At 39.9% G+C, this 112,338-nt stretch overlaps 1 protein-coding gene across 2 annotated transcripts; it reads left to right on the top strand.

The window, feature by feature from the left end:
- Positions 1–12,095: 12,095 nt before the first annotated feature.
- Positions 12,096–78,122, top strand: LOC122725970 (calcium-binding mitochondrial carrier protein SCaMC-1-like). Of its 2 annotated transcripts, XM_043963364.1 has the most exons (12): positions 12,096–12,197; positions 30,670–30,800; positions 31,419–31,625; positions 53,696–53,822; positions 55,977–56,064; positions 59,596–59,704; positions 63,817–63,975; positions 64,710–64,862; positions 71,165–71,272; positions 73,154–73,321; positions 74,897–75,047; positions 75,430–78,122. In XM_043963364.1, exons 3-12 carry the CDS (start codon positions 31,443–31,445, stop codon positions 75,612–75,614), a joined length of 1,431 nt encoding a protein of 476 aa, XP_043819299.1. In that variant the 5' UTR covers positions 12,096–12,197; positions 30,670–30,800; positions 31,419–31,442; the 3' UTR covers positions 75,615–78,122. The 2 variants fall into 2 exon arrangements, with proteins under 2 accessions (XP_043819299.1, XP_043819298.1); XM_043963363.1 differs by lacking the exons at positions 12,096–12,197; positions 30,670–30,800 and having other exon boundaries at positions 30,808–31,625.
- Positions 78,123–112,338: the final 34,216 nt, after the last annotated feature.

Raw genomic sequence — 112,338 nt, 5'->3', positions numbered from 1 at the left:
GAACTGGAACTCCATAGATAGAGCAAAGGGGGCAATCTCTACCCATCAGGCCTTTTCAAAAGAGAAAATATTTGTAAAGCACATAGCACCCAGTGCCTGGTACATAGTAGGCACTTAATAAATGCTTGTTTCTTTCCCTTCTTCTGTTTCCTTCCTTCCGGAAAGCCACTTGGGACTACTCTTGGAAATCTTACATTTCTGAACCTCAAATTTGTAAGAAGTGAGTGCTGTCTTCATTCTTTCTGCCGATTGGCGTTTTTGTTGTGTCTGGTGTCTATCGCTGGACATCCCAGTTCAGGAGATGGGAGAGAGAGGGAACTGAGCTCAGCAGGCAAAGGTCAGATTCACAGATCTCTGGCTAAATCTGTGGCATGTCATCATTGCTTAGATTACCCTTTTTGAAAATTAAATGTTATTGATATCCTTTATTTAAACATCACCTAGATTTCCTACATTTCTCTTCTTCCTAATTCTTCCCAGAGAGCCAACTCTTATATCAAAGAATAAGAAAGGGGGAAAAAGAGTTCAGTAAAACTAATGAACATATTCAAAGAAAATTGTGGCATGAAGGTCAGTGTTCCACTCCTATTGTTCCCCATCTGTACCAAGAATCTGTGGGAGGTGTCTTCTCATATCTCTTCTTTGGAGCCATGCTTGGTCATAAATTTTTTAAAAATCAGTTTCAATTCTTTTCTTCCTATTCTTTCCATTTATATTTCTGCCATCATTGTATGATGACATTACTTCTCTTGCATCAATTCACATGAGCCTTTCCAGGCTTCTCTGTATTTCACAATTTCTTACAGCACAATAATATTCCATTACATCCGTATATCATGATTTGTTTGACCATTCCGCCATTGATGGGCATCTACTTTGTTTCCAGTTCCATACCACTACCAAAAGCTCAGCTGGTTGGGGGCGGCTAGGTGGCAGAGTGGATAAAGCACCAGCCTTGGATTCAGGAGGACCTGAGTTCAAATCCGGCCTCAGACCCTTGACACTTACTAGCTGTGTGACCCTGGGCAAGTCACTTAACCCTCATTGTCCGGCAAGAAATAAAAAACAAAAATTAAAATTTAAAAAACAGTATGCAAAAGCACACCTGGTGCTGTCCTTGATTACTATGCACTTCTCTCACATGGTTGTGAAATAAAGGATTTGAACTCTTCTTGAGTACAAGAGAATATGTTTATTCTTCTACTGGTTAGCCCTCTAACTACTTATGACCTCATACCTTCTAAGAAAGAAGGAAGACCCAACCCATGAATTTAAAGAATAACACACTTCTTTAATCTGATTTTTCTTATTTGCGACAGGCTTTCTTTTCTTTTCTTTTTTTTTTTTTTTGGGTGAGGCAGTTGGGGTTAAGTGACTTGCCCAGGGTCACACAGCTAGTAAGTGTTAAGTGTCTGAGGCTGAATTTGAACTCAGATCCTCATGAATCCAGGGCTGGTGTTCTATCTGCTGTGCCACCTAGCTGCCCCGAGGTTTTCTTATTTGCCACAGATTTTGACTTTCTAGGTCAAAGTTAGGGTTAGGGTGACCTGTGTGCTTCCCCTACAATACTGTTCTTTTTTTCCCCCATTTTCCCAATAGCCCTGTTGACTGATCAAAAAGTGGATGTTAGATCATTTTAATTGTTCTTCAGTTTATTTCTATGATGTCCTCAACCATATCATTCAAATTAAGTACATGCACAACACAGAAGTCTAAAAGTATTCCAGATTTAAACACAAATGATTGACTTTTTACTCCTTGGAAGCTTTTACCTTCAAAGCTTTCTCTCACTTCAAAATAAAGATGGCATACGTACAGATCCTAACAGCCCTGTTGGGAATAGCATATAGTGTTTTCTCTTGTTGAATCACATAAATTATCTTAGTTGAAATTAGAAGGGGTTTAATTTTTCTAGTGAGAGGATAAGCTAACTGATGATTAGTGTTGGAATTAATGGAGAAGGTGAATTAGGAGAGAAGCACTGGAGGGCAGGAATTACATGCATGTGTGTGGCAGGGTGTAGAATAAGTTTGGGGGTTGAAGGAAAATAGGGTGAGTAAATCCTAAACTGAGGATAGGAGTGAATGTATAAAATATTGGGTGTTTGTGTGAGAGGCATATATGTGTATATGTAAGTCTATGTTTGAAAGGGGCTTCTGAATAGGGAAAGAAATGGGGAGAGGGCAAGATCCTATCCCTTTCTTCCCTTAGGTATATTGAAAATGTGTCTGTCCTGTGCCCTGTGTATTCCTGAAGCTGGAAATAGATGAAGAGAGTACCATGTTCATATGGTCCCAGGGAAGTGAGTAGGTCCTCTGTGAACAGGTAAGGGTCCAATGAATGGGCTGGCATGATGAGGGGGTAACAACTTTTCCCCTTATGATTTCTTCAATACCCATCCACCATGGAGGAGGGAGGAAGAAAGAGGAGGAGGGGCTCCATCTTGGTGTTAGATTCAGATTTATTTTAGGAATCCCAAATCAGATTCCTAAAATTAGTAGAATGTAAACTCTCCGAGGGCAGGAATTATTTGGATTTTTAAAAAAATCTACAATGTCTAGCATGGTGCCTGGAACATAGTAGCTGCTTAATAAATGCTTGTGTATTATTAACTGGTATTCAAAGCTATTTATAACCTGACCCCAATTTATCTTTCCAGCCTGATTATATATTATTCTCCTTCATGCACACTACAATCCAGCCCAAACTGGTTTTCTTGCTGTTATATAGTGGTTCTGCTGTTTGAGGACATGGCTGATGGGGGTGGTGGGGTGGTGGGGAGAGAAGGAGAAAGAGAAATTCCCTCCACAGTAATTGTTGTTGTTATTCATCCTTCATTTTCTTTTTTTAAAAAATTAAATAAAATTAATTTTTTTTTTGGCGGGGCAATGAGGGTTAAGTGACTTGTCCAGGGTCACACAGCTAGTAAGTGTCAAGTGTCTGAGGTCAGATTTGAACTTAGGTCCTCCTGACTCCAGGGCCGGTGCTCTATCCACTGCGCCCCCTAGCTGCCCCACATCCTTCATTTTCAAAGAGGACCAATGACATAAAGGGGGAATGGTTTGACCTGTGCATGAATTGGATTTAAGTGAGGCAGAGTTGCATTGATCTATTCGGAGTTCGCCTGCCCATCCTGCACTTACCCAAACAACCCCAGGCTACACTTAAAGTCCTCTGAGGCTTAGGTCATTTTCACTCAGTCAATCTAATTCATCCCTAGAGAAAGGTTCACCTAGTCAGCATAGTAATACTACATTGTCCCGCTGTTATCTATGCTATGAATTGGGGACGCATACAGCAGTTGAGAACCAAATCCTCCATCCCTTACAGAAGGACTTTATCCCTATTAAATTTGATCTTATCAGATTTTGTACTTTGTCCTAGATTATCAATATCTTTTGGATCCTAACTGTCTCTCTGAACTTTGTCATCTGCAAGTCTGACACACATGCCATCTTATGTCTTTCTCTTCATTACTGATAAGAATATCAACTAGGACAGGTCCAAGGGCAGATCCTCAGTGCCCACTACTAAAGATCTCCTTTTCCAGTTAAAAGCTACACTGATTATTAGTGATTAGTTTCAGTTTTAAATCTCAGAGCCCTTATAAATATATTCCAAATATACATATGGGGAGGTGACTATTTTGGCATGCTCCACCGCCCCCCCCCTCATTCCCACGGTGTTTGGGGACAAAGAGAGCTTCATTTTTTTTTTTTGTTTTTTTTTTTTGGTGAGGCAATTGGGGTTAAGTGACTTGCCCAGGGTCACACAGCTAGTAAGTGTCAAGTGTCTGAGGTCAGATTTGAACTCAGGTCCTCCTGAATCCAGGGCCGGTGCTCTATCTACTGCGCCACCTAGCTACCCCAGAGAGCTTCATTTGTAGGAGGACTATGATTCCCAGAGGCCTTAGAGTAGCTTCTGGAGTAAGGCAACACCACCCAGCCCATTCTCTAATTGCACACCCAAGCTTCCATTTTCAAGGATTGTAGAAGTTTTGTGAAGCAGCCTGGCAAAGAGGAACAAGGGAGAAGCGTGAAAATGGCTGCCAAGTCTAGGCTAGGTGGTGCAGTGGATAGAGCACTGGACTGGGAAACAGGAAGATTCATCTTCCTGAGTTCAAATCCAGCCTCATACACTAACTAGCTGTGCTTTTAACCCTGTTTGTCTCAGTAAAATGTAAAATCTACAAAATGAGTCGGAGAAGGAAATGGCAAGCCACTCCAGTATCTTTGCCAAGAAAACCCCAGGTGGGGTCACAAAGTATTAGACAGGATGGAAACAACTGAACAACTGCAAACACTATGCCAAGAGGAGTCATGGAGCCTTAAATTGGCAGTAAACTCTTTAGGTTTCATGCCAAGAAACCAGTGCTCCCAAGGCTATTTTTTCCATGAGTTTCTCAATAGGCAGGTGGGTCCACTTAAGACCAGACCCAACATATGACTGCAACCTTTTAGACAGATAGATAGATACCCTTTGCTTTAGTTTTTAAGCAGCCTTCCTGATAGGGATATATTGTTTATCAGTGTAGACTGTTTCCTAGGAAGGTAAGGTGCTGGTGATTGAGGCAAAGGGCTGAGCCCATTCCTCTGTGTAGTACTCACAGTTTTATTTTATTTTATTTTGGTGAGGCAATTGGGGTTAAGTGACTTGCCCAGGGTCACACAGCTACTAAGTGTCAAGTGTCTGAGGTCAGATTTGAACTCAGGTCCTCCTGAATGCAGGGCTGATGCTCTATCCACTGCGCCACCTAGTTGTCCCATTTTAAATTTTATTTTACTTTTTGTAAATAGTATTTTATTTTTTCCAATTACATGTAAAATAGTTTTAAATATTCATTTTGTATATGATTTTGAGTTCCAAATTTTTCTCTCTTCCTTCCTTGCCCCTTCCCCAAGATAGCAAGCAATCTGATATGTGCAATCTTGTTAAACATTTCCACATTATTCATGCTGTGAAGGAAGAAACAGAATGAAAGGGAAAAATCCAGAAAAAAATCCCAAAACAAAATAAAATGAAACTAGTATGCTTCAATCTGCATTCAGACTCCATAGTTCTTTCTCTGCATGTGGAGAGCATTTTCCATCATGAGTCTTTTGGAATTGTCCTGGATCATTGTATTGCTGGTACTCACAATTTTAAAAGCTACTCTGTTCCCTATAATGCATATCTCTCCTAGTCTTGATCCAGACCCCTGATAAGATTGATCCAATATGTTTTAGTGTATATAAGCCTCCTACAAATTTACAGTTAATTCCTACAGTTGTTCAGAACAGTTTCCTTAGCATCATGTTCTCAAAGTATCCATCAGCTGCTCTAACTATTCTGGGAAACTTAATGCCAAGATTAGTAAAAGTTCTGTCAAAGGCTTGTTAATGGTATATCTGGAGTGGGAAGACTGTTTCCCCAAAGATTCCTCTGTTGAGAAAATTGCTTTGTCTAAAGAGGAAAACACTTGGTTAAATTAATTAATTTTATAATATTCAATAGCAGCTCATAGAATTTTGTAGAGCAAGTGTATATATATGTATATATATGTGTGTATATATATACATATCCATCCATCCATCCATCTATATCTATATCTATATCTATATATCTATATTTTTAACCAACGAACTAGCACCGCTGAATATTTTAAAATCAGCCCTTTGTTAGCAATATTTACCCTAGCAATGGATGTCCCAGACTTGGTTGAAAGTGTTTTCTTTGCCGCCCCCTTCCTTCTACCTCTATCAGCTTAGTCTGACCCTCAGTATCACTGTGTCATACTACACATAATAGTAAGAATAGAATTATGAAGATGAGGCAGTTAAGGTGGAATTGGAGATCTTTCCACTTCCTTTAAGTAAATTTTGTTACAGGACCCTAAATTCTGGTTTTATACAGATCAATTTCAATCTGAGGGACTTCTCACAGCATCTCATTTCCTTGCAGAGTTTTCCCTGGCAATCGCATAATTTTTCTCATTTTTTCTGTGACTCAGGGTCTCCTCTTGGTATATCAGAATATAGATATGTCTAGGTCTTTACAAGGGGCAGCGAGATGACACAGTAGATAGAGTATTGGGTCTTGAGTCAGGAAGACTTAGATACTTACTAGCTATGTGACTGTGGGCAGGTAATTTGATCTTTTTTGCCTCAGTTTCTTCATCTGTAAAATGAACTAGAGAAGGAAATCACAAACCATTCTAGTATCTTTGCCAAGAAAACCCTAAATGGGGTCATTAAGAGTCAAACACAACTGAAACAAATGAACAACAAATAGTTCTCTACAAATTTGGGTTAAAAAGTACTTCCAGTTACCATTCAAGCACTGAAGTTAGCTACATATATTAGATATAGGACAGCTTTTATTTTACCCCACAGAAAGATTTTTTTAAAAGGCCTCACGTGTTCTATAAATAATCAAGCACAACCTTCTTGTCCTCTCTCAAAGGCCCCATTTTGGACTTCATTTCCTACATTCAGACACATGGTGTCATTCCCCAAAAGGAAATGCATTTGAGGCCAATGGAGATTACCTCTTATTCTTTTGTGAGCACCTCTCTCCACTAGGGATCCACACAGTTTTCCAGTCTTAGAGAGTTATTCCACATTTTAGGGATCTCTTGAAAGGAATTCTTCAAAATGTTAATCCCACCGACCTGTATAGTCCATATTATTTATGGCAGTAGTGGAGGTGGAGGTTTAAATTCATTGGACCCCTTGATGCTTGCTTCATCCCACAGGGAACTGAACACCTCCTGCCTTCATGAGATCCACCCAGTTGGGTTCTTGTTTATAAAATTCCAAGGATTATCTCCAGCTGTCCCCAACACCATTTGGGGTTTTCTTGGCAAAAACATTTGAGTGGTTTGCCACTTCCTTTTCTAGCACATTTTACAGGTGAGGAAACTGTGGCAAACAGGGTTAAGTGACTTGCCCAGGGTCACATAGCTGGTATCTGAGGCCAGATTTGAACTCAGGAAGATGAATCTTCCTGTCTCCAGACCCAGTACTCTATCCACTGTGCTACATAGTTGCAATGAGGTTGGATTGTCATTACCAAGCTACGGACCTTAATTAAGAAAGTGGAATGTATCCTCCCCCCCTCCAAAAAAAAAGAAGGTGGAATATATCTAAATAATATCTAAATATCTGGAATATTCAACATAAATATTTGTATATATATAATAAAAATACAGACTGACAATGCCTAATGAAGAATGACTGCATGAAGCTTTTCAAGTAGTATGTAACAAACCTGAATAAGTTTGCTTATTATGACAAGTAATGAGTGTTTCTTACTGGTAAATTTTCCATAAATTAAGGGTTTTGTTTGTTTGTTTGTTTTTTACTGAGAGCCTATAAAGAGGCATAGAGTAGAGATGATTGACCTTGGAATTAGGAACATCTGGATTCAAGTACTGCCTCAGAAACATACCTACATAAAACCTCTCAATTCACCAAACAACTCTCCAAACACGTTGAAGCAAAGTTGCTAATTTGCATTGTTAGGGAGGATTTCCATTTCCTTCTCTCTGCCAAGGAGTTCTCTACTGAAGTAAAATCCCATCCAGACCAAAACCAGACTTTAGGCTCATTATAAATGGCATACAGGTATAGATTGGGGACTCCAAGTTCACAGAATCTAGCGTGAGATAAAGAAATGAAATACTTGGCAAACAACAAAAAAAATCAAGCCTAAAGATCACACCACTCACTACAATTAAAAGTAGCCACTGCAGGTATCTAAGGGAAATATTTGCTATAAATACAGTGAGCCATTGAGATGGAAGGCAGCCACTGTGGAGAGTATTTTGGGACATTCTTTTTGAGTGTGAGGTGAATATTTTTTTATTTAATTTTAGAAATGTATTCAGGATGAACATCTGAGAGTATAAGAACAGGAAGAAAAACTAAAGTAAATAAAAGTTGGGGTTTTTTTCTTTCTTTTTGAGTTTGCATCAAGTAACTATCTCTTCATTCAGAAATTTTTGCAGAGTGACTTTAATTGTTTTGCAGGGAGTTCCTAGGAAAAGTGATTGAGAGGCAGTGGTGGTGCTGGTGGTGTGTGGGCACTAGGTGGTTCAGTGGATAGAGTGCCAGCTCTGGATTCAGGAGGACCTGAGTTCAAATCTGGATTCAGACAATTGACACTTACTAGCTGTGTGACTGGGAAAGTCACCTAATCCCAATTGCCTCACCAAAACAAAACCAAAAAAACCAGGCTTGTTTAGGGAGATCCTTACAATAGCTATAGTGAAAAAGGATAAAATTCTTTACCAGGGCAATCAATCAACTAATCCTTTACTAAACTGAGACACCCTCTTTATTGGTTTGAGGGAGAATAGATGTGGTTTTGGTTTAAATTAAATTTAAATCAGAGAACTCTACTCTGAAATTCTGGAAGATCCCTTCATCCCTGTGGCCCCTTTCTCCATCTGGTGAGTTTGTCCTGGAACTTCTTTTTGAGGAAGGTCCCAGGCCAGCCACACTCATCCCTTCACTCCCCTTCCAAGGTGCCTTCTCACCTTGGAAGATCCCTTAGTTTCTATGGCCCAAAACTCTAATTGGTGAGTACTGCTACAACCTTCATTTTGAGGACGTGTGCAGGGGAGTGATGCTTAGTGTTTGCCTCCTCCCTCAACCCCATCCATACTCTTTGGATGTCACTATGACCCTATGTGGATACCTTCAGCCTCCCCCCTTTTCAATTCCTTTTATATAGTATTGTCTCCCCCATCCCCATTGGAATATAAACTCCTCAGGGGACAGCTAGGTGACACAGGATTCAGGAGGACCTGAGTTCAAATCCAGCCTCAGACACTTGACACTTACTAGCTGTGTGACCCTGGGCAAGTCACTTAACCCCAATTGCCTCACTAAAAAAAAAAAAAAAGAATCTCTAGGGGCAGCTAGGTGGTATAGTGGATAAAGGACCAGCCCTGGATTCAAGAGGACCTGAGTTCAAATTTGGCCTCAGACACTTAAAACTTACTAGCTGTGTGACCCTGGGCAAGTCACTCATTAACCCTCATTGCCCCACAAAAAAAAAGAAAAAAAGAAAGAGATTCAGGGATTGTCTTTCTCTTTGCTTGAATCTTTATTCCCGGGGTTTAGCATACTACCTGGCACATAGTAAGCCCTTATTGTTGGCTTGACTTGAATTCAGAAACTGGTAGAGATGGGGATTAGACAGAACATTTTGAATGTCCACAAGAACCATCCAAACCTAAACTTGTCTCCTTGCAACTTCCATAGTTATTTCCAGTTTGGCCCAGAAAGCTGAGCTTGAAGCAGTGGATAGAAGGTGAAAAGAACCAGATTTAGGTGTGATGTCAAGAAAAGTTGTCTCATGTTAGAGCTGCCCCAAAGTGTAATGGCTGCTTCAGGAGGTAGTGGGGTTCCCCTTCCTTGGAGATCTTTAAGCAAAAGTTGAATGGCATTGGATATGTTGTGGTGAGTTTTTTTTTTTTTGAAGGGGTGGAGGGAGGAGAAGGTTAATAAGGGTTAGACTAGATGGGCCCCAACTCTGAGATTCGGTGATTCAGAGTCGCCAGTTGTGAGACAACTTCATTCCAATGGCAAAAACTTGGGTTTTTGGGGGAATTGGATTCTTGTCCCCCTGACTCTTATTTTCCCTGATTCTTGTATCTTTTTGTTCTTCTGTTGTTTCTTAGTTGCCTCCTTTTATTCCCCCTTTCTTCTTTGTTTTTGTTGATCAGTTCATGGTTCAAGAAGTAATGAACAATTCTTGTAGGCAAGGTAGACCTCAGAAGAAAGACAGATAAAGTACAAACCAACTAATACCACAAACCTCAACCAAGGTCATTTCTACGTTCTGGGCCACAGCTTCATTGTCTGCAAAATGGAGAAGCTGGGGGCAGCTAGGTGGCGCTGTGGATAGAGCACTGGCCCTGGATTCAGGAGTATCTGAGTTCAAATCCGGCCTCAGACACTTGACACTTACTAGCTGTGTAACCCTGGGCAAGTCACTTAACCCTCATTGCCTCACTAAAAAAAGAGAGAGAGAGAGAGAGAGAGAGAGAGAGAGAGAGAGAGAGAGAGAGAGAGAGAGAGAGAGAGAGAGAGAGAGAGAGAGAATGGAGAGGCTGGATTGTTTGATGATACAGGTCTGTTTGGCTCTAACAGTCTATATGACTCTATGAAATCTGGCTTTGGCAATTTTAGTACTTGCTTACCCAAACTTCCCAAATGACTACTGAGTGCTGGGTTCCTCCCCTTTCCCCCTCCAACTTAAAAAAAAAAAAAGCCAACTTACTGGGTCCAAAGGAAATAAAAAAGATTTTGTGGAAAGGAACTAGGGCTGAGATTCAGTGAGATTTTAACCAATTTTGGCCAGAGGCATAATTTTATTCTCTAAATGTTCAATATTTAGCACTGCATTTTTATAAAGAAAACAATTTGTTTGTTCAGAATTGATTAAATACCTATGACATTCCAGGTACCCCAATAGGCACTGGGGATACAAAGACAAGAATGAAACAGAAATGTTTCCTTTGCAAATTTTATTAGAATATTAGAGACCAGTTGTTTCAGAATGAGAGAATGAAATAACAAGGTCTAGACAGTGTCATAATTATGGATTAACTTTCCCTCCCCAGCACACAACACTATTTTTAACCATTTCAGCTTTATTTATTCATCTATTTATTCATTCATTCATTCATTATCAGGTATGGCCTTTGCATCAAATATTTGACAAATAGTCAAAGGATATTTGGAATGAAGGAAAGAGTTAATTACAATTGTAGATAATGTCCATTCATGTATGAACAAAAATGGAGGTTCCATTCAATAATAATCAATGCCTTTTTTCCTTCCTGGCAAACAAAGCACTGCTGTGATATACCAGCATTTATTTTATTTTATTTTATTTTATTTTTTGCAGGGCAACGGGGGTTAAGTGACTTGCCCAGGGTCACACAGCTAGTAAGTGTCAAGTGTCTGAGGTCAGATTTGAACTCAGGTCCTCCTGAATCCAGGGCAGGTGCTTTAAACACTGTGCCATCTAGCTGCCCCTAGCATTCATTTTAGCAAGTTGTAATTGTTTTTGCAAACAATTTCTTCTTTCACAACATGACTAATATGGAAATAAATTTTACAAGATGGTGAATATTTTGTTTTGTTTTGTTTTTTGGTGAGGCAATTGGGGTTAAGTGACTTGCCCAGGGTCACACAGCCAGTAAGAGTTAAGTGTCTGAGGTCGGATTTGAACTCAGGTTCTTCTGACTCCAGGGCCGGTGCTCTATCCACTGCGCCACCTAGCTGCCCCGATGGTGAATATTTAACATATATCAAATTGCTTATCATTTTATGGAGGAAGGGAGGGAGGGAGAAAATTTTGACTCAATTTTATTTTAAAATTTATTTTAAAATTGTTTACTCGTAATTTTATTAAAATGACTTTAAAAATTGTCTTTACTTGTAACTGGAAACAATAAAATACTATCTAAAAATAAAAATGTTTAGCCAAATTATTTTCCTCAACTATTGTTACAGATGTTTGGCTTTGGCTACACTCTCCCATAGTGTATATTTCCTTCTTCTCGATAAAGTTGGAGTTGACAGGTCAATGTCTTTTTAGGTAGCACCTTTGTCTCCCTTGGTACTAGTATTATGAGGATGAAGAGTTTTTAAGTAGACAGTTATCACTAGCTACACTTTCCAAAGGGAAGAACTGAGGCACAATATTTAGTAAAGGAAATTCTTCTAGCAACATCCAGTTTATGGTTTAGCAGAGGTGATAATGAAACTCCATATTCTACTCATGAGACTGCCGGATCACAGATTTAGAGTTGAAGGGGTCTTTAGAAATCATCTAGTTTTACATGTAACTAACGGGTGGTATTTCTCTGATGTGGAGACACTGCATTCTGGGAGTTAAAGTTCTATAAGCCAAATGGAACTACTGGGCTTGCTATTTGGAGAAAATATATACCAGGATACCTGAGTGGGTCAGCAAATATCTTTAAAAAAATAATTGCAATCAGCTTAGGTCTAACCATTTCTCATAGATGGACTTCATTTATCAATAGTCTGTAATTAGGACTCCTCTATTATGTCACAGAAAACTCTTCATCCCAGAAGATCATTTCAGCCTTGGAATTAACACCTCAGAAGTACCTTAGGTCCGTCCCTATGGCCACTCTCTCATTTGGATGGCTCTTCCCAGAACATCCATTTAAGGTAGGTGACCAGGCCAATCATCTCTTAGTTTATCACCAGGCTGCAAACTGTATTCCATCATATCCATGAGAAATGCATGAGTGTTCAGCAATGTACATGTGTTCAGCAATAGAGCTAAGTTATTGCACTATTGCCTTTATTGCTAAGATATAGTTGTATTCTAAGATCAATGAGGTGGATCAATGCTATTTGTAATCTCAATAGGAACCCCTTGGCTAACAGAGTGTCAGAGACATAGATTTTTTTAGTGTATTCAGGATATTTAATTGAGAGCAAAACTCTTAAAATAACATGGGGGATCTTTATCTTCCCTGAAGGAAAAATACTCAAGGCTTAGCATCATCAGTTTTAAGGTTTCAGTTCATTCCCTTTGAAGATCTAAATTTAGATGCCTTCTATTATGTTAAAATTGAATGTGGGGGGCAGCTAGGTGGCGCAGTGGATAGAGTACCAGCCCTGGAGTCAGGAGTACCTGAGTTCAAATCCGGCCTCAGACACTTAACACACACTTACTAGCTGTGCGACCCTGGGCAAGTCACTTAACCCCAATTGCCTCACTAAAAAATTTAAAAAAAATTGAATGTGATTTATAAAATGAAAGATATGTATCAATACATATATGTGTTTACATACACACATGTGTGTGTACGTATACATGGATACCAGAGGGCGGTATGGGAATTCCCACAGAAAATGCAATATTGTTTAACTCCCCAAGTTTCTGGGTATCTCTAATTTATAAAATAATTTAAAAAATATTTAGTTTATAGTGGAACCCGTCAGAATGAAGAACATTCATTAACTTAACACTTCAAATACAGGTGGAAGGAGCAGTTCTCTTAGTAGGAAGTAATAGAGTGTTGGACTCAAAGTCCAACTTAAGTTCGAATCCTACTGCTAACACAGTAGTTGTGTGACTATGGTCAAGTCATGTAGGCTCTCTGAGTCTCGCTTTCCTAATCTGTAAAAAGAGATGAATAATTTCAAGACTCAGTTACATTAATGGCACTCTACTCATGTGCTACATATACATACACATACACACACATACCCTGGGACTCACCTTCCCAGCTCAGATTGTCACTGACCGATTTGGTCCCTATCAGGAGATGGTTACTAATCCTATAGTTCTAGGCATATAAATGTGGGCGGCTATCCACATAAATGCTGGCTCATGAGCCCCCAAGCAGTTTGTTTCGCTTTAGCATTTAGTTTTTTAGTAAAGGCATTTATTTACATTCAGTTTTTTGGTAAAGGCATTTATTTAATTGGCATAGCAAGGACAGTAGTTACAAAATATTTTCATGAAATGTCAGGTGTGCACCCATCCCACAAACCCACCTGAGTCCAGAAGGCTGCAAAAGTGGGCACGAACCTAAAGTGCCACGGTTATGAAGCACACATGTAGGGAGTGCGCATTACCAACTCACTTCTAGAACTACAGGTTCTCAATGCCCTTTTTGGGGGGGGTGTTGGGCAATAAGGGTTAAGTGACTTGCCCAAGGTCACACAGCTAGTAAGTATCAAGTGTCTGAGGTCACATTTGAATTCAGGTCCTCCTGACTCCAGGGCTGGTGCTTTATCTATCCACTGTGCCATCTAGCTGCCTCCCTCTCAATGCCCTTTCTTGAGAAAGTTGCCATGAAATTCACTATGAGTTGTTCCATTGTTTGGGGGGCTGGCTCTTTGCCTGGTACATTGCTCAGATTAACTACATTGTAGAGCAGAGCTTCTTTAACTTTTTCCACTCATGACCCTTTTTCACCCTTTTTACTCAACCCCGAATACATAGGTATATAACAAAGCTTCTTAACCTTTTTCTGTTGTGAAATTTTTCATGACTCCCACTTTCAGTTACTCGACCCCACATAGGGTGGCAACCTATAGTTAAGAAGCTTTGTTGGGGCAGCTAGGTGGCGCAGTGGATAAAGCACCAGTCCTGGATTCAGGAGGACCTGAGTTCAAGTCTGACCTCAGACACTTGAAACTAACTAGCTTAGTGACCTTGGGCAAGTCACTTAACACTCATTGTCCCACAAAAACAAAAAACCAAAACCAAAAAGTTATAACAGGATCACTCCCAGGTCTTTTCTAATTGGACTCCTTCCATGGATCCTGATGATGATGAGTATCAGAGGGGACACATGTATCATCTCCCCCATATTTGAATGTAAGAAGTTTATCCTTGTTTAGTCCTTTATCAGTGTTTATTCATGTTTACCTTATTATGTTTTTCTTTACTCCTGTGTTTGAACTTTGGAGTTTCTGCACAGTTTCTCTGGTCTTTTCTTAGAGAAGGCTTGAAAGCCCACTATTTCATTACAGTTCCATTCCTTTTTCTTCACCCCCTGCCCCTATAGCATTATATTCAGTTTTGTTGGGCAAGTTATTTTTGGCTTTAACTCCATATCTTTTGCCTTCAATAATATCTTATCCAAAGTTCTATATTCCTTTACAATGCTGGCAGTTAAAGTGTGTACTCTGGTGTTTTGGTACTTGAGTTTCTTTTGTTTCTGGCTGCTTGCAGACCTGGAAACTAGATTTTGGCTATGACGTTCCTAGGAGTTTTCATTTTGGTGTTTCTTTCAGGAGGTAACTGGTGGATTCTTTCTATTTCTACTTTGCCCTTTGGTCCTAAGAGTTCTGGGAAGTTTTCTTTTAAGATTTCTTGAAATATGATCTCTGTGCTGTTTTTTTGGTGATGGAGTCGTCAGTCCAGTGATTCTTGTATTTTTTCTTCTCAATCTGTTTTCCAGGTCAGTTGTTTTTGCTTTCATCCATCTCATATATTTTCCATTTTCCCCTCAAGCACCCTCATTCTACTTGTAAAATTATTTTAAACTTTTAAGAAAACCTCTTGTTTCATCTTTTCAAAGAATTCTAGTTGTTGGTGCCCTACCTGTGTTTGCCTCTGAGGTATTGCTTATAGATGTTTTGGAGTCATTCTCTTCTTTTATATTTGTGTCTTGAACATCTTTGCCACCATAATAGCTTGTGATTGTGGGGTTCTTTTTATTTGCCCATTCTTTCAGCCTACTTCCTGACTTCAGATGTGATGTTAAGGCTGAGCTCTGCACTACTTTTTGAGAGAAAATTTGAGCTGGTCCTGTTGCTGCTTTTTTTGAGTATTAAGTATTCCAGGAACTGAGGGAATACTGGGGTCCTGCAAGCTTTCAGTGTTCCTAAAGTACTCTGATCTTGGGCTGAACTAAGTTCCTGACCTGGGGTTGGATCTGTGCAAGAGTAGACTTCAGCTGGACTCCACCTCTATCAGCCAATTAGAAAGCTCTGTTGGTTCAAAGCAGCAAAATTGTAGGCTTTCCTTTGGTCTAGAATTTCCACATTGGTTATTCCTCGACAGGTGGGGCTAGATTTTGAAAGTAAGACCCAACTTTCTGCCTAAGGTCTGAACAAACCAGGGCTGCTACTGCTGCCTTTGGCTTCCTTCTTTTTCCATACACCACCCAGGCACTCCCTATTGGAATGCCACTGCCCAGTGTAGGTCCTCTTCCCTACCTGGATCTACAATCTGGGACTGGGTAGTGGGTAATAAAGTTGCCACCCCACTTTAGTGTCCTGGTGTGGGTCTGGGGGTACCTCTATATTGGACTGAGGTTTCCTCTTGCCCTAGTACATCACCTCTCCCTGGGTACTACAGTGCTCCACTGGAAGTGTACTACTAGTCTGACCCCACCTCCAGCATCTGCAAACCTTTCTATGCAGAGGTGGGTTGAACCAAGGACTCACTGAAAACTTTTCTGGATTTCCCCATCAGAATTTGGTCTGGTGCATTTTCTAGAAATTTACGGAGAAGAGCTCACTGCATTGCTTCCTATCACTTTGCCATTGTGGCTTTGCCTCCTCTCAGTAATCTTTGAAAAAATCAGGGAGACTGGGAGAGGTGCCACAGGACTGGAGGTAGACAGGTACTGTCCTGATTTTCAAAAAAGGGAAGTGTAGTCTTAAAAGCATAGTCTGGGGAATTTAATTAACTCCATTTCCTGGAAAATCTAGAACATATATAACTAAAGGTATGGTCTGCAAACCTTTGGAAAAGGAAGCAGTGATTACTGAGTCAGTCTGAGTTCATCAATAACAGGTCATGCTGGATTAATTTAATTTCCATTCTTGATCGGGTTGTTATACTGATAGAATAGGGAAAATGGCACATACATAGTATAGGTAGATTTCAACAAAGCATTTGAATATGTATCACATGTCATCTTTGTGCACATGATAGGAAGAATTGAGTTACATGATACTAGTAATGCAGATTCAGAATTGATTAGTAATTATTCATGGATCCATTGGTCAACCTGGAAGGAGGTTTCTAATAGAGTACCCAGTAGATCTTTTCTTACCCTTATTCTGTTTAAAGACTTTTTAAAAACTAAAGTCTTGGTTGAAGGTATAGACTGCATGCTCATAATATTTTTAGATGACATGAATCTGGGAGGGTTACCTAATTTGCTGGATCATAGATTCAGTATTTTTAAAAATCCCTCAGCTGTGGGGCAGCTAGGTGGTGCAGTGGATAAAGCACCGGCTCTGGATTCAGGAGGATCTGAGTTCAAATGCGGCCTCAGACACTTGACACTTACTAGCTGTGTGACCCTGGGCAAGTCACTTAACCCCCATTGCCCCCCCCCAAAAAAAACAAAACCCTCAGCTGAATAGAACAATAGACCAAATCCAATAAGAGGGCATTTAATAGGGATACATACAAAGTCCTAAACTTGAATTTTAAAAAATCAACTATAGAAGCATAGGATGGTGAAGATATGGGTAGAATACAGTTGTTGTGGAAAATATTTGAGAGTTTTAGTAGTCCTCAAACTGAGTCAGTAGCAGAACATAGCATTCAAAAATGCCAGGCCAATCTTAGGTTGAATGAATACAGGAAGATGGTCCATAATGATGAGGATGTAGTTTTGTTGTGGAGTTCCTGTTCAGAGAATATTGATGTGTGTGTGGCCATTTTTAGATCTCTCACTATTTGATTAGTTATAATTTCTTGAACAAGAATAAGTTTAACTTTGCACAATCAAGTGGCAGAATCATAGAATCCTAGATTTAGAGTGAGGAGAGGCATCAAAGGTCCAGTCCAACGCCCTAATTTGACAGATGAAGAAACCAAGGTTCAGAGAGTTAAAGTGATTTACCCAAGGTCACACTATTATTGTTTCTTTGATGGTGGATACTTATGAAAGTGATAGAGAAAATGTTAATTCCGATTCAACTTAAAAATGGGTCAGCGGGGGCAGCTAGGTGGCGCAGTGGATAAAGCACTGGCCCTGGATTCAGGACTCCCTGAGTTCAAATCCGGCCTCAGACACTTGACACATGACTAGCTGTGTGACCCTGGGCAAGTCACTTGATCCTCATTGCCCTGCAAAAAAAAAAAAAATGGGTCAGCGGTACATTTTGGGGGAAAGCTTATTGATAAGCATTGATTGGCACACCCCTGCTCCAAAGCCATCTGCCAAGATCATGAAATGAGTGTGTGGCAGAGGCTTGACTTCTGACGCCCCAGGTATTCTTTCTGCTTTGTTTTAATTATGGAGGAAACATTTTTTCTACTTTGTTGTAAAATATAAGAGACAGACATCATTAGAATTCTCAAAATGTCCTAGAATCATGGACACACAAATACACGTGTGCATGTATGTTTTATAAGGTGTTGTATACACAATAGTGGCTGAATATTCATTAATTAGTAGATTATATCTTTCAAAGGGGGAGAATTTTAATTTAAACCATTAAACAACTCTTCTCTCTCCCAGCCTCCTATCAAACATTCACAACTTTTGAGGGTTAGTGTTGTCAATTACAAAGAAAATAACACATTTTGACAAAGGGAGATTTTCTTGGCATACGCTCACATGTACAATTCAGTTCTAAAGGAGATGAAAGAGTAAAAATTAGTGCAATCGATCAATAAACATTTGTCAATAAACCTACTTTGTGTTGGACATTGCACGATGAATAGGTTTCTATATTTTGAAAAGAAAGAAATTTATAAATGCTATTAGCATCCTTTGCAGCTTAGTTTACTGACACAACGAGTATGAATAAATTTCGTACTGCAGCAAGAAGTGACCCATAGGGATTAGAAAGGGCATTAACTCCTTTCTCATCAACAAGTAGGACTAGCTTAGTTCATCCCTTAGGTTTCATTAGATCAGCCCTGATGCAGGAAGGATGCTGATGAGACTGATCTAATGCATGCACTTGTTTCATACAAAAAACCGAACAGTTTTACAGTGACAAAATATATTGTGCTTCCTCGGTTAATTTATTTTAATTGTACTAAATATAGTTAGATGGTGTATAGTAAAAGAAAATGGGAGGGAATGGTTCAAATTAGCAGGAAGGAATAATAGTGTTACATCTGGGAAATTGAATTTTTTTCCATTATGTTTCTCACCCTTTGTAATTTAAATCACAAATATTTTTTTTTTTTTTGCTCAGAATTCCTCGGGCTACCTTAGGGATCCATAGCTAAATATGTTGATGAATCCATTGAAATAAAGATCCATTTAACTTCCAGATTTAAACAGAAAATAGTACCTCCATCAATCCCAAAGGCAGCCTTTACTCAGCATTCTGAAACTATGATACCGTCTGCTGAGCTGTTAGCCATATTAGATCATGGCCCCTGAAAATAGCTCTTTGTCAATTTACTGAGAATTTATATTCACATTTGTGTAACTCATTTTTTTAACCTTTTTTTTTTTTGGTATTAAACAAGTCATAGACACAACTAGGAATGTGGACATTGTTATGATGATGTAAAAAGAAAATTTAAGTGTAAGTAAAAACCCTTCCAGTTTTGGAGCCTTTATAATTTGGGATAGCAAAAAGGCATGGGAGGTAGAGGTAGTATAGGATACTGGAAAGCCAGGAGATTGGAAAGAATTGGGTTTGGATATTGGCTCTTCTTGTTTAGTTGTTTTTCAGTTGTGTCTGACTCCTTATGACCTACTTTGGGGCTTTCTTGGCAACAATACTGGAGTGGTTTGCCCTTTTCTTCTCTAGCTCATTTAACAGATGAGGAAACTGAGACAAACAGGGTTAAGTGACTTCTCAGAGTCACACAGCTAGTATGTGTCCGAGGAGGGATTTGAACTCAGGTCTTCCTGACTCCTGGGCTGGTGCTCTATTTATTGTACCACCTAGCTGCCCTGGAAGCTAGGTCTATCTTATTGTCTAACTCACTTACATCCCAAGATCACATTAGTTCTTTTCACTGCCACATGAAGCCACACACTGAGACTGAGATTTCAATCCACTAACCCCTCCCCCCCCCCATCTTGATTTTTTTGAGAATAACTGTTGTTTAGCCATACCTCCCTTACTTTGTGCTTTTTGTGTGGTTGATTTTTTAAAATACCCAAATAAGACTTTACATTTATTCCCACTGAGTTTTATTTTATAAGATTCAGTCTACTGCTCTAACCTTTTCAAGATTTTTTTGAATCTTGATTCTATTGTTCAGTGTGTTAATCATAAGCTAACTTTTTTATAGGGAAGAGAATAAGCATTTATTAGGTGCCAACTCTGTGCCAGACACTTTTCAGATATCCTCTTAATCCTTGAAACAACCCTGAGAGGTAGATGCCATTATTTTTAATAACATTTTAATTTATAGTTTTGAGTTCCAATTTTTTATTTTTTTCTATTTTTAAATAAAAGTATTTTATTATTTTGCCGTTACATGTAGAAATATTATATAAACAAATGTTGAAAACGATTTCCAATTTCTAATTTTTCTCCCTCCCTCCCCTACCTTCCCCCCTCCCCTAGATAGCAGGCAATCTGATATAGGTTATATATTATATTAATATATATATAATAACATTAAGCATATTTCTGCATTAGTCATGTTATATGAGAAGGATCAGAGCACAAAGGAAAAACCTAAAATCAGAAAACCAACAGCATCAAAAACAAAAGAAATAGTATGGTCCAATCAGCATCCATATTCCACAGTTCATTTTTTCCCCCTGGATTTGGAGAGCCTTTTCCATCATGAGTCCTTTGGAACTTTCTTGTTCCATTGGATTGGTAAGAAGAATCTAATCTATCACAGTTGATCAACACAATGTTGATGATACTGTGTATAATGTTCTTCTGGTTCTGCTCATCTCACTCATCATCAGTTCATGCAAGTCCTTCCAGGTTTCTCTGAACTCCACCTGCTCATCGTTTCTTACAGCACAATAGAATTCCATTACATTCATATACCACAACTTGTTCAGCCATTCCCCAATTGATGGATATCCCCTCAATTTCCAATTCCTTGCCACCACAAAAAGAGCAGCTATCAATATTTTTGTACATGTGGGTCCTTTTCCCTTTTGAGTTCCAATTTTTATCCCTCCTTCCTTCCCTCCCTCCCCCCTTCCTGAGGTGGTAAGCAATCAGATATGGGTTATACAAGTACAATTATGTAAAACAGGGCACATTAGTAATTTTGTGCAAAAAAAACTTGAATAAAAGAAAAAATGAAAGAAAATGAAAAATAGCATGTTTCAGTCGGTTTTCCATCAACATCAGTTCTTTCTTTGGAGGTGGACAGTATGTTTCATCATTAGTCCTTTGGGATTGTTGGATAACTATTGCTGAGAATAGTTAAGTCATTCACAGTTCTTCATCAAACAATATTGCTGTCTCTGTGCACAATGTTCTCCTGGTTCTGCTCGCTTCACTATACATCATTTCATATAAGTCTTTTCAGGCCTTTCTGAAATCATCCTGCTTGTCATTTCTTATAGCACAATAATATTCCATCACCATCATATACCACAGCTTGTTTAGCCATTGGCATTCCTTTGATTTCTGACAGCCCACTACTCTTTACATTATAGAGTACTACTATTCTCACCTACTAGTTTTATAATCCTGACAAAAACTGAAATGAAGTTAGCCTGGTGGCCTGGTCTGCTCTTGTGTGTGTGTGTGTGTGTGTGTGTCTTTTTTTTTTTTTTTGCAGGGAAATTCGGGTTAAGTGACTTGCCCAGGGTCACGCAGCTACTGTCAAGTGCCTGGCTCGATTTGAACTCAGGTCCTCCTGAATCCAAGGCCAGTGCTTTATACACTGCACAACCTAGGTGCCCCCTCGTCTGTTCTTTATGAAGGGATGCTGGCTCTTTGTAACCACTTTCTAGTTGTTTGAGAATTCTCTCTTCAATGACCTAGTCTAGAATTTTACCAGGAATTGAAGTCAAGCTCACTGGCCTATAGTTTTCAGCCTGTCCTCTTTTATTTTTGAATTGAGAATTTGGACATTTGCCCCTCTCCAGTCTTGTAGTATCTCTCTTGTTTTCCATGTTGATTCAAATATTGAATGAATTGAGAGTACCTTAGCAATCATACCTGCCAATTCTTTCAGGGCTTAAGGATACAAGTTATCTTGGCCAGGTGACTTGAATTCATTAAGGACTACTAGGCTCTCTATAATTAGTTTCTTATTTAACCTGAGTGTCAACTCCTTGTCATTTTAATGCCATTTTAAGTTCAAAGGTCATGAAAAAACAGAAGTAAAATAAAAATTCATCAGCTCCCTCTTCTCTCTGTTGTCCGTTAGCCATCCCAAACAAAAGGTCCTCTTCTCCTTTGATCCATTTTCTCCTCATAGGGTCAATTAAATCTCCAAATCTCTTTCTTTTGTCCTTGGCTTCCCTTGCCAGTCACAGTTCATTTAGACGTTTTAGCCTTCTTTATGATACTTTTATAGGAACATACTATAGTCACATTCATCTTCCTGGCTGCTTTCATGTTCTCTTCATTTCTTTCTCTGTTCATTTCTTTTAAAAATGTTTGGGGGGGGGCTGTTAGGTGGCGAAGTGGATAAAGCACTAGCCCTGGATTCAGGAGGACCTGAGTTCAAATGTGACCTCAGACACTTAACAGGTACTAGCTGTGTGACCCTGGGCAAGTCACTTAACCCTCATTGCTCCGCTCCCCCAAAAATTATTGGTTAGTGACTTCTGGTGTATCCAAATATTTTTCTTTAGATAATTGCCATTTTTCTTCCTCATTGAAAATTTTTTTCTTTATGTCTTTTAGAATTTCATTCTGGAAAGGAGCATCTCCCATCCCTCTTGGGTTGAATTCACCTGAAACATTTTAGTCCTTGGATTCTTACCTATTTTTCCTTTTAACCCTTTGAAAGATAGATGCTTTCCCAAAAATCTAGGGTACATGTCATAGTATGCCCAGATTTTCTCTCCTTTATAACAAATTCCAGGAGGACATGGTCAATTACCCTAGGCTTTCCATTATTTCCATTCCTACATCTTAAACTCAACACGTCCATAACTAAATTCATTCTCTTTGTCCCAAAAGCTCCCCCCTTCTTAACTTCCCTATTACTGTCAGGGTACCATTCTCCCATTCACTCAGGCTCAAAGCCTAGGTATTACCCTTGACTCCTCACTCATTCTCCAATCCCACATCTTCAATTTGTTGCCAAGTCTTGTTAATTCTTCTTTTTTTTAGCATCTCTCACATATGCCCTACTCTCAGTCTCTGATTCTGCTACTCTCCTGGTGCAGCCCCTTCTCTCATACTTGGATTATTGCAATAGAGAGACTGATTGAAGCTCAGAGAGGAATAAAGTGATTTATCATGGTCACTTCACTAGGAATTATAAGAAGCAAATTTCAGCCCAGGCCTCCCAAATCCAGGTCCATATTTCTTTCTCCTACACTATCCTGTCTAATTAATGTATTTTTAGTAGTTTTATCCTTTTGGATTTACTTTAATTCTTTCTGTAGAAAATAATTTGGTGAGAAATCACTTCAATTAATAAACATGGAGTCCAGAACTGTGTAAGAGCCAAAGTACTGGACATGGTATCAGGAAGACATGAGTTCAAATCCCACATCTGACACTCATCATTTCTTTGTGACTACAAGTAAATCACTTAATGTCTCAATCTCAGTTTCATCATCTGCAAAATGGAGACAATAGCGCTTACCTTTGAGGATTATTGGGTAAATCAAATGGGACAAAGCATGTATTATTGGAGATTATCCATTTATCTTGTATATATCAGGTTTGTACATAGTTGCTTGCATGTTGTCTTCCCCATTACACTGTAAGCTCCTTGAGAGCAAGGGGCCATTTTTTTGTATCCCCAGTGCTTAGCATAGGGTCTGACACATAGCAGGTGCTTATCAACAATGCTTGTTCACAATTTGACTTGATATTGCAGATATTAAATCCCCTAAGTAGATGCCAGCTGTTACTTGTGTTACTACTCTAAAATAAGGCTCCAATGTCTCCATGTAGCTTGGAGGTGACCATGGATTTTTTAAAATTCTACCAGTAGAGTGCAGATTACGTTAAGTCCTATCAAGCTGAAAAGGCTTTGAGTATGGCTGGAGTCATAGTTCCTATATGTCATCCTAGGAGCAGGCTAGCTAATGATACAGAAGATGATCATCTTCACCACTCAAGTTTATATAATGCTTTAAGATTTGCAAAATTCAATGCTCACAACAACCTTGTGGGGTGGGCATTTCAGGAACTATTATCCCCATTTCACATATGCAGAAACTGAGATCCAGAGTGGTCAGGTCACAGAACTAGTAGGAATCAGAGGCAAGGTTTGATTCCAGGTGCTCTGACTCCAGATCTCGAACTCTATTTCCTGTGCTTTAGTCTCCCCATTGATGGCCATTTTTTTTTTAATTTTTAATTTTATTTTTGGTGAGGCAATTGGGTTTAAGTGACTTGCCCAGGGTCACACAGCTAGTAAGTGTTAAGTGTCTGAGGCCGCATTTGAACTCAGGTCCTACTGAATCCAGGGCCGGTGCTCTATCCACTGTGCCACCTAGCTGCCCCTGTGGCCATTTTTTTTTAAACCAATGCAGTTCTGGATGAGTTTGCTAATATACAGGGGACATTGTGGGTTGAGACTTCTCTTGGTGGAGGGAATACTTGCATTGATGAAATCACAGTTTTCTTGGAGAAATTACTGTATTCTTACTTATTCAGTTATGTCCTGCTAGTCTAATGAATTCATGCATATTCCATAAATGTCTAGCAATGTATAGTGAAGTCTAGGAGGCTGTTCGGGCACTGGAAAATTGGACAGATCTTTGATCCTTCTTGCATCTGACGTTTTAAAATCTCTGCCCATAGAGGCTAGAACAGGGTGTCAGTCTTCCTGTACCTCTGACGTAGGCATGCCTAATGAGATTAGGGAGTGCTCAGAAGGTGCAGTCAGGGACATAACCGTCACACACCCTGTGACACAAGAGTTACTATTGCCTAAACCTTTAGTGTATTCGATGACTAGTAAAGCAAACATCTCTGCTCAGGCCAGTAAACAAGAGCTTCTCTCCCCATGGCAAGCACACCAAAATGGGGCAGACAGACATATAAGGAAGGCTGCCCAGAAAACTAGATTCCCTTGGGCTTCCCTGTTTAGTCAAGAAAAAAAATCCTTAAGTGGCTTTCTTCTTTCTAGTTCTATTTCCAAAAGCTGGGAGAGAAAACAAACTGCTAAATGTATGATGGATTAAGGATATCGAGTGATTGAAAGAGCAGCATGTTGGGACAAAACTAGTAAGACAGAATTTGCCAGATGGAAATGTAAAGTGTTCCTTGAATTAAAAAAAAGACATTCTCACATCAACATGGGGAAGGTGTAGGTATAGTTAGTAGTGCATGTGAAAAAAAAATCTGGGGATTTTAGTCTACTGCCAGTTTAATGAGTCAGTATGGCAGTTGAAAAGGTTAGAGTGTTATATTAAATTACTGAAGTGCCAGCCTATTTCTTCCTCCCTCCCTCCCTTCTTCCCTTCCTTATCTTCCTTCCCACACATATATAGGCATCGAGGTGGCTCAGTGGATAGAATGCAGGGCCTGGAGTGAGGAAAACATCTTCCTGAGCTAAAATATGGCCTCGGTCTTTTACTAGCTGTGTGACCTTGGGCAAGTCACTTAACCCTGTTTGTCTCAGTTTCCTCATCTGTAAAATAGGCTGGAGAAGGAAATAGCAAACTGCTCCAGTATCTTTGCCAAGAAAACTCCAAATGGAGTCACAAAGAGTCGGAGATGACTGAACAACAAGATTATTGAGAAGATGGAAAGTTTACAGAGGAGAGCAACAAATACTGCCATGGGAGGATTGTTATGTAGCATAGAGAGGAGAAGAAAGACTTAGGAGAGATAAGATTGCTGCCTTTAAGTATTTGAAGGGTTATCAATTGGAAGGTGAGAGTTAGACCCCAGAAAGCAGAACTGGAAGCACTGGGTAGAAATTCGAAAGAAGCAGATTTAGGCTTGATGTAAGGAAAAACTTCCTGATAAGAGCTTGCCAAATGTAATTGGCTTCCTCAGGAGGTAGGGAGTTTTCCCCATTTAGAAATCTACACAGAGATGCAGAGGTTGTGATCTAAGGATTTTATTTCTCATTATGCTTGGATGGTGACATCTTCAGCTTGACACTCTACAAGGCAGGAAGTTTCAAAAGGAGACGCCAGAGCTTCAAACAAAGGGCCGATCAAACAGATGGAAAAGCAAAGCAGGAGGCTGCAGTCAGAAAAGACAGAAGGGGTGTATAGCTTGGCATGGCCCTGACAGAAGGCATCCATCTGCACCCTCAAACCTTTGCCAAGGTGAGAGGCTTCAGCTGTTTTCCAGTCTTTTCCTGGGGTTGCAACAGTCCCCTGGCCTGCCATGAAAGGCTTTTGAACACAATCCCAAAGAAGAGACAAAATTGCATCTTAGCATTTACCACTGGGGTCATGAGTTATGAAATGATTGTGTCCCTCTCCTGCTACACTGAGGAGGCAACAAGGATTAGGATGGAATTAGATGATGATTGTTTAGAAGTGGAGGAAATTGTACCCATTTGTACAAGGTAAAGAAACACTTTTCCCATTCTATCAGCCATTTAAATGCTTATTAAGCATTTACATTAAGTGTTTCCTATGTGCCAAACCCTGTGCTAAGAATACAAATAAAAGTAATCCCTGCCCTGAAGGATCTTACTTTCTAATGGGGGGAAGACAACAGATAATACAGAGAAGGAAGCTGAGAAGCAGCAGTAAAATGATGTGTGCGGTTGGAGGAAGGACAAAGATGGTGGGTGGTAGATGGGAGGTTTTAGAGGAAGTCCACATTCCAGGCTGTAAAGGAAGGAAACGTGACTGGCCTGGGTGTGCCACATGATTCAGTTATAAATTCCATGAACAATCACACTATAATTAGTTTTTTAGCTTTAGATTTTAGCATAATTAATCGAGCAACCCATTCATTTACCTCAAAAACATCTATTGAAACCCTTCTATGCTCAAGACACCATGAAAGAATACAAAGAATTGAGGGGCAGCTAGGTGGCACAGTGGATTCAGGAGGACCTGAATTCAAATCCGGCCTCAGACATTTGACACTTACTAGCTGTGTGACCCTGGGCAAGTCACTTAACCCTCATTGCCCCACAAAAAGAATACAAAGTATTACAGGCAGTCTCTACTTTCGTATTTCAAACTTTCAAAGGTTCCTCACCTCTAAGAGCTTCTCTGAACAGTTCTCCCAGTCTCATGGCCAGGAGCTCTTCCCTCCTTGCTGCCATGGTTCCTCATTTCCTTTCCACCTTTTGTTTCTTCCCCACTAGCTAGCAGCTGCAAAGGATAATTCACTCAGCTCCTTCAGACTCTCACCTGCTCCCAGGGTCTATTTTTATTTGATTGGTGGCAGAGGTGTTAAATGAAGAAAGGAGATTAAAATCCCAGTTTGCTCCTCTCTTTCTATTTTCCAAGGCTAATCTCATTTTCCAGAAGTGCAGAGTTCCCATCTATCTCCCGACCCATCCTACACACCCTCTAAGCAGATTGTCATTCCTATTCTTTTTCTACCTTCCCCCCAGCTTCTGTGAATAAATGTCCAAGGGTGCAAAAGCCCAAGGGTGCTTTTTCTTTGAAGTGAAATGCATACAATCATGGACAATAGAGTCGGAAAGGTCTAAATACCCATTTCTTCATCTGTAAAACGAAGAAACTACATTAAATGATGTTTAAGGTTCTTTACAACTAGATAGCAAGCACCGGATTTGGAATCAGGAAGACTCCTCTTTATGAGTTGAAATTTGGCCTCAGACACTTACTAGCTACGTGGCCTTGGGCAAGTAACTTAACCCTGTTTGCCTCAATTTCTTGATCTGTCAAATGAGCTGAACAAGTATATGGCTAAACCGCTCCAATATCTTCGTCAAAAAAACCACACCAAAATGGGGTTATGGAGAGTTGGACACAACTGAACACCACCACCACCACACCTATAAAATTTTGATTTTTTGTTTTTGGTCAATCTAAAAGCATTCTGAAACTCCCTCTTCTATTTAAATACAATCTACGGAACAAATATAGAAATTCAGCACTGTCTTTGAGGGCTGCATGGATAAAATTATTAATTTGGATTCATTCATCTAGACGTCATAAAAGTGCAAATACATTGAGTGAAAGTAGTGGAGGAAGGGCATTCTCAACTGGGAAAGGATGGTCAGTGTTGATAGACCCTCAGCTCTCCTGGGCTGCTCTTGGTTGGTCACATGGCTAGTACTTAGCCAGACATTTCATCGGGGAGCTGGAGTCCCTCATGTCTTTCCTGTTCCTGTACAGAAATGACCAAAGAGCTTTATAAATGGCTGTAGCCTTAATCTATTGAACCGCTTAAAACCCTTAGACAATGTCAGGATCTTTTAAGAAAAGAAACTAGCCTAACATGCATGGGTGGGGCCTTAAGATATTGCTCTTACCACTGTGGGAGATTGAGTGACTGGTGGTTTATGGTTAAAAAGTGAAGGGTTGGGGGCAGCTAGGTGGCACAGTGGATAGAGCACTGGCCCTGGATTCAGGAGGACCTGAGTTCAAATCCGGACTCAGACACTTGACACTTACTAACTGTGTGATGCTGGGCAAATCACTTAACTCTCATTGCCCTGCCAAAAAAAAAAAAAAGTGAAGGGTTGCTATCAGAGATTTTATCTTCAAGAATTTTGTAGGAATTTGTACTGCTGTACCATGCCTTGAGGAGCAGCTAGATGTCCCAGTGGATAGAGTGCCAGGCCTGCAGTCAGGAAGACTCATCTTCCTGAGTTCAAATCTGACCTCAGACACTTACTAGCTGTGTGACCTTGGACAAGTCACTTAACACTGTTTGCCTCAGTTTTTTCATCTGTAAAATGAGCAGGAGAAGGAAATGGCAAAGCACTTCAGTATCTTTGCTAAGAGAGTCCCAAATGGGGTCATGAAGAGTCAGAGGTGATTGAAAACAACTGAACAATAAGCCATGCACATAAGCATATCAGGAATTCAATGTATGTTTTGAAGTGAATGAATCACTCACTTAATAATGCAAAAATCTTAACCTAGAAAATTAATTATATAATTATTATTTTACACATAAAGAAACAAACTTGTGGGGGTTAATCAAAATTTCCCAGAACAACCTCAGACACTTAACACTTACTAGTTGTGTGACCCTGCGCAAGTCACTTAACCCCAATTGCCTCACCAAAACCCCCCCAAAAAACAAAACCAAAAACCAAACAAAGTAATGGGGAAAATTTTAAAAGTGAGCAAATTCTTGGGGGCAGCTAGGTGGCATAGTGGATAAATCACCAGCCCTGGATTCAGGAGGACCTGAGTTCAAATCTGTCCTCAGACGCTTGACACTTACTAGCTGTGTGATCCTGGGCAAGTCACTTAACCCTCATTGCCCTGCAAAAAAATATTCCCAGAACATAGAGCTAGTAAACATCAGAGCTGGAACTGACTAGCTCTAATCAGAAGTCTAGTTTTGTTCCCACTAAATTATGTTTCTTTAATGCCATGACATTCCCTTTTGGTTTGAACATCATGGGAACCAAGGGCAATAATATCTGGAAGGATGAAAAGCATTCTCAGGTTTTGAGGTGCATCATGGGATGGTGAAAAGAGCGATAATACTTTGAAAAGATGGGTTAAAATCCCAGGTTTTTCGTACACTTCTGTCAGCCTCTGTTTCCTCATCAGTAAAACAGGGGCATTAGTCTGGATGACCTAAAAGGTCTTTTCCCAGCTCTAGACCTTTGACTATTGCATGTGGGAATAGGATGAATGGTAAAAAGGCTGGTGGGCGTTTTCCATTGTTCCTTGGTGAAAGGTTCAGTTTTTCCAAGGACAAAACGTTCATAGACTTTTAATAATAATTATTTACACATGCCCCCCCCCTTTATTTTTTGCAGGGGGCAATGAGAGTTAAGTGACTTGCCCAGGGTAATACAGCTAGTAAGTGTCAAGTGTCTGAGGACATATTTGGACTCAAGTCCTCCTGAATCCAGGGCCTATGCTTTATCCACTGCGCCACCTAGCTGCCCCAATAATTATTATTATAATGAAATATAGTGCTTTGGGGTTTGCAAAGTATTTAAAATATTATCTCATCTGGTCCTCACAACAGTCTTGTAAGGTAGATGTGCTTATTATTCCCATTTTACAGGTGTGGAACTTGAGGGAGATAAAGGTTTTGACTTTCCCAGGTTAAGTGTGTGTCTGAGTCAGAATTTGAACTCGTGCCTTTCTGACTCCAGGTCCAACACTATTTACTTCATTGCCTTGATGCCTAACCACTTCACTCTCCCACTGTGATTTTCTTTTTAGTCTACTTTCTTTCTTTCTTTTTTTAGCCTGCTTTTAAAAGTAAAATTCTCATCCTCACTGTTTGGATCAGATACAATTAAAAGTCCCAGAAGGCTCGGGTTTCCTATCAGAAGCATCGTCCTCCAACAAGGCTTCCCTGAGTCATAGCAGAAAGTGTTGTTTCCTTCCACAAATTCTCTAAGAGTAACTTGTAAAAATAAAATAAAATAAAATAGAAAAATAAGAGTAATTTGTCATATTTCTTCTACATTACCATTACATTCTTCCTTGTGTCATTCTTCCTTGTGGTACCTTTCTTACCTTCACTTTTTACTCCCTTAAGGGAAGAGATCATACTGTTTTTTGATCTTTAGCACAGTATTTATTGTTCAAAAGCCTCCCAGACTTAATTGTGAGGCTCAGCTTTACAAACCTTAAATTACCATTTTAAAAAATCAGTATTATAAAGTACAGTCTCTTGAGGCAAGTTGGAAAGAATACTGTCTCTCGACTCAGGGGACCTTGATCCAAACCGTGCCTCGGACCCTCACTCCCAGTTTCCTTTTCAGTAATATGGGGGATTTGGATTGGAGTTAGGAAGGCTTGAGCTCAATTATGACCGGATTTCTAGCTGTGGGACCCTGGGCAAGTCCCTCCATGCGTCTGTTTCCTCAACTTGAAATGGGGATAATAATAGCACCTACACCTACCTCTCAGGCTTGTCGTGAGGATTTAATGAGTGTAAAAAGCACTTAGCTCAGGGCTTGGCACATAGTAATCGCTGTCTAAATACTTCTTCCCATTCCCTTTCCTTCCCTGCCCCGCCCAAATAGTCACGGAGGCCCCTTCCAGCTCCAATTCTACGAGAACTTCTAGTTCCTCTCCGTAACCCACTGCCTACTTGCACAGAGTTCACAAATTCTTGTCAAATCGGATCGGCAGGAGACGAGATGGGAAGACGTGGGTAAGTTGCCAGCCCTTTTCCGTAGGAACCTTAAGTCGGGAAGATCAGGAGAAGCCCTTGGCGATTTCTTTTACTTGCCGGCCGCCCTAGCCTCCTTTGCCATTTTAAATGGGCCAATCTCAGGCTCGCTCCTACTCGGGGTTCGGGGAGCGCTGTACCCCTCCGGCCGTTAGGATCCTCAGCGCTCAGCGCGGGCCGCACCCTCCGGCCTGCCCCGCCCTGGGCAGCTGCAGGAAATATCCATTCTAGCCACGGGCTCTCTCTGGGGCAGAGTTTTCCTCCTAGGGGCGCCCAAAATGCTCGTGGCCGCCGTGGGGCCCCTCCCAGCCCGTGACCAGGAACTTGATGGGCGGGGATCCCCTGGCAGGCAGCTCACTCGGTTGCCGTCTCTGCCCGCTCTCGTGCCTCGGAGCTGACTTCTCGGCGGCGCCTGACTTGGGCTCTGCAGCAGCAAAGCCTGGCACGGATCCCTCCCCCCTCCCTCCCCTCGGTTCTCGGCCCGAGCTGCCGCTGCCGCGGCCGTCGCTGTCCGAGGCCCGGCCGGGAGGAGAAGGGAGGCACTGACTCCTACAAGGCGGGGCGAGGGTACGGGCTTCCGAGGCTTTTCCCATTGTCCAGGTCTGTCCCTGTTCTTGGAGTGTCATGCTTCGCTGGGTGCGGGGCTTCGTGCTGCCCGTGGCGGCCTGCCAGGAAAACGAAGCCTACAAACGCTATGAAAACCTTTTCAAGAAGTTGGACCGCAACAAGGATGGAAAGGTGGACATCAGCGAGCTGCAGGAGGGCCTGAAAACCCTGGGCATCCCTCTAGGCCAAGACGCGGAAGAGGTGGGTTTGCCGGGCCTTGGGTCCAAGGGTGGCGATGCTGGAGAGGTGGAGCCTTGTCCTAACTGGCCTGGGACTGGGCGGGGGCAGAGGCCCTAGTTGAGAGGAAGAGGGCGGAGGGGATTCGCTGCAGAAGCAGGGACTGTCCTAGGCTTTGTGGTGGGAAAGGGGAAAGGGCTTATTAGCTGGGAGTAGAATGTTTGGACCGGATAAATAACCACGCAGTGAAAGGAAACTTGTGGCTTCCAAATAAAGGTTGGCGTTCTGGCGAAACTTTACTATTTGGGATGCTTTACTTGTAGAGCCGAGATTTGGAACTCCACGTGGACATTCTGAAAATACCTGAGTTCTTCCTCTCCTCCCCCAATCGATTTCCTTTGTTTCTCTGTAGACACTTAATATGGATTTGTAAAGCCCTTTCCAACTTCTATGAAACAGTATCCCTCCAAGACTACTCGGTTACATTTGGATACATCTTACAGCAATCTCAAGAGTAGAAATGAATTCCTAACTGATAAGTGGTAGTTGTAGCTGCTCCTAAGAGGCGGAGTTTTCTTATAAAGCAGTCCTAGCCTTTTCCCTACTTCCTGTTGTTCAGCATAGAATAAATTCCATTGCCTAAAATGCTGGAAGTTAATATCTTTACTACATACACTGATAACAGGGGTTGGCCCTCTCTGGGACGTTATTTCTGAATGTGCACCCTCTGAGTCATGTTAATTAAGCCCAGAAGTTCAGCTACCTTTTAGCATGGGAAGGTCCTTTGAAATTCGCCACACCTTAGTACAGCCTATACTCTATACTGGGAGTCTTCTCTATATAGCCAGTCAGAGGGAAAGTTATAATCTTGATGGGGGGGGGGGGGGGAGGGAGATAAAGTGCCTTACATTTTAAACTTAGTGTCTCTTTTATTTTAATCCTGTATTTTAATTTACCTCCATGGTAGCCTTTTATTTAGGGTCTTAAAAATTAGTCCGAAAACTTTCTTTCCATTGCTTAGACCTTAAATGATTTTATCCTTATTGACATGTCAATATAAATGGCATGAATCTACCAAAGGAATAAAAAAGACATCCCCCCCAACAACAACTCTAAAAACTGTTAACAGGAAATAGTGGTGGATGAAGATGTTTCCAAATTCTAGCCTAGGATCATAGGCTCATAAATTTAGAGACAGAAGGGGACATTAGAGGTCATATGGTCCAAATCCCTGGTTTTATGGCTGAGGAAACTCATTTCCCAAGGTTACACAGGGATTAAATGGAAGTCAGGATTCAAACTCAGATCCTCAAACTCCAAATCAAAATGTTTTTCCATTGTACCGTACATTCTATAGTAATTATGCTCTCACTACAAGAACAACATTTTAAATTTTATATTCTAACAATATTTGTCATTGTAAAAAAAAAAAAAAACCAAAACATTTGGTAGTGCCATAATGGTTAGAGAGATGGTCTTGTAATCAGGAAGCCTGATTCCTGCTTCTGATACATATGACTTGTGTGATCTTTGGCAAGTCACTTAAATTATAGAAGTTATAGTTATATAATTATATGCCAGTCTGCATAAATGGAGAGAATTAACACCATGGGAGTTCCCCAAACAGATGAAACCACAGGTCAGAACAAAAACAAAATTTGAAAATTATCTGACAATTTTTTTGGGGGGGGCGGGGGGTGGTCAGGGCTACTGCTATGGGTTCACTGAAGATTCCTGAATATGCTTCATTGTAATTGGGAACACCTTGGGGTCTTTTTCAAAACAGTTTCCAGTGCTAAGAGAAATCAGACTTCAGTCAATAATCATGTATTAAGCAACTAGTATGGGCCAGGCACTGTGATAACAGCCAGGTATACAAAAATTTTAAAAAATCCCAGTTAAATATTTAATTACATATTAATATTTAAGAACATATACATACATATGTATACACATGTATGTGTAGATATAAAATCAACACGGTGGGGAATGGAAGGAAAGGCACTGACAGCTAATGAGGATCTGGAAAGGCTTGAACTTTGAAGAAAATTAGGGGGTTTAAATGGGTGAAAGTGAGGAGGAGTTTGTGGAGGCCACAAGGGGTACAGCCAGTAGGAAAGACTAACAAGGTCAGGAGATGGAGTGCCACGTTTGAACAATAATAAGGCGGCCAATTTTGCTGGACCTTAAATGGTGTGAAAGGGATTAATGAATAAGGCAGGAAAGTTAGTTTGGAGGCAAAGGGTAAAGGGCTTCCACTGACAAACAGGGGAATTGGTACTTATTACCTCTAGTATTCAATAGGGAGCAGTTTGGGGTTTGTTGAGCAGGGAGTCATGGGATCAGGCTTATGTTTAAGGAAAATCCCTTCTGTAGCTATGTGGATGACGGACTGGAGAGGGGAAAGACTTGAAGAAGAGAGTTCAATTAGGAGGTCATGGTAGGAGTCGTGGCGAGATGATGAGGACTTGGAGTGGGGTGTTGGCTGTGTGAATGGAGGAAAGGGGATACAGATGAGAGGGATTGTGGAGGTAGATTTGACAATGAATAGATATGTTCAGTAAGGGGAAGTGAGGAGTCAAGACTGATTGATTTTATTTTCGGAGTTGGAAAGGATTTTAGAGATTATCCAGTCTAACCCTAAAGAGTATGGTGCTGAAGTGATCAAAGTTTTGAATTTAGAGGCAGTAAGCCCTGGGTTCAAATCTCACCTTATACACTTAATCTAGTGGTATGACTGTAGGCAGGTCTCTCTTCTCTGGGCTTTAGATTACTCATGTGTAAAAGGAGGGGTTTGGACTCAGTGACCTTAAAGGTCATTTCTAGCTCTAAATCCGTGATCTCTTTCATTTTACATTCAAGGAAACTGAAGCCCTGAAAGATTTCGCGATCTGCCCAAGCTCACATAGCTGATGAATAGTTGAGACAATAAAGACGTTAGTCTTATGATTTCCACTCTATTTTTTCTTTCCATTCTACTTTCCATTTCCGTTAGAGAGGTAATGGGGTTGGGCAGCTAGGCTGCTCAGTGGATAAAGCACCAGTCCTGGAGTCAGGAGAACCCGAGTTCAAATTTGGCCTCAGACACAAATTAGCTGTGTCACCCTGGGCAAGTCACTTACCCTTAAAAAAAAGGCAATCTGGTAAGGTGGATAAAGTGCTGGACTTGGAATCAGGATGTCTTGTTCAAATCCTGCCTTTCCAGTCTTCCTATCATTTATACTCTCCATGAACTCTTCAATCCAGTGACTCTGGCCTCCTAGCTGTTCCTTAAGATGCTCCATCTCCCAACTCCAGGCATCTTCACTGGTTGTCCCCCATACCTGGACTATTCTGCCTCTTCATCTCTACCTCTTGACTTCCTTCAAATCACAGAAAAATTTCATCTTCTAGAAGAAGCCTTTCCCAATCTTTCTTCAGTCTATTGCCTTCCCTCTGCTAATCAACAGAGGCTAATCAGCCTCTGCTGATTATATTCAATTTATCCTGTATATATCTCGTTTGTAAATAGATGTTTGAATGTTGTCACCCCATTAGACTGAGTTCTTTAAGAGCAGAGACAATCTTTTGCCTTTCTTTGTATTATCAGTGCTTAGAACAGTGCCTTGCACACAGTAGGTGCTTAATAAATGTTTATTTAAAAAACCAAATGTTTATTGGCTGATTCCCTCTGACATTTTATTAGTTGCTTAACTTCCTTGAGCTTCAATTTCTTCATCTTGTATAATAATACCTATAGTACTTTGCTCACAGGTTTTGTGAAGCTCGAATGAGGTAACTTTTTGTAAATCTTCAAGTGTTTGCTACTTAATCATAACTCCTCAGAACTCCAAGACACTTGCTTAGATTACAAGTTGTAGATGACTTTCTCTTCTGCATTGGTGAAAAGAGTTTCCATACTTCCTGACACCAGTGAAATCACAGGTCTGGACAGAAACATTATGTGAAGTGCTTTGGAAACTTTAAATTGCTTTGCAAATGTCAGTTCTTATTACGCCATAATACTTAGTGGTAGTTTCCCCAAAGTGCTTGCTACTACTTTTTTGACAACTATTTGGGGGTGTATGTATGTATGTATGTTCGTACGTACGTGCTCATGACTGGAAACATTCAGTACCCTTGACACATTTTAAAATATGCACAATCATTAATTATCGATTTCTGATGTGGGAATTGTCTACCAGTACCTCACTTTCCTATGACCTTATTCAGTAAATCCAAGCACCATTTATTATTTGCTTATTATGCACAGGGTTCTTTGTCAGATGCTGGGTAATATAAAGGTGAGGAACAGTCACTACTGTCAAGGAGTTTACAATCTAACCCCCCTCTCCCTCTCTTCCCCCCTCTCTTCCCCCCTCTCTTCCCCCCTCTCTTCCCCCCTCTCTTCCCCCCTCTCTTCCCCCCTCTCTTCCCCCCTCTCTTCCCCCCTCTTCCCCCCTCTTCCCCCCTCTTCCCCCCTCTTCCCCCCTCTTCCCCCCTCTTCCCCCCTCTTTCCCCCCTCTTTCCCCCCCTCTTTCCCCCCTCTCTTCCCCCCTCTCCCCCCCCCCCCACTTCTCACCTCTCACATTATGGTAGAAGTGGGAATGTGATCACCATGTAGGAGAGGTCAAAATGAGTGTCAGGAGATATGAGAAGGGACATAGATCACTTAGAGTTCTTAGGGGAAGTTCCACGGAGGAGGTGCCACAGTGGATGATGGGCTTTCAGTAAAGGGAAAGATTTCAGCAGGTGGAGATGGGGATGGGGAGGGAGCTAATTCTAGGCTTGAGGACTGGTTTGTGTGAAGTCATGGAGCTGGAAAATGGCACAATGAGACTGGGGAACACCGGCTTCTTTCCTTCGCTGTCTTTGTTGCTGTGATCTTTTGGCCTCTACTTAATTTTCCCTTCTTTTTCAAGGAGTTCAGTTCTTGGCTCATCCAACCTGTACCCTCATACTTGGAAATTTCATAATATTCGATGTCTCTTCAAACAATCTGGGCAGTTCATCTATGTCCTAAGCTTTCATAGCTATTAACTTCATTTAGTACTATCATACCTTATAAGTACTACCTTCCATAACTGTACCACATCCATAATTTTGAGCTCCTATAATTCTCCTCTCTGAACATAATCTCCTGTCCTATCTCTTCCTCTCCATCATTATTTCTAAATCTATTCTTGTTCTTACTCCAACTTCCAGTTCCTCTTTCTCTCTGTTTTTATTTCCTACTTAATTGAAACTGTAGGACCCATCTGCAATGAGCCATCTTTTCTCCCCACCTCTACATCTAAAATCACTTCTATATTTTTGCCCATCTCCTTATTCCTAAGTCTGAGCAACAGGTGACTTTTTTCTTTCCCAAGGTTCTCTACCTGTCCCCTTCATCTCCTGTTCATTTCTTCTAAGAGCTCGCCCCTTTAAACATTCCTGATTTCACTTTCTTCTTCAGTTTCTCCTTATCTCTTTCCCTAGTGCCCACAAATAGGCTTAGTTCTATTGACTCTTTTTTTTTTTTGTGAGGCAATTGGAGTTAAGTGACTTGCCCAGGGTCACACAGATAGTAAATGTTAAGTGTCTGAGGCTGGATTTGAACTCAGGTACTCCTGACTCCAGGGCCGGTGCTCTGTCTACTCTAGCTGCCCCTCTATTGACTCTTAAAAACAACAACACCCTTCATTTGACAATTCTATATCATCCTAAATGTTTCCTTTCATTACCAAACGACTAGAAAGAATTCTCTATACTTACTGCCTCCTAATTCCTTCTGGCTTTTGACTTCAGCATTTGACTAAAACTATTTCCCCCAAGGTCATGAATAATCTCTTAACTGCCAAATCCTTTTATCAAGCTTCACCTTTTTTTTTGGGGGGGGGTGGCTTTCTTCAGTTATTGATAATACTGATTACCCTATTCTCCTCCTTTACCGATGTTTCTCCTTTGGCTTTATGGCACTGCTCTCTCCTAGTTTTCCCTCTACATGCTTCATGTTTCCTTCACTGTTTCCTTTGCTGGGTTATCCTCTATCTCACTCCCCCTTAACATTGGTGTCCCCTAGGGTTCTATTCTGGGCCTCCTTCTTCTTTGCACTTTCCAGAAAGAAGAGGATGGATGTGAGTGAGATCTTGGTGACAAATGCAACAGAATTTGGTAACTGATTAACAATGAGTAATGAGGGGAGAGGAATGAAAGGAGGCTGTGGGCCTTCAAGCCTGGGTGACTGGTAGAATGGTGATGTTATTGTTGGGGATAGGGGAGAACATTGTAATTTTAATGTTAATTGCAAACATCTTATGGGCAGCTAGGTGGTGGCTCAGTGGATGGAGCTCCATGCCTGAGTCAAGAAGACTTGAGTTCAAATATGACTTCAGACATTTACTTGCTGTGTAGCTCTGGGCAAGTAATTTAACCTCTGTTTGCCTCAGTTTCCTCACCCATAAAATAGGAATAAATACCTTCATCAAAGAGTTGTTGTGAGGATAAAATAACATAATTCTAAAGCACGTTGTACAGTGCTTGGCATATAGTAAGCTCTATATAAATGATAACTATTATTATGATTGTGAGACAGTAGAGGATGTTTTAATAGGATTTGACACTAGGAAAACTTTTCCTAATGGAATTATTTGGGATCAACTGCTCAAAACTTTTAAAGAAACTTTCCTTTATTAACAAAATGTCTCCCACAAAACTTTCTTGGTTTAGAAAAATTCAACTTAATGCTGAGCATGTACAACTAGGTAACTTGAAACATATTTTCCCAATATTGGGTCAGAGACTGAACCTGTGATTTCACTTGTATAGGGAACAGTGAGGAAAAGCCCTCTCTCAATGCAAGTAGATACTAGAGAGGGTTGTATAGACCACTGAGTGGCTTGCCCAAGGTCACTAGGCAATGTGTGTTAGGGGTGGGACTTGATCTTCAGTTCTTCTGGCTCAAAGCCCAACTCTCTAGCTGCAGAAAACCTTCACTTGATCCACCTACCTCCACCAGCTCTGATCCTTATCTCTGCTTCCTTTTGTGGCTAAAGCCTGTGAGAAGGCCCTTGGCTTTCTTCTTTTCTCCAGTTTGGCTTTTAGCCTCATCATTCAATTGGAACTGTTCTCTCCAAAGTTGCTAGTGATTTCTTAATTGCCAAATCTAATGGCTTTTCCCCACCAATTCTCATCCTTTTTGACTTCAGCAGCCTTTGACCCCATTGATCACCCTCTTCTTGATACTACTGATCTTGTTGCTTCTCACTCTCCTTTGCTGGATTTTCATCCAGCATAAAGATACCTGGCCATGAGTATTGCTCGGAGCTCTTTCCTGGTTCCTCCTTCTCCTCTTCTTCATTTTTTTTGGGGTGAGGCAATTGGGGTTAAGTGACTTGCCTAGGGTCACATAGCTAGTAAGTGTCAAGTGTCTGAGGTCGAATTTGAACTCAGGTCCTCCTGAATCCAGGGCCGATGCTGCCACTGCGCCACCTAGCTGCCCCACCTCTTCTCTAAGATATATCACTTGGTGATCTCATCTCCTCTCATGGATTCAAGTATTCATTTCTAAGCTGATGATTCTTAAATCCATTTATCTAGCCTTAGCCTCTCTGCTGATCTATAGTCTCAAATTGTCCAAGCTGCCTTTTGGGTATCTCCAACTGGACATCCTGGAGACATCTTTTTTTTTTTTTTTTAAAGTGAGGCAATTGGGATTAAGTGACTTGCCCAGGGTCACACAGCTAGTAAGCGTTAAGTGTCTGAGGCTGGATTTGAACTCAGGTACTCCTGACTCCAGGGCCGGTGCTCTATCCACTGTGCCACCTAGCCTCCCCGTCCTGGAGACATCTTAAACCCAACATCTAAAATGGAACTCATTAGCTTTACCCCAACCCTCCTCTTTCCCAACTTCTTTATTGCTTGGTCGGGGTGGGGGAAGTCAGAAAGGGTAGAACCAACATTCCCCCAGTCATAGATGTTCCACAACCTAAGCTTCATTTTTGACTTTTCACTATCTTTCATTTTATTCCCTCCCATATCCAACCTGTTTCCAAGGCCTGTCAATTTTACCTTCATAATATCTCTTGAATCTTCTCCTTTCTCTCCTCTGATACTGCCATCATCCTGGTTGGAGACCCTCATTACCCCATACCTGGACTATTGCAACAACTTGCTCATTGGTCACCCTGCCTTCACTCAGCTCTTAAAAGCAGTCTTCCTAAAGCACGGGTCTGGCCCTGTCACTACCCTTCTCAATAAACGATCTGTCATCAAGTCTGTTTTTTGAAGCCTCCCTAGGCAGTCAACAGCTGTCATCCCCTTTCAAACAAAACAAAAACTTGTTGACAATAATTCTCAGTGCTATCTTAGCCGCTGTTGCTAGCTTATTCTTCTACTTCTGGGGGTTCCTAACATAGAATCCATGATCAATTAAAATGTTCTGATAAATGTGTTTCAATGTAATTGGTTTCCTTTGTAAATCTTATGTGTTTTATTGCCTTTTGTTAAGGGCTAAAATTCTAGCTAGTCTGTCTAAAATATCTAATGAGTGGTCACCAATAAATTATAAGCTTTAGCAAGAGTTAGACTTTAAGCATTTATTAAGGAGAATAAGAATTTGGTAAAGAGAGAGAGAAAGGTCTAGATTCCTATCTATTAAAGGGAGAGCACATTTCTAGCTCCCTTCTCCGCCAGCGTCCTCAGGAAAGAGAGCGAGACTGAGCGCCAGTCTCTTCCTTCCTCCTCCCACTAGTCCGCGTCACTTCCTGATACCAAAGACAAGACTCCTGGTCTTGCCCTCAAAGACCTTCGCTTCATGGGCAGAACTCTTCTACAGTTAGTATCCAGCAGGTGGCGTTATTCCAATCGTTACAGTCCCCCCTGTTGTTCCTCAAGAAACAAAATGTTTCCTTGACGGAACAGTAAAAACAATATGATAACTATTGCTAACTAATAATATGTGAACAACAATATAGAAAAGGAAGAGAGGAAAGTTTTGTCCAGAGGGGCGATTTTTTTTGTCCTCATGAACCGACGCTTTGACATTAGTCTTGCAAAGGGAGGGCCTCTGCAGAGAATACATGTTACAGATGGTGTATATTATAACAGAAAGAGAAAAAAACCAACAAAAAGAACAAATCAAAACTGTTCATTTAAAGTCTCTGAAAGTCTTTTCTCAGATGTCCTCTAGGTGTAGTCGTGGAATGGAAGTCTTTTCAGGGGTTGATGTGTGGATGCTGGTAATCAGCCAGGAAAATTTCCTACAAAATTGAGCTTAACACAACTTTAAAATAGCTTTGTCAATAATCAAATCAAACAATGAAAGTTCTCAAAAACATGTCTAAGGGAATTCAGAATCTTAGTTGTTACACATGAAACATATAATAAAACAAAAATTGAACCATTCTTTAAAATTACATTATTATTATAGTCCCCCCTTATGGAGAGTAATTGAGAAGACAATTGCTGCGATATTAATTTTTAAAAATAATTTTTATCTTTGTTTCATCACTTTTTGCATCATCTGCCTAATTATCCTCATGCCATTATGAGAAATTTTAAAATCTAATATAATTGGTAACAGGTGTCAAGGCCAAATTCAACACTGTATTTATCATGACACCTGAGATAATTATGGGGGTTACCATAAAAGAACAGAGAAATGATGGGATATGAGCATTCCCACACTTGAGCAATATATACTGCCCATGCAGTATGCCAGGTCTAAAATAGGTGGATGGAATATATGTCCATGCCACCGAACATATTGGAGGAAACTGAGTCAGACTTAATCAGATGCATGGGATTGAGATGTCCATGGCATCAGGCATATAGGAGGGAGCATAGAAGCCAGGTGTAGGAGCGAGATGGGTGGGATGAATACTTCCAGCCATCTGTACAATATTGTGGGGAAAAATAAAATAAAATATTAAACCAAGAGAATCCAACCTCAACATTTGTCAAAAGCCGTTCCCTCGGCCATACCTTGACTTCATGCATGTCTCCCCTCATGTGACAGTTCAGTGTCTGCTCTTGCATGTATTCCTCTTGTGATTGGATGGCATCTTGGCCAACTGGCATCTGATAACTCAGAATAAAGGCAATTAATGTCTTAAATGATAAGTTCCCATAATGCAAGTCTCATATGGATTTAAAAATTGAGGATAATAAATGATTGCAAAAAATGTGAATACATCTTGACTCAGAACACAATATATAATTATGCAACAATTTCAAATAATACCCCTTTTTTTTTACTTAGTATACAATTACTTTTGTGAAAAATCAGAACATACTTAAATACAAGTTAAAGCACAACAGAATCTCAAAGAACTTTTTTTTTTTGAAAAAAGAAAACTTTTACAAATGTTCCTCTCTCTCTCTTTTTTTTTTTTTTGGGAATATGCTTATCAAAAATAATACTTCTAGAATCAATTTACACTTGCCATGGCAACCAATTTGCCAGGGAAATGCTTTAAAGAGTTTGATCAAATAATCAGTTGAGGAAAAAAAAAAATAACAAAAACAAACAACTCAGAATATGGGAGCACAATACTCCTAGAATTAACATTGTATTATGAAATCAAAACCATGTTTCAAAATTAGATAGATGAATGAATAGAAGAAGATACACGTGGAACAATAAAAGACAATGAAATTCAAACTAAGGAAATCTAAATGAATATGAACTTAATATCAATAAGAGTATTATAAAATATAAACTTGATCACATGACTATAAAAAGCTTTTACAAATATTCTCCTTGTTTTAAAAACTAAGTATAAGACACAATCTCAAAAGCATGAAAATCTCTATGAAAATAAACCCATACCATTAATTTCAAAATGTATATATAATAGCACAGAAATCCTATGTAACCTCTGAACTGATACTATTACTCTGAGTGAATTCAGAACACTTTTGATTCCGATATCTAAAATCCCCAATACTCATATCAATACCTTGCTGCTTACTTCTACATTTCTGTAAAATATATACCCTTCCATGGCAAAAGCTGAGTCTTGAACTATGTTGATGATTGTCATTCTTATTCAGCTTAAGTTTTTCTTCTTTAACCCCTCTATATTGTCTGTCAGTCTTTTCACCATACAAATGCTTTATAAGATTACTAATGAAAGACAAAAGCAGGTTAGCAAAATTATGAACAAAACGAGCATATCTGGAATTTAAAGAGCTTTCTAAGATTGTCTCAAAAGCACAGCCAGGCCGGGGAAGGGCTGAGCCTGAAGCTGCAAATGCAGGTAGAAAAAGTTGAGCATGCGCACCAGATCTCTGGACTTCCCAGGCAGGGGAAGCTATGGGCTTGGCCATAGGAGGAGTAGAGGGTGGGGTCTGGAGAGGAGGGGAGGGACCAGAGCAATTTGAATCAGATTTGATTTTGAACTCAGGCCTGGATTCCTCTTCCCCCACTTTGCCTCCAGGTGCTAGGGGATTAAAAGCTTCTAGAGGGTGGGTCATTGCCTCCAGGCATGCAAAATTAGAGCAACAATTAGTGTTAGAATTGGGAAAAGCTGCAGGAATCTCTTCAGGTTTCTCTGAAAAAGCATGGTTGGGAGAGGGAGAGATATTTCCTTGTGTGAGTAAGTTGCTGGCTCTTTTAACAAAAATAAAAAGAAAAATAGAAAATCCACAAAAACAAAGCATTAACATGATCTTATCTCCCATTTGTCTGGTTAAACAGACCAAAATCAAAAATAGGATAATTAGGGAGTTTAAAAGGTCCATTCGAAAAAATTCAAAGGAAAAACACAGCCAGTACACCAGTACTTAGCAGTTAAAGGGAGAGGAAGGGGAAATTTCTTACCCAACCAGCAGATCAGAAGAAGACTGAGGGTTAGCTTTCCTCTTCGTGGTCAGCCATCTGTTAAGGGCTAAAATTCTAGCTAGTCTGTCTAAAATATCTAATGAGTGGTCACCAATAAATTATAAGCTTTAGCAAGAGTTAGACTTTAAGCATTTATTAAGGAGAATAAGAATTTGGTAAAGAGAGAGAGAAAGGTCTAGATTCCTATCTATTAAAGGGAGAGCACATTTCTAGCTCCCTTCTCCGCCAGCGTCCTCAGGAAAGAGAGCGAGACTGAGCGCCAGTCTCTTCCTTCCTCCTCCCACTAGTCCGCGTCACTTCCTGATACCAAAGACAAGACTCCTGGTCTTGCCCTCAAAGACCTTCGCTTCATGGGCAGAACTCTTCTACAGTTAGTATCCAGCAGGTGGCGTTATTCCAATCGTTACACTTTAAAAAGTATTATGAAATGAGATCCATAGGTTTCACCAGATTGCAGGTGGGGCAGGGTGTGTGTCTATGACAGAAAAAAAAAACAACCTTGGGAACTCTCTGATTCTTGGTGACTGATCATCTATTTTACCATCTTTGATCCTGGTGGGTGATAATGAACACACCCCACCCTGCCTTTTCTCCAGGTGAATCAGATGGGATAAAGTTCGTGGTTATAGTATCAGCCCATTATTGAGGAACTGTTCTTAACACATATAGTGCGTTACAGTTACAAAGTGATGTGGGCACCCCATCTTCTTTGAACCTCATTATTCTGCTTTTAGCTATAGCCCAGAAAGCAATTCCATTGCTACAACTGATTTGAACCTCTCATTTGAACCCACTTGTATTGCTGCTAGCCTGGAACAGTTTATGTTGCTGAGGCAATTGAGGTTAAGTGACTTGCCCAGGGTCACGAAACTAGTAAGTGTCAAGTGTCTGAGGCTGCTTATTTCACTTTACATCAGCTCCTGTAAGTCTTTCCTGGTTTTTCTGAGATTATCCTGCTCTTCATTTTTTATAGCACAATAGTATTCCTTCACAATCATATTTTACAACTGATGGGAATTCCCTCAATTTCCAACTCTTTGTCAAACTTCTGGACCTGTAAGAGCTGCTGTGAAAAACTAAAAACAACTTTTTTTAGATCATCCGATCTCCACATAATCTTTTGGGGATTAATGTTGCATTACTTTGACATATTTACAGTATCTTGGTAGGACAATAAAAACATTTCCATAAAAATTTTATACAGATGAAGAAACTGAGGATGAGGGAGGTTAAGTGACCTTCCCAGGGTCACACACAGCTTGTTAGTGTCTGAGGCCAGATTGAAACTGTAGTCTTCCTCACTTCAAGTCACGGTGCCACTTAGCTAATCTTGGCTGAGCCTTCCTAATCATGTAACCTTGGGAAAGTAATGGACCCTCTCTGGGCCTCAATTTCCTTACTAGTAAAACAAAAGGATTGGACTGGATCAGGGGTTCTTAAAGCACTATATATGCTAGCTTTATTATTCTTGTTATTGAATCAGGACGCCCTCTGATTCCAAACCCAGTGCTCTTTCCACTATACAATCATAGCTTGTCTGTGTGTGTGCCCAGAATGAATTCAAAAGTGGCATGCGCTGTCTAGATAAGTGGGGGGTTCTCCTGACTTGGAGGAATGTCTTCAAACTGAGATTAGATGACTGTTAGGCATGTTGTGAGAATGTCTTTTGGATGTGGGTTAGAGCAGGTGGCTTAAATTCCAGAAGGAGGAGATATGACACCCCAACTCTACATCTCCTTAAACTCTGTGGCTCTCTCTGGGATCATATACCGAGTCTTCTGTTTGCCATTCAAAGCTCTTCATAACCTAGCCCCCCACCCCTACATGTCCAGTCTTGTTATGTTTTACTCTCTGCCATGTACTCTTTGATCCAGTGACGCTGGCCTCCAGCTTGTCTAGGAGAAAGACATTCATCCCATCTCTCAGTTTGGGGCATTTTTCTCTGACCATTCCCAGTGCCTGGAATGTTCTCTCTCCTTGTCTTTTCCTTCCGTCTTCTTTCAAGTCCTGACTAAAACTTTACCTTCTACAGAAATCTTTCTTGCTACCTCTTAATTCCGGTGCCTTCCCTCTGTTAATCACTTCCCATTTATCTTGTAAAATTATTCGTACATGTTTGCTTGCTGTCTCCCCATTGGATTGTGAGCTCCTTGAAGGCAGGGACTGTCTTTTGCCTTTCTTTGTATTCCCTGTGCTTAGCATAGTGCTGGGCACATAGTAGGCATTTAATAAATGCTTATCGACTGACTGAACAGTTAGAGTCGCCTAGAGTACAGAGAGGTTGAGTGTTTTCCTAGGGGGTCGTAGAGTCAGTGTTAGAGGGGTTTCTTGGCTCGAGGACAATCTTCTATTATCCACACTACCACTGAATTACCCCCACGGTAACCAGGGGAGCCTTCAGTAAAGGTGTCCGCTTTGATTGGTGCTCTTCCTGCAGGCTGGGCCTTGGTGGCTGCTGTCCCTACGTGTCAGAGCTTTGCTGATCCTTGTTTACTCACTTATCTCTTTCATGCAATCTCAATGTAAGCTTCCCTGAGCTATGGCATGAGGTCACATTGTACTTATCCCAATTAACTTTGGTTTGAGGGTAGGGAGAAGTAGGGGAGGGAATGACCAATACATTTTATTTCAATCTGATATCACGATGCCTGACACAGAGTAGGTGCTTAACAAATATTAATTGGATTAAATAATTTGTTGTCCACTATCCCCATAGGACTTCTTCCTGTTTGTATTTTCTGAAGTTAAGTCACAACAGTAGAATGATCGAATGCTTCGTATTAAGGAAACCCTGCAAAGAAGCAATTAGATAATTTAAAAAGTGTTCATTACTTTCACCAAGTTTAAAATGTTACTAGTAGGTTATTGAGTTCTACCTAATTTGTTTGCAGTAAATCCATTCATTATACTATTACTCATAATTCCATCATTTCTTGGACTGTTAGTCAACTTGCTTGTGGTCAGGGCTTTGTTGGTGAAGGTGTAAGGGCAGGAGACGTGAGCTCTCTCCATCCAGATGCTATGATAGGGACTGGAGAGGGCTAGGTCAACGTTCAGAACCAAGAATGCAAAACCAGAAAATCGAGACTTGGTGGTCACCTGTCAGAGTTAAGCTTGGCTCAGCTACTTACTACCTTGGGGCCTCAGGAAAGTAAGTCTCTTCCACTCTCTGAGCCTCAGTTTCTTCTTGAAAAGGAATTTGGATGAGAGGATCTCTCAGGTCCGTTACAGCTCTGAGATCCTCCTCCCTCCTATGAACAGAATATACGTGGGTACGGACTACTTTGTTATTGTTTTTTAGCTTTATTTCCTCAGGGCATAGCACCTGCTTAATAATAACACTGTTGCTCTTTCAACAAAGTCTTTACAAATATTATTTCTTTTGATCCCAACAACTACCCTGGGAGGTAAAAGTTAAAATTATTCCATTTTAGAAGTGAAGAAACCAAGGCGGATAGAGGTTAAATGACTTATCCGGGTTGCAGAGATAATAAGTATCTGAGACTGGGTTTGAACTGCAGTCTTTCTGACTCTAGAAATTAGAAAGAGATGAACCTGGGTTTGTAAACCATTTTATTTCTCCGATTAATAAAGTTTAACTTTAAAAAACACACTTATTAAAAAGGACATATATGTGCCTTAGTCATCCTAGTTTTGTCACTTTAAGCTCTTTCAGACAGGTTTTGTTTCTGATCCTGTGTGTGATGATAGCTTTAAAAATGATTTTGTACAAACAACTTCATCCATTTAAGAAGCTGATCAGGAGGAAAGAAATAGGTGAACAGCTTGGATTTACCCAGTAAGGTTCCAGAATGGGGAGGGGAAAACAATCCAAACTAAAACCCTGGAATTGGATTCTGTGGACTTCTGTTCAGATCCTGTTTCTGATTCTTTAGGGCTTGTATACGCTTGGGGTGGTTACTTCTCTCTAAGCCTCAGTTTTCTCATCTGTAAAATGAGGGAATTATATTAGATGGTCTCAAAGGTTCCTTTCAGCCCTAAATCACTGCTCCTAGGATCCTTTCTGATGTTATGCCTTTCTGTGTCCCCTCTCACTTTCCTTTCAATTTTTTTTTTTTGCTGTATTTGGATAAGTAAAAGAAATATTGAATTAGCCTGCAATACCATAGTGAATGTGCTGGATCTGGAGGAGTCCGAAAATGTAGGTTGGAGCCTCAACATGGCTACTTAGTAGCAGCATGACGTTATGCATATTACTTCATTTCTCTGTGCCTGTTTCCTTTTCTGTGAAATGTAGATAAATGCCCAGTTTACCTCAGAGGGTGTTCTTTCCCTCCCCTCTCCCCCACTGTAAAACTCCTGAATGTAAGGGCTGTGATTTGTTGATTCTGATTCTTTGGCTCCCCCTTCTACCACTTACAGTGGTCTGTGTGAAACAGTAGGTGCTTATTAAATGCTTGGTAAATGAAAGAATTTCTTTTAAAATATCCTTTAATTCCAATTTTCTAATAATCCAGCCCAGCGATTACAAAGGACTCCCAGTTAGTGAGAATTCACTGTATAGTTTTCCTTCAAATGAAAGTGGCTAAATCTATAGGCCTCCAAGTTGTTCATGACAGTGCCACATCAAAACAAGCCCTATCATCGAATTTCAAAGAGGCAGCTGAGCCTGAGTGGATAGAAGTGGACTCTTATCACACCTGACCACCCAGCTGGAGCAAGTAATAAAAGGTCACTGGGCGCTTCCCTCACAGGCTAGATTGTTTCTCCTGCATTGAGCAGCACTTTTGTGGGCATCGATGTCCCTCTTTGTCTTTTTGAACTGACAAATGTGATGATTCTCCTTGCTAATCAATCAAGAAAACAACCATATTTTTGGAAGTCTGCCCTCTGCTTCACATTGCTTTGAGGAGGCAGTGGATGTATTTGAGCTGGTCCTTGCCCCTACAGAGGTATTTCCCCTACAGTCTCAATGGAAATTAGGCTAATATTATGTGAATCAAATTGCCAAACTGTGTGCTTCGCATCATAAAAGCTTCAATTCTTCCTGTAACTCTAGTATGACTCTATTTTGTATTATGAGCGTGTGTGAGGGTCTTATCTTCCTTAATAATAAACAAACATTTATTTAGCACTTTAAGGTTTGCAAAGCACTTTACAGCATTATCTCATTTGTTCCTTACAACAGCCCTATGAGGTAGGTGCTCTTATTATCATTCCCATTTTACAGATCAGAAAATTAAGGCTTAGAGAGTTTTAATCGACTTGCCCAGGATCATGCAACTTATAAGTATCCGAGAGTGGGTTTTGAACCTAGGTTTTCTTTTCTTTTCTTTTGGCAGGGCAGTGAGGGTTAAGTGACTTGTTCAAGGTCACACAGATAGTAAGTGTCAAGTGTCTGAGGTCGGATTTGAACTCAGGTTCCTTGGAATCCAAGGCCAATGTGCTACCTAGCTGCTCCTGAACCTAGATTTTTAACAGAGTTCAGTCCCCGTCCCCCCTCCCCCCATCCACCATTACCACACTGCTTTGCTGTTTCCTTATTCCATAAATTTCTTTGAAAATATTCCCTCCAGTCACAGGAGCCAACCCTGCTGTTTAGTTATGCCTTAGTGGCTGTCAGTCTACTCCTTTCTATGTCTTCCAGTGTCTTGATTCAATAGTGGTTTCTAATCTGTCATGCGTTTTTAATCTCTCTTGCCATTGGATCCTTGAATCCACAGTCAACAAATATTTATCAAGCACCTACTATGTGCCAGGCATATTTACCTACAAAGAGGTTGCCACACATCATTAAAAAACAAAATCCTCCACTTACCTTTCAGTCATACCCAACCACTATCCTCTCTAATAATAACAAATAACAACGTCAATAACAATAATAATAACTAGCATTTATATAGTACCTACTATGTACCAGGCACTGTGTTAAGCCCCTTACAAATACTATTTCCTTTGATCCCCACAACAGCCTGGGAAAGTAGATGCTAATACTAACCCTATTTTAGAGTTGAGGAAACTGAGGCAAACGGAGATTAAGTGACTTGTTCAGGGGTTACAAAAGCTAGTCAGTGGGTTTTTTTTTTTTATTTTTTGCAGGGCAATGAGGGTTAAATGACTTGCCCAGGGTCACAAACCTAGTAAGTGTCAAGTGTGTGAGGCTGGATTTGAACTCGGGACTTCCTGAATCCAAGCCCTGTGCTCTTTCCACTGTGTCACCTTCACTGTTAATTCTTATTTATTTTAAACCCACTCTTACCTATTTATCACCTGCTTTGCCCTCAACTCTTTTCAATCAGATTTCTACTTAGACCCCATTTTTTTTCTGTCACCAGTGGCATCAGGACTGCCAAATCCATTGGTCTTGGCCTCTGCAGCTGGTGACCATGCCCCTCAGGGGCTTCATAGACCCCACTCTTACCTGATTCAGTACAGCTCTATGTGGATATCTAACTGGTACCTCAAACTCAACAAGTTCACCACCAAGTTCATTATCTTTCCTTGTAGACCTTTTTTTCCAGATGTTATTATTTCTCTCTGGGATACTGACATTCACCCAATCATGGGTGGCTGCCTGAGGAGGGACAAGAAGGCCCAGGCAGAATTCCTTTGCTGATGGGCACTGGGGATCAGTCCTGTGAGTGACTGCTAGACTTTCAGCCTGGGGGAGATAGAGGAGACCTGGTTTGAAAATAAAAGAGAATAAAATCAATTTTCTAGAAAGTAAAGACAGTATGTGGGGTGATCTTGTGAGACTATGATCTAGACAACTAGATTAGATTTTAGGAACTAAATATGAAAACATGTTTGTATTTCTTAGCTCAGATTTTCACTCACAAGAGAATGAGCAAAATAACTACAATAAAATTTTATGACACCAAATCTCCAGTCAAATCCCCATTCCTCAGTCTCTCAGGCTGCTTTTCCAAGATCTAAACTTCAGGCTGGGCTTTTATAGTATCTAAAATGAGAAGCGTTTATAGCTCATTATCCAATAGAGTCGAGGCACACAATGCCAAATTAGGTAGATTGTGATGGTGAATTGTAGGAACTCTTCAGTTTAGCCTTGGCACGTGGCCTAGTGTACTTGATAGTATTTATTGTCCAATTAGACCTGTGTCATAATTCTTTTATTTTTAGTGAGGCAATTGGGGTTAAGTGACTTGCCCAGGGTCACACAGCTAGTAAGTGTTAAGTGTCTAAGGCCGGATCTGAACTCAGGTACTCCTGAGTCCAGGGCCGGTGCTCTATCCACTGCGCCATCCAGCTGCCCCTTCATAATTCTTTTGTGGAGATAAATGGGGTATAGGTTGGGTTTTTTTGTCTTCTTTTGACATGATTCTTTTTGGAAACTTTCTTTTTTTTTAATGATAAAAAAACCCTGAAAATTATAGCAATTCCAAGTCTTAGAAGTCATTAACATTTTCTTATTTCTTCTGTTAAGTCCAGGAGCAAGAAATCAGATTACTTATTTCTACAGCAGAATTTTTAATGCTCATTGAGTTTTAGTACTTTGTCATTATTTTACTACTCAGAAAATTTCCTTGGGACTGGCTGTGGTGGTCCACACCAATAATTTCTGATGCTGGGGGAGGCTGGTGGATAGTTTAAGTTCAGGAATTCTAAGCTGCATTGGGCTGAAGCCCAGTTGTGTGTCTACACCAAGTCTGGCACCAGCATGGTGAACCTCTATGAACTGGGGTGGCATCAGGCTACCTAAAGAGACACAAAGTGGCTTAAGTCAGTAAAAGAGCATGTTAAAGATCCTTCAATAAGCCGTGGGATCAAGTCCACAAGTGGCCACTGCACTTCTAGTCTGGGTGAGATAAGAAGACCCAGTCTCAAAAAAAAAAAAATCCTTTTAGATCTATTCATTCTTCTGTCCATTCATTCATCCCCAAACAGTCCATAGCATTTCAGGGTTGGAAGGGAATTTAGAGGCCATTTAACTCTGTACCTGATCCAGGTTTTCTTCTGCCATACCTGACAAGTGGTCATCTGGTCTTTACTTGAATACCTCCCAAGATAAGGAACCCATCCCTCCAGAGGCATTTCATTTTGGTTAGCTCTAATTGGTAGGATGCTTTCCTTCTAGTAAGCCTACACTTGCTTTCACTCATTGATCCTGGTCTCACCCTCTTGCACCAGATGGAACAAGCCTGATCCCTCTTTCCCATGACAACCCTTCAAATACTGGAAGATCTCTATCATGTGACTTTCCTAAAGTTTCTCTTCCCTATGCTAAAGAACCCTCAATTTGTTCAAACATCCCTGATATGGCATCAGTTCAAACTTTTTAAGAGCGTGGTTTTCTTCCTCTGAACATTCTCCATTACTTCAGTGGCCCTTCCTAAAGGGTGGCACCCAGAAGGAACACTGTTTCACACTCAGACCTGGGCACGGTGCTGACAGGAGGATGCTCAACTCCTTAGTCCCTTGACTCCATCAAGTCAACCGAAGTTCACATTGGCTTTCTTGGCTTGCATTTTCTAAACCCTCAGATCTTTTTTCTTCTAGATGAACAAACCTCCACCATCTTTTACTTGTAAAGTAGTGAGAGAGAGAGAGGTTACATTCATCCTTATTAATTTCAACTGAATAGAAATGGCCCAAGTGTAGTAGCCAGTGAAGATCTGTTGGCATCCTGCCTCTGATTTCTGTGCATCCTCTACTCTGGTGCCATCTGTAAATGTGATAAGCTTTCTTTCGACATTTATCAAATTTGTATTCATTATGAGGCACAATTCTAAGAGCTGAAGGTACATAAAGACAAATAAGATATTATCTCTGAACTCAGGGAATTTCCGTAAAACATGTGCATAAATAAACATGCTACAGTGTACAACGTGATAAATTCATGAATGGCACAGAGTGCTGAGACCCCTCATAAGAAGGAGAGTGTCTCTCTGGCTTGTCGGGTGGTGAATACATCTGTTACAGAATTACCCGAGCACACATTTATCAGTTTCTTTCATCTTATAACTCCACAAGTAATAGCTGACAATTGATATCTCCATCTCATCTCCTTTGTCTGATGAATCTCTGCAGCAAGGTACATGCATTGTTCTGCATTTCACCACTCCTCCCCACCCCCATTTATGTAGTTATGAGAGAGTTTCTGGACCTCCCCTTCTCTTAGTTTTCCTAAATATGCAGCAATCAAGTGAGGTTGCATGAAATAGTGTAGTCAATACATTTGTTATTCCCCCCCCCCCCAGGATTCTGGGAGTGAAGAGGGATTGGGAGGAGTCGTTACTGTCTGTGGTTTGGGGTGTTGATGTATTGGTGGTGAGCTTCTTGCTGCTCTGTCATCTCATCTGTTGGTGGGAACAACCTGGGTTCTAGGAAGTCAGTGATGGTTCTTCATGAGAACTGGGGAGAGGGACTGGGGAGCTTATCCATATTGCTTTGTGGAAGAGTGGACCTGTAGAGGAAGCTGCAGAATGAAATCTCCTTGGGGGCAGGGACTACTTTTGTCTTTGTCTCCCCAGAGCTTCTCACGGGTTGATTGAGATGCAATTGAGCTTCCGGTTTATAATAAAAACAACTGAGGAGACTGCCGTTGTGTCCATGGGCCAGACTTGGAGTTAGGGACCCAGACTGCATTCCTTACTTCAGACACTCAACCAGGCGTGATGGTAGGCCAAGTCATTAACCTCACTGAGCCTCAGGCAGTGAAGTCTGTACCAATACACAATCAGCACCCGAGGCTTTCCTTACCGGCAGTTACTCTCCTTAATGAGATCAAAGCTCCTGACCCCTTCCTCTCTCCAAGCAATAAGAAGCAGTGGTGATAATAGCTCCTGTTTACAGGGTGAGCACTTTCCTAGTACAGCCCTGTGAGATAGAGGGCCAGTTTTAGTTCACTACAAATTTACCCACTTCTGCAGTGGGACCCAGAAGGCGCTCACAGATAAGCATTGGGTTTCTCTAGCTCTTGCACCTTTAAGGTCCTGAGCTTTCTTTGAGAATGCTTTTCTGTGGTACACTCTCAAAGACCCCCGGCATTCCGCTCTACTTGGTTTTATTCAGAATTGTGGAAACTGCTGCTTGACTGTTTCAGCCTGAAACAGTGGCATCGGACTGTGTGGATCTCGAGTCAAAATCTTTGACAACGGAATGAGGCTAGTGTTCTAGTCTTGTGCTAAGAACAGAAACTGTATGTGTGATGGGGGATGCTTGGCCAGTGAAGCTGTGGTCTGGAAAACTAAGGTTTAACTTAGTACTATTTTACCATGAGCTTAAGGTTACTAAGGAAACGTTCACTCAGCACCAGAAACTGCACTCCCAGGCTCTAAAATTCTGTCATTTTTTTTCTTTCTGCTTGCAGAAAATTTTCAGTGTTGGTGATACCAACCAGGATGGGCGGCTGGACTTTGAAGAATTTATGAAGTACCTTAAAGATCATGAGAAAAAGATGAAGTTGGCGTTTAAGAGTCTGGACAAAAATAACGACGGTATGCTTCATTTTTTCATTTACTACTTGGTCTCTGAATGAAGAATGGGTTAGCCAATGTCTATTATCACAGTCTTTAGCTTCCTCCTGCCCCTCAAAGATTAGGAGACAGTGTTGAGCATTGGCAAGAGTACACAGGTTTTGGAGTGATAGAATCTGGGTTCCAATTCTGCCCTAGATGCCAGCACTGTCAGTGTAGGCAGGCCATTTAATGTCTCCAGACCTCAGTTTCTTCATTTGTAAGAGATTATACCTACTGACCTCTGATGTCCCTAACAGTTGAAGATCTATGATTCACTTGGCTCCTTTTAATGACCTAAATAAATAAATAAACAGCAATGTCTCTAATTCTAAAGAGCTGGTTTCTGATTGATTCTGCTGCTTGTATTACTGTAGCTATTGCTTTAACAGCAGGGAGCTATGTCTTAGAAGTATAATTTTGATTTGGCCACCTGACTGAGGCTGAGAGATTAAGTGATTTACTCAGGGTCACTCATCTAGTAAGTACCTGAGGGAGGATTAGAAACCAGGTTTTCTTGACTCCAGACCCAGCATTATATCCAATTATGCTACATTGGGCAGGTCCAGTCTCTGCCTCACCAAGTTTGTTGTTGTTGTTGTTGTTGTTTAGTGGTTTGGTCATGTCTGACTCTTTGTGACCCCACAGATCATACTGACCATAGGGTTTTCTTGGCAAAGATGCTGGAGTGGTTTGCCATTTCCTTCTCCAGGGATTAAAGCAAACAGAGGTGACTTATCCAGGGTCACACAGCTACTAAGTGCCTGGGTCTAGATTTGAACTCAGGTCTTCCTGACTCCTAAGTTAGTTTAGGACAAAATTTAAGTTGAAAGATGAACGATAATTTGCAAGGCACTATCCAAGGCCAGGGGAGTGATACAAAGATGAAGGTAGTAGGGGCAGCTAGGTGGCACAGTGGATAGAGCACCGGCCCTGAAGTCAGGAGTACCTGAGTTCAAATCCGGCCTCAGACACTTAACACTTACTAGCTGTGTGACCCTGGGCAAGTCACTTCACCCCAATTGCCTTACTAAAAAAAAAAAAAAAAAGATGAAGGTAAATGTTACCATTGGGGGCTTAAGTTCTGTTAAGGGTGGAAATAAATCTATATAACTAAATACTCTACAAAATAGAGGCTTCTAGGTGGTATAGTTGAGTTATGGACTTAGAATAAGGGAAACTGGAATTCGAATCTGTCTCCATACAATACTAGAGGTATGACACTGGGCAAGTCACTTAACCTCTCTCACATATAAAATGGGAATGATAATAGCATCTATCAATGAGATAGATTTTTGAGGATTCAATGAGATAATATTCATAAAATGCTTTGTAAACCTTAAAGCATGCTAGAGACATTAGCTATTATCCTTGCTATTAAATTAGAATCTAAGAACATAAGGACAATTTAACGTGCTTCAAAATTAGATAAAGGATTAAAATCATCACCAACAAATAGAATTAGGAATTCATGGAGGACAGGGTATTACATCAACAGGTCGTGATAGGAACATGGCATTCTAGGTGTAGGTAATAATGTGAACGAAGGGGCAGAGATAGGAAAGAGTATGGGGTATACTTGAGGAATGATGAGTAATCCAAGTGGGTTGGAGTACAGAGGAAATAGTGTAGGCTAAAGCTAGAAAGATAAGATGGGGTCATACAATAGAAAGCTTAGAATTCCAGTCTAATCAATATCTGTTTAAAAATATTGAAGAATATAATTATTTTGTATCCCCCACATTGTGTCTACCTCAATGCTAGCTAGGTATGTGTGGGAGAAACACCAGTGGTATATACTACTATACTACTAGTAAATACTACTACCTGACACTAGTACTATACACTAGACTAGTAGTAAATACCACAAATAAAGACTTATTCAACTGAATTGAATATCAGTTCACTTGCTGAAGGATATGACTATGAATAGAGGCACAGCTGTTGTCTATTTTTTCTGTTTTTGTTAGGGGCCTTACTGCTATCGTTTTCAAATGAAAACTTTAGTTCTTTGTATATAGGCATAGTAGTGAAGGACCTATGATTGAACTGGTAGTTTTCAAGGATATTGTAATATTTCACAATTATTTTTTTTGCCTCAGTGTGTTTCAATTGGTAAATACTTCTTTTTTAAAGGAACAATTGATACTTCAGAAGTTGTCCAGTCTCTGAAGATCCTAGGCATAGATATTTCTGAACGACAGGCAGAGAAGATTCTTCAAAGGTTAGCCTTTATTCTTTATTATGATGTCTTAGTTTTCAGTCTACTATCACATTCAAGAGGCCCAAAGCTGCAAATGTGGATTTTAAAAAATGAAGTCTTGCACCAACAGTACCTCTGTCCGTACCTCTATTCTCCTTTTTCTTTTCTCCTTTAGCTATGTTTTCCCCTCTCAGGGTATCATAGACTTAGAGCAGTAAGGGGCCTTAGAGGCCATTGTCCACCCTATCCTTTTAGAAATGAGGAAACTGATGCCTAGAGAAGTGACTTGACCAAGGTCACTGAGGTGTAGTAAGAGTCAGAGGCAGGATTTAAACCCAGGTTTTCTGCTAGTTCCAGTGCTCTTTCTGCTCCACTAAATTGTCATACTTTTTGCTCCCAGGTATTTTAATTTGTCTTTGTCTTCCTGTCTCTTAGGTATTCAATTTCTTAAAGGTGAGTATCATGCCTTCTTTGTCTTTCTGAGGTATTGGCCGTCCTAGTTCATTATACATAATAGGCATTACCTGATGTCTATTATCAGGCACCAGCTTACAGATGGTGCTCGGTAATTGCTGTTGGTCAATTGACTCATGGTTTCTAAAAGAAGGTTGAGGGTTAATTGAAATCCCTTTCAATCTCTTATAGGAGAGTGGGACCAAAAGCCAAAGGAGAGGGGATGGTGCTCTTTACCTTAGAGCCCCGCTTCTTTATTTTTAAAATTTTATTTATTTATTTTTGTGGGGCAGTGAGGGCTAAGTGACTTGCTCAAAGCCACACAGCTAGTAAGTGTCAAGTGTCTGAGGCCGGATTTTAACTCAGGTTCTCCTGAATCCAGGGCCAGTACTTTATCCACTTTGCCACCTAGCTGCCCCTCCCCCTCTTATTTAGAAGAGAAATATAACTTCCTGCAAACCAATTCTATAGTGAATCATACTTTGATACTTCCATATGTCTGTGATTTCACCAGTGTGGGTATTCCTTTTGCCAATACAGATTGTTGCTTATGTGTGCCTTTTTTAGGAAGATGAGCTGCTGTGTTTGAAACAATTAGCCAAGACATTAAAGGATAGCTATAGGGACCAGACCTGTGATTTCTCTGGCTTTGGGAGCTCTTTGGGTGAGGAAACCCCCTCTGCGGTATAGGTCTTAGCTTTGTAGAGCCCTGAGAAGTTAAATGACTTACCCAGGGGCATACACCCAGTCTGTGTGTCTGAGCCGGGATCCAAACCCAGACATTCTTATCTTTAAGGCTGGTTCTCTATTCAATTCACTATGCCGCCTCAATTAAAACTATGACAGCTCTATTAATTTAAATAATAATTACTAGTAGAGAAATGGAAAATTCCATTTGAAGGTGTGAGAAGTAAGACTTTTGATCATTATTGTAAAAACAAAATTAAAAATCCTCAGAGAAATGCCTTGAGTCCAGGGTTTCCCACTTTTTTGATGTCATAAACCCCATTTGGGAATTTAATGGAGACTATGGTGCCCCCTTTGGAGAATATATATATATATATATATATATATATATATATATATATATATATATATATATATATATATATATATATATATATATATATATATTGGAGAGGCAATTGGGGTTAAGTGACTTGCCCAGGGTCACACAGCTAGTAAGTGTTAAGTGTCTGAGGCTGGATTTGAACTCAGGTTCTCCTGAATCCAGGGCTGGTGCTCTATCCACTGTGCCACCTAGCTGCCCTGAGAATAATATTTTTAAATGCATAAAATAACATACCTGAGATTACAAAGGAAACCAGTTATGTTGAAATGCAGTTACCAAAATATATAAAAAAAGTTCTCATCAGGGTAGGAGCCCCTCTTCTAACCAGTCTAATAGTGATGAGGCTCTCTGTGAATGGGTTGATCCTTGGCCAACAGACATACATGGTAACCAGGTCCATTCCTAAGACCTTTCCTTCCATGCTTTGTGCTCTGATACGGTTAAAAGACTGAAAACAGAGACTTGGTCGTTCTCCAAATCATGATTAAATTCCCTCCCCCCCCCCCAGGTATGGCAAAGAATATTCCAGAAACCACTGCTGATAAAATTAGGCTTCTGCCAGGACTAGAATGTGGTTTTCTCAACATGTGACCAATCTTAGTAGGAGATTAAGAGGACCAGTTAAATAAGGATGAATATGGTATTGTAGATCCCCATGGCTACCCCTGAAGGAGATTTGTAATGATGATTTCTCCGGTAGTCATTTTTATTAGTATGGTGGAATTTGTATTTTGAGATGAGTAATTGGAGAGCCTTCCTTTCAGAGGTACAGTATTTTGCCTGCTCACCCTTCATTTGCCGTTTTATTCAGGAATTGGAGAAATGGTCTGATCGTAGATGGATTTATAATCATGGGACCTGAGTTCACATCTTCCCTCTGCTCATTCTTCTTTTTGTGATCTCTTTATGCCTCAGTGATTATTACCATAGTAAATTGAGAGGATTGTACTAACTTTATCAGGGGGTCTGTGAACTTGTTTAAGAGTTTTTTGGTAACTGATTTTCAATATGATCTGTTTCCTTGTTAATTCTAGTTATTTTATGCATTGAAAAACATTATTCTGAGAAAAGGTGCACAAACTTCACACCAGACTGCCAAAGTGGGGTCCGTGACACAAAAAGAGTTAAGAAGCTTGATGATTTCAAAGGATTTGTCTGGTCAAGGGTGAGCTGGTAATGTTTAACAGCTGACTCACAGGAAACAATGTACTCACAGCACATGTTTACATTTGATCTGCATTGTTAATATTTTCTCCAGCATTTTCTTAAGTCCAGACAATCAATAAAAAGAAAAATCAAGCAACAATTCAGGGCTCTTACTGATTTCTGAGGTGTAAATGCGCTCACAGAAAATTTAACAATTGGCTCTCAAGCTGGTCGAAGTGGTTCCAGCACACTCCTACTTATAGCTCTAAATTTGTGATTCTTAGTGATTCTTTTTTAAATGACTATTGGATTTTGTTCACATCAAAAACCCTTTTCATATCCATTATTAAAAAGGGTAAAGTGCTTGTAATCATTCTGAATGTGGAGAGCTCAACACTATACCCATAGATGCTAGAAGAATGCAGTAGAGTGAGGGGAAAGAAAAATAGAAGGGATCACTGAACATACTTAAGAGTGTGTTATTCATTTAATATATATAAAATCCATGACTGGATTGTTCTTTAAGTTTTAAAATAAGTGGGTAATCTTTATCTTCATCTGTTTGGGTTTGCAATATGAGGAATTCTGAAATGCAGCATTTCTGGATTAATCATCCAATACCTGTATTATTTATTTGTAAGTTTCAGAAAGTCTTGCTTTCTGACGATATTAAAACTGAGAAATTTGAGTATATGTGTTTGAATTATATTTGTTGTGATTCATCTTGGTATTTTTCTACTTATAATGAATTTTCAATTTAAAGTGCCAAAAACCCTCCAGAAAATGCATAAAAGAGAACTATCACTACTTTCGATTGATCAGTTATGCTAATTTGATTTATGACTCTTGGCTTATATGGGTCTTTTTTAAAAAATTTTCAGCATTGATGCTGATGGGACAATGTCAGTTGACTGGAATGAATGGAGGGACTACTTTTTATTTAATCCTGCTGAAAACATTGAGGAAATAATTCGCTTCTGGAAGCATTCTGTAAGTAAAATTGGCTCTTTTACTATTTTTTTTTAATGTATTGGTCCTAAGTACAGCTATGAGGCTGCAGGGTGAGGTTGGACTGTCTGTGTGTCAGGAATATTGTAGAGAGCATTCATATATTACCTAAAGGATTTGACTAGATAAAATTAAGTGATTCTGCGAACTTCTATGGCCCCTTCTAATGTTACAATGCTGTAATTTGTTAATCGTATTCTCAGAGATCTCTAAGGCTCCATGACCCATGTAAGTACAGAGCCCACTTTGGTTGGATAAACCCTCAGAAGTTGCAAGAGGTGCCCATTGCTGAAGAGTAGGCTCATCTGCAACCTTTGGGTAGCAGCTGTGGCTTGCTCAGCTGTAGGAGGTATGGTGAGCTCTTTGCCCTCCAGGAAGTTCATGAGATCAGGCAAGATAAGCAAAGTAAGGCATCCTAAAGCTGGAGACGCCTTAATCTCTGGCCTTTGATCCTGTTCTCTTTGGTCTCCTCCTTGATCTGCTATTTAGCATCTGGAAAAAGATTGCACCTACATCCTTCTCCCGTATTTGGGAGGCCTCCAAAGTGGACTCCACTGTGCCTGATGGGCGGCAAGTCTTTTCTACTCACCTTAAAGCCTGAATTAATCTTTCTTTTTTTAACCCATGGTTCCACAGACGAATGAATCATTTCCTTCCTCTGGTGCTGGCAACAAGCCCTGCTCCTTACCCAACACCTAGAGACAGACCTCACTCACTGTGGTGAGCTGTTTGTTTCTTAGCCTAACAGACTGTGCCCATGGTCTTGCTCTTCTGGAGAGCCAGATAGGACAGGAGATTCAGCTACTCAATCAATTCAAGTACTCTGGACTGCCCTAGGGAAATGCAGGATGACACATCCATAGGTAGAGTGTCACCCAAGTAATCCCTGTTGCACGGGAGACAGAGAGATCTGTTGGTTTTGCACGTAGTGAAGGGTAATGGATATTTTCTGAAATTTGGCTTGAGGTCCTGAATGCACTGGCTACTTGAACTGGTGAAGTCACTTGGCAGAATAATTTGCCTAATTAAAGCTCATTTTCCAGGCTGTCCATTCAGCATTTCACATTGAACTGTCTTTTTATTTTGTAGTAAAAAAATTTAAAAGAATTGACTGATTTTGACCAAATTTGGTACATTATTAATTGATGTAAAGAGAAGTCTCTTTAAATCAGAGAATTTCAGAGTTGCGGTGTACGTGAGAGGTCATTTAGTCCAACCCATACCTGAAAAAGGAACGGCTTCTACAACAGAAGTATCAAATAGGGCAACTCCCTAAGTGTGAGGAAATAATTAACAACAAAAAATAAAAAATACAATGGAACATGGGTAATATCAGTATGTAGCCCATGGGGGTCTTTACGGATGGTTTAGTGGCCCCCATTTCTATGTGAGTTTGACACCATTGCTCAGCGAGGCACTCATGTGGCTATCCAGTATTGGCTTACTGACTGCCACAGCCCTCTAGTTTGACTCATTGTTTGATCAGTTAACTTGAAACAAAATGGAGGTAGGCAAGAGTTTTCAAATGAGTCAGTTTAACAGATGTCAGCGAAATTAGGCTAAACATGATTCCTCTTCTACTGAGTGAGGATCACACTTCACAGTTATTTGTGTGTGTATTTGGAGGGCTGCCTTTGTAGGAGGGATGTCAGAGTTACTTATTTATGTATTTTCAACTATTCTAAAAGTAATAATTCACATTGAGAGACAGTGTAGCACAGTGAAAAGAATGCTGGACTAGAGGAATTTGAAACCCAACTCTAGCACTTAAGTATGTGCTCATTGATTTCAATCATATGAAGAATTCCTGGTGAGGAAATTTCCTCTGCCAGTACAAATCTGGTAGGCAGCTAGGTGGTACAGTGGATAGAATGCAGGCCCAGGAGTCAGGAAGAGTCATCTTTGTGAGTTCAAATCCAGCCTCAGACACTCTAGCTGTTGTTAACCAAAGACAATAAGGAAACACAGGGGTCAGTTTGGGGTGCAAACAACAAATGATATCAACTTGAGGTGAAGCGGGGGTGGTTCTTCCTTGACATGTTCAGGGTCTCCTCCATATTCTGGGTCCAGTGTGCCTGGAAAATATGGCAACTCAAGAAGATATGGTCAGGAGGCCCCTTAACATTGTGTGACCCAGGGCAAGTGACCTAATCCTGTTTGCTTCAATTTCCTCATCTGTAGAAAGAGCAAACTACTCCAGTATCTTTGCCAAGAAAACCCCAAATAGGGTCATGAAAATTCTGAAAACAACTGAACACAATTGAATGACAACAAAAAGCTTTAGGATATCATGCTTTATTTATCTTCCCGGATCTCATGAGCTTCCTGGAGGGCAAAGGTCTTACCATACCTGCTTAAAGCTCAGTTGCTGCCTGCAGGCTGCAGATGAGACTAACCTTCAGCAATAGGCACCTCTTACAACTTCTGAGTTTATCCAATCAAAGTGGGTATTGTCCTTACATTGGTCATGGGTCCTTAGAGATCCCTGAGAACACTATGAACGTATTACAAAACCAAGCACTAAAGAAATGTGAATCATTATTAATATTTCTCCAGGAAAGGCCTTCTGTGTGGCCCCATTTTGTCAGGATATGTTAGTGTAATATATACGCTGATGGATTCTAGAAAGCCTTCAAGTGAATGCAGTCATTTAATGACCTCTCTGTCGTCCAAGGCCTACCCTGTCTAAGTTCAGACAGGTTTCATCACTAGGTTGATTAAAAATTGATAGATTTTTTTTAGCCCTAGTCACTTAGGAAGACCACATCTTAAGGTATTAGAAAGATTATGATCTGCATCCAGCAGAGATGTACCCATATTAATGAAATAATGAAAAATTAACGAAGTAAAATTAATAGAGTTAAGAATTATTCAAGTCACTAGAAGGTTGAGTTACAAGGATGGATTTTTTATTTATAGATATGTACAGGAACCCTCATATTATTTACCTGAGGGAAATAGTTATCAGGAGGATCTGTGATTTCATGCACGAAGGCTACTCTCAGCATGGGAACTCACACTACCAACAAAGATTGTAGTTTATCTATGACTTTGTTAAGTTGAAGAAATGAGGGTCCTTGAGGTAGATAGAGGTGAAGTTATTTGCTTAGTAAATCATTGTCGGAGGAAGAATTTGAAACTAGGCTTTCTTGGTTCCAAGTCAACAATACAACAGTGAGAGATAACATGGAAATGATAAATAAGATGACCACTAGGGGGCAGCTAGGTGGTGCAGTGGATAGAGCATGGGCCCTGGAATCAGGAGGACCTGAGTTCAAAATGGGCCTTGGACATTTAGTAGCAGTGTGACCCTGGGCAAAAGTCACTTAATCCTGTTAACCTCAGAGAGAGAGAGAAAGAGAAAGAGAAAGAGAAAGAGAGGGAGAGGGAGAGGGAGAGAGAGAGAGAGAGGGAGAAGGAGAGGGAGAGGGAGGGGGAGAGGGAGGGGGAGGAGAGAGAGAGAAGAGAGGAGAGAGAGAGAGAGAGAGAGAGAGAGAGAGAGAGAGAGAGAGAGAGAGAGAGAGAGAGAGATCACTTTATCTCTTTTACCAGAAGATGAAATTAATGATACCTTCCACTATAATTTTTACTATGTTGACCCACTTGGATTGCCTTAGGAATTGTTGGGTTTCTCCTTATTTGTGATCTTCTGGTGAAAGCTGGTGACCCCTTGTTAGAGGTTTTGTATAATTCTTGCATTCTCAAAATTACTCTGATCTAAAATATAATGATTGGCATATCTTTCTTTCTAGACATAGTATAAATTTGGCCTATATTTATGCTCAAAATGGTCACAGAGAATAGTTGTCATTCAGAATAATAATGTCCATGTGCTTTTGAAATTCACTAGCCTTTTGCTGAACAGCATTTATAATTGCTGTCAATTTCAAGTGACCTGGGGCTCTACCTGTAAATAGGTTATTTAAAACAGTTTATGCTTCCCATTTCATTATTTAGAAAAAGTTCTTAATTGTGTCAATTAAATAGGTGAAATAATACTTGACTCTTACAAAGAGGTGAAAACCCCCAACCCGATATCAAATGATCTATTTTTAATTTTAGTATAATGGAGCTTTTCTATCCATTTCAAACAGGGGATTGACATAGGAGACAGCTTGTCTATTCCAGATGAGTTCACAGAAGATGAAAAGAAGTCTGGCCAATGGTGGAGACAGCTCTTGGCAGGAGGGATCGCTGGGGCTGTCTCACGAACAAGTACAGCGCCTTTAGATCGGCTGAAGGTCATGATGCAGGTAGGTGTATGGGTCACGAGGTAGGCTGATGTATTTCATTCTAAATTCTTTATTGAAATGATGTGAACAAATGTTTCTCTTTGAGAGAATGTTTTAAAAAAATTTTTAGCAGCATAATTTGATCCTCATGTTCATTTGACTTATTTGTGCAATTTCACCTGTTTTTAAATTTGTTTAGGAGATTCAAGGATGAATAAGATGCCATTCTTCCCCTTAACAAGCTTACAATCTAGAAGCAACAAAAGCTTTGCCAGTTTTTATTTATTCACAGAAAGTAAATTGGTGTCTTGCCAAATATTTCTTTGCTTTATTTCAGTGACAGAATAAGAAGCTGAGAATGCTTATCTTACAGAGCTTTGGGCTGGAAGTTACAGGGAAGTGGATTTTGGCTCAATGTGAGGGCAAATGTCAAGTAGTATAAGTCTCACATGCCTTTTATTTTCCTAAATTTAAGTGACTCAAAATTTGAAGGTTGTTCCTTTGCCCTAATATTTCAAGGTTTGGTGGACAAGTCTGTACTTTAAATTATTTTATAGATTTAGATGATTTAATCTCTTAGCCTTTGCCTTTTTTCATCTTTCTTTAAAATCTTTTGATCGGTATGGTTCTACATCTGTGCACCTCCCATTATTGCCTTGAGATTACAAGCCATAGTGAAAACAGAGGGTTTTGTATATAAGTGCTTCCAAACTTTATTCAAACTTTAAATGAAAACATTTTACTCTCATTTTTAGGTCCATGGTTCAAAGTCCAAAAAAATGAACATAGTTAGTGGATTTAAGCAGATGGTGAAAGAAGGAGGCTTCTGGTCCCTTTGGAGAGGAAATGGTGTGAATGTTATTAAAATTGCTCCTGAGACAGCTGTTAAATTCTGGGCATATGAACAGGTAAAATTATTTTGGATGTAATTTATTAATAGTTCTTGAACTTAATTCCCCAATTTTAAGGATTATTGTCAGAGAACAGGGAATGCAAGTTATTAAATATGAACACTATCTTAATTTTTCTTAACAGGTTAAAAAACCCCAAATCTTTATTATGGCTCTATTTGACCATCTTTCAGGCTATGGAAAGGACTTGTACTCTTTGTGGGAGGTCAGACTAGCAGACATCCAAGGTTCAAGGTCCTTTTATAACATTTAATTCTAGTTTTTAATAATGCTGATTGAAAATTTAATAAACAGTTATTGGGTATCCACTGTGTTTAAGGTTACTATGCTAAGTAATTAATCATGGCTAACATTTATGTAGCACTTTAAGGTTTGCAAAGGGCTTTACATAGTTTATCTTATCCTCACAAAAGCCTGTAAGGTTGGTACTATTATTATCTCCACTTTACAGGTGAGTAAACTGAGTAAGGTTAAATGACTAACCAAGGGTCATATAGCTAGTAAGTATCTGAAGTAGGCTTCAGCTCCAGGTCTTCTTCACTCAAGTTTAGTGGTCTGTCTAGGAGCTTCTTAACCTTTTTCCTCTAGAGACCCATTTTCACCCAAGAAAGTTTTACTTGACCCCAGGTATATAGGTATATAAAATAGGTATACATAACCTTTTACTCTTGCCAAATTTTTTGTGACCCCATATGGAATGGACCCACAGTTTAAAAAGCTAGGATCTATCTAATACTCCATGCTATCTCCTACTGGAAAATTTATAGAAGTACAGCTCTTGCCTTGGAGTTTAGAGATGACAAACCACTCTTGTATCTTTGCCAAGAGAATTCCAAATGGGGTCACGAAGAATCACATCTATTTAGGGGTAGCTAGGACTCATAGTGGATAGAGTACTGGGCCTGGTGTCAGGATAACTCATACTCCTTAATTCAAATCTGACCTCAGACACTTATTAGCTAGGTGACTCTCAGCAAATCACTTAACTCTTGTTTGCCTCAGTTTCCTCATCTGTAAAATGAGTTGGAGAAGGCAGTGGGCAAACAGCTCCCATATCTTTGCCAAGAAAACCCCAAATGGAGTCACAAAATGTCAGACATGTCTAAGAAAGACCATACAACAGCAACAAGGGAGATAAAGCATATTGTCAAGTAAATATACTACAAAGTGGGATGTGAGAAGTGTATAAAAGAAGTGTGAATATAGCCCTCTAAGAAGTCACAGGAAGAACAACAAAATTTTGGTGGGAGGAATCCAAGAAAATTTCTTAGAAGAGGTGATATTTTAATTGAGCCTTCTTGAAGGATGGATAAGATTTCAATAAACAGGTGTTGGGGAGGAAAGAAGAAGAGCATATTTTAGGAAGAGAAGACAGAACTAGAGTTCACGGAACGTGGTCAGGTCAGTTAAGAGTGAAGGAGAGTAGTAGGAAATAAGACTGGAAACAGGAAGATAGGAGCCAAAATTGTTGAGGGCCTTGGTGAATTCTGGATCGAGGAATCTGAACTTTATTCAGGAGGCAATGGGGGGAGTCTTTGAAGGTTTCTAAGGAGTGGAGTGATGGCTATTCATATAAAATGTGATCAGAATCATTACTTCAGGGGATTAATCTGGCATTGGTGAATAGAAGGGACTGGGAGGGGAAAGCTGAAGAGCCTCAGAGGAAGATTCTGATGAGAAAGACCCACATTAAAATTGAGTTGAGGGGCAGCTAGGTGGCACAGTGGATAAAGCACCGGCCCCTGAGTCCAAATGTGACCTCAGACACTTAACAGGTACTAGCTGTGTGACCCTGGGCAAATCACTTAACCCTCATTGCCACGCAAAAAAATAAAAAAAATGGAATTGAAATATTTCAGTGGACCTTTGATTTAATGGATGTGGTTGTGCCCTTCTGTGATGCAAGTTGCATGATCTCCATGCATATCTGCCCAACCATGCCATAGGTGTTTGTGTGGGTAAACCTATTGAAACAATAATTTTATTAATTATTAATAAAAAAGCATTAACCATGTGCAAAGTATCACACTAAGTACCCAGGCAATAAATAAAAAAGTAAGGTGGTTCCTCCGCAATGATCAAGCCTCTGGTGTTGAGGCTGGAAGACTACTTATTTGTTATAGTATAAGGGGGATACTTTGGTAGATGAGTTGGACCATGTGGCTGCTGAGATCCTTTCCAGCTCTCAGATTCTGAGATTCTGTGAGTAGGGTTGCTTTAAAATTGGGTGTTACTGTATAAGAAGTCCTCACTATAATTTTTCAGGGTTCAGCTTATTTTTTTTTATTTTTAATTTTTTTAGTGAGGCAGTTGGGGTTAAGTGACTTGCCCAGGGTCACACAGCTAGCAAGTGTTAAGTGTCTGAGACCGGATTTGAACTCAGGTACTCCTGACTCCAGGGCCGGTGCTCTATCCACTGCGCCACCTAGCTGCCCTGTTCAGCTTATTTTTTAATCAGCTTTACTGTGTTATGGAAAGATTTTATTCCATTGAGAAAGGGTACAGAGTTAAGCCTGTGACCTGAAGAGGTAAAGAGAGCACAATAACATTTTTGGTGTGACAAGTTCTGTATTTTCTTTGGGTCCATCTGATGACTTAGATCACCTGTGAGGTCTCTGTTTGACTGACTTGATGTTGAAGAGAGATGCAGCAGAGGTTTTTCAGCCTTGGTCTTCCTGGATAGCTACAGGCACAACTGTATCACAACAAATTCAGGCTGTTCTTTTCTGGTTTTATTTTTTTCCATCTTCGCTCTTTGTCCTAGACCGTCCATTACTTGAAGTACAGTTTCCTTCTCATATTTTTATTTCCTCAAATGGAATTAAGTGGCTCTGGACAATGTCTTTTCACAAGTGATAAAATGCTTTTGGGAGGAAAGTGATTAATTCCTTCGATCAGTTTAATAAGTCGAGAGGTGACGAAAAGCTGGGATGATAGCCAGCCTGTTAGCTATAAACCCAAGATCTTGTTTTCACCTGAATGTTCGAGGAGTCATGGAATTGCATCCTTCTAAAGTATTGTATTTCTAGGGCATATTTTAGGTCAGAGATGTCAAACTCACAGCAAGTGGCTCTGCAAAAGTTCTCCCTCACGCTATTTTGTAGTTTTCTACGTGTGAAATCTGCAAGGATCTAGTTCTATTTTAGCCTAGGTTTTAGGTTACTTAACTTTAACACTGAACCATGTATTGGACACTCAAGAGTCACAGGATTAATGAAAGCCTAGATTTAGTGGACAAAGAGTGTCTTCCAACCATGTTTTGGAAGCTTGGAACTTTGGGATCTTTGTTAATTTATTCATTAATAATAATAGTTTATAGATGAATAATAATGTATTCGTTAATTAAAACAATAACAACTGAGTGGTGAGCATCATCTCCCTTTGCTTTATTCTAGTGAGGCTAGTCATTTCACATTACATATTCTTTTCCTTTGTGCTTGTCTCCTTTTTTTTCCCTAACCATCAAATTCTACTTATTCATCAAAGTTCAGCTCCAAGAAGCCGTGGTGGTATTAGTACTGAGGATGACCATTGGTTTGCAGGAAAAAAAAGACCCAGCTGAGTTATACTAGAGTTGCTGTGCTACATCCTTATTTTAGACTTTTATAAAATAATAGCTCACATGCCTTTTTTTTTTTTTGCAGGGCAGTGAGGGTTAAATGACTTGCCCAGGGTCACCCAGCTAGTAAGTGTCAAATGTCTGAGGCCAGATTTGAACTCAGGTTTTCCTGAATCCAGGGCCGGTGCTTTATCCACTGTACCACCTAGCTGCCCCCTAGCTGCCCCCTTCACACACCTTTCATGTACAGCACAGAGTTTTTAAGTGATTGGCCTAGGATCATATAGCTAGTAAGTGTATGAGGCAGGATTAAAACCTGGGTTTTCTTCCAGGTCTCCAAAACTAGTGTTGTGTCCACTGTCCTATGCTGTTCTCACCTCTGTCATTGGTGTTGGAATCAGTGTGGGTATTTCTTTGACCAAAACAAAATCATGACCACTCTGTGTCTTGGATAGTTTTTGTGAGTTCCTGTGGTCAAAAAGGGAAGCTAGGTGGCGCCGTTGTGCATAAAGTGCCAGATGACTCATCTTTCTGAGTTCAAATCTGGTCTCAGACACTTACTAGCAGGGTGACCTTGGGCAAGTCATTTCACCCTGTTTGCCTCAGTTTTTTCACCTATAAAATGAGTAGGAGAAGGAAATGGCAAACCATTTCAATATTTATTTATTTATTTGGTGGGGCAGTTGGGGTTGGGTGGCATGCCAAGGTTGAGCAATGGGTGAGGGTCTTGTGTCTGAGCCCAGATTTGGGCTCGGGTCCTCCTGGGTCCAGGGTGGATGCTTTGTCCACTGTGTCACCTAGCTGCCCCATTATAACATCTTTAGGGTAAAATTGAGGGATAAGAGGATTGCACTGGGGGAAGGGGGAGGAGAGAGGTAGAATGGGTGAAATCTCACATGAAAGAAGCAGGAAAAGGTTTATAGAGTGGGGAGAGATGGGGGAGGAGCAGGGCAGTGAATGAGCTTTACACTCTTCAGAATTGGCTCAAGGAGGGAACAACATAAACACTCAATTGGGTGGAGTAATCTATCTAACCCTGCAGGAGGGTAGTAGGGGAAGGGGATAAGGAGGGAGGGGTGAAAGAAGGGAGGGCAGATTAGGGGAGGGGGCAGTGACAAGCAAAACACTTTTGAGGAAGGATAGGGTGAAAGAAGATAGAAAATAGAGTAAATGTCATAGGGAAGGGAATAGGATGGAGGGAAACAGTTAACAATAGTAACAAAAAAAATTTTGAAGCAGAGGTAAAAGTATGTAAGATGATGATTGAATAATTGATGAATTGATGATGATTGGATGAAGATGAGAATTGATTGATGAGGATTGATTGAGGATTAATTGATAAAGATGAGGTTTGATTGATGATGATGATAAAAGGAATGGTACTTTGCTGGGCTACTGTGAAGAAAATTCTTTGTCAGGTATAAGGTACTATATAAATGTTATCTATTACTGTTGTTGCAAGAATCAACCTTATGGGTTTATTGTAAGGAAATCTCTCTTTAAAGTACTGTATAAATGTAGTTTTCTATAAAAATGATGAGCATGATGCTATCAGAAAAACCCATGAGCTGATGCAACATGAAATGTACTGTATACAAAATAACAGCAATACTGCAAGATGATCTGCTGTGAATGATGTAGCTATTTTCAGCAATGCAATGATCCAAGACAACTCTGAAGGTCTTTTGAAAAAAAAATGCAGTCCATTTACAGAAAGAAAACTGATGGTATTTGAATACAGATTGAAGCATAATATTTTTGTTAGTTCCTTTTCTGAAGTTTTGTTTTTCAAGCTGGTTAATGCAGAAATGTTTTGCATGACTGCTCATGTATAGTTTATATTGAATTGCTTGAGTTCTTGGTGGTAGGGGGAAGGGAGGGAGGAAGGAAGAGAATTTAGAACACAAAGTTTAAAAAAATTGATGTCAAAATTTGTATTTACATATAATTTCTAAATAGAAGAAAGAAGAAAAAGACATAAGCGGGGAGGGCATTCTAGGTAGAGGGAACAAGTCTGTGTGCTGGCATGGAGAGGAGAAGTCTAACACTGTGCGCAGGGGAGAGGCAGTAGTCCAGGTTGGCTGGAAAATGCATTATTTGAAGGGGAATCATGTTTAATAAGCCGGGAACTATATCCTGGAACCAGAAGGGCTTTAAGTACCAAAGGAAAGATTTTGTATTTTATCCTGGAGGTGTGTGGGAGCCAGGTGAGGTTCTTGAGAAGGGGAATAACTCCCTCAGAATATTTCAGAATATCATCAATTTGGCATCTGTGGGGAGGACAGATTGTATTGAAGAGAGATTGGCTATAGGGAGAACAATTAGGAGACTTTCAATAGTCCAGGCAGGAAGTGAAGAGGGCAGTGGCTGCTGAGTGTGGAAGGTAGATAGGAGAGATGCTGTGGAGATAGAGTGTGCAAGACCTGGCCACTGACTGGATATGAGGTTTGAGGGAGAGGATGCCTATACAGTGGCCCCCTCAAGAGAAAGAAGAAAGTTAGGAAGAAGGTAGGGGAAGGAGAGAAGGAAAGACAACATCTCGTGTTTTGGACCTGTAAGTCTGATTGCCTATGGAACATCCCCTGGGAAACATCAGGAGGGAGACAAGGGCTTGGGATTATTTATTTAATAGATCCGGGAGGTAGGTGTGTTGAGATAACAGCCTTTTCCACACTTAGACTCGGTGCCTTCAATTTGTAACTCTTCTAACCTGGTATTTATGTGTATTCTCTTCACACAGTATAAGAGCTGGCTGACAAAAGATGGTGCCAAATTAGGGACTGTTGAGAGATTTGTTTCTGGGTCCCTGGCAGGAACAACAGCGCAGACATTCATCTACCCCATGGAGGTAAGCACTGCTGTGAAAAAAGCTCATGTTCTTTCTCACATTTCTTTCATATGAGCCCTGTCGTAGGTTTTAGAAGCAGAAACGTAACATTAGAGGCAAAATATTTTATACTCATAATAATAGCATTTATACAGTGCTTACTATATACTAGGCACTGTGGTAAGCATTTTATGCCTATCATCCCATTTGATCCTTACAACAACCTTGGGAAGTAGATGCTATTATTAGCATCCCCACTTTACAGATGGGGAAATTGAAGTTAATAGAAGTTGTGACTTGCTGAAGATCACAGAACTAGTAAATGTCTGAAGGCAGACTTGAACTCAGGTCTTCCTGACACCAGGCCCAGCCTTTCTATCCACAGTGCCACTCAGCTGCTTTTATTATCAGGTGGTGATTGGCCACCCCACAAGGGAGCCCTCCTTTAGGACAAAACCATTTTGTGGCTATTCTCTCAAAACATTTCACCTGAATTGCCATTTTTGTTGCTAAAATAAGGGCCTCCCCACCGATTGCTATGCATCTAAGAAGCAGAAGCCAAAAAACACCAATCAAGATATAAAAGTTGGGGGCTACTCACGTTAGTCATTTTCTCCTTGGAAGAACTGCAGTGGCTTGGGGTGAGGTGTTAATTCTCCAGACACAGAAAGAATTACATTTTCAGTCAGTGGAAATTCAGCAGGCAAGAGAGAAGATAGATGTTAGTAGCATTGAATGAGAATCCATGGTTAGTGTTCCTGTGGTCTGTTGAAGTCTTGGCTCTGGAGCCTTTCTGTCACACTGCCTTACACTTAAGGACTTGAACAATATAAAATATACTCCCCTTAAACTGAATTCTGACATGATGAGGATCCATTTAGTGCTGGTAGGGAATATAGAGGTCATGTAGGGTCAGGCATTTACAACTAGAGGGGTGCATCGGGTCACCCAGGCTAGCCCTTTCATTTTACAGATGAACAGAATGAAGCTGGGAAAAGTTCTGTCTTTCCTGAAGCCATGCAGATATTAAATGGCAGAGCCAGAATCCAAAGCCAGGTCATTCGTCTCGAAGCCCCTTAGTTCAATCACCTTACAGATTCAAAGAAAATCAATTTGACAGCATTATATACCATGCAAGGAACTTGGCTAGGTACTCTGAGGATACAAAGACAAGGTAGGATTTAAAAAAAAAAGTCAAGGGGCAGCTATGTAGCGCAGCGGATAGAGCACAGGTCCTGGATTCAGGAGGACCTGAGTTCAAATCCGGTCTCAGACACTTAACACTTACTAGCTGTGTGACCCTGGGCAAGTCACTTAGCTTCAGTTGTCTTGTAAAAAAAACAAAACAAAAAGTTAAAAATAAGAATAAACAAAAAAAGGCACCTGTGTGGCTCAGTAGGGAGTTTGGGGATCTCATATTTGTTTACTTAGCCTCCTTAGGCTGAATTCTAGCAGCGGTCTCCTTGCTGCCTGAGCCCAGTCAATCCTGTCACCTTTTGGCTTTCTCTTCCTGGCATGTTGTTCTACTGCCTCCTCATATTCTTCTTACTTGTGATTCCGAGATATAAGCCATTAGAACTTAACAGTAAGGGGGCAGCTAAGTGGTGCAGTGGATAGAGCACTGGCCCTGGATTCAGAAGGACCAGAATTCAAATCCGGCCTCAGACACTTGACACTTACTAGCTGTGTGACCCTGGGAAAGTCACTTAACCCTCATTGCCCCGCAAAAAAAGAAAAAAAGAACTTAACAGCAATGACTTTTTTTTTTTTTTTGGAGTGTAAGAGTCTTCAACTTTAAATTTGCCTTAGCAAGATCTGTGGCATCATCCAATTCTTGGCAATACTGAGTAGTTTAGGACACTTCTGAACAATTAAATACATTCCTGTCTTTTCCACCTTCAGGTTCTAAAGACCAGGTTGGCTGTAGGCAAAACTGGGCAATACTCAGGAATGTACGACTGTGCCAAGAAGATCTTGAAGTACGAAGGCGTGGGAGCCTTTTACAAAGGTTACATCCCAAACTTCCTTGGCATCATCCCCTATGCAGGAATAGATCTGGCTGTTTATGAGGTAAGTTTGTCCCCAGGGTGAATCTGATAAGTTTGTTGGCTGTTTAGCTATTCCTGCTCATTAAAACCTAATTTTATAGAGAGAGATTGGAGATTTGAATCCTTCTAATTTTGAAGATGGGGAAGAGAAGAGGAGGACAATGGAATAATAAATAGTAGAGGCTATTTCCTATGGCCAAGATCTGTGATTCAATCTCCATTTGGAATAATTAGTTTTATATTTCAGTGCTGGAAAGGACCTCAGAGGTCACGTAGACCAGGGATTGGCAAACTATGGCCCGTGGACCAAATCCTGCCCACCCTCTGTTTTTGTACACCCCAAAAGCTAAGAAGAGCTTTTAGATTTTTAAGGCTGTGGTTTGTTCATCCCTATTCTAGAGCAAGTTTCTCATTTTACAGATGAGGAAACTGACACCTAGAGAGGTTAAGTAACTTCTCAGGTCACACAGATAGTAAGGACGAGACCCAGAGTTTGAACCCAGATTCCATGACACCAGAGCCAGAACTTTTCTTTCACCACACTCTGCCATTAGGTGTGCTTCCAGCCATGAGAAGAATTTAATTTCAAGGGAGCATGGCCAGGAAGTGAGTAAGTAAAGGAGTATGATTGGATTGGCCCAACTTAATAGTCATTGCCAGGGATGTATTCCCCCAGTCATGCCAGCCCCATCTTCTCTTTGAACAAGGGCACATCTGGGTTATGATGTTTACAACTTGCATTCAGATTTCTATAGAAATGAAATGTGACAAGTGTTTTTAAGTGTGCCTTTTTTCCCCTTAATTTCTTTTTGGCTGTTTTTGTCTAGTGCAAATGGGGCGATAGCTGTTTCTTTTGAGTTGTGGATCCATCCTTTTATCTCTGTAGTTCAAAGTATTTGGCCTCCAGACATCATTGACACAGGCCATGGCATCTGTCTTTGTTGTACCATGGCAACAAGTGAACATTGAATAAAGGCAGGCTTTTGAAACTTAATTATTTATTATTTCGGTTCTCTCCGACGACACCTTTTCCAATTATTATCCCAGAACACAGCTGAAAAAGTGCAGATCCTTAGATATTAAAAATAATTTTAAAATCCAGTCTTTGGAAAACATTTCTGACACCTGCCCACTCCTAAGGGAAGAGAGATTTGAAAAGATAAGTTTCCTAAAAGTCAGGAAACAAGTCTGCAGTAGATGGTAAGGACCCTTCAACTGGAAAACTCTTGTGGTCTGGAGATAGAGAATCCTGGTAAATGTTATTTATGAGAATGATGACAGAGGGATCCATAAGATAATTTAGGCCAACACTATTTGGCTCCTGAATTATACTTAGAAGCAAACAGGTAGCCAATGCACAATGTCTTTTATGGTACTTTGAACTATGGTCTTTAACCTCATAGTTGAGCATCTACGTTGCCTGAACCTCCAAAGAATTATCTCATGCCTTTTTCAGTAATTGAATGGGACAGGTAGAAGAGTGTATAGTTGGTTATGCTGGCTTATGTATGGGAGTGGAAGAAAAAAGATAGTGTGATCCCTTTTTACTCTGACTTGTGCACTAGTGACAGTCTATCCCTTTTGCGTTCTTTGGCAGCTGTTGAAGAATTACTGGCTAGAGTATCATGCGGAAAACTCTGTAAACCCTGGGGTATTGGTGCTGCTGGGATGTGGTACTTTGTCTAGTACATGTGGCCAATTGGCCAGCTATCCCCTGGCTCTAGTCAGGACTCGCATGCAGGCTCAAGGTGAGTGTTTGTCACAGGAACAACCATCGTAAGAAACGACAATGTTTGATGGTTTTTAAAAATCATGGTTTCTTCTTTGGGGAATTGCTCAGAGGATATGCCTCTCCTTTAATAAATACTGGCTCTTTTGAGGGGACCAAAATAAGGAAATCCCCTGTAGGGACCGGGCAAGATGCTATTTTTGACTTATCCCTCACCCTCCCACAATGTTGGAATAGATGTCTAATACTTAGGTATTATAGCGAACTGCTGGGCATCTGTCCTTGAAGCCTCTTGTAAAACAAATTGTTTCTTTTGTAGTACTCAGTATCTCATTTGGTTTCATCACAGGGACTAGGATGAATATTATATGCACCTTTGATTTTTTTCCTTTCCTTTTTAGCCATGGTGGAAGGCGCACCCCAGTTGAATATGGTTGGCCTCTTTAAGAGAATAGTTAGCCAAGAAGGGATCCTTGGACTTTACAGGGGCATCACGCCTAACTTCATGAAGGTGTTGCCTGCAGTCAGCATCAGCTATGTTGCATATGAGAAAATGAAGGAAACCTTGGGAGTAGCCTCGAAGTGAAGGATGAACTTACAAAGCAGGACAGTATCTGCGTGTTCCTCATCCCTTAAAGTCACCAAAGGTCTTTGAGAAGAGATGCGTCATGGCTCCAGTGGGAGAAACATATCAAATAGTCTCTTACCGTCATTCTGCATATGTGAAAATACAAGGATGAAATTATAATTTTGTTAAGTTCTTTATATGTTAAAATGTTTGATATTCTCAGAGCTCTACTTGTCCTCTTGGCTCCCTAGGCCTTGTCTAAAATGATCAATTAGCTTGAAACACAATGGAAGAGAAACTTATTTTCAAGAGTAAAGTTTTCAAACATTCACTTTTTGGTCCGTTAGACCAATTTATGTTATCTTTTGTATTTGAATGCCTTGAAGATGCTCACCAGCTGGGTTTTACGTATTTTGGGGGTATATTTTGAATGTCTTTTGCAACCATTAAGAAAAAAACAACAGCGCATTTAAGCTAGTTTATAGTAACTAAGCAAGTGGAGTTATTTTTCTTTAAGCAAAATAAAAACACAAGGGGAGAGTTGTCAAAGTGTGAGAATACCTCTATTTCTTATAATTATGATATATGGAAGAGTGATGAAACTATGCTCATTTCACTGGTAACTTTTTGGCTTCGTTTGTAGATGCTGTTATGTTAATAACACATTTTAGTTCTCATGACTAAATTTGGAAAGGAAATCACCAGTATGAACAAATCTGCTTAATATTAAAGGAGAACTCAGTGGGAATACCCCATGATATCGTAAATTCCAGCTTTAGTTTAAATCCAGTTTAAATATTCAATTCTCAGTTATTTTCTGGAGTGGAAACATTTCTCCTTTGTTCAGTTTCTTTGCTGTTACTCCTCTCAACTTGTGTAGTTTGAGTGTGGAAATGGTGTATTTTTTAATAGTTCTTCAAGATTTATTAGTGCTTTTGTCACAGCTACCTTGTTAACGTTGGTGGTGTAAGTCTCATCATTTTCATTTTATAGAAGTGAAATGATTCATCCAAAGGAACAGAGGTAATAAATGACAGCTAGAAATCCATGCCAGTCTGTCTGATGCCAGTCAGTCATCTGTTCAGTTGATGACCAGGCACTGTTAAGTTATGGGAATACAATAAAAGGGGCAAAAAACTATTCTTATCCTCAAAGAGCATACATTCTTTTTTGGGGGTGGGTGGGGCGATGAGGGTTAAGTGACTTGCCCAGGGTCACACAGCTAGTAAGTCTTGTGTCTGAGGCTGGATTTGAACTCGGGTCCTCCTGAATCCAGAGTTGGTGCTTTATCCACCATGCCACCTAGCTGCCCAAGGGCATACATTCTAATGGAGATGTGATGGTATAAGTAATTAGATACATACAATGTGTATACAGCACAGATAAAAAGTAACAAGATGAGATTGGAAAAAGAGGGTTTTTCCCACTATACCCCACTGCCTCCCCAGAAACGAGCCTATGTTAGTTTTCTATATGCCAAGTAAAATTATCCATATATCAGAAGCAACAGATGTTCTTGGCAGCTGATTCCAATTCCAGGTACATTTCAGTGGAATGTGGATGATTAGCTGTACAGAGAGAGAGAGAGACCCTGAAGCTGCTGTTACAGCAGCTCACATCTGTGCTCTGGGACCTACTGTGAAATTCCTTGTATTTTATTTCCAAGCCATTCTTTGCCTGAAAGGAAGAATTCCTATTTCTAGCATGGACTTTGGGGTCTGAATTGTTTAATACACGTGCAGCCAATAGTTAAGCATGGCTTTACAAAATGATACCTATTTGAAAAGTATTTTAGGGTATAGTAACATCACTAACTAAAATTTGTGACCACAAAACTTTTTTTTTCCTGGTCAGGTTCTTCCCCCCACCCCGAAATTTGAATAAGATTTAGAAATACTAGTTAGGAGCTTATAATTAAGCTCTCCAAACTTATAAATAACAAGCTTGAGGATTCCTGATAGGAGGGTTTTTTTTGGGGGGGGGGGGCGTTGTTACAAAGCACCTACACATGTGAACAATCAAGTGCTGCTTATAACTACTGTTTGCTATTCCTTAGTCTACCTCCTGCTTCTCCTGAACCAAAGAGAGCAACAAGGCATTTGACCCCTACTGAATGCTTGGGAAATTTGTTTTGAAAAGTAGTTTTCACACAAAATTATTCCTGCCGAATGCTTACATGTCTAGAATATATACAATAAGAGTATATATTGTTGTGTCCTCCAGGGATTTCTTGGTACCTTAGAATAATCCCGAAATAATTCAGCAGGCTACACATTCCAGTCTTTATTTTAGTCATCCAACAGGAGGATTGATCATTTTGCTAACTTTGACATATCCATTTGCTGAAAAAGGGAAACTGTTCAGCTGTCACCATTTGCTTCTATAGAGATTATTTGAAATGTGTAAGGAATGAAAGCAATTTTATATGTGCTTCCTCTTTCTCTTGAAAACATCTGTTTACTTTCATAAAAGCTGGAATTTTAAGATAGCCTCTTTCTGGCATTGAACCATGTATTTCTATTAAAACAAAAAGAAAAAAAAAGTTGTTTTCAAACAAATGTTCCCTGTTGTATTTTTTTTTTTTGCTTTCTCATTTTATCACTAGCACTGCATGGTAGTTATGGTGTAGTAGATAATTTTGGAGCAGGGATGTGCAATAGTCAGCTCAAACTGTCTTAGGAGAACCAATTGTTGAACTTTTTTTAAGAAAAGTTTTTGATGTCTTTTTTACACCATCATAATTATCCCCAGCATTCCTCCCTTTTCCCATCCCAGAGAGCCATCCCATATAACAAAGTTTTTTTTTAAAAGAGAAAAAATAAATTGGCAAAACTTATCGCTACATTGAAATATTCTGAAAACATGCAATGTATAACCTCTGTATCCCTTTCACTTCCATGAAGGGATGGGTCAGATGTGTCATATCTCTTCATTCAAATCATACTTGATTTATCTTTATAATCCCTCCCCCAATACACTCCCCTACAGGCTCTTCTCTTACTGAGACCACATAGGTGACCTTCTTCTCATTGCTAGCCCTTGATTTGACCCATGCATATTACACATAACCCCTCTGCTCCTCTCGCTCCTTTTCATGCACTTTCCCATTTTGTAATATGGTCCCCCCTTCACCAAAGAACCCTTCCCAAACTATCGATTCATCCATAGGTAGAGTTCTGTCTGTAATGCCCTAGTCCTGTCTCTATACTGTTATATCTACCTGACTTTCAATTCTATCCATCTCTTTTTGTACGATTAGAAAATCTCTTACTGTTCTCTCTGTTGTCACTGTTACTGTCCTAGGCTCTTGCATTTGTTCACCCTTTTCACGTATCTGTTGTCGAGTGTTTCTGAAGCACACGATCTCTGCAGGAATGGTTTTCATTCTAAGATGCTTCAAAAGGCTGATTTTGAATGTCCATCTTTTAAAAATGTATAGTTAAGCTCAGATTTTCAGGTTAGGTCACCTTGCGTTGCATCCTGAGCTCCATTGGTCTTTGGAACACATCTCATTCAAAAGCTGGAATTAGTGTTACCAGGAGAAATATCAGTCTCAGATATGTAGATGATGGCAGAAAGTGGAGAAGAAAGAAGCCTCTTGATGAGGGTGAAAGAGGAGAATGCAAAAGCTGGCTTGAAGCTTAACATAAAAACAAAACAATATCAAAACTAAGATTTTGACAAACGGTCCCGTCACTTCCTGGTGAATAGAGGGAGAAGAAATGGAAGCAGTTTTCAGATTTAATATTCTTGGGATGAAAGATCATTGCAGATGGTGACTGCAGCCATGAAATGAAGACACTTGCTCCTTGGAAGGAAAGCTATGGCAAATCTATATAGCATACTAAAAAGCAGATACATCACCTTGCACCAAAGGTTCATATAGTCAAAGCTATGGTTTTTCCAGTAGCAATGCATTGCTGTGAGAGTTGGACTATAAGGAAAGCTGAGCACCACAGAATCAATGCTTTCCAATCGTGGTGCTAGAGAAAACTTTTGAGAGTCCCTTGGGCAACAAGCAGAGCAAATCAGTCAATACTTAATGAAATTCATTTAGGCTATTTACTGGAAGGTCAAATACTGAAGCTGGAGCTTAAATACTTGGGCCACATAATGAGAAGACAGGACCGTTTGGAAAAGACCCTGATGTTAGGAAAGATTGAGGATAAAAGGAAAAGGGGATGGCAGAGGATGAGATGAAGAGAGTGTCAACGGAGCAATGAACATGAGCTTGGACAGAATTCAGGAGATAGTCAAGGATCATGAAGAGTCAGACAAGACCCAACAACAATTCCATTCCCTTCTCCATTTTCTGGAAGGTGCAGAATAGTCTTGAATTATTCAAATGTCTTTCTCTTTGAAGGTCTTTCTTCTGATTGATTGCTGGACTTTTTTTTTTCTGGATTGAATTGTTAAATTGAACTACTAAGTGTTTTGGAGTTTGTAGAGTTGGGTTTCATTTTTCCCTAGAAGTAATCTTTGCAGTCTTTCAATTAGTTATTTAATTTACCTTATTCAGAAGTTCTGGGCAGGTTAAAAAAAATTCCTGCATTAGAGTGTTAAAGCTTTTTTCCCCTTTATTTTGTCTTTCCAGGAGAACCATGATCCTTAGGTTGTTTCTGTGCAAGTTCTCTTCAAGATCAGGATGTTTTGCTTGGACGGGAAGTATATATTCATTAAATGTTATTTTTCTTTGCTTCTTTTCTTCTAGTTTGACCTTCAGTTCTGTATATTTGCATCCCATGCTATTGTTCTTTCTTTTGTTTCTTTAGAGATTCAATTTTTTTTTGTATTCTGCCCATTATTTTTGCTGTGAAGACATAAATTCTGCTCTCATAATTCTCGTTTCTCTCAGGAACATTGCATCGTGGGTCCAAGTTTTCCTCAAATTCCATAAGAGCCATTGCCTAATGTTGGATCATTTTCCATTGTTTTGTATCATTTATTCATAGATTCCTGGTCTTGTTAGTAGATCTAGAGACTTCTGCTGTTAATTTCATCTCTGCTTATGTTAAAAGTCGTTGTTTTCTTCTTCCTGAAAGCTTTGGTCATTTTATTCCTATCCCCCCTTTCTTATTTCCCCTATTGCTCACTTCCTGATTTTCCCCTCTGACCTTTTTTTTGGGGAGGGGCTGGATCTCAAAGTGTCTCAGCCTTCTCCCATATTGAATAGTTCATGGCCCACCAGCCTAGGTCTCTGCCCCAGGTGACTTTTTGGGTGGACAGAATTAGCCTCACTCAGATGCTGAATTCTTTCCCTCATGTTAGTGTAGTGCTGCATAGCCCATACCATAGAGTGGCCTCTCATACTCCCTATGTTTCTTAGTTCTCTGTCATGGCACCAACAGTTCAGAGATCTGCCACACTGGTGCTATTAGACTGATTAGTGTAATTTGGATCTCTGAGGCTCTGGGAGGAGGGAGTGTTTGGGGCTGAGCTCTATTTCAAGTCCAAATGTGTGCTGCTTCTTTCTCTCCATTCCTCTGCTCTTCTGCAGAAATAGTTTTCAAGGAAGAATGCTGCCACTATGGTGTTGTCACAGTCTAAGCAAACTTCTTAAGGTTGGATCCTGGATCTCTGCTGCACTGCAGAGAGGGAGGGGGAAGCCAGCAGGAGGGTTGTGTTTGTTGCAAGCCTGTGTATCAGATCCAGGGTTTTGTTGTAAAATCATGTATCTGGTCCTTGGATTGACTAGTGCAACCTCAGGTATGGTGGGTGTTGAGGGAGCTTAGGGTAGGCATCAGTTCATGGTTTGTTTGTTTGTTTGTTTTGCAGAGCAATGAGGGTTAAGTGACTTGCCCAGGGTCACACAGCTAGTAAGTGTCAACTGTCTGAGCCCAGATTTGAGCTCTGGTCTTCCTGAATCCAGGGCCAGTGCTTTATCCACTGCACCACCTAGCTGCCCCTCATGTTCTTTTTTAACCTTCTTTTGGATTCTGGATATCCTAGACTATGGAGACATTTGAAATTGCTTTATTGTTGGTACATACTTTATGTTTTGGTGAGGTTTGAGAGGTTTTGGGAATCAGAGAAAATGTTGTTGTTGGTTGTTGTCGTTCAGTTGTGCCTGACTCTTGGTGACCCTGTGGACTTGTCCATGGAGTTTTCTTGGTAAGATTGGAGTAGTTTGCCATTTCTTTCTCCAGTGTGTCCCCATTTTACAAATGAGGAACTGAGGCAAATAGGCATTAAGTAACAGCTGTCTGAGGCTGGATTTGAACTCGGATCTTTTTGACTCTTGGACCTACATTCTACCCACTGCATTACCTAGCTGCCCTCCAACTTGGTGGTATCATGATTCTAATTGTTGAATTTCCAGTGTGAGCATTTATTCCTTGGAAATCAGAAAACTACAAATCAGGGCTTGATTTATTGTTTTGTAGATTGTCTAGACCTAGGAATGTGGTGGAGAAAATGTAAATATGAAGATTAAGAGAAGAATGTATTGTGAGTCTATTTCCCCCCACCTCCACCCTGAGATCCAGTTGTTAAACATTTACCAGTACATTCCTGCCTTGGAAACAGGGAGACCCTGGCTTCAAGACTTGCATCTGACATATTGGCTATGTGACCTTTAAGTCACTGAACATTTCAGTGCTCTAAGAAGCTATGACTTATAAAGTTGATAGAATATGCTGAACTGCATTATTAGAGCTAATTTCCTTGTCTGGGAGTTCCCTGTATCAATTAAATCACAGATCTAATCCCTTTCCCTTTTATTAGCCCTAGAAATGACCAGTTGAGTTTACATCATTGGAAAGAGTTCCGAGGATGACTCTGGAGCTCTCTTCACTATCCATGGAGCCATTCCCAACTCTTTGGGCTTAAGTTCATCTTCCCTTTTCTGGGCCTCCCATTTCACATCTTGTCTTTGCCACATATATTAGCAGCTGATGATTTTCTCTTCATATTTGTTTCTCATGGGCTCATATAGTTCATCTACTGGATGAAAATGTATGTTCTTTGAGGGTTGGAGATGGCATGCCACTTTTATTTTAATATCCTTCCTAACATGCATCATAATGTTGCTATGAAAATGCACATCAGAATTTCACCATAGGCAGTGTATTTAGTAGTATGGAATGGTTTCTCCTAGCTCTATGGGGGTGGCACTTCTATTGGAGTCTTTGTCCTCCCTGATACATGTGGGAGCTAACACCAATTGGGCATCTGGAGGAACAAATGGGAGGCAGCCAGACAGTACAGGGGATTGCATTCGGGGCCTGAAATAGAGGAGACCAGAGAAAAGCCTCGCCCAAAGTCACTTAACTTGTTTCTTCAACTGTGAAATGGTATAATAATAGCACCCACCTCCCAGGGTCATTGTGAGGATCAAACGAGTTCATATTTGTAAAGCACGTAGCACAGTATCTGGAACATAGTAGACGCTATATAGATACTAGCTAGTCTTATAATCAGATGACTTGGCAATTGCAGGATCAAAGACTTTATAGATCTAGAACTGGAAGATCTCAGAACCCAGTCAGTCCTGCCCTATCATTTTATAGACGAGGAAATCGAGGCCCAGGGAGATTTAAGGGGATTTGCCTAAAGTCACATAGCACCCATTGCTGACCACTAGGTGGCACTGTGTCGCTATATTAGCAAGGGTCTGGAAGTCAGGCTAGGGGCAAGTTTTCTCAAGTTCATTGGTCATGGGAAGCTAGTTTCATCAAGTTCACTGGTCGAATGAAAAAGAAAATGGAAAAAAAGAAAAAGAAAAAGAAAATGGAAGGCCATTTCTGGTTTAAGGTTGTTACTGTAGGGAGAGTTATAGAATCATTCACAAAGCTAAATAATAGCTTGATAAACTCAGGAAGCATATCGATTTATAGTGCATGTCGCATCTTTTTTAACCTCTTCCCCCAACCTTTGGTTCAAATTTCCATCTTATATACTGTGAGTTACTCAACCAAACATACCTGCCCTGCTCATACCCCAGCAAAAGAGACATATACAAATGCACATTGGGGTTGACTCAAATTTTTATAGACAGAGCAAAAATCGGTGTCAAGGAAAGAGTCTAGCAATGACATGGAAACAAATCACACCAAACACCTGTTACTGAACAAGGAAGTGGAGGGAGGTGGGAAGACAGTTCCTCCACATTCCCTCACCAGAACAGCAGCCACACAGGTGAGCTGACAGGACAACTCTGAAATCTCCCACTGTCCTTTCTTCTCTCCAAGGATGCGGGAAGAGGAAGCCTGTGTTGGTGCTATTTTGGACTCAACTGCTTCTCTCCAGTCTTAACTGCTGCTCTCTGAGGGGAGGAGAGGTGACCTTTGTGCATTTTCCCCTATTATCTGATTCTTTCAAACTTTGTGGCTTACCAAAAACCACACAGAGTCCCAAATGCAGTATATTTCCTTGGCCAGGAAAATGAGGCAAAACTAAGATCCAGAATATTCTTGGGGTTGAGAGGGCTAGTATATAAGCATCAGAGAAACCATCTGAACCCAGGTCCCGGTCTTTACACTGTACTATGAAGTCTCCCAATCACAACATTTTTATTTTAAAAAAATACACTCATGTATCTTCCAGCCTCTTTTCTTTTCCTCTCTCCTTTCTTCTTCTGAAGGAAAATCAAAACTGGAATATGAGAGTAACACCACTATTTATTTAATGGTTCTCTCTCTCTCTCTCTCTCTCTCTCTCTCTCTCTCTCACACACACACACACACACACACACACACACACACACACACACACACACACACACACACACACACCCCTGGGCTTTAGCTTATACCCAGATGACCCAAGATGGAGGTGTGTATATGTATGTATGCATATGTGTGTGTGTGTGCATGAGAGATGCCAGGGACCTACTTCTGGGAGAAGACTTTCTGCATTCTCCTGCCACATAGGTTGGAACAGTTTCATTCCATTGGCTGTGTAGCTGGTGGCTTCTATAAATCAACCTGAAAGAAGCACGGTTCTGCAGCACACTCTCTCTTTCTGGTGGCGTTTAGGAGTGAAAGTCTTATTCGCTTGCAGCATGGGCACCATGCACTAAGATGGGTGGGGAAGGGAAAGGGCTGCCTCCTTCCCATGGGCTCTTTGGCCCTGAGAAATGATCTTGAGGTTTTGCTCTGTTTTATTTGTTGGGTTTCAGTTCTGGGTGCAGGGGTAGAGTCTCAGACCCTGGGAACTTGAGCAGCAGTGACCTTGGAGCTAGAATTCTAGGTCACATGTTCCTGTAAGTCCTGCAGGGAAGCCCTATGAAGCCAGGGTCCCAGGATGTAAGTTTTGGACTTGGAACTTGGTGGGACTGATGCTATGTAGGAGCTGAGCTACTCTGTGAACCTCATACTCTTTCCTCCTCAGGGACTAAGGAGGGATGGGATTCTGCTTCTGTTTGGTGTTGAGGGTGGGAGGGGAATGAATGTTCTTGCTATACATTTGAAGTAAATATTCTTTTGGAAAAGCTAATCTGATTAAGTGGTTAAATGGAATAGGGGTGCTTGGACCCTTCCTAAAATTGAGGGAATATAATCACTGGAGGCTTGAGCCAATGGCAGGGATAGACACCTCACTTACTAGCTCCATTATCCCGGGCAAGTTCTTCAGTTTCCTCATCTGTAAAATCAGTGGGTTGGACTTAGTGTCCTATAAGGGTCCTTTCCAGTTTTAAATCTATGATCCTTTGTAGATCTTATTCTCCTCAAATGCATTTGGGGGAGAGTGGTCTCTCCCAAAGAAATCCTACAAGAGTGAATGTAGGTTTAAGGTTCTGGAGGCTCTCTTAACTCGAAGATCCTTTGGTCTCTCACAAAAATAAAAGAAAGTAGAAAAGTAAGTGACAAAAACTCCTAGACATAGCTCTGTCCAGGCTCCACCCTCCATAGCAATGCTGTGCAACAAATATTCCTGCCTATATTGTATATATGTGGTCTTCCACAAACCACCCTACCTAGATATCATAAATGTTTAATTTCAATACACGGGATTCTTAACCTTTTGCGTGCATTGGACTCTTTTGGGAATGTGGTTAAGCCAGTGGAGGCTTCTCAGAATAATGTTTTAAAATTCATAAAATAAGAGTACAAAAAACCAATTATATTGAAAAATTGTTATTAACATTTGAAAAAATAGTTCATGGATCCCAGATTAAGAACCTCAGCTTTAGAGGTAGTATATGTATATGCATGTGTGTGTGTGTATAGATTTATTTCCATATATATATACTTCTAGGATGAAATAATTTTATATGAATTACTAGCTATAACTTAAAATGCTCATCATTTATTCATTCATCTATTCATTTGTTCATTCATTCATTCATTCATTTATTCATCTATCTATCCATTTATTCATCCATTAATTTATTTACTTATATATCTATCTACCTATTCATTCATGCATTCATCCATCCATCTATCTATCTATCTATCTATCTATCTATCTATCTATCTATCTATCTATCTATCTATCTATCTATCATCTTCAGGGCAATGAGGGTTAAGTGACTTGCCCAGGGTCACACAGCTAGTAAATGTCAAGTGTGTGAGGCTAGATTTGAACTCAGGTCCTCCTGAATCCAGGACTGGTGCGTTATCTACTGCACCACTTAGCTGCCCCCTCATTATTTATTTAATTTTGATTATACATATATATTTATCAAGAATTAACAACAGAGTAAATTTGGCTGGAATGATTACACGAAGGGGAGCTATACATAATAAATCTGAAAAAGTCTTGAGGCTCATAAAAGAGCATTGAATGCCAAGACAAGTAGCTTATACTGAATCCTAGAGGCAAAAGAAAATTATATGGAAATATCTAAACCATCAGTATACTGGATGCTGTTTATTTCAGAGATAATCTTTCCCTTATGCCTCTAAATTTCCTTAATTGTCAGTTGGTACTGGGATGTTGGTGAGCAAAAGTAGATAAAACATTCTTCTGCTATGTAAACCTAGGCTTAAAATGACAATGTTTAGCATGTTTGTACTTGCAGAAGTTATTTCAAAATTCCTCCTGGGCCCAACTGTTTCTTGTTTATATTTCTATTTCCCCCTGCTGTTGAACAAATGAATGAATGGAATAAACTAATGTTTCCATTATGCCCTATTCCCAGATGAAAGTGGATAGAATTATTGTTTTATGGGAATTCTCTGTCATCTTTTTCTTTTGCTCCCTTTCCTAATCAAATATATTTAAATATAGGGAGTTCTCAGACACTTAACACTACTAGCTGTGTGACACTGGGCAAGTCACTTAACCCTCATTGCCCTGACAAAAAACAAAAATAAAAAACAATAAATATAGGGAGTCATCATTTAAAAATACAACTCGGTTTTGGAAAATGTAAAGTCCATAATTGTAAAATGGATTACATTTCCTCATAGGAGCAATGGTTTTCATTGGGACTGTTCCTGAGTAGAGGTAGCTAGGTGGCACTGCAGATAGAGTTCTGGACCGGGAGTCAGGAAGACCCCTCTTCCTGATTTCAAATCTGGCCTTAGATATTTGCTATCAGTGTGAACCTGGGCAAGTCACTGAAACCTATTCACTTGGGTTTCCTCATCTGTAAAATGAGCTGGAGAAGGAAATGACAAACCACTCCAGTATCTTTGCCAAGACAACCCTAAATGGGGTCACAAAGAGTTAGACATGACTAAAACGAATGAACAGCAGTTCCTGGCTAAGGAATGAACATCAAAAGAATTGTGATCAGGGAGATGTTTCAAAAACAGACCTACCAACTCTAAGTCATAATCATTAAAAAAATAAAATGATGGAATGTTCGAATCACAGATGTGGAAGGGAACTTGGAGATCCTTGTACAGGAATCCTCATCTCAACATCCTTGGCAAATGGTTTATTCAATCTTTCCTTCTACCCACGCTTCTAGTCCTGCTACAAGCCAAGCAAAGCAAGGCTAATTTATCTTCCACATGAAAATCTCTCCAGAATTTAAGAGATCTCTCTTGTCAGTTCTGAAGTCTTTTCTTCTCCAGGGTACACATCCCTCCTTTCTTTTATCATTCTACATATGGCAATTTCTAATTCCCATCCCCAATAGACTAAAGCTCAATGCTGTAAACTCAAATGGAAATACCCATAAGAATCCCTGAGGGCCACTTGTTAACTTATTTAAAAATGTATTATTATCTATGTTTTATTGTATTTTTCTTTATTTTGTTAAGTATTTCCCAATTTCTTTTTCAATCTGGTTTGGGCCATACTTGGGGAGTATTGTGGGCCACATGTGGCTGCACCCTGGCCATGTCTTTGACGCCTCTGCTGTAGCTTATTATCTTTCTTAATAGAAGATGATGAACTAAACACAAGACTAGATATGTTCAGGTCAGAGCAGAGTACAGCAGGCCTATCCCTATCCTGATGGGGAACATTATGTTCTTATTAATTAAGCCTGAAACCCTATGAATGTTTCAGGCTGTCACATCTCATTTTTTGCTTCATATTGAGTTCATCTAATCCAACCTCACTTCACAGATGAAGAAACCAAGGTCCAGAAGGGCAATTTGTCCAAGGTTTCATAGGCAATAACAGAGCAGGACACTAGAACCAAAGTCTCCAATCTTCCAAGATTTGAATCATTTAGGGTGTTTTTTAAAATGAACAATAGTGTGCTTCCACTTTAAAAAAATCAGAAATTCACCAAACAGCTTCCCTCAATAATCCACCATAGCCTCATGTCCCATTATCTTAAATGGAAAACTGAGTAATCAGAAATTAAATATCTTATTAAAGTAGAATAAATGCCCTACATGCATTAATTATACATATATGAATAAGCCCATTGGTAGCCTGATGTACAATACAGTGATTATAAGAGAAGGAAGGGTGGGGCAGTGGAGAGAGCTCTAACTTTGGAGTTTGGAGACCTAGGTTTGAATCACAGCTCTGCCATACGTGGTTCCTATCCATGGAGAAGTTCTGGGATATTTTTAAATAAACCATGTTAATTACTTTATATTCATACTATAAAGTATAAGTATCCAGCATGTGTTAAAATACAACACTACTACATTACAAATGTGACCTATCTAATCCTAATATGCTAAGGTATATTAAATGCTGCCATATGTTGATGGCTCAGTTCCCTACCTCCTCAACCCATCAATGTGAGGACTCTTGCTCATGATGGTATTATAAACAGTAACTACATAATTAACAATGATGTTTCTTTGCCTTTTGAAATGGTTTAAAGAAAATGATTTTTATGATCCAGAGATTAGCTAAGAGACTACATTGTATAGTAGATCGAAAGCTGATCAGGATTCAAATGGTGCCTCTGACATATATACACTGGCACTATCTCTGGGCTACTTTCCCAAACCTGAACTCACACATATATGTGGGATACCCAAAGGGTGGTTTCTATCCTTGGATGCTAGATGTAATTGTGTGGGTGGCTATGCAGGTCATTGTAGCTCACAAGTCCCCGCTGGTGTGCCTCCTATTAAGAATCATACAGTAGACAATTAACTTTTAGAAAAAAATTACTAGGATGATATAGTAAGAACAGATGGTACAAAATATTTTTTCCTCAACCCTATCCCTCCCTCCCCAAAGGAGGGACCTTGGAGCACAATATTCCACAGATACATACAAAATTTTTGGGAAGACTGGGCTTAAATTTAGAGTACCATGACAATGAGATACATTCTAAGATATGCATGTGGCAAAGGGTAACACAACTTTTGGTAATGGAAGTCCTCTCTTGATATAGTCTTTACACAGAGCCCTTTAAGTTAAACTTTCAGCTAGGTTCTGAAGACTTGATCCTGTCTTGAGTTCATACCCAGTGCTCTTCTCTGTCACGAGGGTCCCACTTTGAAGCTGCCTCCTCTCATGAGGGTATGCATGTCTGTCCTCTGGTTTGTGTATATCTCTTCTTTCAGCTGGATGCATTGTCTCATCCCAGTCTACTAGCTCTGATGACATGTCCAGGTGGGGAAGGAAAGAAAGTCCTCTCTTCTTTCTACCCCCAAAGGGGTCTGCTTCTTCAAAGCAATCTCATGCTTGGATTCCTTAACATCTGAAGTGAAACTGCTCAAATTTACCCAGTGATTTAGAACTTGCAGAGATGGGGCTAGCTTGTTTGCTTTACCCAGTCATGCTGTTGCCTTCTTTATCCAATCAAAGAAATTCAAACCTTATAAAGAAATCACAGGGTATAGACGTACAATATCTTGTTTACATACGAAAACCTTGTCATTGTAGGGTAGTAGGAAATTCCTAAACACTCACTTTACACTTTGTAATTACATTCTAAGTCCTCTGTGACCACATCAAATGAAATGGGAAAGGAAACTTCCTCCCTTACACAGCCCTTTTGAAAAATAAAATATATATGCTAATTAGATAGCATTTCTAGATAGTTGAGGGTGAAAGGTAATAAGTGGGAAAGCAAGAACTGGCTAAACCATCGAAAATGATGGGCTATTGGAGAAGCAAAGAGGCAATTGGAGTATGAGACTTTATGTTAAGACTTTTTTTCAGAAGTGAATGAGAGGTAGAGTGGGTAAATAACATTGTTGACTGATGCTGTGGTCAATTTTCCACAACATGATTATAAGTAAGGGTTTAATGGAATTGATTGCATAGAGTGAATCAAGAGTAAATATGAACTCCTCTAGCCTTAATATGTTTCTAATTATTTTGATTCTCTACTTTAACTATGGGGTGTTCAAGGTCTCCATCTTTCTCCTTCATAATATGTTGGAAGGGTTTTCTTGTCACCTTAGGATGATAACCATAAACCATTATTAGGGGGCTGCTGGGAGGTTTCTGAATAAGAAAGAAGATTGCATCCTGGAACTGCTAAAAATGAAATCAGATGGTATTTAAGGCGTTTTCATTCATAACCTACCATATGGATTTTTTTCTACCTGTTGAGAATACATTAGAGCCCTGAGATCTTAGCAGATTTAAACACTATTCCCCATTTTGCTTTTCCAAACCGAGTAGACCTTTGAAACAGAGATGATTTTGTGACAGAAGAGGACCAAAAGAGCCACCTTGTGGGTATAACCTGGCTTGACTTGTTCATCTTTTGCTTGGTAGTGTTGGCTTGGATGATGCCAATCAGCCAACAAACATTTATTAAGCAACAACTTTGTGTCAAGAGCAGTGCTATGCTCTGGTGATACAAATAAAAGCGAAAGACCTGCTCTCAAGGAGTTCACAGGCTAAAACTCTAATAGATGTAGAGAACAGAGGGAATATATTGGAACTAGAAAGACCTGGGTTCAAGTCCTCAATCTGGTACATACTAGGTGTATGACCTTGGGTAAGTCTTTTAACCTCCAAGTGCCCTCCCTCCATCCCCCAAATCTCTTAAGATAAAAAATTGTGGATGAATTGCTAGTCAATATCAATGAAGGGAATTTCTACATGGCAAGTTCCTCACACTGATGAACTTAGAAGCCAAGTTTTCTTATACAAAATGACCAATATGATAATGTTTTACATAATGTTGTACATGTATAACTTATCTGATTGCTTACCCCCTCAGAGAGGGGGAAGGGGAGGAAAGGAAGGAGGGATAAAAATTGGAACCCCAAACTATAAATAAACATGTTTATTACTTAAAAATATACATAATATTCTTGGAATGAAAAAATTAAATGTTAGAGAGTCATCCAGAGAACTATTAAAGTGATACTCATACATATATGACATTTAAAACATTCAACAATGTGATGATTTAAAATTTCTCTGATGTTTGTAATGGAATTAATTTTTTTTTTGGCATAGAGAATTCCCAATGAACAAACTCTCTCTATCAATGCAGTATCAAAAATGGGACATCACCCATTTCTTAGCCCAAATGATCTTCTTACAGTTTTCTGAGAGACAGATAAAGTACTGGTCTTGAGTCAGGAAGACCCAGGATCAAATCCTACTTTAGGCATTACTAGCTATGTCATATAACCTCTCTGTGTCTGTTTCCTTAACTGTAAAATAAAAGGATCAGACTTGATTTCCTCTGAGGCACCTTCTCACTTTGGTTTAGATATATGGTCTTATGGATTCAGATCTCACCCCTACCGACCATAAGCCAGTGAGAACATCTCTCTGAGCCTCAGTTTATTCATCTATGAAATGGGAATAACAATATCTGTTGCACCTCCTTCACCAGATAGATGCAAAGCTCAAATGTGACAATGTTTGTAAAGCGTTCTGCAGACTTGGAGTCCCTGATCTCATTGGTGTGTGTATTCCCTCCAAGGATATAGATTGCCCCTCATCTATCTGTACCTGCCCTACTTTAATGAATTCTATAAATATAAGTTACATTTTTTTCTGAGATTGATCTTGGGAGGAAAGCTTTGATATTTATAGACACAGAGGGGGTGTACAAGACTGGCTACATCCTACATTTAATGACGTTCTCCATAGTGGAAGGACTCCGTTCCCTCCTCTCTCTAGGTACTCTGGGCTCTTGGGTTTATTTCTATTATGCTCCATGGCAACCAGCTATCTATGCAATGCAACAAGGGGGATTATTAATCCTTGTGATTACATTGCATGTAAATCCACTTGCATTTTTGTCCTTTTTTAATGTCACCACATGAGTCCCTTCTCTCTGCTAAATCTCAAGCCACCAAGACTTCATTTGAACTCCTACAATTGCACACACAGCTTAGCAAACACAGCCTGCTTGCCTATGCTAGTGACGGATCCAGAAAGTTGGCCTTTGATAGATTAGAAACAACTCATTTGAGACTGGGGTGCTGGGGGAGAAGGAGGAAGGGAAAATGGGATGATCTTGGAGTAGAGGAAAAACTCAGGACTGGGAGGGAGAGATTAGGTCAACAGGGAGGCTCCCAAGGGTTGTTCTTAAACTCTGATCATGCCTTTGAATCTCAACGTGTTCAGTTTGTGTTGAGGGTGGAGAGACAAGAGTAGTGCAGAATTTTGGAGTAGGAAAGACCTGAGTTTGAATCCCACCTCAGTGTGACCTAAGGCAAGTTGATTAACCCCATTGAATATAATGGCTTCTTATGAAAAATGGAGATGATAACAACACTTACATCATAAGGCTGTCATGAAGATCAAATAAGGTAACATGTGGAGCTGTGTGACCCTGCACCATTGACTTAAACTCCATAGTCTCATTTGAAAAAGGGAGAAAATAATGGGGCTTTCCCTCCCAGGGTTATGTTGAATGAAAGAGATTGTTAACTTTGTGACTCTGGGGGCAGCTATGTGGCACAGTGGATAAAGCACTGGTCCTGGATTCAGGAGGACCTGAGTTCAAATTCGGCCTCAGATCCTTGACACTTACTAGCTGTTTGACCCTGGGCAAGTCACTTAACCCCAATTGCCTCACTTAAAAACAAAACAAAACAAAACTTTGTGACTCTGTTTTATTTTTTTGTATTGTTGTTGTTGTTTTGCCCTTTGTTCTCAAAGAGGACTTTCTGTGAATTGGATTTAAGTGAGGTTAGACTGTGTAAAGTCACCAACCTCACTCTCTCCTCCAGAGCCATCTGGGTACAGTGGCGAGATATATATCAGGATGACTGGAGATGGCCCCGGATGTTTAAAGCAGTAGGGGTTAAGTGACTTGCCTAGGGTCACACAGCTAGTAAATATCTGAGGTCAGATTTGAACTCAGGTCCTTCAAACTTCAGAGCCAGAACTCTATCCACTGCCCTTATTTTTTGAATCAATACTAAATGAATCGGTGAAAAAATATCAAGTACTTTCTATATGCCAGACCCCTAGTAAAAGTGTGTATCTATATAGTGATGTTTCTAATATCTGTTTTATTACATATTTGAGATAGATGGCCTAGAAAAATGAACTTGGATTTGGAACTATAGATTTGGACTGGAGCCCACAGAGGTCTAATCACTCGCCTTGGGTCACATACCAAGGAGGTAGTTGAGGTTGGATTTGAACCCAGGCCTCTCCTAACTCCAAGTCCAGCGCTGTAAACACTATATCCTATTTAAATAAAGCATTTCAGAGTAGGGTTCATTCATCCATCTATCCATCCATTTACTTATTCATTCACTCATTCATCCATTTATTTATTTATTTGGGGGAGTATATTTGTGTCTTCATTTTCATTTGAAGAAAAGATTCGATTTCTGGTTTTTTTTTTTTCCTGGGGTAGAATTTCTTTAAGGTGCCTTCCTGTCCTATAAGTAATCATAGAATCCTATATTAATTTGGTGATATCCGACTTGGATTATGTTTAATACTTGTCCAAGCAGAGTCCAAACGGAGGCTGTAATATTTGAGAAGAAGCTGGTAGGTCTGGGGACTGGTAACCAGTCAGTCCCCATGAGTAAGAAGAGCAGGTAAAGCGCCAATGAATCAGCCTTCACTCGGTGGATTTCAGTGTGTCCAGTAGGTGGCAGACCTGTCCCAGTTTGGGGACAACGGCCACGGCTTAGTACCATGCCAGATGGCTTCTTTATGGCCTCATTCTCCCTCCCTCCCTCATGACCTGAAAAACCACTGCAGTGCCCTGGGGCCAGCATTCTGTGCCCAAGCCAGCATTGGGTTATTTGGGGGAGTACTTAGGGCAGTCTGTTCCGTGGCAGAAAGAGACAAAGGAGTTCTTTTGTATGTAGTCCGTGTCAGGGGAGTTTTTTTTTTTTTTGTAAAGCAAAACTTTTTGCTATGAAGAAATCACAGACTTTACAAACAAATGAACAAGAAAAAATAACACTGCAAACAAAAATGCTATTTTTTTTTGTTGGAAATGGAAACAAGTCCCATTTTAGAAATGCAGATCAACAGGATAAATACTGTGACCCTATGGGTTGGAAAGAAACCCCATCGACGGTGCTCTGGGACACGGTCTTGTGTTGGTGGTGAATATTTTTCATTCACTTAAAAGACTTTCCAAATGATATTCACAGTGTGCATTTGGGAGTATAAAGGCTGGAAGGAAAGGTGAAAATAAAACTTACATCAATTTTGGCTTGAGTAAAGTTTCCTTCAAGAAATTCTTCCCTCATTCAGATTTTTTTTTTTTTCAAGAAATGACTTGGGTTGTTTAGAAGGGCTATTTATTTGGCAGGTTCCAGGAAAAGTAAATGGGAGATTTTAGAGTAAGGAAGGTTTGCTTAGGTAGATTCTTGGAACAGTAAGTAATCCGCAGGGATAGGAAAATGAAATCGCTATTTCTGTAGTTGTATAAAAGATCAGGAATAAGGTTTTTGTCTTAGCTAAGTAGGAGTAAACATTTGATTATTTTTGAGAGTGTACGTCAGTTAGATACAGAAAATAAGGTAGAGAATACAAATACAACAAACATTAAGTGCCTACCATAAACCCTATTCTTTTTGCTCCTACAGAGACAATGGCAAAATGCCAGAAAAGGTACGAAAGGTGTTAAAAATTGCACTCCTTTTAGACGACATATAAATATTAATCCAGCCATTGGCACGTTAAATCAGGGCATCTTAAAGTTTTTCCACTTTTCTTCTGAGAAATTTTTACACAACCCCAGATATATAGGGATTTAAAATAAGTACACATAACCTTTTACTGGTGCCAAATTTTTCTTGACCCCCCACATTCAATTACATGACCCCATATGGGGTCTTGACCCACAATTTAAGAAGCTTTGCTCTAAATGAGAGGAACATTGTCCAATCATCAATGATAGAAATACTGTTGGAGGAACTAAATCAGATTAATCTTGATATTCGTAACCATAGATGAAATCAAGCCCCCAAAAAGTTATATTTAATTGGATGGATGGCTCATAGATTCTTCTTAGAGAAGCAAATAAAGAGCCCAGTGGGAGTAATTTTTATCATGCACCCTAAATCAACAAGAAACTTCATTTCATGAGACTTTTGGTTCATCTCAGGTATTACAATGCTCATTATAAGGGCGGGACTAGCACTTCTACTGTGAGGGCTTGCTGAACACTTTTGAGGACTGCTTTCCTCCTTTGTTGGCCATTTGATTCACCCAACTCTCACTTGTGACTTCAAGAAACTGTAGCATGTTCAGTGGCCACACCCCGAGAGTCTAATCCAGGTTGAGAATAATCAACAGGACTCAAATCTGTTGGTGAGTTACCAGGGTATCTACTCCAAGCATGTGAAAAGGCTTCCCCTTGTGGAATGTCCAGATGAGAACAATTTGTTCCAACAGCCTTGACGGCAACTTGAAGCAGTCTTTGTGGAGCCCAGAGAGGTTGGTCAGACATCAAAGAACCCAAGGTAATCCACGTCATTTTGGGCCATAGTCAGTCATCTTGATTTTTGTCCTGCCACTAGACTTCAATGACTCAGAGAGAGAGAGAGTGAGGCTGATGACTTTGGGCAGCTCTGCCTTACTTAAATCCAATTTATAGGCAAGTCAAAATATTACCAGTCATTGGACCTCTTAGAAAATGAAGGATGAACAATGTTAGTATTTGCATAAAATATTTGTAGCTTTTTCACCAACAGAAGATGAAGAGATAGAGAAATTCTACAAATTCTTTGAATGATGACTTAGATGGTGAGCTAATCAAATTTACAGGTGAGATAAAGCTTGGAGAGGTAACTAACACTCTTTTTAGTGGTAGAAACTTAGATAAGAATTGGGCATGCTGACTTTAACACCCTCCCTGTTTCTTCTATCCTTCTTGTCCCCCCCCTTAATTATCCCTTTTTATTCTGCCTTTATTTTGTGACCCAGGCCCCTTATTTATTAATTTATGGTTCAAAAAGTATTCCAATGTTCATTATAAATCACTCTGGTAGCTAGGTGACACAATGGTTAGAGTACTGGCCCTGGAGTCAGGAGGATGTGAGTTCAAATCCAGTCTCAGACACTTGATGCTTCCTAGTTGACCAAGTCACTTAACTCCAATTGCCTCAAACATTCGGGGCCATCCCCAGTGGAACTGATATATATCTTGCCACTGGATTCAGATGGCTCTGGAGGAGGGAGTGAAGATGGTGACCTTGCACAGCCCTCCCTCACTTAAATCCAATTCACTGCAAGTCATGACATCACTCCAATGTCATGGTCCTCTCTGAGAATGAAGAACAAACTACTACTGTTACCACCACCGCAACAACGACAACAGATCCCTTCACTGCTAATGCCTTTCCTCTGAAATTCTCCCATTTATACTGTCTATATCTTGTATGTAAACAGTTTTTTGAAAAAAATAATTGTCTCCCTTATTAGAATGAGTTCCTTGAGGGCAGAGACCATATTTTTGCTTCTCTTTGAATTTCTAATTCTTTGTCCAGTTGTCTGGCACATAGTAAATGCTTAGTAAATGCTTGTTGACTGACTGATAGAGGAAAAATGCTCCAGAAATCAGACAAATAAATAAGCTACATCCTGGTCAATACTACATAATTTTGTCAGGTCTCTTAACCCCTCTGAGCCTTGGTTTCATCTTGTGTAAAATGAAGGGTTTGACCAGATGCTGTCTCAGGTTACTTTCCAGTTCTATGAGTTAACAGTCATCAATGTTATGGTAATTCAATGAAATCTGACATGTCTTTCTCTTGTAGGATATTAGAAAAACTAGAGACTCCAAAGTAAGAGGGTTTAGGTTCAAATTTAGGTTCTGTTACTTACTATGTGATGTTGAGCATGTCTTTTTTGGGGCCTTGTTTCCTCATCAGTAAAATGTATTTCAACTGGATGGTCTTTAAGTTTCCTTTCTTCCAATTATAAATCTTTGTTTAGGTGAATAGGGGTCTCTTGCCTCCTTTTCTTCCAGATCATCCCTATGTCCTTCCCACAAATCTTCTGCTGGAATTGCGTCTGGAGAAGAGATTTGAATACTAAAAAAAGAGAAAAAGAAAAAGAAAAGGATGAGGACGTTGTGATGAAGAACTAGAATTGAGATCCAATGTGAGCCCAGATGAGTTTAGTCTTAGGTATTTTCCAAATGTTCCAAATTTCACACTAGTGAGTTACACAGAATTTTAAAAAAGAAAACAAATAATACAGAATGAGAACCTGAAACAAATCCCATTCAAAGAGAATAGAGCTTATTGATTTAAATCCCTTAGTTTTATGTGTATTTGTTTGACCTTCTGAGTATTATTTTTAGAATGTTTTTGCCACTGACTTTTCCTTGGCATCTCCTAGCTAATTAATGCTAATAAGTTTCACTGAGTCTATTTTGGAAAAAATAATTCCAACTGGTTTTGGTCAGACCATTGGATATAAATAGGTTTGTTAATGATTATGGTTTGAAGGACCATAAATAAAGGATAATACGGTTAACCATGAATTAAAGAGGAGGTGACTAAATTGTAAGTGGAAAAGGGTGGTAACAACTCAGACTGGTCAGGAAGACAGTGTTTTTGTCATGGTTGAGAAGGCCTAAGAAAAAAGAAAATAGAGCACGATATTATTCATAGTGAATTTGAATGAAGAAGTTATCAATAGCAGTATAAAGACAGAGGCAAAAATGTTCAGATTCCCAGAGTCTTAGAGAAGGGATGTTAAAGGTCATCTAGTTCAATCTCCCTGTTAATTTAAGAATTCCTTGTGTAGTTTACTTCAATTCAATTCAATAGTAATTTATCAACTATCTCTGATGTACTAGGCATGGCGCTGGGCCCTGGAGATGTGAAAATGAATGAGTTCATGTCTTCAAGGAGTTTATTCTTTATCACAGCTGAGATAGAACATATACAAGAGTAAGTGAATAAAAAAGTTCTTTCAAGAAGGAGAGAGTGCTAATCACTGGAGAGGGGAGGGATCAGGAAAGGGCTGATGAGACGTAGCATCTAAACTAAGCTTTGAAGGCAGCTAGGGATTCTGTGAGGTGGAGGTGAGGATTCGAGGAGGAAATGCATTTATGGAAAGGTCATTGTCCAGAGTCCCCTTAAATATGGGAAGTGAACTAGAGTCTGCTAATTGATAAGGCAATCTATTCTCTTGTGTATAGAGCTCCAGTACTAAGAAACTTCTTATTTGATAGAATTTCCTTTCTTAGACTTCTATTTGGGGCTTCACTTCAGCTTTCTAGCCCAACACAAAGCTGGTCCACCACCCATGTCACACAATTTCCCTTTCAAGCTATCATGATTATTAGCTATGTGACCCTAGGCAAGTCACTTAACCCTTTTTACCTCAGTCTCCTCATATGTAAAATGAGCTGGAGAAGGAAATAGTAAACCACCCCAGTATCTTTGCCAAGAAAATCACAACTGGGGCTATGAAGGGTCAGATACAACTGAAAAATGACTGAACAATACCATGATTATCCTTGCTCTTTTTCCTCTAGTAAGCAGCTAGAGGGCACAGTAGAATAATGAACTAGACCTGGAGTCAGGAAGACCTGAGTTCAAACTTGAGCTCAGACACTTCCTAGCTTTTTGACCCTGGGTTAGCCCCTTAAATTATTTTTTCCTGTCTGCCTCAGTTTCCTCATCTGTAAAATGGGATATTACTGCCATCTATCTCTTGGGGCTGTTGTGAGGATAAAATGAGATAACATTTTTTTTTTTTTTTAGTGAGGCAGTTGGGGTTAAGTGACTTGCCCAGGGTCACACAGCTAGTAAGTATTAAGTGTCTGAGGCCGGATTTGAACTCAGGTACTCCTGACTCCAGGGCCGGTGTTCTATCCATCTAGCTGCCCCGAGATAACATTTTTAAGATACTATGTAAATGCGAGCTATGATTTTTTTCCTGTTTCTTCATCTATTAAAAGATGATCTTAGACCTCATGGTTTTTATGGTTCTTTCTGGCCCGGAATCTCTTCTTCTATAAGCCTGGCACTAACACTCAGCCTTCTGGCCTTATTTTTGTTCTACTCTCTGATCTATACTCTTGTTGTTTAGTCATGTCCACCTCTATGTCCACGGGGTTTTCTTGGCAAAGATACTGGAGTGATTTGCCATTTCCTTCTTTAGCTCATTTTACAGATGAGGAAACTGAGGCAAACCGAGTTAAGTGACTTGCCCAGGGTCACACAGCTACTAAGTGTCAAGTGTCTGAGGCCAGACTTGAACTCAGGTCCTCCTGAATCCAGGGCTGGTGCTTTATTCACTTTGCCACCTAGCTGCCCCCTGCTTCTTTGCTTTTGCATAAGTGGTGTCCCAGGTCCAGAAAGCACTCTTTCCTTACCTCTGCCTCCTAGAAACCCTACTTTTCTTTAAAACACAGCTCAGAGGTCACCTTCTTGAAGCCTTTCTTGACTTCTTGCTTATTAGCACTCTCTCCCTCTTGAAATTACTTTGTATTTATTTGTATCTAACTTGTATATTCATTTTTATAATAATAATAATTTATTTTATGTAATATTTATTTACTTATGTACATTGTGGGGGGCCAAATTTAATATATAAAAAGTTAATTGGGGGCAGCTAGGTGGTGTAGTGGATAAAGCACTGGCCCTGGATTCAGGAGGACCTGAGTTCAAGTCCAGCCTCAGACACTTGACGCTTACTAGCTGTGTGACCCTGGGCAAGTCACTTAACCCTCATTGCCCCGCAAAAAAAAAAAAAGTTAAATGGGTGGCTCGCCTAAATATTGGGGTCCTGGAGATAATGAGGGACCTCTAGGTTTAAAGCTCCCTCCCCTCAGAAACTGCCTTTTTAGATATTTCTCCCAGGCCAATAAGAAAGGAGCCTTATAGCCTCTGTTCCACAGATGTTTTATTAGGGAGAATAAAGTAAACAGCAAAGGTGAAATTAATAAAATCAAAGACGAGGAAATAGGGAAAAGGAAATACAGTTAATCCTCCTAGCTCTAACCTAAGTCTATTAAAAAGAGCAGAGTAACTTACCACCTGGAGCTTGTAGCTTCAATGGAAAGCACAACTTACAACCAGGCTTGAATGACTCGGCTGCTGCTGCTCCTGCTCGTGCCACCACCAGGGAGGAAGACGGAAGAAGAGAGAGAGCTCTGGAAGAGACTCAGCCTCCCCTCAGTGAGTGTCTAATTTTCCTCCCCCAAAAGGGGAGGTCCTTCAAAAACTGCCCATAGAGAGAGGCTTTTCCTTCTGACCTCAGTAGCATATGTAAATTTAGGGTGGGCCAGGTGTGGCCCCTCCCAAATGAGTCAGCTGAATTCTAATTTTACCACATGTTTTATCCTCCTGGTAGAATACAAGCTTCTTGAGGTAGAGAATGTTTTTCCTCTCTTTGTATCCCTAGTGCCATATGGTAGACATTGGACAGTGAGGTGGCACCATGATAGAACTCTGGACCTGAACTCAGGAACACTCATCTTCCTCAGTTCCAATCTGGCCTCAGACACTTACTAGCTGTGTGATCCTAGGCAAGTCACTTAAACCTGTTTGCTTTAGTTTCCTCATCTTTAAAATGAACTGGAGAAGGAAATAGTAAGCCACTCCTGTATCTTTGCCAAGAAAACCCCAAATGGGGTCAAGAAGAGTTGGACGTTGGGGCAGCTAGGTGGCGCAGTGGATAGAGCACCGGCCCTGGAGTCAAGAGTACCTGAGTTCAAATCCGGCCTCAGACACTTAACACTTACTAGCTGTGTGACCCTGGGCAAGTCACTTAACCCCAATTGCCTCATTAAAAAAAAAAAAAAAGAAGAGTTGGACGTGAAATGGAAAAACAACTGAACACATGGACTAGGGATCAGGAAGAACTGAGTTCAAATATTATTGCAGACACTTATTGGCTGTGTGAAGCTCTCTCAGCCTCAGTTTCCCCATATATACAATGGATATTTATCTCACAAGGTTGTTGAGATAAAATATGTAAAGTTTCATTGCAAATCTTAAGGAGCCATATAAATACTAGCTGGTAGTATTATTGTTACATAGTCAGCACTTAATGTTTATAGAATTGAGTTCTGACTTTAAATCCAACTTTCTTTGTGCCAAACTGTTCTGCCACTAATATATTCTTGGAATCAAGAGCCATATCCTGAATTTATTTTTATTTGGTCTGATTTTTGCATCACAGGAGACAATTTCTCATGGTAATATCCCATGAGACATCTTGAGATCTCCATCTGGCTGTGGTAAATGGTACTATGTCAATAAGATCATTGATGTAAATTGATTTATTTTGAAAAAATCTGGAATTGAGCTTAAGTTCCAGAAGTGTTATCCTCTGTTTCCAGAGCAACTTGGTATCACAAATCAAATTAGCTCATTTTAAAGTTTTTCCCCCCATTTTTACAGTGGTGAAAACAATCCCAATCCAAGTCATTCTTTGAAATTGCTCAAACTCTAGCCAATTTGATTTCATGCAAAAATATTTATTAACAAAAAGTAATTTAAGTAATATCTCTATTCCTCTCCCCTACCCCCTCAGGGAAAGGACATGTATGTAGGCCACTTCTGAATTCCTCTCCAAACACAGATACTTATGTGAAATGCATTTCGCATCTACAAATGGATCTATTCCTGGGATGAGCTTTTGTTCAATTTCCAGTTTAAAGCTACATTTTGGAAGCTAGATAAGTGGTTTTCAATAGATGGTCTCTTCGTGAGGCTTTTCTGGTCCATAGAATAGAATAGCTCTTGTTATTAGAAAGGAAGAATTTCCTTCAGTAAAAGACTTGGACTGAGGTTTTTTAAGTGCACTGGTTTTATTTTAAATTCCTAAACCTTTGACTACAGAGTTTGCTTCAATGTTTTGTTGACTATTTCAAATGGAGATGGAAATCACCACAATTCAATTGAGTGGATATTAATGAATATTTATTAAGTGCCTTCTTTCTTTAAGGACTACTCAGAAAACACAAGACTACATGAGATAATTGATACTTGTTTTAAATAATCAGACTCTCAAAGACAGGTGAAGGTATTTAAAATAATATTTTATGATGTTGATTGTTTTGAGAATAACTTATAGAAACTATGCTATTCCTTGATTAGAAGATTATATTCTTGGCATTAATAGTGCCTGAAAGTTTTGAAAATTTTTTGGTATTACAGTAGAAATCCTGACCCTCCACCTAAATAATAGTCTCGATTATAGGGTTGTAGTCTAGTCTCAGCTCCTCTATTGAATCTACAAGCTTGAGGAAGTGACTTCCCACTTTTTGAACTTCAGTTTCCCCATCTATAAAGTTTGGAAATAAAATCACTTGTTTTAACCTGCTTCATACGATGCATGAATTGAAGGATTATTTCCAGAAGATGACAAAAGGAGTAGAAGTTAAAGAGAGGTAAATATGGACCATTTGGGTCAGGAAAATAAAACAACAGAAGGATAGAAATTATTTGAAATATTAACATTTAAAAGGTCATGCAAAGGGGCAGCTAGGTGGCTCAGTGGATAAAGCACTGGCCCCTGGATTCAGGAGTACCCGAGTTCAAATCCAGCCTCAGACACTTGACACTTACTAGTTTTGTGACCCTGGGCAAGTTACTCAATCCCCATTGTCCGCAAAATAATAATAATAATTATTATTATTATTATTCATGCAAAAATCTAAGATTTTTAAAATAGCAGCTCTTTTTGTAGTGGCTAAGAATCAGCAATCAAAGGAATACCCATCTACTGGGGAATGGCTAAAAAGGCTGTGGTATATGATGATGTGATGGAATATAAGAAATGACAAGTAGGATGATTTCAGAAAGTCCTGGGAATACTTGTATGAACTGATGTATAGTGAAGTGAGCAGAACCAAGAGAATGTTGTGCACAGTGACAGCAATACTGTTTGATGAAGTACTGTGAAGGAATTAACTATTCTCAGCAATACACTGTTCCAAGATAATCCCAAAGGATTAATAATGAAACATACGATCCACGTCCAAAGAAAGAAGTGATATTGATTGAACACAGACTGAAACAAGCTATTTTCACTTTCTTTCATTTTTTCTTTTATTCAGGTTTTCTTGTACAAAATGACTCATATGGAAAAAGACCTATTTGTACAAAAATATTTATAGCAGCTCTTTTTTGGGGTGGCTAAGAATTGGAAATCAAAGGAATGTCCATCAATTGGGGAATGGCTAAACAAGCTGTGGTATATGATGGTGATGGAATATTATTGTGCTAGAAGAAATGACAAGCAAGATGATTTCAAAAAAGCCTGGAAAGACTTGCATGAACTGATGTATAGTGAAGTAAGCAGAACCAAGAGAACATTGTGCATAGAGACAGCAATGTTGTTTGATGAAGAACTGTGAATTGACTTAGCTATTCTCAACAACATAACAATCAAAGACAATCCCAAGGGACTATTGATGAAACATATTATCCACCTCTAAAGAAAGAACTGATATTGATGGAACACAGACCGGAGCATGCTATTTTTTACTTTCTTTCATTTTTTTCTTATATCCACATTTTCTTGTACAAAATGACTTTTATGGTAAGATTTTACATAATCATACACATATAACCCATATCTGAATGATTACTGCCTTAGGGAGTGGGTAGAGGAGGGAGGGAAGGAAGGATAAAAATTGGAACTCAAAACTATAAATAAAAAACTGAAAAATGACTCATATGGCAATGTTTTACATAATTGCACATAAATAACCTATATCTGATTGCTTGCTGCATCAGGGATGGGGGTGGGGAGGAAGGGAAGGAGGGATAAAAATTGGAACTCAAAACTTTAAATAAAGGTGTACTTACTTAGAAAAGAATTAAATAAGACTTTATTCAAGTAAAAAAAAGAATTTAATAGTAACTTCAGAGAGAGCAATTTTATTTGAATGATGAAGTCAAAAGCCAGATTAAAAAGGGTCGAGGAGCAAGAGAAAAGGAAGTAGAGGCATTGCATACACACCAAAGTTATCACACTGATTCAAATCAAATTAAAATGTAATTGGGACGGGCAGCTAGGTGGTGCAGTAGATAAAGCACCTGACCTGGATTCAGGAGGACCTGAGTTAAAATCTGGCTTCAGACACTTCACACCAGCTGTGTGACCCTGGGCAAGTCACTTAACCTTCATTACCCCACAAAACAAACAAACAAACAAAACCCCTAAAATGTAATTGGGAAATGTTTAACAAAATAAATAAAATATAGTATGAAATAAAAAAATCTAAGTAAATTTTGAAGATAAAAAATATTTTTTAAAAGATAGATAGATCCGTGGAACAAAAGAAAGAACAAATAGGTCCATCAAGGAATAAAGGAATCCAAGGGGCTCAAGATTTAAGGAAAATTCAACTCAGAGAAATGATGATAGAAGAGCTGAATTAATTCACCATGTACCATATTCACTGGCTCCCTAGAGATGAATTAATGTATTGTATGGGACAATGATCAATTGCCTAAATGGAGAGGAGGTGGGAGATGAGGGGGAAAATGATAGAGGGGAGGGACTGGGACCAGGAGACTAAAAAGGGACATCTCATCTCAAAGGAAAGGGACGGGGTATTACTGAAGAGCATTCCCTTGGTGGACAAGACATGTCTGTGGTGAGAGGCAGGAGTTTTGTTGTTAGATTAATCTGGGAACAATTTGCGCCCTAGGAGGCTACTTCTCTTAGGCTGTTACTTCCATAGGTAGCATGCTGCCTCAGGAGAGGGAATGTAGGAGTCCCTACAGGCACTGAGCACCTGAAGTGAAGAGGACCACTTAGTACCCAAATTGAGATGGTATGTCCTTTGAGATGGAGATGGATAATGGTGACGGTAGGGAGTAGGGGCTGAGCCTCATACTGTGACATAGGGTGACTACTACCACATAGCTTAACTTCTCTATGATATTATTTCTCTCACGAATTGTCATTTCCAAGAGAGTCCAAGTAGAAAAGAGACAGGATGCAGTAACATCTACTAAACACATAGACTGGATATGCAAGAACTCAAAACTGGTTCTTCAGAATCTTGTCCTTCATCCCATAGGGGACATAGAAAGAATAATGAAGGAATAGGAATAATGATTCATGAAATAAAATTCTGGATAGATGAGAAGGGAAGAGAAATGAAAATAAGGACAAAGCAAAAGAAAAATTTTGGAAAATGACATAGTAAAAAAAATTATTATGAAATAAAGGTTGTAGGAGAGGGAGGTTTCTGACCTAATTACTTAATTGGGCAGGAGAAGAGACAGAAGAAGAGAAGAAACAAATAATTAGATAAAAGAAAGAAATGAACAGCTGAAGTAAGCAAAGACTTGGTGATAGGGTAAGCAAATGGGAGTGGAGAAGAAAAGAGAGCCTTTTATACCCAACTAATCCCAGGGGAAGATGTACTGACTTAAAAATGGTACAGTGGGGCAGCTAGGTGGTGCAGTGGATAGAGCACTGGCCCTGGAGTCAGGAGGACCTGCGTTCAAATCTGGTCTCAGACACTTAACACTTACTAGCTGTGTGACCCTGGGCAAGTCACTTAACCCCAATTGCCTTACCAAAAGAAAAAAAAATATAAAAAAAAAAGGTACAGTCTTGGAACACAGGACTTGAGGTCATGAAGACCTGAATTCAAATCCTACCTCAGATTCTTGCTATGTTACCTTGGGAAAATCAATTAACCTTTTTCAGTCTCAGTTTGATCATCAATAAAAGTGGTGATAATAGGACATACCCCTCAATGAGTAACAATTGAGATAATATATTTAAAGTAATTTGCAAACTTTAAAGCACTATAAAAAGGTATGATGAGGAGGAGGGTGAGGAGGAAGATAAAATGTAATACAAAAGAAATAAATCATGGAAAACAAATCTAACAATGATGGCTTTAAATGTGAATGGATTAAACAATCTAATAAAACAAAAGAGTGATAGAATGGGTAAATACACATAGCCCAACTAAGATCTAAAAAGTAAAGACACTTAGACAATGAAAATGAGTGACTAGAACAAAATTTGGAGTACAATCAAATGAATAACAAAAGCTGGAGTTATAAGCATGCTATCAGACAAAGCAATAATAAAAATAATAAAATAAAAGTAAAAATCGATAATATCACTAGAAACAGTTCTGTAACAGCTGCTGGTGCTGCTGGGGTGTGTGTGTGTGTGTGTGTGTGTGTGTGTGTGTGTGTGTGTATTTTATTTTTCTTGACACAAGTATAGGAGATTCCCACAGATTTCCATGTATTCTTGCCATCTTATTTTTCATCTGCTCTAAGAGGTTGGAGACAAAATGGTACTTTCTACATTGAAAGCAAAGTGGGTCCCAGTAAGATTGTGTGGTCTGGGAGGATACTTTACCTTTAGAATTCCCGTTTTGAATGAATGGCTGTCTCTCCTAACCTAGTCAGTCTTCCTATAGATTTGATCCTCATTTGTTGGATCTTGAATTCTGGAATTGGAAGTGGGGAGGGTCCCGTTGTAAACAAACACAAAATAAAGTCCTTGATCAATAACTTCAATATGAGGAACCACCTATTAGTCCAAAAGATCATGGATTTAGATGAGAACTCCAATGTCATCTAGTCCAAAGGCCCAACCAAGCTCATAAAGGTAGTGTGTGCTAGAGTTGAGACTCAGACTTAAATTTAGCACTCGTTTCTCACGTAAAGGGACCTTTACCCTTAGACTTTTAATCCTGGAGCACTTCTGGGTCTGAGGAGTTGGTTGTCATGCAGAGAATTTCAGTTTGGTTGAGACTTCCAGCAATATCCTGAATAGATAATAACTTGCCCCTATTAAAGATCTTGGTCCTTCAACCCTGACCTACTGCTCCTATGTAGTTTCAAACCCCCAACTGCAGGCTTAAGTTGTGCTAGATAGGTCCTGAGGTACCTTCTAGCTATGTGATTCTGTAACTCAACATTGAAAGGGACTTTCAACATCATGAGATCTAACCTTTCACCTGATGCATGAATACCTTATATATCATTTCAGGTAGAAAATTGCTCAAGGCCATTGGTCTCCAAGGTGTATTCTATGAGTTCTGGTTTGGGGTGCCTCAAGTCTTGTGGAACTTAGACTCATGTGCTCTGGTCTTCCTTCTTTCCTCATGTCAAAGAATAATACTGTGCTGTGAATTAAAAAAAAAGGTTGAGAACCTCTGCTTGAGGCTCTGTTCTAGTTCCAGTTCTCCTTTCTCTTAATATGGAGAGCTTTTATGCATTTCTCTTCTCCTGTCCTTTCCTACTGAGGCACCAGTCTTCCTGCACCCTGACACTTGATAACCATCCTTTCCTTTTTCCTTATGTGATCTTTAATATCCTCTGAGATTGGAAAGCATCTGACTCTCATTTTAAACAGGGTAAAATTAGGACACAGGAAAGAACACATCCTGCTAATAGCCTGTAGGCACATTTATAAAAATAAACCTCACAATTACTAATAATGTTGAGGCTGGGCCTGGGCCTGATCTCTATGGGAAGAGAACTGAATAGCTTAGGGCCTTCCATTAAGATAACCTTTTGCTGTCCAAATCTTGGAAGCAAATAACCTGATGCAGATGGCAAATTGGTATTAAGTTATCATAGATCATTTGTTTATATTTGCTTGCTGACAGAATGGGTAACATCTCCTTTTCATCATTAATAACCTGAAATACTGAAGCGAAAACATGACAGGCTTCACACATGAAGAAATGGTAGATAACAATAAACTTGTAAATTGAGAAGTTAGAAGGAACCTTAGAAGTCATCTAGTCCAATAGTCACCTAGTGCTTGGCACGTAGTAGTTGCTTATTGCTGGGTGGCTCAGTGGATGGAGAATGAGGCTTGAAGTCAGGAAGACTCATCTTCCTGAGTTCAAATCTGGCCTTAGATGCTTTCTAGCTGTGTGAACCCGGGCAAGTCACTTACCCCTGTTTGCCTCAGTTTCCTCATCTTTAAAGTGAGCTGAAGAAAGAAATGGAAAACTACTTTGCCATCTTTGCCGAGAAATCCCCAAATGGGGTCATGAAGTGACACAACAAAACCAACAATAACAACAATGTTATGCCCAATCTAGGAATCTCTGACACGGTATTCTTGCCTCTTTTTGAACATTTCTTGTGATAAGTAGTTTACTCACTTATACAGCTGCTCACTTCAAGTTTTAACAGCTGCAATTATCAGACAACTTATATTGAGATGGAGTGTTCTTCACTGTAAAATTCATCCATTCCTCTTAGTTCCTTTGTTGCCTCAGGGAGTTAGACAGAGTAAATCTCATTGAGCTCCTTCACAGCAGCGGCTCAGCTTTTTAGAATGGCTGTCCAGCCAGCCTTCCTTTTTTCCCCTTAGGCTTTTCATCTTCACATTAATATCCTTCTTTGCTTCAATCCTTCCAGATATGACCCAGTTTTCAGACCTTTTACTGCCCTGCCCTATAGTTTGTCAATATTACTCTTATAATGTGATGCTCAGGATGCAATTTGATACAATAGAAATTTATTAAATGCCTACTTAATAAATAAAGGTGAAAATGAGATAATCCCTGACCTCAGGGAGGTTACTTTTTACCGAATGCAAAAAACTTGATATGGTCTGACTAGTGAAGAGTAAGTCTAGTGGGATTATACTGACTCCCAGAATTGGAATTGAGGATGGAGCTCATTTAATCCAACTTGTACCTGGACAGCAGTCCTTTTTACAACATCCTTGATCAATACTCACTTAGCTTCAGCTTAAAGTCATCTACTAATGGGGAAAACATTATCTTTCAAAGTAGTAATTTATACTTTTAGACAGCCGTAGTTTTAGAGATTTTGATTTGTGCATCCTATGTTTATTAACAGAACCTGCAAAACCATCGAAAGGCAGCATGGTAGAGTGGATGGAGAGCCAGCCACATGTCTTTCAAGTCCTATCCTCTGTTACATAGGTGCTGTGTCACCCTGGGTCAATCCCTTAACCTCTCAGTGTCCTATGCAGCCTTCTGATTCAATAAATTCCATTCAGTAAATATTTGTTGTTGTTCAGTAATGTCCAACTCTTTGTGATCCCATTTGGGGTTTCTGGTTTGCCATTTCCTTCTCCAGTTCATTTTACAGATGAGGAAACTGAGGCAAACAGGGTTAAGTGATTTGCCTAGGATCATACAGCTAGTGAGGCTGGATTTGAATTCAGGAAGAGGAGTCTTCTTGACTTTAGGCCTGTTGTTCTATCCACTGTGTTACCTAGTAACAAGTACCTACTATGTGCCAAACACTGTGCTAAGCTAAGCACTGGGGATTCAAAAAGAGGGAAGAGGTAGTTCCTGTCCTCAAGGAACTTATAATCTAATGAGGGGGACAATGACATGCAAACACATATATACATATGTATATACATATATACACATCTCTATCTATATTTATATATTTCAAGGTAATACAGGATAAATAGGAAATAATCAACAGAGGGAAGGTGCTGGAATTAAGAAAGGTTGGGGAAGGCTTCCTGCAGGAGGTGGGATTTTAGTTGGGACTTAAAGGAAGCCAGGGGGATCAGTAGGCAGAGTGGAGGCGGGAGGGCATTCCAGGTTCTAATATTACACATTACAGAGAAAATGATGACTTGGGTAGGTAGAGAGCTCCCTATACTAATGCAATCATAGGTCCAGTCCCTCCCCTAAAATTATGGTGCCTTTTTGGAAGCCACACCACACCACACCACACCACACCACACCACAACAATTATTGATCTTGCTGCTAAAATCCCCAGTTTTGTTTTTCATATGAATTGCTTTCCAGCTGGGTCTTTTTCATCTTGTACTTAGAAAATTGATTAAAAAAACCCCTAAGTATAGGGCTTTATACACACATATATGTGTATAAACATACATACATACATACACACATATAGATATATTTTTGCAAGTTTTAACTTACAGCTCAGAATTCTAGTCTGTTTACAATCTTGTTGAATCCTATTATCTAGTGCAGTATAGTGTGTGTGTATACACACTGTGACAATTAAAATTTTGAGAGATATTTTTCTTAGTGATTTAATCATTTGATTAAGAAGGCCAACAAGTTATTAATAAAAGGATGGTCATTGGAAATCTCTCTCAGACCAAAGACAATCAAGGTGACAGGGATCACAGCCTATGTACCCTTGAAACAGTAGGTGGTTCATCAAACAGCAATCATATCTAATTGGTTAACTTAATTTGGAAGTAGGCTATATGAATATAAAAGGTTTTACCAGACCACGCCCAGGCTTGGGCTATCAATTCAAAGAATGTATACCCTTTTCAATGGGTAGGCTGAGTGATCCCTCCAAGGACAGAGAGACCTTCTTATCTAGACTAAAAGGTCTGTCTCCACCCAAGCTTGAGTAGAACACAATGAGCTTCCCCACCCTAGATTCCTTGCAAGCTTGGGATGGATCTGACCAAGATAAAAAAATTCACTGCAATCTTATATCAAGGAGAAACTGGACCTCTAAAAGTTAGGGCTTTGGAATAAGGGGCTGGGGAGCTCTGAATCTCTCTAAGATATTGGTTACAAATAATCATTTCTTATATACACACACAGAGGGATCTATTTATGTAGATGGCACAGTGGATAGAGTGCAGGACTTCAAGTCAGGAAGACTTATTATCTTGAGTTCAAATCTGGCCTCTGACACTTAGTAGTTGTGTGACCTTGGGCAAGTCACTTAACCCTATTTGCCCCATTTTCTCATCAGTAAAATGAACTAGAGAAGAAAATGGCAAACCAATATATCATCATCAGACTTTGAGTCAGGGGTTTGAAATGATGGTTCTATTATTTTCTAGATGTGAGACAATGGGCAGATCATTAAACATTTCTGGAACCAAAGACAGCTTAGAAGGTTGAAAGGAGGGGACTGCTGTTCTGGGGCATGAGTGGATCCCAACCCACATTTACCCTGACACAGATCCAGTCCTAGGCAGGCCAAGCCAGGGGAAGAGACCCCCAGAGCCTCTGAATTAGCTGCAGCACCAGTGTCATCTGGAACTAAGCTCACAGTCTGGTGAAAGGGCTGAAACACTTGGAAGGGGGGAGATTACAAGGGTCTCTGCTGGTGCTGAGGCTTGACTCAGGTTTTTACCTCTCCTGGGAGTCAGGAAGTAGGCTTGAGTAGCAGTGACCCAGGTGGGGAGGGGACACAGGCTCATGGGAGCTACCAACAACAGCACACAAATTTTTGCTCTCTGGTTAATTAGCAAGTTGGCTTGGGGTTATCTGCAGACCAGGGAATAGGCCAGGTGAATGAAAAACCTGCCCCTCCTTAAATCATACCGCCTGGGACCCCCTAAAGCTTGAGACAGTGCAGCCTGGAAACAGTGCCCCACTTTAAGGAGCTAAAATTCAAGTAAAAGACAGTCAAAATGAGCAGATAGAGAAAGGTGAGGATCATAGAAAGTTTCTTTAGTGACAAGGAAGATTGAGGTGCACCCTAAGAAGAGGATAGCAACATCAGGGCTCCCACATCCAAAGTTTACAAGAAAATATGAATTTGTCTCAGGCCATAGAGGTACTCTAAAAGGACTTTGAAGATAAAGTAAGAGAGGTAGAGGAAAAAATGGAAAGAGAAGAGTGATGCAGGAGAGTCATGAAAAAAAAGTCAACACTTTGAAAAGCCAGATTGGCCAAATGGAAAAGGAGGTACAAAAGCTCTCTGAAGAAAATCATTGCTTAAAAATTAGGATTGAGCAAATAGAAACTAATGACTTTATGAGAAATCAAGACACAATAAAACAAATCCAAATGAATAAAAAATAGAGGGAAATGTTAAATATCTCCTTGGAAAAACAGTTGACCTGGAAAACAGATCCAGGAGAAACAATTTGAAAATTATTGGAATACCTGAAAACCATGATCAAGGAAAGAGCTTAGACATCATCTTTCAGGAAGTTGTCAGGGAAAATTGCCCTGATATTCTAGAAACAGAAGGTAAAATAGAAATTGAAAGAATCCACCAATTACCTCCTTGAAGAGATCCCAAAAGGAAAATTTCCAAGAATATTATAGCCAAATTCCAGAGCTCCCAGGTCAAGGAGAAAATATTGCAAGTATCCAGAAAGAAA

Source organism: Dromiciops gliroides, chromosome 4 (genome assembly GCF_019393635.1).
Source record: "Dromiciops gliroides isolate mDroGli1 chromosome 4, mDroGli1.pri, whole genome shotgun sequence".
Lineage (NCBI taxonomy): Eukaryota > Metazoa > Chordata > Mammalia > Microbiotheria > Microbiotheriidae > Dromiciops > Dromiciops gliroides.
Note: the sequence above shows the minus strand (reverse complement) of the source record. Positions and strands in the feature narration are given on the sequence as shown.

Bases quoted from the DNA above. Each gene is read 5' to 3' on its own strand.
- LOC122725970 (XM_043963364.1), top strand. From the start codon at position 31,443: ATGCTTCGCTGGGTGCGGGGCTTCGTGCTGCCCGTGGCGGCCTGCCAG. The intron at 56,065-59,595 runs GTTAGCCTTTAT...AAAAATTTTCAG, and splicing joins GCAGAGAAGATTCTTCAAAG to CATTGATGCTGATGGGACAA. The intron at 64,863-71,164 runs GTAAAATTATTT...CTCTTCACACAG, and splicing joins AATTCTGGGCATATGAACAG to TATAAGAGCTGGCTGACAAA.